This window comes from Pipistrellus hanaki, assembly GCF_964339955.1.
Source record: "Pipistrellus hanaki genome assembly, chromosome: 1".
NCBI classification, from domain to species: Eukaryota; Metazoa; Chordata; class Mammalia; order Chiroptera; family Vespertilionidae; genus Pipistrellus; species Pipistrellus hanaki.
Genome location: NC_140503.1, coordinates 169,980,603 through 170,122,698, shown reverse-complemented (window position 1 = coordinate 170,122,698; position 142,096 = coordinate 169,980,603). Strand labels below are relative to the sequence as shown.

The 142,096-nt window shown below is 40.0% G+C and overlaps 2 protein-coding genes and 1 pseudogene across 3 annotated transcripts; 2 read left to right on the top strand and 1 right to left on the bottom strand.

Moving 5' to 3' along the window:
• The first annotated feature begins 20,493 nt into the window (after window positions 1–20,493).
• On the top strand, window positions 20,494–66,477 carry MOB1B (MOB kinase activator 1B). The gene is made up of 6 exons (XM_084890431.1): window positions 20,494–20,799; window positions 44,698–44,864; window positions 46,836–46,929; window positions 54,982–55,115; window positions 57,411–57,574; window positions 61,128–66,477. Exons 1-6 carry the CDS (start codon window positions 20,786–20,788, stop codon window positions 61,203–61,205), a joined length of 651 nt encoding a protein of 216 aa, XP_084746557.1. The 5' UTR covers window positions 20,494–20,785; the 3' UTR covers window positions 61,206–66,477.
• Window positions 66,478–71,576: 5,099 nt separating this feature from the next.
• On the top strand, window positions 71,577–97,859 carry DCK (deoxycytidine kinase). Its single transcript, XM_084871987.1, has 7 exons — window positions 71,577–71,967; window positions 86,874–86,989; window positions 91,814–92,010; window positions 93,167–93,314; window positions 94,914–95,029; window positions 95,745–95,835; window positions 97,703–97,859. Exons 1-7 carry the CDS (start codon window positions 71,877–71,879, stop codon window positions 97,727–97,729), a joined length of 786 nt encoding a protein of 261 aa, XP_084728113.1. The 5' UTR covers window positions 71,577–71,876; the 3' UTR covers window positions 97,730–97,859.
• A 32,831-nt stretch (window positions 97,860–130,690) lies between these two features.
• LOC311633145 (keratin, type I cytoskeletal 18-like) lies at window positions 130,691–131,727 on the bottom strand (annotated as a pseudogene). The gene has a single exon. The product of its transcript is annotated as a keratin, type I cytoskeletal 18-like (transcript).
• Between the last annotated feature and the right edge of the window lie 10,369 nt (window positions 131,728–142,096).

Sequence of the window (142,096 nt, the reverse complement as noted above, 5' to 3'; positions counted from 1 at the left end):
ACTGCTCACCTGCCTGCCTGCCTGATTGCCCCTAACTGCCTCTGCCTGCCTACCTGATTGCCCCAAACCCCTGCTTGTCTGCCTGATTGGCCCTAACCTCTCTGCTTCCCTGCCTGATCACCCCTAATTGCCTCTGCCTGCCTGCCTGATCGCTCCTAACTGCCTTTCTTTGCCTGTCTGATCTCACCCCCAACTGCTCTCCCCTGCTGGCCCAATCTCTCCCCCAACTACCTCTGCCTGCCTGATCATCCTTAACTGCTCTCCCTTGCTGGTCTGATCTTACCCCCAATAGTCCTTCCCTGCAGGCATGATCTCACCCCCAACTACCATCCCCTGCCAACCTGATCACCCCTAATGTCTCTGCCTCAACCCCCACTACCATGGCTTTGTCTAGAAGGAAGTCAAACATCCAGAAGATGGCTGGTTGACCCAGTCTAATAAGCACATTACCTATTTAGTATTATAAATAGATTATATAGGATAGGGTTGCTTAAATGTGGTGGGGGTAAGTCTTTTTCAGCAGAAGGAGATGCTCTTGGCAGACAAAAATACATAATCCCTATATCTGGACTGATAGTCAGCCATATGCACTATACCAGTGTTTCCCAACCTTCTCTCATGATGAGAATCACCTGGTGGAGTTGTTAAAACACAGATTCCTGAATCCCAACTAAGAAGTGCTAAACTAGAATTTTTGGGAACATATAGGTAAAATTGCATACCTAACTTAGTGCTCTGTATATAAAATCTGTCTTAGAGCACTAGTTAAGTATACAATTTTACCTATATGTTCCCAAAAATTCTAGTTTAGCACTTCTTAGTTGGGATTCAGGAATCTGTGTTTTAACAACTCCACCAGGTGATTCTCATCATGAGAGAAGGTTGGGAAACACTGCACTATACTGCCAAACAGGTCATTAAAAAATTGAACCACTTTCTTACACTTTACACCAAACAGCTGTTGCCCTTAAAACTCCTCCTCAGCACCCACCTTAGGTTCTGCCATTGGCTCCTTGCACTTCACCCAGATTTGGTTCTGATTGGTTGGTTACTATGCCAGTCAGCATCTCCAGGCCTATCAACGGGTCTGATCAGAGAGGTGGGGCTGATTAGCAGCCCCAGCAGAGGCCCAAGAGAAAGAGAGGCAAGGCTGCTGGCCAGGCCTGGAGAGAAAGAGAGAGGCAAGGGCTGATCCACAGCTTCCATGGAGGCTGTGGGTCAGACCCTGCCTCTCTCTCCCTGGCTTCTCTTCAGGTCTGATCTGCAGCCCCTTCCGCAGTCAGTGCCGGGTCACTATGCATGCAGCAGGGAGCAGTCAGTGCTGGTCGTCATGGCAACTCACCACTGACTTCCAGTTGGTTGAGCCTTCGGTCGTTTTGGATGTTACAGACCCTGGGTTTTATATATTAGGATAGGAAACTGACATAATAACTTTTGAAATTTAAGGCACAGCAGAAAAGCAAATAAATGCCTAGTTTAAAATTTATTTCAGCACTAAAATCCAATGATTACACTTGTCCTTATAGGTTTTTTGTTTGTTTGTTTGTTTTTTGTGGGAGTATATTTGGGAAGTCTCACATTGCTATAAAAATTTATAGGCAGTATTTTATGATAATCTTGGATTATATTATATAATATGAGGCTGCACGCCAAGAGAAATGACCTCAATGAGGATAGGAATTGTATTGATTTAGTCCAGTGTTGAATATCTACTAGAGGCCTGGTGCACAAAATTCATGCATGGGGGGGAGGTATCTATCTCTCAGCCTGGCCTCTGCCCTCTTGCAGTCTGGGACCCCTCACTCCTCACCACCCGCCTGCTCTCTACTCCTTACTGCTCCGCTTACTGCTCCGCTCACTGCTCCTTAGCGCTGATGCTGAGGTGGTAGAGGCTCCCACCACTGCTGCTGTGCTCGCCAGCCCTGAGCCTGGCTTCGGGCTGAGCAGCGCCCCCCGGTGGGAGCACACTGCCCACCAGGGGCCAGCTCCTGCATTAAGCGGCTGCCTCCCGGTGGTCAGTGCACATCACAGTGACCGGTCATTCTGGTCGATCCGCTATAATGGTCGCTTAGGATTTTATTAAATAGATTACTTATAGAGAACTTGGCACATCGTAAGTGCTCAGTAAAATATGCTTGGAATACTTAGTAAGTGAAATCATATTCTTAAACATTCTTCTGAAAGAAAATACATGAATACCCCTGCACAGGTAATTACTGTGCTCTTCTGATTACATGTGATAAAAGTGGGCTTTTCTCTACTGCCAAAGATGTAGGCAGATTCTAGCTCCCTGACCATTTTTTTTTTTTTTTTTTGTGATACACACGTACACAATAATAAATGATTAAAAAAAAGAATTTGAAGTAAAGAAAAGAATATACATTAATGAAAGAATAAAGCCTTCAATAAGGCAACTATGGACAAGTATTCATAAGCTCAGCAGCTGTGCAAAGCTCTAAGCCTCATTCCTTTGGCAAGGTATACCTTTTGTCACTTTAGCCATTTCACGCTTTTGAAGCCGTTTATTGTGCAGACATGCTGTGGTAGGGTCATCGCCCGGCCCAGCAACTCTCTCCTTCAGGTGGATGAGCTCCAGTGCTGACAGAACAGATCATGGCTTCCAGATAATTGCCACTCCAATGCCTCATTGACTACTTAGAGAACCCCATTGTCAGGTCAATTGTATAAGCTAACTCAAATAAAGCTATTTGAGAAGAGGCACTTTTCTGGATTCCTATTAAATATTGTAGAATATGGACAATCAAGAGGTAAAGGAAAAAAGAAATTTTTCCTGTAAAAGATATTATAGAATCCATAGATATTCATCCATTTCCTCCTAATTTTAAACACACTACTACAAATGTTAATTTACTTAATATCTAGCATAAATAAGAAGTAGTGAATTGGCCGCAGTAAGATGGTACTGCGTGCTAACAAGAAGACAGCACAAAAAAAGCTATCAGAAGCCATAAAGCATGGCCATTAGGAGCCAGTGGGAGCTGATAATAAAATTAACCGTGTAGCATAATAATTGCCCTTTTGAAGGATGTATTCTTTCTTTGGGACAGATCCCATTTCAATAAATCTGGTTCAGATATCAGCTTCACCACTTACTAACTGACACAAGGGAGATAATAATAGTACTTACCAATAGTGGAAAGGATCAAATTAGATATGGCAAGTAATATTAAAAAACAAACAGTGCTTGGACATGGTAAATGTTAGGTTTTCTTTTTTCAATTTTATTATAATTATTACCATTTATAAGTCATGTAATCTTAGGAAAGTTACTTTCTCTGAAACTCAGTACCCTAGATTACCACTCACGGTTGTAAAAGAATCAACTAAGAAAGTACATTATGTAAAACCTATCTTTAAGTTGCCAAATATTAATTATATTTTTACAGGAACAAATTATCCTATTCCCTTTGGTAATTTCAAAGAGCTGTAGTGAAATGGTAAAAAAAAAAAAAAAATGTGATGGTGGTTATAATAATTTTGAATCATTAAAAATACATTTAACTAATTTTATTAATCCAGTCAACTAATATTTATAAAGGAGATCTGATCCTCCCTAGGACTTCTTAGTCTAATATAGAATAGTTCAAATACTTCAAATATAAATAGTATAATAGACCGTGGAAGTAGGGAAAAAATACTTTGCGGGGATAAATCAGAGAAATTATAGTGAATTAAGTGGATATTAAAAGCTCAGAGGCATTGCCTCTCTATATGGGGAAGAAAGCATTCTAGACACAAATGGAGGGACTAATAGGTATATCATGTCTGTGAAACTATGAAAACTACAAGTATGTACTGGGGATTAAATGAATCAGAGAGAAGCCTACAAGTAAGGAGAAGAAGGAGGAAGAGGAGGAGGAGGAGAAGGAGGAGGAGGAGGAGGAGGAGGAGGAGGAGGAGGAGGAGGAGGAAGAGGAGGAGGAGGAGGAGGAGGAGGAAAAGTGTGGCTCAGTTGGTTGAGCATCTTCCCATGCACAGGAGGTTACTGTTTGATTTCCAGTCAGGGCACATGCCCAGGTTGCAGGCTTGAATTCCAGTAGGGGAGTGTAGGAGGCAGCTGACCCATGTTTCTCATCAACATTTCTATCTCTCTCTACCTCTCCTTTCCACTCTCTGAAATCAATAAAAACATATTAAAAAAAAAAAAAAAAAGTGGGACCCTGTGTGACTTACTAAGTGGTTTGACCAATATTTGGAGTCAGAGATTTTTGTTTTAAAGAATTTTTGTTGCAAAAAATAAGAAAAAACACACATTTTTATATAGTTTGTGGGATTCACAAAATCAGAAGGAGGCTGATTTGGAAAACAGAAAAATACCAAGGAGCTCCTGCAGGTCTAAAAACACAAGCAGAATAGCTGTTTTTTCACTAGAACAGAGAGGTTGGGAGGCCCTCTCCACCCCTACGGGATGCTTCTGGAGGTTCCCCAGAAAAGATCAAAATGTCTATGGCGTTAGTGTAACCATCTCGAGTCAGTGCCCTGGTCAGGGGGATCACTTTAATTCCCCCTTTAGTTTAAATAGTAAAAGATGGGGCACTGAGTCCTACTAAAACTGAACACAATAGCAGATCTTCCCAATATAGGAAAAGGGAGTTGGATAACAGAGGGGGAAGTGGGGGGTGGGGTGGGGGGCGGCAAGAACATGCCCTGGCCGGTTTGGCTCAGTGGATAGAGCATCGACCCGCTGACTGAAGGGTTCTGGGTTCTATTCTATTAATAGTCAAGGGCACATGCCTGGGCTGCGGGTTCGATCCCCACTAGGGGGCGTGCAGGAGGCGACTGATCCATGCATGGTTCTCTCTCATCAATGATGTTTCTATCTCCCTGTCCCTTCCTCTCTGAAATCAATAAAAAGGTATTTAAAAACAACAACAACACAACCAAAATAAATAGGCAGTGACAGACCAGATTCACATGTTCAACAGAAGATGACTATAAAGTGATGTGAAAGGGGACACATCGAAAAGTAATTCTCACTTCTGATTCCCAGATTGCTATTTTCCTTCCCCTGGGACATTTTTGCTATTTTCTTGCAAATATATATTTCTATGTATTTTATCATTTTGGTTACTAGGTAGATGGCATATTACTTTTTATATATAAGCTACTATTACAAATTCTTTTTTAAAATTTAATAAATCTTTATTGTTCAGATTATTACAGTTGTTCCTCCTCCCCCCCCCCCCACCATAGCTCTCCTCCACTTGGTTCCCAACCCACCCTCTTCCTCTACGTCCCCCCCACTGTCCTCATCCATAGGTGTACGATTTTTGTTCAGTCTCTTCTCACAACTGCACACCCCTTTCCCCCTGAGAGTTGTCAGTCCACTCCCTTTCTATGCCCCTGATTCTATTATATTCACCAGTTTATTCTGTTCATCAGATTTTTAATTCACTTGATTTTTTAGATTCACTTGTTGATAGATATGTATTTGTTGTTCGGAATTTTTATCTTTACCTATTTCTTCTTCTTCTTCCTCTTCTTAAAGAATACCTTTCAGCATTCATATAATATTGGTTTGGTTGATGAACTCCTTTAGTTTTTTCTTATCTGTGAAGCTCTTTATCTGACACAAATTCTTTTTAAAAGAAATATATTTTATTGATTTTTTACAGAGAGGAAAGGAGAGAGAGAGAGAGAGAGAGAGAGAGAGAGAGAGAGAGAGAGAGAGAGTTAGAAACATCGATGAGAAAGAAACATCGATCAGCTGTCTCCTGCACACCCCCCACTGGGGATGTGCCAGCAACCAAAGGTACATGCCCTTGACCGGAATAGAACCAGGGACCCTTCAGTCCACAGGCTGATGCTCTATCCACTGAGCCAAACCAGTTTTGGCTACAAATTCTTTTATTGCTTATAATATTTTCCCTCTGATTCTCTTTGGCTGATCAATTTGTGTGGTAGGCAGAATAATGGCTCTCCACATCATGGAGCCGGTGACTATGGACAAAGACTCCCCTTGACCAGACTTTAGGCTCCTCTGAGCCAGCTTCTCAACTAGGCCTTGACCTAAGGGCTTCCATGTTTGTCTTTGCATTGCCCAGTTTCAGCAAGAATCCTGCTAAGTCAGTGCAGCCAGAAACCCCACCCTTGATATCTAATTACTCTTAATATCTGATTAAATTCCTCAACCCCCGCTACTCCCCAGGTGATATCTGATCACCCTGGCCTGCCTTTGGCAAGAATCCTGTCAAGTCAGTTTAGCAAAAAATCCCCTTTTACACTTGACATTTCTTTTCTTTTAGTAATTTTTCATCCACAGGCCCCCAGCGTGCTCCTTGGCTAAATCCCCACTGTTTATGTTGTATTCAGAACTGAGCCCATTTCTGTACGAGCTCTCTTTTTCCTCTATTGTAATAGTATTGAGTAAAATCTGATTTTACCTCTTAAACACAGCTCTGGTTTTTCTTTGACACTATGTTATTACCTTATCTGGGAAAAAGGATTTTGTGGATGTTAACAAATTAAGGATCTTGAGATGGAGGGGCTATCCTGGATTGTCTGTGTGGGCCAATGTATACACAAGGGTCCTTAGAAGATGGAAGAGTGAGGTAGGAGAGTCAGAGAATGAGAGGTGATGACAGAAGCAAGGTTGGAGGGATACAGGGCATGAGTGAAGGATTGTGACCAACCTCTAGAAGCTAGAAATGGCCAGAAATGAATTCCCTCCTACAGCCCCCAAAAGAAATGCAGCCCTGGGATACCTTGATTTTACCCCCACGAGACCCATTTTGGACTTCTGACCTCCAGAACTCTAAGATAATAAATTTGTGTTTTAATTTACTAAATTTGTAGTAATTTGTTATAGCAACAATAGAAAATTAGTAACCTAGCCTTTCCCTCTTCTCTTATGTTTTTAAACAAATAATATACTGTATTATTTTTCTGTATCTTTGCCTTTTTCTCTAATATATCTGAAAGACCATTCAAAATCATTTCACACAGATCTGCTTTATTTAACAGCTATAGAAAATTCTGTTGATGTGCATTTTTTCCCTATTAAAAAAATTGTGTTACGAACTTATTGAATTACACGAGCTGTTTATAAAACAAAGAAATAAGCACTACATTGTAATATGTTCTAAATATTTTCTGGAATTTGTCAATTTTTACATTTTGTTATTAATATTTTTGGCAATGTTTTAAATTTATTAATCTTACCAATATCTGTTGTAAATATCTGTGTGGATTTGGATTCTGGAGTTATGTTAAGTTTGGAAGACTTTCTCCCAAATGAGATTATAAAAAAATTCCTTAATATTTTTTCCAGATTAATTTTCATGTTTAAATCTTTGATCTATTTAGCATTTAATTTGCAATAAAAATTAAGGTAGGGGCACAAGATTTTTCATATGGCTATCCGGTTATCCCATCATCATTTTCTGAACAATTTCTTTTTCTTGCATTAATTTTATATATACTTTTGTCTATATCTGTTTTTTCTGTTCTCATCCATTGATTTAGCTTTCTTTTCAAGCTTTTAAACATTATAACTTTATAATGTTTTACTATCTAGTAATCTATTCTTCCCTCACTTCATTTCAACTTTTCTGAAAAGCCTCTTTTTTTGAAATGTCCATCCTCTGAGTATTTTTGTTGGATAGAGAATTACATTAAATTTATAGTTTGCCCTAACTGGTTTGGCTGAGTGGATAGAGTGTCTGCCTGCAGATTGGAGGGTCCCATGTTCCATTCCAGTCACGGGCAAGTATCTTGGTTGTGGGCACATCCTTATCGGGAGGTGTGCAGGAGGCGGCTGATCAATGTTTCTCTCTCATGGATGTTTCTAGCTCTCTGTCCCTCTCCCTTCCTCTCTGTAAAAAAATCAATGATGAGTTATTGGCTCAGACTACTGATGTCCCCATCCAGGCAATCTGAATTATAAATGCGGAAATTATTTGCCAGTGGGGGCAAGACAGAAGAAAGTAAAAACATTTATTATAGTCAGGCCATATCTATGCAGAGTAGAACAAAGTTCACAGATTTGGCTGCTGAGTACTTCAGGGCTGTCTTGCATCTAGAATCATTCTGGGAGACTTATTTGGCTCTATTAAGGCACCTGTTTTGGGGGTTCTTTGACACTCACTCCCCATTGTTAGTCTATGAATGTTTGCCCAACAGCTCCACTATAAACAATATACTTGAATAGATTTATTACTCTTTAAAAAGAAAGCCTCCCAAGGAAAGATATCTTACAATTACCTATCAGTTTACAAAGTGCTATCACAAATATTCCCATTTAATCTATCAACAACCCAGTAAACAAATGAACATCAGGGATGAGTTCTTCAGGCATCTAATAATTAAAACCACAAGGTTGAACAATCGACGCTAAACTTTCATTAAAGCCATTGGATAACTTACAGAGAGAAATTTCTTTCAATGTCCTGTCAACATGTTTGGGTGTGAATATACGTCCTAAACTTCTGTAGCCAATTCACCAGCAAGTGGAGGGTGAGGCTGGCACACACAGAAAGGCAGAGTCAAGGGAACTGTAGAGAAATGGAGCTGGAGCCAACGAATTAACACCGACCTGACACCTTCCCCATCTCTGAATTTCATTTCTGTGAGCCATTACATTTCCTCATTGTTTCAATCTGTTTAGACTATTTTTTTTGCTGACACATTGATAGAGTGTCTATTACATTTTTAGGTGCATTCAAAAAGCAGGGAAGTGTACCCCTGACTGGGGAATGAGGGGTCTGAGAAATCTGGCCAAAGGATTTCTGGCCTAGTCAGTTCATGAGTATGAGTGCAGAGGAGGGTATTAAATAGCTAATTGATTGGAAGAGAAGGCAGGAGGAGAAAATTATAGGTCAAAGAAAAATAAAGATAAGTTACATGTATTTATAAGCTCAGCCTCTTCTGAGTTTGAATAGTTTTAGCTTTGATAGGAAACTTAGAACATATTCATAAACATGCAAATAAAAATAGTAATTTCTGCCCTAGCACGTTTGGATCAATGGATAGAGCATCGCTTGTGGACTGAAGGGTCCCAGGTTTGATTCCAGTCAAGGGCCTATGCCCAGGTTGTGGGCTCAATCCCCAATAGGGAATGTGCAGGAGGCAGCCAATCAATGATTCTCTCTCATTATTGATGTTTCCATCTCTCTCCCTTCCTCTCTGAAGTCAATAAAATTTTTTTTTAAAAAGTCATTTCTGACTTTTAGAATTACATTTCAAATAGCGCTGTCTTAGAGCAGTGTTTCCCAAGCTTTAGCTTTTCCCCATAACACAGTTAGATGTTTGTCATATCTAAGCATGGTTTTTACCTAATGTTTTCCTTTAAATCAATGATTCTCAACTAGGAGTGATTTTCCCCCCCAGGAGGACATTTGTCAATGTCTGGAAACATTTTCATTTGTCATAACTGGGTACTACTGGCATCTAGTGGAAAAAGGGAAGGATACTGGCAAGCATCCTACAATACACAGCACAGCTTACCATGAAAAAGTGCCAAATGTCAGCAGTGCCAAAGATGAGAAACCCTGATTTAAATCAGCTCATTCCCTTTTAAACTTCATAACAACTAACATTTACTGAGCAGCAGTATATTTTAAATATTGTTCTAAGTACTTGGCATGCAATATTCCACTGAACCCACTCATCAACATTAACATTAAACCTGTTTTACAATCGAGGAAATTGAGGGTTAACACACCCACGGTCATACAGCTAGTAAGTAGCTGCATCTGGATAGTATGATCTTCAGTTTACCAAATAGGCTTTACTTTATATCACTATTATAAATGAAAACCAGTATCACACACCTTATGTAGTAGAACATATAAAGTCAGTAAGAGAAAAATGATATTGAACTTTAGCTAAATATTGTTGCCTGCTGAAATCTCTGAGTCTGAAATAATCAGAAGAAATGAAAGTGAATTTAAAAGGAAATAATTTTTCTAATATGTGATTCAATATAATATAACTAAGGCCAGGTGCATGGATTCATGCATGGGAATGCGGGGGGGGGGGGGGGGGGGCGGTTCCTTCAGTCTGGTCTGCGAGGATCAGGCCTAAACCTGCAGTTAGACATTCTCAGAGGGGTGTAGCAGTGTGCCAAACGGCAGGCGGCCAGGGAGGAGCTCGAGCCAGGGCCAGGTGCCCCTGGCATTGCTCATCCTGGCTGCAGCTGCTCCCAATAGCCCTGCTGTGGAGTCCGGAGAGGATCCCACCGCTGCAGCTGCACTCGCCAGCTGTGAGCCTGTCTTCTGCCTGAGCAGTGCTCCCCCTGTACGAGTGCACTGATCACCAGGAGGCAGCTCCTGTTTTGAGCGTCTGCCCCCTGGTGGTCAGTGTCCATCATAGCAACTGGTCAACCAATCGTTCCAGTCATTCTGGTCATTCAGTCGTAATGGTCACTTAGGCTTTTATATACATAGATGCTGTGCTTGTGTACCACTTAAAATCCTAACTTGTTCCATAACACACAGTCCTAGGATGTGTCTGATTTTACATAAATTAAATAGACCTGGGTTCAAATTCAGGATTTACTGGTGCTACACTAAGTGTGATTTAACGTCCCTATCCTTAGTACTGGGACAACCAGCATCTGCCTCATAGGGTTGTGGTGAGAATTGTATAAAGAGTTTTTGCGAAATTACTTGCAGAAAATTACACAGCAGAAAGTAAATATTAGTTCCCCTGATTTCCTGAAGATTCTGTGGTCTCTTTCCAGCTTTCATGATACAAGTGCTCTAAGAGCCATGGCAGGACAGCCAGCCACAGTTGGCTCCAGAGCATCATAGAGAACAAAGAGCTGCTTTCAGACCTGTCCAACGAAACCACTGGGCCTCCTGGGAAGAACTGGCTTTTTGAGCCATGCTGTGTAGCCACATCCCTCACTCCCCCTCACTCCCAGTGAGGTGTTTTTTTTTTTTTTTTTTTTTTTTTTTTTTTTTTATGATCCAGGGAAGGTTTATGGAAATTGCAAGCTAACAACCCTGTGATAATGACACTGATAGATGATGCAGATCCTTGGAAGTTGCTAGGGGAGGAGAAAGCTTTCTTCCTAGGAACAGAGTTGTGGGTCCATCTTAACAACTTCTCCTTCTTCTTCTTCTTCTTCTTCTTCTTCTTCTTCTTCTTCTTCTTCTTCTTCAAATATATTTTATTGATTTTTTTACAGAGAGGAAGGGAGAGAGATAGAGAGCAAAAAACATCGATGAGAGGAACATCAATCAGTCGCCTCCTGCACACCCCTCACAGGGGATGTGCCCGCAACTAAGGTACATGCCCTTGACCGGAATCGAACCCGGGACCCTTCAGTCCAAAGGCCGACACTCTATCCACTGAGCCAAAATGGTTTCGGCACATCTTAACTTCTTTACACATACACATATACCTGCTCCAATTTTAGACCTGCCATTTGGTCATGCAGTTATTGAGTACATGGCTAAAGGCTGTACTTGAAATATTCACAGAACCTCCTATAGGACTGAATTTGCGATTCTGTAGTTATTAGCTGTAGCAGAGTTCAAATGAGCATTGGAACTATTGTCTGTCGGGTGGTCAGAAGACCTTTTATCTTTATATTGTAATTCCAGAATTTCTTCCCTACTTGATTCCTGATGCTTCTATTCTTTTAAAATATTTAGTAGGCATGAGATGTCATGCCAAAATTAGGGATAATTAAATTGTAAATACAACTAGAGAATTAACATTCTGAGTTAAACTCTGAATATCTTTTCCCTACTAGAAAGTAAACACTTGGGGTCAGTGACTTTATCTGTTTTGAACTTTATCGTATATCCCCCAGTGCTTACATAAATAACTAGCATATAGTTAGGGCTTAATAAATACTTACTAGAGACCCAGTGCACGAATTCATGCACCAATGGAATCCTTTGGCCTGGCCTGTTGGATCGGGCCAAAACCGGCTCTCCAACATCCCTAAAGGGGTCCTGGAATGTGAGCTGGTGCAGGCCAGGCCGAGGGACCCAACTAGTGCACGATTGGGGCTGGGGAGGGACACAGGAGATTGGCCAGCTGGGGAGGGCCTGTGGGAAGGCTCCAGGGCGTGTCCCGCCTGTCTGGCTTAGTCCTGATCAGCCGAACCCCAGCAGTAAGCTAACCTACTGGTTGGAGTGTCTACCCCCTGGTGTTCAGTGCACATCATAGTGAGTGGTTGAGCTAGCTTAGGATATCATTAGCATATTACACTTTGATTGGTTGAACAGACAACCAGATGACTGGGCACTTAAGCATATTAGGCTTTCATTATATAGAATATGTCAGTCTCTGCCACTATAAACAGGCTCCTTGAGGGTTGTGATGTATATCTCCTTTGTATCCTCACTCTTAGCACGATAACTGGTTTATGATCGACCTTTAATAAATGTTACTGACTGACTGAGTCTGAGCCCTTTATCCTGTAGGGCTCGAGGAAGGTTTCAGATAGGTCCCTAAAAAGCAATGCATTACAAGATCATTCTCTTTAGGGCACATGTGTCAAACACAAGGCCCGCAGGCCAAATCCAGCCCGCCAGGCCTTGCAATGTGGCCCGCACCGCGCTGTCATCACTGCACTCCGCTGTCAGTTTATGACATTGTCAGTTTATGACTGTTCAGTAAACCATTTGGCCCGCGATTTAGGCTGGATTTTAGATTTTGGCCCCTTCTCTGATTGAGTTCGACACCCCTACTTTAGGGGATAAATGATGATGGATGGAGATGACTTGAGGTTGTGAACACACAATATAGTGTACAGATTATGTAGATATGTGCACTTGAAACCTGTGTAACTTTGTTAACCAGTGTCACCCAACAAAAAGGGGGGGGGGGAAGCAAAACAAGATCACTCCCTTTATTTATTTATTTATTTATTTTTATTTTTTATTTTTTAAAAATATATTTTATTGATTTTTCACAGAGAGGAAGAGAGAGATAGAGAGTTCGAAACATCGATGAGAGAGAATCATCGATCCGCTGCCTCTTGCACACCCCCTACTGGGGATGTGCCTGCAACCAAGGTACATGCCCTTGCCCAGAATCGAACCTGGGACCTTTCAGTCCGCAGGCCGACACTCTATCCAATGAACCAAACCGGTTCCAGCAAGATCACTCCCTTTAAAAGCTCCATTTTGGATAGGAAATCTTTTTGCCCACATCGTTTTATTTTACTACGTCCCTTTATCTTGTACTCAAATGGAATGACTGATATGGAAACACAGAGTGCAACCTATAAATGAGGACTTGGAACTACTGGGTCAAAAATTTTTTTATAAATATAATTTGTTGATTTTTTACATAGAGGAAGAGAGGGATAGTTAGAAACATCAATCAGCTGCCTCCTGCACACCTCCTACTGAGGATGTGCCATAACCGTACATGCCCTTGACCAGAATCAAACCTGGGAACTTTCAGTCCACAGGCCGTTGCTCTATCCACTGACCAAAACCGGTTAGGGCTCAAATTTCAAGGTAAGATTGATTACCTTGGTCTTCTCTGTAATGCTCCCTGGTTGCCCTGATGCCACTCAGACCTGAAGGAGAAATACCAGTTAGCCTCAGGGTGTGAATTCAGCATTTTTCTCTCTGGCATTGATAGCATTTGCTTTTAGTTTTATAGAAACAGAGTGATATTTTGGGAGGATTTGGAATAATTCTCCTGAGGAAAAACAAATGGTTTGACTATCTGGAACTAGATTCCAGTTGGTGCAAGTCAGGGGAATTATACTGTGCAAAGCTGTATCTCATGTCTCCAGCTGTAAGAGGATTGTGGCCTGCTCAGGTTGCTATGGTTGTGACTATGACAACTATGGAAAACATGAGAGAGATGCCAAGAAGAGGGTGTGGGAGAATAAATAGCCAAGACCAGGGACTGCCTAGAGTCTCTGGAGTCCAGTGGTCATATAGGCAGGGATTCAAGACCATGTTGGAAGATCTGCCTTCCACATTTCATTACTTACATTGATGCGACCTCTGAACTGCTCAAACCCAATCCCTTTCATTTATCTATTCTGCTTTAGGTTACTCTGAAGAAGGGAATGGAGAAGGGGATGGGGGGAGCAGCATAAGTACTTAGGGCACAACCCTGGGGCTGCAGTTCTCGAGAGCGGGCTCTGCTTAATTATGCCAACTGTGAATTTGTGTGGGTGAAAGTAACAGCTGCAGGTTCTTAGGATATTTTTAAGGTGCAGCCAGTTGGGATACTCTTTATGTCTATATATGGTCCTTCATGCTAAAGGACCTCCTGGAGAGGGTTGGGCTAAAAACAGAGTCCTTGAAACTACATCCTCATCTCTTGGTTCTTGACAGCATATCAGTAGCCTGTGGGAAACTGCAGCAAGGTTAAAAGTTAAGCTGCTCATCTGGCATACTCAGTGGTGACTCTCCTTCCCCCGCCCCCCCCCCCCCCCCCCCCACACACACACATTGTTGCTAGGCTTTTTTGAGATTAATGGAGAGACTTACTCATTTAGTCCCCATATCTTCTCAAGCTGCTTTGTTACCATGTCTTTATGCACAACATGCACTCCAGGCAAACACACGTTTAAGCGCACAGCAGACTGAAGCAGCAAGCCAGCCTAGCAGATTAAGCCCCCTGAGCACATGCGCTATATGTAGCAAAACAAAACACAGCTGGTGGAGTTAATTTTAGGCTTGCTGACCTTGCCAGTGTCCTATCAATTTGAGAAAAGCAGCTTTGAATAGGTTCAAAAAGGACCCTGACTCCTCCTTCTCCCCATGCTGCTGACTGAAAAAATGGCTTTATGGTTTAAGTTTATTGGGGGGGAAAACTAATTATGAACAATGGTAAACTTGATAGGTCAAGAAATTAATTTATTGAGCAAGTACAAAGCCCATGCTAGAAATATTTTATAATTTTTGTCCTATGGACTAAGAGCCTCAAAATTATACTGCAAGTAGCACTTTCTGACAAGTTCTAAAATACTAGCTTCTCACAAACTACGTTCTGGAAGTTTTTAGAAATATAGCAGGAATTTAAATGCATACTATTCACTTCTAAATGCACAGGATCCAATTCTCTGACCACCAAAATCGGTGAGGTTCCTACAATATACACTCACAGACCCTGGCACTGATACAGTTTCTAATTTTACTTTTATTTGTTTGATTGCCTATATTTCCCAATGACCTATAGGACTTTTAATGGCAGGGACTATATCCGTGTTTTCTGCTCACAGAGGCTCAGAGTAGATAATAGTTGTTGAATGAATAAATGAACAACTTGCACCTCATTGTTCTCTTAAATCTAGTATTCTATTACAGTGTTTTTCAACCTTTTTTGGGCAAAGGCACACTTGTTTCATGAAAAAAATCACGAGGCACACCACCATTAGAAAATGTTAAAAAATTTAACTCTGTGCCTATATTGACTATATATAAAGTAATTCTCTTGAATAGGAATCAAATAAACACAAAGAAAGTATTTTATAATTACTTTATTATGAAATATTAAGTAAAAAAAATAGTGAAAAATTATAAAATTCTTGTCTTGTCTGCACCTAGGGCACACCAGGCAACATCTCGCGGCACACTAGTGTGCCGCGGAACAGCGGTTGAAAAACGCTGTTCTATTACACTATCCTTGCCTTCAAAAGAATGAACAGCTTGAAGGGGAAGGTATTGAGTTAGGTTTGGGGCCAAGGGAAGAGTCCTTCTTTCATTATAACATGTTAAATAAGACGCTTTGTGTTTTGATGCTATGGCTTTTAGTGACAAATGAATGCATTGAGAGACAAGCTTCATGAACCAATCTTTTGTATTTCCATTCTCTTCTATTGTGTCAAAACAATACGTCCTTCATTCATAGGCTTGTCTTTAATGAAGTAAGATACAGAATTAAAATCTAAAGAGCATTGATAAAGATCAAATTGAATTGCTAGCTATTAAGTATGATTGTGTAGAACGCCGAAATTAATTCAGAATCTCCTCTTTCTAACTTAGTATATTTTTAAGGTAGTTAATAGGATATTTTTAAGGCAGCCAGTTGGGATGTATGGTCATCCTGGGAAAAAGGAAAAGGAATTAGATATTACTGAATTCAGATTGGATTCACTAGTAATGAGATCTAGAACAAATTACATATATAACCTTTTGGCACCAATTTCCTTATCTATAAAAGGGGAAAAGTAACACAATATAAACCTCATGATGTAGTGTAAGAAGTAAATGAAATAGAGTATATGAAAAGCTTAACAGAGTGACTAGTCCATCATCAGAAATATTCAATTTATGGTAGCTATAAAAATAATCTTATGTAATAAACTAAGTGAATGCAATAAATACATCAATCTAGACATTATATAACCCAAACACTCCTGCACAACAGAATGTATTTTATCAGGTTACTAAGGATTTGTTGTCCTGATATACTTTTTTCTAGTATCTGTCGTTCAGGTATCTATTCCTTCAGAGTTAGATCATATTTCTGAATCAGAATTGAATAGCCACTTAAGAAATACCAGAGTTAGCCACAGGGTGTGAATTCAGTATTTATTTCTCTGGCATTGATAGTATTTGCTTTTGGTTTTATAGGTACAAGAGCATTTTTGTATTCTTAGAAAAAGCTGGCTAATGTGAAGAACTCTTTAGTCCAAAAAATCATCAGCAAATTTTCCATTCCTACCATTAATAACACTTCTGTTAGGTCTCTTCAAAAGGAAACCTGGTATTTGTTTGCTTTTCTTTTTATTATGGAAAATTTCAAAACTAAGCAAAAGTAGACAGCGCAGTATAATGACCCTCATGTATTTATCAACTCATAGCCAGTCTCCTTTCATTTGTATTCCTACTCTCCCTTCTACATTATTCTGCAGCAAATTCCAGGCATGTTATTTCATCTGTAAATAATTAAATTAATATTTCTAAAAAATAAAGGCTCTTTAACCACATCATCAGCACAATTAATAATCGGTACATAGAATTGTCAGATATCTGGTGTTCAAAATTTTCAGTTGCCTATAAATGAAATAAACATTTGTTATTGTTCTTTTTTCAGATTGCTCTTTTGAACCAGAATGCAAATAAGTGCACACTTTATAATTGGCTGATATGCCTCTTACGTTTCTTTCAACCTCTAGATTTCTCCTTCAGCTCTATTTTTGCCTTGCAATTCATTTGTTTAAGAAATTGGGTCCTGCATAGTTTCCCCACAGTTTGAATTTTGCTGATTGCATTCATGTGGTGTCATTTCACATGTTCTTTACCATATTCTTCTGTTCACTGAATTTCCTGTAATTTGGTAAATTCCATCTAGACGCTTGACCAAACTTAGGTTCTACTTTGTTGACAAGATATCTTCACAGGTAATATACTAATATTCTTCCATTAGGATACACAGAAAGTATGCTTGTCTCTCTTGTTATACTAGCAGCCAATGATGTTCAATACCCAGATTCACTAATCTATTAGGAGTTGCAAAAATCTTGATATTATAATAATAATCCAACCATTTCTATTCCAATTTTTAAAATATATTTTATTGATTTTTTTTTATAGAAAGGAAGGGAGAGGGATAGAGAACTAGAAACATCAATGAGAGAGAAACATCGACCAGCTGCCTCTTGCATACCCCCTACCAGGGATGTTCCCGCAACCAAGATACATGCCCTTGACCAGATTGAACCTGGGACCTTTCAGTCCGCAGACCGACACTCTATCCGTTGAGCCAAACCGGTTTCAGCTCTATTCCAATTTTTTAAATAAAATAATCTTAAGAAGAAATTTTCCCTCATCTACAATTTGGAAACCTGGCTTTTATTGGTGTTACTTTATCTAGGAGGGAAACATTAATTAACACATTAGAAGGGGTTAATTTATCTGATAAAACTGTATGAATTATTTTCCTTAAGGTTCTAGAAACCCTCACAATGAGGGAAAAGGAGACTACAAGTACACTGAGGGAGAGGTGGTAAATGGTGATTAGAAACTTGAGATATCTGGGGAGAGAAGTAAAGCAAGAAGAAACACAGGTGCATAAAGGTAACATTTTGCTAAGTCTATTTTTATTTGGCATAAAAATTTTGATTTGGAAGCCCAAATTATGGCTTCAAATTCTTTTACTTACTGAGGACTTCTGTGTTCATACTCTAGTTCACACCTCTTCTCAGGCTTTGTGTAGTATCAAAACTCTACCTGACATCACTATTTTGATGTCTAAAAAAAGTCTTGCCTTAGCTGGTTTGGCTCAGTGGATAGAGCGTCGGCATGTGGCCTGAAAAGTCCCAGGTTTGATTCTGGTCAAGGGCATATAAACAAAATAAGATTTTGATTTGGAGAATAATTTCTTGAAATTTTAGGGAGTGGTATGAAATACATAATGGGGCAAAAGCAGGTTTACAGTTGTATGTGAAAAGAGTCTATTCTTATAAATCTACATTTGCCACACCCTCTATGAGTTGGTGAAGAAACTGGAATTAAAAATGTGTATTTAAAAATATACTCTCGTTTTGATTATAGTTTTTTCAATGTTTTTTCAGTGCTAAATAATTTTAAGTGAACAGCTACTATTTGATTTAAATAACTAATCTCTGGAATTATATTCCGTATTATTAACATGACAGCTCTCTCATTTTTAGGTCCAATATATTTAAGTTATATCAGCTATTAATTTTAGGCAACTCTCCTAATTGAAGAACTCATCAGCTATCTTTGCAGCTTCCTCTACCAGTCATTGCCCTGATAGTGTCATATAATTCATCCAAATTGTGTTAAACCAAGAGCAAGGCTACATAAGCCACCTTACCAAATCAGAGAGCAGATAGGAACTGTCTGCCAACAATCTGAAGGATGCCCCTAGCATGACAGACTTTTAGAACTGGACAATATCTTAAAGATCATGTAATAATTCAAGGCCCTCATTTTAAAAGGGGTGACACTGCTGTTCTAACAGGTTAACTGGCTTATCCTTCCCAAACATAATTTCCTAGTATGGTATGTCAAGCTTTATTTTCAGTAGTCTTAAGTAAGTTAGTAGCATATCAAGATCTGGAAATATATTTATATTATATTACAATGAATCCTCCTCTTGCCATCTTTCCTGCATCTTTTGAGCCTTTAGGTCTTCTCAAATTATTCTAGGGACCTCTGCTGTTCCTGTGCTAGTGTCAAGATTTCAATTATTATTCTATTTTAAAACGTAGTTTGATTTAGTAAAATACCAAGCTAATAGTGAATACACTCAATTGTACATATTTCATATTGGCACCTCTTTCAAGCCTATTAGCCTATGGGTTAATAGCTGCGCATAAGTTTTGTTCAGATTCTTTGAAAATTTACTTGTGGATTTGATGGGTGTTGCATAGAGAAGATGACCATCTCTTATGTAAGGTAAACGGGTACCCATTGATAATGGTGTCGCAGGTTGGTCATCAGTGGCAACGATGATTAAGCATTTATGGGGCCCAAGTCTATTATAACCACTGGGCATCCTGATGCACAAACTATTGTAGAATCTAGAAAGGATTCAGTTCCTCTTCTAGAGGGACCTGCATTTTACATAGTTAAAGGGGTCTAAGGCAAGTCTTTATAAACTATCAAGAATGCTCCCCATAGTTGGAATATGTCACCACAGCAGTTTTCCCGCTTTCCCAGCTGCTGATGAGAGCCTAGCTTGCCCATTCAGACAGTGATGGATCCTGACCAGCGTTTTAAAATATGCCCATAAAACACCAGGGACCTTGAAAACCCAGTCAGATCCTTCTTTCTCTCTCTCTCTCTCTCTCTCTCTCTCTCTTAAATTAAATTATCTGTGTACATATCTTACCATTGCCCCCCCTCCCATACATGCCCTCCCTCCCCAGAGTTTTGTGTCCATTGGTTGTACTTATATGCATGTATACAAGTCCTTCGGTTGATCTCTTATCTCCCCCAGATCTCCCTACTCTCCCCGCTGTAATTTGACAGTCTGCTTGTTGCTTTATTGTCTCTATATCTATCTTTTGGTTCATCAGTTTATAATGTTCTTTATTATCCATAAATGAATGAGGTCATGTGGTATTTCTCTTTCATTGACTGGCTTATTTCACTCAGCATGATGACCTCCAATTCCATCCAGGTTGCTGCAAATGCTTCCCTCTCTTCTGGCAGAACCCACTCTCAAATCATTCTCCCCAGATGAAATTCCCTCCAGTTTTTGTGTAGTGGTAGGTAAACTCCATAACCTTTCATCATCGTTGGTTGCTGGCATTGCCAGTGGGCAAAACTCTGATGGCATGTCCATCCCTCAGAGCAGGGCCCTGACACCCCGGGGTTGAAGCCCACTTCCTCCCGGAAGAGGAAAGCCTCCGAAACACCTGGAAACCCCTCCGCCACCACCCACCACGCCGGCGGCCAGGCCTCCGTCCGCAGGGGCCTCTTAGGCATCTTCGCGGGGTCGCACAGGCGTCCGGCACCGCAGCACCCGGAGCCGCAGTCCGGGGGCCCGAGTGGGCGCGCGCCGCTCTCGCGAGAGTTCACGGGGTGGGGGCCGCTGGGGGCCGGCGAGGAGGCGGCGGCGACGGCGGCGGCGAGGGGCGGCACTGCGGCGGCCCCGGTGGCAGTCGGGGCCAGGCGAGCGCCCTTTCCCCGCCTCCCTTTCCTTCCCCTCCCACGGAGCGACTCCGGCCGAGCGCTTCCCACTTCCGGCCGCTCCGCGAGCCATTGGAACGCGAGGAGCCGAGCAAGTGGCGCCGCGGAACCGCCGGCGCTTCCCCGCACCGACTCTCCACGCCTTTGCTCCTCCTCCCGGGCCGCCGCCGCCAACGCCGCGCCCGAGGCCTTGCGACCAGCGACCCGCAGCCCGCGCCGCGGCCGACATGAGCTTCTTGTTGTGAGTAGCCAAGCCCCCCCCGCGCGCCGGCTTTGTTCAGGCGACCTGGGCCGCCGCCCCCGCCCGCCGGGGCCCGCCGGGTCCCGCCGCCCGGCCCCGCGCTCCCGGCCCCCGGGAACCCGCCGCCGCCGCCTCCCCGGCCCGCCCCGAGCACGCGGTGGTGGGGGGGGACCCCAAGTCCCGACACCCCGGGGCCTGTGTTCGCATTTCTCCATCGCCCAGCCTCGCCCTCGCGGGGGTTTGTTTATCTGCTCGCTCTGAAGAAACACCTCCCACTCCGTATGACCCATTTCCGACGCGTGCCGCCGCCTGCTTCAGCCTCCCGCCTATCGCCTTTCTTCTGTGTCCCAAGCACAGAAGACGGAGCGCCGTTCTTCTCCCCAGCTCCCCCCAGCCCCGGAAACCCCAGGACCCTTTACCAGTCAACTTCCCTCTTAGGTTTTTAGGAAGTTGGGGTGACCAGGCCCGTGGATGTTAACACCCTTACACGAAGGCCGTGTACAGGTCCGGACGCCCTGGTGACAGCCTGATGGGAGCCTTGGGGTCTGGAGCAGCTTCTTGCTTCAAAGTCACATGCTTTCCTGAAGAATACGGGCTTTATCTTTTCCGACAACCACCCACCGGGGCTTGGGCCGTGTGCCCTAGGTTGATTAGGTCCCCTGGGGACTTGTTTTTGCAAATCATCTGTTAAATGACAGCTTAGTTTAAGTACTGGCTGTCTTTTCCCTTTCTTTCTTACTACAAGGCATGTTGGGGGCGGGGTGTGGGGAGAAAGATGGGATGGCCAGATAGGGGTATTGGAGGCAGCAGACAAGCCTCACGTCCTGGGAAAACAGGACCTTGCACCCCGCAGAAGGCTTCCATGTGATTCATCCACGTTTAATCTGTGGTGAGAAAGCTAATAAAAAGCCCGGAGGTGGAAACCCGTACTCTGCTGTTGTAGGGAAAATATCATTGATAATTTTCTGTTCCGATGCTCTTTCCCCACCTTACATGAGTTTTAGTCATCACCTTGGCACTTGAATCCTGAGAACTTAAACCTTATTTCCATATGCTCATATCTAGAGTATTAATTCTTTGTAGGGTGTTTAAGCAAAATTGAGAGATCACAGAAGACAGACATTCTAACGTGCATAAGGGGCCTGGGCTTTTGTCATCCCGCCTAACACATTTGAGATTGTGAAGCCTTTTTTTTTTTTTTTTTTTGGTCTCATCTAGAAGTTGAGTTTTTCAGATAAATGGTGATAGATAAGAGGACTGGGCGACTTCGGTCTTTGTTTTCTATTTTAGTTTGAGTCAACATATCCAGGCATCTCAGCTTGAAACTTCTCATCTTGAGTCTGTTTGCATTGCTGATGTTTTATTTCTTCAAGAACTTAAGAGCTATCTTCAAAATAGTAATATAGGTGATGTCCATGACTGCTGCTGATGGGCTTGTGTCTCTTGGAACTCACAGCTCAATTGGTTGAAGCAGGGAAGAACTATATTTGGCAGAAATTTGGGGATGGACAAGGTTTTGGTGGTATTTTCTGAATACAAATGTAATATTTTTTTTACATGGCTCAGTATTTATTAGCAACAGAAACTCAGTGAATAAATTCATTTCTCCTGAAACATATTAGCTGTTTACAAAAATCTTGCCATTGTATATATACTCTCTTTCTCTCTCTCTCTTTCTCTCTCTCTCTTTCTCTCTCTCTCTTTCTCCCTCCCTCTCCCTCCCTCTCTCTCTCTCTCTTTCTCTCTCTCTCTCTCTCTCTCTCTCTCTCTCTCTCACACACACACACACACACACACACACACACACACACAACATTAGAGGGTTTGTACTGTTTGAGGCACACTTTTTCAGTCAGGTCGCATATTATAGTTAATAGTAGTAGATTCTCAACATCTTTAGCCTGTTGAAATCCAAAAGAGTAATCCAACATTTTTTATTTTGTTTTTTGTCCACCATGACGTTTAAAATCTGAAGTGAAGACCTCGTAGATAAAAATTATTAGAATGTAAAGAACAAAGTTTTGGTTATTTTATCTGTTTGTTTTTTTGGTATGGTTTTCTGAAAATTATTTCTATACCATCAGGTGAGCAAAGAAAGTAAGAGTTGCAATTTAGGAGTTAAATAGCAAATATTTTCTTCCAGTTCTTGAAAGCTTCCTTGTAAGGGGACTATAAATGGATGGAGCTCAGGAAAGAAGGACAATTAGAGATAGTGTTAGAAAGGCAATGACTCATAACTCACGAGGACTTTTAGATAGAAGGATAGACAGTTGAAAAAACAGAAACAAAACATAATTTAGCCTGGCTGTTTTGGCTCAGTGGTTGAGTGTCAACCTATGAACTAGGAGGTCATGGTTCCCAGGTTGTAGGCTCCATCCCCAGTAAGGATTCTCTCTCATCACTGATGTCTTTATCTCTCCCTCTCTCTTCCTCTCTGAAATTAATAAAAGATATATTTAAAGAAACATTAATTGTGTCAGGCTCTGATACAGGCATTGGGTATCATTTGTGGACAAATTGGATAAAAATTCCTGCATTGGTGGAGCTTACTTTAAGCAACCATATAGTATGGTAAGAGGTCTTAAAATGCATGGAACAAAGTAGAACAGGGTGAAGAGGTTTTTTTTTGATAGGAAGGTGAGGTAATCCTCAGAGGGTGTCCAGATAATCTGTATCAGGGACGCCTTTGTGTAGCTTTTGTACAAATTTGCAAATAAATTTGCACTGCATATGTAGATCTGACTGGGACAAAGCTGTGGCTGTGCTGCAAATTGGCCTCCATGCAGCTTCAGGTTGAGCTAAACTCCCAGATGGTGCCTAGGGAACCTTCACAGGAACCTAATTTAACTTTGTAGACTCAATTTTTTAAACACAGGACCTGCTGTGTGCTCTAGGCATTGTGCAAGAAGTGAGACTTCAGAGCTGGTAGACAGTTTATAAATAGTCCTCTATAATAGATGTAATACAGTCAATGGGGGTCCAAAGAATATGGAGCAATTTGATTTGGGCTCAGGGAATGTTTCATGAAAAAAGGGATGGATATTTAATGGATGATAAAACAAGAGTTCTCTAAAAGGGAAGAAGACATGGGAAAAAGGAGATTTCAGTCAGAGGAAACATGGAGGCCTGAAATTGCCTGTGAATTTTCAAATTTCAAGTTTGTCCAAGAGGCTGTTGAATTTTGAAGCTAGATGGGCTCTTTCAGTAACATAATTTACCTCCCCCCCCCCCCCCCCGAAATGGTAAAATCACCAACTTCAGGTTACTGACCTAATTATTGTCCATGATAGAATTGGAACACAGTCTCTTGACTTACGAGTTTTTCCTCCTCTGACATTTTAAGCATATAAAATTCAGGGAAACTTAGGATCAGAGTGAGTTCTTTAAAAAAAAAAAAATTGATTTTTTACAGAGAGGAAGGGAGAGGGATAGAGTCAGAAACATCTATCAGCTGCCTTCTGCACACCCCCTACTGGGGATGTCCCCGCAACTAAGGTACATGCCCTTGACCGGAATCGAACCTGGGACCCTTCAGTCCGCAGGCTTACGTTAAACCGGTTTCGGCCAGAGTGAGTTCTTAACAGTTACTCAAAAAGTGTGTTGAGTGTTCTCTGTGTTTCTAGCATTTTTAAATTGCACCTATCTTCTGACTGATGGAATTCCACAGAAACATTTGACTTGGAACAGAGTTAAAAAACTAATACAGCTAACTTTTAAAATGCAAGTCTGTAGGAAAGACGGTTTAGGAATGAGAATAAATATAAACCGGGTTTAGTTCTGTATAGGAAGAAACAAAGAGATAGGCTGAGAAAGGAAGTATTTGTTGAACTAATATTATGCTGCAGAGCTTCCATTTGTCTTTCAACAGAATAGCAGTTTAATAAAAGAGATCCAGGATTTCATTGAGTTTGTATGTGTCTGTCTCTTGCTTTTCTGTCTACTTGTCTCTCCTCCTACTCTCCTTCCCCCAGCATCTTTATTTTCTGGCAAATGATTTTAGTGCTTCAGTATCTTCACCTATGAAAAAAAAGTAATAAAATAGCTAGCTAAGTACTATATGTCAGGCATAGCAGATGAAGAAACTGGCAAAAAGAGGTTAAGTAATTTTCACAAAATTATGTAGTCAGTGGTATAACTGGGATTTGAATCCTGGCAAACTAGATCTGGAGATCTTGCAACATACTGCCTTATCTGTAATTGATAAAATTATATAAAAAGGTGGTATTCACATCTTGTTTTTTAAGAGAAATCTTATGTTACTAGGTAGTATTAATATCTCAAATTTCTGGGATCATTTTGTAAGGGCCACCAAGAATATAATGGTGGAAGAGAAAATAGAAACCTTTAAATTTAAATAATACTTTTGAATTATTTTTTTTACTTCCATTTTTAATGTAAAAATGATAAACATGGTGGAGAAATTATGCAATACTGCTAAGAAAATGAGGCAAAGAGTCACTCATAAACACACCTTTAGGGATAATTGTTATTTGTGTTTTATGTCAATAGTAATTCTGCAACATCATTTTGAATGGCTGTCAACTAAGTTATTACCTTAACGGTTTTGTTATCTGACAGCCTGGTTTAATATGTTATGCTCTTTTGGTGGGAGAAGTGCAAGTAAGTATGGACATCTTTTCAGAACTAAAGTTTGGGGAATTGCAGACAGTTGGCTGGTCTTAGTTTACTCCTCCTATCTGATACAGGATTGCTTTTGTTTTACTACATTATTGAGTGCAAAACAATTGCTTATGTGATTAATCTTTATTGCCTTTTTTTTCTTGATGTAGTTGCAGAGTTTTTGTACCTTTGGAGTTTCTGATACATGAAAGAAGATGTAGACCTTCTCTTCAATTATATATTAGAATTGAAGCAGAATAGCTATGAATTATTACATGAAAAGTGGTATCAGTTAAGAATGTTAAATTCTATAGAAAACTTTTTATTTAACCCTCCTTCCCACATTTCTATATTTTTTCTGATATTTCTGTGTTTAGAACCATACCTCAGATGTTGGAGAATTAGAGATACTGAATGTAAAAGACCTCAGTAAATTGTAATTATGTTTGCAGCAATGATACTTAATTCATTACCAATATCTCAATAGTGCGATGATTGCTAGTAGCTGTTACTATATTTCATAAACATTCATCATTTCTGATTATTTAAGTTATAGCCAATTTCTGTGGGTTTATTATCATATGTATCAGTGCTACTTTGATTTTCTGAGGATTTTGAAGAAAAAAAAAAGACAAGCAGGAGTTAGAAGATAAGCAAATGTTATTTGGTAATAGTTTAAGTACCTCATAGCCAAGTAGCCTTATTGTTACGATTATTTGTGATGAAAGATTGAATTTCTCATTGCTATTATTGTTTTATCTTTCTGCCTAACTCCTTTTGTTGTTTTCAAATTGAAATTTGATGAGAATAGTTCAATAGTTATATTGGGTGTTAGAAAGAATATTTTTTGTGTGTTTCTTTGTAGAAAGAGATCATGATATAACTTAAGTACTTTCTTAGTATTTAGTGAAAATACAGAATAATTAAATAGAAGCAGGAGACATGAAAGTCCTTAATAGCAATTTTTTTTTGGTTATCTTGCTGCCCAGATCATGTTTCAGACAGAGCCTCAGGGTGACCTTCCCACTAGAGAATTCTTCCTTTGCTAACACCCTGCAGCAAAGGAAGATTTAACTACTGAAATAGCTCTTTGTTTAAAAACTCCCTGTGGGTATGATTTTTACTCCCAGATGCCTGATTTCAATGTCCCTAACCTTTCCCCACACTGCCAAAATATTCATCTGGCTCTCTTATTACCATTATTATTTTTTAGTCTCACTCAAGGACATGTTTATTGATTTTAGAGAGAGAGGAGAGGGGAGAGAGACAAACATCGATCTGTTGCCTACTGTATGTACCCTGACTGGGGATTGAATTAGAAACCTGGGAATCAAACCCTCAATCTTTTGGTGCATAGGACAATGCTCCAACCAACTGAGCCAATCTGCCAGTCTACCTATCTTATTTTTAACTCTTAGAATGACACTAAAAAAAAAAAATAAAATAAAAAAAAATATATATATATATATATATATATATTTTAATATATTATATTATATATATAATAATATATATATTATTGATTTTTTACAGAGAGGAAGGGAGAGGGATAGAAAGTTAGAAACATCAATGAGAGAGAAACATCAATAAGCTGCCTTCTGCACACCCCCTACTGGGGATGTGTTTGCAAACAAGGTACATGCCCTTAACCAGAATCGAACTTGGGACCCTTCACTCTGCAGGCTGATGCTCTGTCCACTAAGCCAAACTGGTTAGGGCAGAAATGGCATTTTTGAGTCAGTGAATAACAAACCAGTTTGTCAAAACTGATATTTAGAAACAAATAAGTTGTGGTCTCTGCCTTCAAGAATCTTAAAATTAGAGACTAGCACGTGACATGGATATGCTCCTCAATAATTGCTTTTGACTCATGAGTTTTAAGTCCACTGGCTAATGAATGTTTAACATTATTATTTTTTAAATATATTTTTATTGATTTCAGAGAGGGAGAGAAAGATGAGAGAATCATTGATCGGCTGTCTCCTGAACACCTCCTACTGGGGATGAAGCTTGCAACCTGGGCATGTGCCCTTGATTAGAATTGAACCCAGGACCCTTCAGTCTGCAGGCTAGAATAATGCTAGAATATAATTTAAAAATTCTTTGGTGAGATTTCATCCACTGAGCCAAACCATCTAGGGCGTTTCAACATTATTGCTATCACATTTTATACAAATTTCTTAGTGTGGAAGTTTAAAATAGTTGTATTTGGTATTTATAAAAGTTATAAGCTGTACCTAGTATATTCATGTATTCAAAATAGTAAGAGTTTTGCAGATGTTTGTTTCTATATTTTTGGCGTGGGCCGCTTCTATTGGATGGATTTTGGGGACTGCCCTGCTTGGTTTTGGCACTGCTGCCATTATCTCTCCAGTCTAACTCTGCATTTTTTAAATGGTAAGGAAGTGGCTGGAATCCTTTGTCCCACAGATAGAGAGTAAAGTGGGCTGGAGTGGTGGGTATAAGGAGCCTCTATATTATCAAAACTATTTTTAAACTTCTACTACCTGGTATAGTGCCTAGTGTATATTACATACAACTTTAAAAAAATTATTTCAATGACATCTTCAAGCGTTTTCATGATGTAGGTGGAGGTATGAGTGATTCTCTTCATTCTGCTCTAATTTCTCCTTTCCAAAGATTTCTGGGGAAATATGAATAGACTAGAGGCCTATTGAGATTTTTAGATTCTTCCTGATTGAGTTTTGGAAGGTTGTACTTTTCTAGGAATATGTCCATTTCCTCCAGGTTGTCCAGTTTGTTGGAATAGAGTTGTTCATAGTATTTTTTAACAATCCTTTGTATTTCGGTGGGTTCTGTTGTTATTTCTCTTTCATTTCTGATTTTGTTTGTTTGGTTCCTCTCTCTTTGCTTCTTGGTGAGCCTGGCTAGAAGTTCATCTATCTAGTTTATCCTTTCAAAGAACCAGCTCTTAGTTTTGTTTATCTTTTATATTGTTTTTTTTTCTTTTTGGTCTCTATTCATTTATTTCCTCTCTGATCTTTATTATTTCCTTCTGCTTACACTGGGCTTTTCTTATTGCTGTCTTTCTAACTCTTTGAGTTGTAGGGTTAGGTAATTTATTACCATTGTTGCTTGTTTTGTTCAGTAGGCTTGTAGAGCTATGAACTTCCCTCTGAGAACTTTTGCTGTGTCCTATAGGTTTTGGATTGTTGTGTTTTATTGTCATTTGTTGCCATGATGTTTTTTATTTCTTCTTTGATCTCTCTGGTAACCCAGTCATTGTTTAATAGCATCCTATTTAGTCTCCATGTGATTGATTTTTTTTTGGATTGTTTTTGTTGTCGTTGATTTTCAGTTTTATGCCATTGTGATTTAAGAAGATGCTTGATAAGATTTCTATCTTCTTGAATTTGAAGAGACTGCCTGTGACCCAATATGTATGGTCTATCTTTGAAAATGACCCATGTGCACTTGAGACGAATGTATATTCTGTGGCTTTGGAGTGAAATGTTCTGAATATGTCAATTAATTCCATCTGATCTAGTGAGTCATTTAGGATTGATGTTGCTTTGCTGATTTTTTGTTTAAAGGATTTGTCCATTGGTGATAGTGAGGTATTAAAGTCCCCTACTATGATTGTATTGCTGTCAATCTCTCCCTTGATGTCCTCCAGCATTTTTTAAATGTATTTGGGTGCTCCTTTATTGGGTGCATGTATGTTTACCAGAGTTATTTATTCTTGTTGGATTGCTCCCATTAGTATTATGAAGTGACCTTCCTTATCTCTTTTTATGTCCTTCACTTTGACATATAATTTGTCAGTATTGCTACCCCAGCTTTTTTTCATTTCCATTCACCTGAAAAACCTTTTCCCATCTCTTCATCATGAGTCTGTTGTATCTCTTTTTCTGAGGTGGGTTTCCAGTAGACAGAAGATATGTGGGACATGTTTTCTTATCCACTCATTTACCCTATGTCTTTTTTTTCTCCCATCTCTTTATTTTTTTTACCTTATGTCTCTTGATTGGGTAATTTAATCCATTTATATTTAAAGTTATTATTTTTAGGTACATATTTGTCGCCATTTTTATTCTTTATCTCTGTGTTCTTCCTTCACTTCTTATTTCTTCTTTTTCAAAAATATATTTTATTGATTTTTTACAGAGAGGAAGGGAGAGGGATAGAGAGTCAGAAATATTGATGAGAGAGAAACACCGACCAACTGCCTCCTGCACACTCCCTACTGGAGATGTGCCTGAAACCAAGGTACATGCCCTTGACTGGAATTGAACCTGGGACACTTCAATTTGCAGGTCGACGCTCGATCCACTGAGCCAAACCGGTTTCAGCCCTATTTCTTCTTTTTACAGCAACCCTTTTAGTATTTCTTGCATTGCTGGTTTGGTGGTAATAAACTCTTTCAGTCCTTTTTTGTCTGTGAAGTTCTTGATTTCACCCTCAATTTTAATTGTTAGCCCTCCTAGGTACAGTATTATTGAATTCAGACCCTTGCTTTGCATGACTTTGTATATTTCATTCCATTTCCTCCTGGCATGATGTGTTTCTGTTGAGGGATCCTTAGGTAACTTTCTGTCTCTCTCTGGCCGCTTTTAAGATTCTTTGTCATTGGTGTTTGTTAATTTACTTATAATGTGCCTTGGCGTCAGTCTTTTGGGGTTTATTTTGTTTGGGACTCTGTGAGCTTCTTGGATTTGTGTGAGTTTTTTCTTCCCTGTGTCAGGGAAGTTTTCTATCATTATTTCTTCAAACATGTTTTCTATTCCTTGCTCAGTTTCATCTCCTTCTGGTAGCCCTATTCGGATGTTGTTTTGTTTCGTGTTGTCCCAAAGTTCCCTTAGGCTCTCCTGTTTTTTAATTTTTTTTCTAGATGCTGCTCTGCTTGGGTATTTTTTCCTACCTTGTCTTCTAGCTCACTGATGTGGTCCTCTGCTTCTTCCACTCTACTGTTGATGCTTTCTATTGAGTTCTTTATGGCAGTGATGTCAGTGATGTCATTTTTTATTTCTTCTTGGTTCTTCACTTCCTCTTGGTTCTTACACATATTGTTTAATTTGTCTTCCATTTTTTTCAGTCACCTTATGACCATTTCTCTGAACTATTTTTCTTACAGGTTGCTTGCCTCCATTTCGTTTACTTTCTTTTCTGGTGATGCCTCCTTTTCTTTCACATGTGGGCTGTTTCTTTGTCTCTCCATGATCTCTCTTCTATGAGTGTCTGGTTATGTAGTTCTTTCTCTCCTTTACCTAAGTGAAATCTGACCTTTCCATGAGAAGGTGCAGAGCTCCTCCAAATCCGCATATTCATGCTTCTTGGGATCCTGTGTGCCTGGGTTCACAGCTATTCCCTGGGTGTTATTGTTGTAGACTCCTGGGATTTTTAGACTTCTGATAACAGCCACTCTCCCCTTTACGAAGGCCTGGTCTTGGCATCAGAGTCGTTTGCTCCAGGAGGGATTTCAGCAGCAGTTGAGGTTGCCTGGTCAGGGGAACCCCATCTGGTAATCCCCAACAGTCACTTGGAGGATAGCTGTCCCTCAACTCACCAATAAACACTCCCCGTGGGACCAATACTGTCCTTTCGTTCTCTCATTCATGTACTATCTTGCAGTCTACCTTTTTGTTGGCAGCCATCTTCCGGAGCATTGCATTTTTTCTTCTTTCTTTTTTATTCATTTGTGTTATTCTTTCTTAGTTTTAAATTCCAGGTATTGGTGCCATGGCATGTAATTCCTCTTTAAACCGACTATGAAAGTCTGGACGTTCATCTTCACTCCCACTTCCACAGTATCCTACTTTTACTAATTCCTGAACCTTTTGTGAGATGTGTGGTGTAAATTGGCTTGCTTTAGGATTATGTTTCCTTACTTATGTAAATTAAGTTATTTATCTACTTCCTAATTTAAAAAATTTTGTTATTGTCTCCTCTTTCATTCTCTCTGATCTTTTGGGGTTAGGATATTTTTAAAAAATTAACTTTATTGTCACCTTGAGTAGGGAATGAAAGCTAATTATATTTTCAGCTCACCATCTTTAACCATCACTCTTCAAAATAGTCTTCTTATAAGTACTAATTAATTATATCGCCTTTTTGTTAGCATCCACAATTGTATAGTGTCTCTGAGTGAAAAAAAAGTTAAGCTGCTTTATGTTTTTTGAGTTGTCTTTGTTGTTTTTAGGGAGTCTAAAAGTCATTTTCAATGAATAGTTCAATAACTTATTTTTTATAAGAAAACAGGTTAATCCAAATTTGAACTAGAAGAAACTATCTTTTATTTATTCATTATTACAGTTTTAAGTGATATTCCAGGTTATTCAGGTTATGCTTCTGAAGTGTGCTTTAGCAAATCTTATTTAAATCTTTAATGTCTTTGACCTTAATTAGTCATTGGTAAAAATTTATCTGTAAATCAGGAATTATTTTTATTTTATTTTCAGGTAAACAAATTAGCTGCATTTGAAATTAGATTTAAAGGAGAAAATGGTTAATTTTTACATTAATGTCTCTAATATTTTTCTCCAGTTTCAGTAAATAAATGAGAGCTGTTCCCATTTTCCAGGACACTTTATCAGATTTTATCGGTATCAACATGAGCTGCTTTATTTTTTTTTAAGAATATTAATTTAATTCATCCAATTTCTTACAAATTCCATAGTTTTGAACTTTAAGGTAAATTGTTCTATAAATATGATCAAACTTTTCTGTTAGAATTATTATTTAGTAGAAAAAATAAACCGTAGACTATAATCTGTAGTTTTTTTTCATTGCATAAAAGACCTATACTTATTTATCCTGAATGTCTGTGTAGTTTTGTCCAGAAGAGTACATCTATAGGTTTAGAAAATAAATGTGGAGCTCAAAAGATTTTAGAAATGAATGTTGTCATGCTAGCCTGAGAGACAGGAATAGGGCAGGAGTTCTTTATCTGGATTTATGAACAGATCTGAGTACCTTCCCTGAATTTCTTTATGCAAAATATGTTTCTTATTTCTCTAGAGAGAAGGTTTGTACTGTGGTTCAGATTATCAGAGGCTCAAAATAGGTTAAGAACTAGAGGCAAAAAGGTTAGTAAAGAAAAAATTATATAAATGTTTAAGAACAACATGGAAAGTATTTTCATATTATATAGTTCAGAGATAAATCTTAGTAGGCTCAAGTTTATTGCTTTATTTTTATTTTTGTTTTATTATGATTTACAAATAGTAAAATGCTCAGATCTTAAGTATATTTTAATTAGTTTAGACAAATGTATGCACACTTGTCTAACCCACATTCCTTTCAAGACTCAGAACATTTTCCTCACCTCAGGAGGTACTATAGCTTTTTACAGTAAAACCAAAGGCCATTCTTTGTGGATCATTGATATAAGTACACACTTCCACTTCACATAGTTCTAGAAATTTTCATTAGCTATGAGTAGCTCAGCTTTTATGGAAGAGGAATAAATAGTCTATTATTGCCTACTGTTTGCACTTGCTGCCCATTTTTACTCAGACAACACAACTTTTTTTTTAACTGATGAGCCTTAGGTGAGCAAAGCACTGGAATGACACTTAGAACATCAGCTCCAAGACCCTTAAAGAAATGAGCTTATGTCAGTTATTATAATTATTCCTGTTTCTCACTTATCCACAGTGATGAATCAACATCTGATATAAAATGAGTAAAAGAATTTAAACTTTCCTAAACATAGTAGTTCAAGGAATAACAACTTTAAGAAAAATCAACAGTTATCAGTTGCTGTATTACAAAGTAACTTCTGGAAAAATACCTACATGAATAAGATTTGCAATACTCCTAAATTGCGCATGGTAGTGGGATCAGACAAGTTAATACAATTCTCATAGTTTGGTGAATACAGTAATAAAAGACTGTGTAGAGCACAGCAGTACCTGGAAGAAGGCATGGTTGATTCTTTGGTGGATGGTCAAGAACAGTTTCTCTGAGATGGCTCCTAAATAGTCGCTAGGGAGAGGAAGCCCTGCTTTGCTATATGATGCCATTACCCGACACCCAAAGCCTCTTTCTTCGCTGGGGGGTGGGGCCAGCCCTGCGAGGGTTCATCCATCTGCCTACCCGATCGCCCCTAACCACTCTGCCAGCCTGCTTAATCTCTTCTAACCACTTGCTTGGGGGTGAAGTCAGCCCAACAAGGGGCCATCTGCCTACCTGATCTCCCCTAACCACTGGCCTGCCTACCTGATCACCCCTAACCACTCTGCCTGCCTGCCTCATTGTCCCTAACGGCTTGCTTGGGGGTGGGATCAGCTTATGAGGGGCTGTGGTTGTCTGGTCTCTGGTTGTTTTGGTCGTGACGCCTCTGGCCTTTTATTATATAGGATAGCTTAGAAAGATTTCTGATTCTCAACTCATTTTATTGGTAATTTCATGTAATATTTCAAGATGGGTGCCCAATTTGGGGAAATCTTTACTAAGTGTCTTACATATTTGAGGTACAATGTTCTTACATCTGTGCCAATAGCTTGTGGAACTCATATCTGGATGACTCTGGTTCTGCACATTAGTGTAAATGATACCAGATAAGGCAGTGCTTGGGTGGTGGAAACACTCTTGAAAGTCATTCCTTTATTGAGATTAGCAATGATCTAATCATGCATGGAAGTGATTATGAATTATATATACTTTTACCTATAAAATGTAAAGTAAATATATCCCCTCCTCAACTTCCTTTTAGCCAGATACCTAAAATACCACATTAATGAAGAAGGAAGTGTGATGGTAGGGGGAGTCAGAGACAGCAGTCTTAACTAATTGCAGTTAGCTTACTTGTGCAGTTTTTATGAAAACATAGCCATGGGAACATATTAGGACTCCTATAAACATAATGGAAGGGACACTGCCATTGAGGATCCCTGAAGTTTAAAGTATTAGCATTATGGTAAGTCCAATTCTTCAGTCTTGTACTATAATTTTTGGGCTTGGATGATTCCATTTGTTCAGTTGTACTATTGAACTGTTAGTTTAAAAATAAGATGTATACTACTATGCATGTATAGTATGTCCTATGCTCTGCTATAAATGGGCCTATTTTTTTAAAAATATGTTTTATTGATTTTTTACAGAGAGGAAGGGAGAGAGACAGAGTTAGAAATGTCGAGAGAGAAACATTGACCAGCTGCCTCCTGCACACACCCTACTGGGGATGTGCCTGCAACCAACGTACATGCCCTTGACCGGAATCGAACCTGGGACCCCCCAGTTCGCAGACCGACGCTCTACCACTGAGCCAAACCGGTTTCAGCTAAATGGGCCTATTTTTATAAGGTGAGAATATAAACTTAGCAAATGTTGCCAGAATTTTTGCTTTACCTATCAGTTTTGATCTGGAGTCTTTTATCAATTTAGTTCAACAAACATTGAAGATCTGGTCTGACCCAGGCCTTCTGCTAGGAGATGGCAGCGATGACTTAGAAACAGCCCTTATCTTTGAGAGACTTGTGGTACATTGTAAAATAGAGACACATGATAGTGTCATATGTGAACACGGAGAAGGTATCTTTAACCCAACTTAGGATATCAGGGAAGATGTCTGAGGAAAATTAATTCTCTAGGGATGACTAGACATTCAGTGTGTAAAAAGAAAGTTCAGTTCAAAGTGAATGAGATAAAAGGAGTAGTCTGCATCTGATTTTAACTTTGTTTTTTACCTAGTCAGGTTTGTTTTATTAGAAGAATATAATTTCAAAGCATTTAGGACACAAAATTGCTATGTCACTGATTTCATTGGATGCCTATGGTGTCACTGCTTCAAATTTGCAGGCAGATATAGGAATTGTAGGTGAATCTTTGCCCTTGTGTTGGCAAATGATGTAAAAATTGTTCCACTTACTGCCAAAGCTGCAGGCTTGACCTTTCATTGAATACTTTATAATGGGCTACGGTTTTGGATTAAATGCTAGGGGGAAATTCTGCTCTTTTACTTTAAAAAAAATTAAGTAATCTTAACTATAACAAGGAAGTGCATATTAGTTATTAAAAATATAAAAGCCCAACCAATGTGGCTCAGTGGTTAAGCATCAGTCCATCCTAGTCAGGGCATATGCGTGGGTTGATCCCCAGTGGGGGGCATGCAGGAGGCAGCCAATCAATGATTCTCTGTGATCACTGATGTTCTATTTCTCTCCCGCTCCTTTCCTCTCTCTGAAATCAATGAAAACAAAAAACAAAAACAATCCATATTAAAAACACTCCTCTAGAAAAATAAAATAAAAACTTCCTCTTCTGTTTCTCTTCTCTGGGAATATTACTGATAGGATTCACTTTGATTTTTTATTTTTTATTTTATTTTTTATTTTTTTTAGTGAATGTTTAGGTAGGGCAGGATTGTAAAGGATCCAAAATTTTAAATGAAATTTTGGTGTCAGGGTTAGGAAATATTCCCAATTCATCTATTATTTCTCTTGCTGCATTTAAAGTCTTTTAGATTTGTTGCACCAAATAAAGATGATGGATCAATTCCTTCCTTTAATATTGAGAACAACTGCTCCTTGCAATAATAACAAGATTTTTCTCTTTCAATATCATGACTTAATATAGTAAACACTTCTACACTGTCTTCAGTCTTTGCTCCACGCTGACATATGCAAATTAACTGCCATCTTTGTTGGGTTAATTTGCATACTTGCTCCTGATCGGCTAGTGGGCATAGCGGAGGGATGGTCAATTTGCATGTTTCTCTTTTGTTAGTGTAGATAACATAGAGTGGTATGGAGAGGGAGAGATAGAAACATCAGTGATGAGAGATCAATTATTGATTGGCTGCCTCCTGCACACCCACCACTGGGGATCAAGCCTGCAACCCAGGCATGTGCCCTTGATCAGAATGAACCTGATGGTTTATCCACTGAGCCAAATTGGCTAGGGCTCTTTTTTTTTTTTTTTTTTTTAATATATTTTATTGATTTTTTACAGAGAGGAAGAGAGAGGGATAGAGAGAGTTAGAAACATCGATGAGAGAGTCATCGATCAGCTGCCTCTTACACACCCCCTACTGGGGATAAGCCCGCAACCAAGGTACATGCCCTTGACCGGAATCAAACCCGGGACCTTTCAGTCCGCAGACCGACGCTCTACCACTGAGCCAAACCGGTTTCGCCATCTTTTTATTGAACACTAGAGGTCTGGTGCAAGAATTTGTGTATGGGTTTCCTTGGCCTGGCTGGCAATAGGGGCCAATTGGGGCTGTCTCACCCAGTCCCGATCGGGCTGATCAGGGCCAGCTGACCAGGGGGAGGTATTGTGGGAGGTTGGCTGGCCAGTGGGAGGTTGGCTTGGGAGTGCACTGACCACCAGGGGACAGCTTCTGCTTTGAACATCTGCCCCCTGGTGGTGGGTGTATGTCATAGCTACCCACCAATCATCTGGTGGTAACAGTCGCTTAGGCTTTTATATCTATACTAGAAGCCCAATGCATGAAATTTGTGCAAGGGATTCAACCTTTATAGCCCCTTGAAGCCTCAGCTGGCCAACCTTCCATTATCCTTCCCTCCTGTTCTCCCTGGCTGGCAGGCCTTGATTGGCCTGGTTCTGAAGGCCCTGATCGCGGGCCAGGCCTAGGGACTTCACTCTAGGATGTCCACAGTTTGGTTATCCATTCACCTATTGAAAGGCATGATTAAAATTGATATAAACATTCACAGGTGGGTTTTTTGTAGATAGAGGTTTTCAAATCCATTAAGTAAATACCTAGGAGTGGGATTGCTGAATTGTATAGAATGATTGTTTTAGCTTTGTAACAAGCTGCCAAACTGTCTTCCAGAACGGCTATGTGATTTTTCATTTTGTGTTCCTTTTAGCAATGAATGGTTCTGTATCCTCATCAGCATTTGGTATTGTCAGTTTTATGAATTGTAGCCATTTAAATAGTTGTGTGGTGGTATCTCATTGTTTCAATTTTCAGTTCCTTGATGACAGATGATGTTGAGAATCTTTTCATATGTTTATTTGCTGTATGTATTTGATGGCGTTTGCTCATATCTTTTTGCCCATTTTTTTTTCTTTTTTTAAATATATTTTATTGATTTTTCACAGAGAGGAAGAGAGAGGGATAGAGAGTTAGAAACATCGATGAGAGAGAATCATCGATCAGCTGCCTCTTGCATACCCCCTACCGGGGATGTGCCCGCAACCAAGGTACATGCCCTTGCCCGGAATCAAACCCGGGACCTTTCAGTCCGCAGGCTGACGCTCTATCCACTGAGCCAAACCGGTCCCAGCACCCTTTTCTTTATGAGTTGTTTTCTTTCTGTTGAATTTTAAGAACCTTTTGTGTATTTTGGATGCAAATTCTTTCTTTTTAAAAAAAATATATTTTATTGATTTCTTACAGAGAGGAAGGAAGAGAGATAGTTAGAAACGTCGATGAGAGAGAAACATCGACCAGCTGCCTCTTGCACACCTCCTACTGGGGATGTGCCCCCAACCAAGGTACATGCCCTTAACCGGAATCGAACCTGGGACCTTTCAGTCCGCAGACCGACGCTCTACCACTGAGCCAAACCGGCTTTGGCTGGATGCAAATTCTTTATCAGATATATGGTTTGCAAAGATTTTTTTACCATTCTGTGGCTTACAATTCTTTCATAGATCAGAGTATTTAATTTTAATAAATGGCCTCTAGAGGCATTTCTCTACATCCCACACCTGAAATTTCTGAGCCTTATCCTAATGTTAAATATCTGCTGCCACTTGCCTACTTCCCAGAAAGACCATCAGAGGAGGGTATTGGAATTCACTGGCTCAAAGTTTCTGAATCAAGTTCCCATATAATTCCTAAAGTCTCCCAGGGTCGTTCTCCTTGCTGTCATCCAGCTTTGAGTTTGGAGAATGGTGGAAATCACTCTTACCTTTGTTCCATTATCTTTTTAGTTCTTTATATATCTCTTCCACCCCCAATTCCTTCAACCTTAAGATTCTCTAGTCCAACTTAGAAAATACCAACTTCATTGACAGTTATTAAAAAAAAGGGTTAAAAGTAAGAGAAATGATGGATGTGAGTGTTGAGCTGGTAAGAACCAGTTTATGGGTGTTAACCTAGGTGTCACTATGAGGCCTAATCTATTCGTTAGTATCTCAAAAAGGAAATAAATGATGCTGTTGAAATTTATAAAAGTTAGATCAAATTTGCTAATTGTAAGGGATGTGTGCTCAGAGTTTTCCATTAGGGCTCAGTTATTTACTTGTCAAACCACCCTGGCTTGCTGTAGAAATTGATAGGCTTTTAACTATGAATAAAAGAACTGGGGAAAAGAAATTTGAATTCTGGATCTTTATTTGGAAAGGAAATACTTCAGGTTAATGTTATAAATTATCAATACAGCATCCCTTATATGTAATATATCATTCACATTCCAATCAAAATGCTCTAAATTCTCATGAAGTTATGACACTTTTTTGGGGAGCTGTCCAAGAAAAATTAGCATTGAATTGCTGTTCTCGAGGATTGAAAAATATGTATAACAACTCTCATGTATCATTAATGGGATTGTACAAGGATACAATTTATTTGGGGGGGAAATGGGCCTTATAGAAAATTTAAAAATATACATTCTGTGACTGGGAATCAAACCGTGATCTTTAGTTGTGGGCTCAATCCCCAGTGGGGGGCATGATGATTCTCTCATCATTGATGTTTCTATCTCCGTCCCCCTCTCCTTTCATCTCTAAAATCAGTAAAAATATGTTTTAAAAAAATGTACATTCTCTTTTACACAACAGTTTTACCTCTAGGAATTTATCCTTTAAGTTAATGCACAAGGATATTTACTATAGAGTCATTTAAAAAATATATATATTTTATTGATTTTTTTACATAGAGGAAGAGAGAGAGAGATAGAAATATCGATGAGATAATTCCAGTCAAGGGCATGTACCGCAACCAAGGTACATGCCCTTGACTGGAATTGAACCTGGGACCCTTCAGTTTGCAGGACGACGCTCTATCCACTGAGCCAAACCAGTTTCGGCTATAGAATCATTTATAGTAACAAATGACTACAAACAACCTAAATGTTGATCAATAGGTGACTAATTAAAAAATATATATCTATACTATTAAGTCCTTAAAAAGAATTAAGTATATCTACTTCTACCTTAACAAAAACAATCTCCTGGGCATATTACATGAAAAACACGATTTAATATTCTTAGTATACAACAATTGTATAAAAACAGAAACAGGCACAAGCATTCTTATGCTTGTATAGACATAGACTCTGGAAGGATACACAATATTTCTTCTGAGATTCTTCTGATACACAGATTTCTTCTTAGATGGATGAATGGTAGGCCAGCATACTTTCTGTAACAAAAATGATTTTTCATATTTGTATCAATATCTAAAAATGCAATGTGATATATAAGCATTTGGCCATACTGTTGCTGTAGGAGCTTGTATTCTTTGGTGAGGACTTTTGTGTACATGCTTTGGTATTTGTGCTTTTGATTTTTGAGGGGTCTGTCAGTTGGCCTTTTGACTTAGGAATAAGGAGCAGTATTGTACTTTAGGGTAGGGTGGATACTGGTAGAAGTTTCAGGTAACAGTTGAAGAAAAACTGAATATTTTAAAAATGACTATTAAAAGTATATAGAGTATTAAAATGGTTAGTATTAAAATGGTTTATTCTGCCTAAAAAAAGTAGAAGGTCCAGAAAAGGAAAATTATATGGAAACTTGAAAGCATTTTGGAAGTATGAATGTACATGGAAATGAGAAATAGAGAAGGGAGATGAAAGTCCCTAGGGAACTAAAACCACTTTATAAATATGATCTCATCTCTGAACTATATATACCCTTTTGTAAAAAGTTATTTTCCAGACTTTCAAAAACAAAGAAATTGAAGCCCAGATGACAGTTTGTGGATTCCTATGTAATATAAGAAGAAAATAACAAAATGAGGACTAGAACCTTGTTTTCTTGATTTCTAATCTAGCCCTACAATTATTCTGAGGTCACTGAATTCTGGTATATATATAGCAACAAAAATTAAAGCAAACTTAAAAAAAAATTCAGTTTTTAACTTGATGTGTAAAAGCATTTGTTTCCAAAGTAAGGTTTTGTTTTTCTGCATCCAATCTTCGAAGATGAAGATGGGAATGAACATGGAAAGAAAGCTTTGGACATTATACTATAATTTCTTTTTGTTATGAGTCATTCTGGTTCAGGAAAAGGAAAGATAATGAAAATATTAACATTTGCAAAGCCTTTTACAGTTTTAAAAGCTTTTTTCACATATTATTTTCTTATTTTACAGTTCCGTTCCATGATATAGGTTGTGGTGATATTTTGTTATTTTTATTAGTCTTTCACTGTTAAAGAAAAAATAGGCCCAAGGAAAGTTGAGTAATTTGCCTGAGATAATATAGCTGATAAGTGTCAAAGCTGGCCTTCACAAAATTGAACTCAGATTTATTTTTTTCTTTCCACCCAAGCATAAGCTCTTATGAGGTAGATTTACTTAGCTTTGTGGAAACCAATTTTGGGTGGGACAGCAATCAAGAAAACATTTGGAAACCTAAAATTTCAGAGCAGAGTAGTTCAACAAGTAGATGGTATTAGGGACAGATGAAGCTCTGACCCTCCTGAGTGCAGGTCTAGCTATGTTCTTCTGTTCCTATTCATATGGAGAGAGAAAGGGAATATTGAGAAGAGATGATCAGTAGGCTATAATACAATTTAGTAAGAACTTGCCAGCATTAACCAAAGAATCTATCTCTTAAAAATTCTTAAAATAATTTCTAAGACTAATTTTATTTGATCCATTTAAAAATAAATATGAAATTTGAGCAAACCAATGATATTAATGTCTAGCTACTTGTCTACATACCTAGAATTATGGATTAAGATTTCCTGATGCTACCTATATATAATTGGGTAGAAGAACTTGTAGCTTTTCTTTCTTGCTCTAGGATTTTTGTGTTTTATTGATGTAAAATTGTATTTTGCATCAGTGGATAGGGTGTTGGACTGCGGACTGAAGGGTCCTGGGTTTGATTCTGTTCCAGGGCACATGCATGGGTTCGATCTCCAGAGGCATGCAGGAAGCAGCTGATTAGTGATCCTCTCTCATCATTGATGTTTTTGTCTCTCTCCCTCTCCCTTTCTTTCTGGAAAAAAAAAAATTAAAGAAGTAAAAAAGATCCCTGATCTCTGGGTTCAGAGGTAGATGCTCAACTACTGTGCCATGTCATCTGGGCTACATCCTGTAATCTTTTTTTTTAATTATTTTAAAAATATATATTTTATTGATTTTTTACAGAGAGGAAGAAAGATGGATAGAGAGCTAGAAACATCGATGAGAGAGAAACATCGACCAGCTGCCTCCTGTACACCCCCTACCGGGGATGTGCCTGCAATCAATGTACATGCCCTTGACTGGAATCGAACCTGGGACCTTTCAGTCTGCAGACCAACGCTCTATCCACTGAGCCAAACCGGTTTCGGCAACATCCTGTACTCTTGAATCATTAGTGTATTGTGAAGAGTTGGATAGTTACAACTAAAATTTCCCTTTCTTTTAAAAATAAATCTTTATTCAGATTATTAAAATTGTTTCACACCCTCCCCCTAGATCCCCTCCACCTGGTCCTCACCCCACCCTCTGCCCTTAAAAAAACCCCCCGCCCCCCCACGTCTTCATCCATAGGTATATGATTTTTGTCCAGTCTCTTCCCATACCCCCCACACAGACACCCCTTTCCTCTTGAGAATTATCAATCCCCTCTCATTTTATGCCCCTGATTCTATTATATTTACCAGTTTATTCTGTTCCTCAGATTTTTAATTCACTTGACTTTTAGATTCACTTGTTGATAGGTATGTATTTGTTCATAATTTTTATCTTTACTTTTTCCTTCTTTTTCCTCTTTTTAAAGAACACCTTTTAGCTGAAACCGGTTTGGCTCAGTGGTAGTGTCGGTCTGTGGACTGAAAGGTCCCAGGTTCGATTCCGGTCAAGGGCATGTACATTGGTTGCGGGCACATCCCCGTTAGGGGGTGTGCAAGAGGCAGCTGGTTGATGTTTCTCTCTCATCGATGTTTCTAGCTCTCTATCCCTCTCTCCTCCTCTCTGTGAAAAATCAATAAAATATATTTTAAAAAAAAGAAAAAAAAGAACACCTTTTAACATTTCATATAATACTGGTTTGGTGGTGATGTACTCGTTTAGCTTTTTCTGATCTGTGAAGCTCTTTATCTGCCCTTCAATTCTGAATGATAACTTTGCTGGATAGAGTACTCTTGGTTGTAGGTTCTTGCTATCCATCACTTTGAATATTTCTTGTCACTCCCGTCTGGCCTACATAGTTTCTGTTGAGAAATCAGCTGATAATCGTATGGGTACTGTCTTGTAGGTAACTGTTTTTCTCTTGCTGCTTGTAAGATTCTCTCTTTGTCTTTTGCTCTTTGCATTTTAATTGTGATGTGTCTTGGTGTGATCCTCTTTGGATTCCTTTTGTTTGGGGTTCTGTGTGCTCCCTGGACTTGTAAGTCTATTTCTTTCACCAGATGGGGGAAGTTTTCTGTCATTATTTCTTCAAATAGGTTTTCAGTGTCTTGCTCTCTCTTTTCTTCTGGCACCCTCATAATTCTGATGTTGGTTCGCTTGAAATTGTCCCAGAGGCTTCTTACACTATCTTCAATTTTCTGGATTCTCTTCTCTTCTTGCTTCTCCAGAAGAGTGTCCTTTGCCTCTTTGTATTCCAAATCTTTGACTTGATTCTTGCGTTCTTCTAGTCTGCTGTTGGGTTTCTGTATAATATTTTTTATTTTAGTCAGTGTATGTTTAATTTCCAGTTGGTCCTTTTTCATATCCTCGAAGGTCTTGTTAAATTTATCAGCCTTTTCTAGGAAATTCTTGAAAAACCTTATAATCGTGGTTTTGAACTCTATATCTAATATTTTGTTCTCCATTTCTTTCGTTTGAGATATATTTCCTTTTCTCGGCATTTTCGCTGCTTCCCTGAATTGGTAGGGTAGGTTTGTGGGCCTGGGTGTCCTATATGGTTTAATGGGTCAGCCTCCCAGTTGCCTGATGTGGACACTCGTGGTACATCCCTTTGTGGACTGTGTGTACACCCTTGTTGTAGTTAAGTCTTGATTGTTGTTTGTGTCACTGGGAGAAATTGACCTCCAGGCCAATTGGCTGTAAGGACCCACTGAGTCTATAATGGAAGAATTGCTGTGCTGGAGACACGTTTATGGGGGAGGACTTGTTCCCGTAGGGCTTTGGTGCTCACTGAGTCTGTCTCTTGAATGTGTCCCATATGAGAGTAGTTGAAATCTGGTGTCGTCTCACACCGACCACTAGATACACTAGTTTCTGGATCTCCAATGGGATGCAGTTCAGCTACTGTTTGAAGCCACCCAGCAGGAGCTATCGCAAGAACTACAGTTTTCTCCTCTTTGCTCGGGATTTGGCGGTTTTGGAGCTGGAGCTGCAGTTTATTTTGTTAAGCTACCACAATACAGGCCTTTTATATGCAAAAGCAGCTGTGTGGAGCCTGGGCGGGTTTGTAGAATGTGTGGGGCGGGACCTCAGGATGTCACTAGGCTGGGGCATGGCAAACAGTGATGGCTGCTGTCAAATGTTTGCCTTTCTATGTTTCCAAGTCCCTGCGTTTCCAAGTCCCTGCATCCCTGCGTTCCAGCACAGTAAACAATGATTGCTGCGCACACCTCTGCAAAAAAGTCACCCTCACTTTCGGACCTGTTGGCTGGCAGACCAGCTTCTCCCAGTAGGCATCTGGGTCCCCTGTGTGACCCTAGAAACTTGATTTCAAAGTGATCGGGAGCTTGTTTCCCTTCGGGTTGAAAAAAAGCTGTGCCCAGTCGCCCGCCACCAGCCAATTTGTGTGTCTCCGTAACTAGGCTTTTTAGCTTTTTAGCACTTGTGCTCCTTTCTCTTTCAGCCAGCTTTCCTGTGGTTTTGGGTGATAGACGTTTTGTCTTTTAGTTGTAGTTTTTAAATTGTGCAAGGCGGCAGATTAGTTGTTTACCTATGCCGCCATCTTGGTTTTCTCCATACAACTAAAAATTGTTTTTCTCCTTGTTACAATAGAGAATATAGAGAAATTTTGTAGGAGTTTTGGGTCTCAAACACATTGGGTACAGCAACTATATTGCCAGGATTTAATGTGGCCAATACAACTTAGGGCTCTTTATTTGTGGACATTTAGGATTACCTCTGTGTTATTTTATCCAGTAATGTAGTGTAGTTGACTCTGTTGAAAGTCATGCCTTAAGTATTGAAGTGCCTTTTTTGTTCTTGTGTATTTGTAGTGGTAGCCGCTCCTCTAAAACATTTAAACCAAAGAAGAACATACCAGAGGGTTCTCACCAGTATGAGCTCTTAAAGCATGCAGAAGCCACACTTGGCAGTGGCAATCTCCGGATGGCTGTCATGCTTCCTGAGGGAGAAGATCTCAATGAGTGGGTTGCAGTGAACAGTAAGTAGCCTTTCTGTTTCGCAGAAGATTCTAAATTAGGATATTAGCCTCATTATAGGTGAGTTTTGGGGTGCTGTCTATTCTGGAATCTAGTTAGCAACCTAATATCACAGTATAGTGATAGCTCAATGCACGTTAGCCTTTATGTTACCAGTATTTTATTTCTGAATATAGAGTTTTCTGAAATTCTAGTCTCTTGTTATATTGACACACAAAGCATAGATTTACCATCTTTAGTGGATAAGACGATAATCACAGCACTTAATATTTATGAAACACTAATTATGTTTCTGGCACTCTGCTATCATGTCTACATGGATTATTTTATTCATATTTGGAACCTCATGATGTAGGTACTATTATTATTCCAATTTAAGTCAGATAAGGAAGCAAAGACAAAGATTAGGAACCTGCCTAGGTCATGCAGCTATTAAGTGGCAGACTCTGGGTTCTACTATAGAGCTATAGAATTTTAGAGTCTGCACTTTAAGCACTCTACTAAATTGCCTGTTTCAGTAGCACATACTCAGTTATTTAAGTTAATGCTATTTTTTTTTTTAAAAAGACGTCACTAGTGATTCATGAAATTAATAAAATATCTTTATGAGATAGTCTTAGTACCAAGGAAGAAAAACATATAAGTAAAAAGTAAATATATTCTTGGGAATTAAGCCAAAGAAAGTTGGGGAATAAAAGTGGTATTTTAATATTTAGGGTTTTTCAGTATTAGTGAAGAAACTATTAGAATTTAGTAATTGGAGTAATTTATGTGAATCTAGCAAATAAAATGAAATTTAATTGAAAACATACCCTATATGTCAAGCTTTGATTAAGGAAAAAGCAGTATTTTTCTTGTAATATGTGATGTTATTATAATTGAAATATATCATTGGATTTATAAATTGAGCAGATACCCACTAATAACTTTTAGAAACTTAAAGGATTTTATTACTGAGGTGTCTAAAAATGTTACTGTGACAGCAGTTGCATACAAGTAGTATCTTCCTATATAATAAAGAGGTAATATGCAAATTGACCCTCTAGCCCTTATAAGATGGCTGCCTACGTCCAGGTTGGCAGGGGGTTAGTGAGGGATGATCAAATGACTGAACAAGCAGGCTGCATGGGGTGACCGGGCTGGTGGGAGATGGGGGTGGGGGGGAGGGGCAGTTGGGGGCAACAAGGCCGGCAGAGGGGATCGTGATGGATCACCATTAGGATCAATTCCCCATGGCTTCATAACCCCACCCACTTCTTGACGGGTCGTGATTGGGACACCATTAGGACCAATTAGCATATTATCTCTCTCTCTCTCTCTCTCTCTCTCTCTCTCTCTCTCTCTCTCTCTCTCTATTAGGGGTGTCGAACTCAATCAGAGAAGGGGCCAAAATCTAAAATCCAGCCTAAATCGCGGGCCAAATGGTTTACTGAACAGTCATAAACTGACAATGTCATAAACTGACAGCAGAGTGCAGTGATGACAGCGCGGTGCGGGCCACATTGCAAGGCCTGGCGGGCTGGATTTGGCCCGCGGGCCTTGTGTTTGACACATGTGCGCGCGCTTTCTCTCTCTCTCTCTCTCTCTCCCTCTCTCTCTCTCTCTCTCTCTCTCTCTCTCTCTCTCTCTCTCTCTATATATATATATATATATATATATATATATATATAAAATGATGAAGGGAAAAAATCAACAGGGAATTAGAAAAATGTAAGCTATTTTTAATAGACTTGATTACTAGACTTGCCCTGAGGGACATGTGGCCTAAGAACCTCAGATTACACATATGCGTATTTAAAAAAATTGAAATGATTAAAATGATAAAACACACAGTTTTTGACCATAGTAGATTTTAGCTAGAAATCAGTAACAAAAGCTAGGAAATCTTTATATGTTTAGAAAGAACACTGATAAATCTTGGTTCTGCTTAATAAAATTAAATACTTTACTTATAAATGATATTTGCTTTGCAGCTGTGGATTTTTTCAATCAGATCAACATGCTTTATGGAACAATCACAGATTTCTGTACAGAGGAAAGTTGTCCAGTGATGTCAGCTGGCCCAAAGTAAGACATAGTTCATGATCAGTTCTCATTTTTACTTTATTTTATAATTCATAGATAATATAGTTAATTTCTGTGCTTAGCATCCCCTTCACTGGCTTAACGCTGAGTAATATAGTAAGTTCAGTAACTTTATGACCCTTCTTGTATTGCCCTTCATTCTGCCTTTCTTCTGTTAACTTACACATTTCCTTGGTCTATCCAGACAGGATTACAGAAGATGCCTTGCTTGCTATTCCCTCTACTAGTTAGTTATTCTCTGAAAACTTGTTCATTCTGTTCTTCTCTTGGATATTTTGCTTTTCATCTCCCTCTTCTGCTAACATTTCCAAAAATCTTACCCATCTTCAAGGCCCATACAGGTAATTCCTTCTCCATGAAACCTTCTGATTTCAAAGTACTAAATGTGACCTTCCTATTTAACCTTTTTGTCGTTACAATTTTATTTCTTTGTTACATTATGATTATACTAGTTGCCTGGTGCATGGATTCACCCACATTAAAAGAAAACTAATTAGAATAAATATTTTAATATCGCTACTCACCTTTCTCTATAATGGAAGTGTCAGAGATGAAAGAAAATTAGTAAAATCTATGAAAATAATATATAAATTGATTAATAAACAATAGCAATGTGATATAACAACAAAGACCTGATATAAAACATGTTATAAAAACATGATGTGAAAACAACATTAATAAAAACAATAACTGGTAAGTTGACTAAATATATTCTAATATCTCCCTGTATGACATATTAAGAGTAAAAACACTTTCAGAGTGCTTGACTAATTTCCCTTGTGATGAAGTATTTACAACTTTCACTTTAGCGTCACAAGCTCTTCAAACTCGAGAGAAAGCAACATGTAACTGACCATGTCTGAAAACTGGTTCAGGTAGGAATATTCCTACTCTGTCTAGAGTTTGTCCTTGTGACTTATTAATAGTCATTGCAAATGCTGGCATCATAGGAAATGGTTTTCAAATTAATTTAAATGGGAGGCCAGTTTCAGATGGTGACAAATCAATTCTTGGAATCAGAACAACCTTTCCTTCCATTAATACTTCAGCTTCGATTATGTTCGAAATCTTTTGATAATAAATCTAGTACCATAACAAAGACCCTATTTACTATTAAAATTTCTCAGTAGCATGATGATTGCACCTACTTTCAATTTTATTTATTTATTTATTTAAAATATATATTTTATTGATTTTGTACAGAGAGGAAGGGAGAGAGATAGAGAGTTAGAAACATCGATGAGAGAGAGAGTCATCGATCAGCTGCCTCTTGCACACCCCCTACTGGGGATATGCCTGCAACCAATGTACATGCCCTTGACCGGAATCGAATCCGGGACCCTTCAGTCCCCAAGCCGACGCTCTATCCACTGAGCCAAACCGGATTCGGCTCAATTTTAATTTATGACATGGCATTCCTGGAGAAGTAATACTATTAAGAAATTCGATGGGAGCTTTATATGTATCACATATGTGTGAGTCAACGTTTATTTTTATTTATTTTTAATATACTTTATTGATTTTTTATAGAGAGGAAGGGGGAGGGAGAGAGAGTTAGAAACATCTATGAGAAGAAACATCAGCTGCCTGCTGCACACTCCCTACTGGGGATGTGTTTGCAACCAAGTTACATGCCCTTGACTGGAATTGAACCTAGGACCCTTCAGTCTGCAGGCTGATGCTCTATCCACTGAGCCAAACCAGTTGTGCCTGCCATCTAGTTACCACTCAATAAATGTTGCTTTGATAAATAATTTTTTGAAACTTGCTTTTATTATGACTACTAGAGACCTGGTGCATGGATTCTTGCACTGGTGGGATACCTCAGCCTGGCCCCTGGGGATCGGGCCGAAACTGGCTTTCTGAGAATCCCCCCAAGGAGTCCTGGATTTCGATGCAAGAGGGCAGTTCTTGGGTGATGCACCCAGAATTGGGCTTCCTCCTCTCTGATTCCAGGTACATCACCTGAGAACCACAGCTGCCGAGTCACTGCAGCTTAGCAGCTCCTGTATTGAGCCTCTGCCCCTGGTGGTCAGTGCGCATCATAGCTACTGGCCAGTTGGCCAGTCAGCCATTTGTTTAGGCTTTTATATACCTAGATAGCTGACAATAACAATGTCAGCTACCACTTATTCAGTACTAACTAAAAGTAAGGCCTTTATACAGCAAACCTATAAAGTATGAAAACGATCATTATCCTCATTTTACAGGAAAATAAATTGAGTCTGAGAAAAGTTAAGTAAAATGTCCAAAGGTCCTGTTATTCAGAAACAGAACCAGGTCTCTGTCATCCAGGACTCTTTGACTCTAGTGTGCATATACTCTTAATTGCTACATTGTATTATTTTCTAATAATATGAATTGATATTTATAAACTATATATAGAAAGGTTTTATTTTTAGTGCTGATTTTTTATAAAGTATGTTCTCTCCCCCCAATTATAAACAAAGTGTAAATATCAAAACAAAATAAAACAAAACAAGGTGTCCAAACTTACTAGTGTATAGAAATATCATTATCAGTAGTAACCTTAGATTGTTAATCACTTGTTGTGCTAATGTTTTCAATACTCAGAATATTTTTGCTAACTTTTAATTCAGCCCCTAGGTGGCAGTGTTTCTGGTTTGACCTCCCAGTCTTTTTGGTTGCTCTGGCCTTCTTTCTCTATGGCTCTAGCTAGCAGAGTGCCAGCTGGCTCCCAGACTATCTCTTCTGGCTCCGATTCCCCATTTCCAGGAAGGCAATTTCCCCCTGCAATCCCCAGGATATGCCCAACTGGGCAGTCCTTCCCTAGTATTCAGAAGCAAGGGGGTAAAGGGGATCAGGCGCTGAGGTGTCCAGATGTTCCGCCCTTGGTGGGACAGCCCCGATTCTTAACAATCTGTCCCGTGTCCCTTAGCATTTTAAAAAAAGTCCCGCTTCTGGGGAAGATTACGCCAAACCCAGCACTGGGTGTCGCCGGGCAGGACTCTCGCTGCAGCGCAGCCTTCTTTGGGTGCAGCTCGGCGCAGGGGGCGGGGGCTCCGCGGCTACAGTCGCTGCCTGCGCCGCGGGGACCCAGAACCTTCACGCTATCCCCTCAAACTCTGACCTTTCCGTGGGTGATTGAAGAACTCCCTTGAATCCACGGGTTTGCGCCGATTGGGGCGTCACAGCTGCTCGATGGTCTCCTCTGCTGTGGGTTTCCCAGGCCTCAGAGAAGATCCTCCTTTCCTGGTAAGATGGCGCAGCCTTCCCTCCGAGCCCGTAGCTCCGGGAGAGGTCTCCGCCTCCGCAGTGCTGGCCGCTTGGTCAGGAAATCCTGTCCTGCGGACCCTTCCTTACCCTCCTTTAGAGTTCTGCTAACCCTTAGCTGCCAGTCAATATTCCCTGAGCGACTCAGACGTTGCTTTTATCTGTTCTGGGGCCAGGGTCAGAACAAGTCCGTCTGTTCGGTCGCCATCTTGTCTCCTCCTCCTCTACTTTTGCTAACTTTTAAATTATAGTGTCAGTCAGATTACTAGCTACCCAAGAGATTTAATTTTATTACTGCACTAGGGACCTGGTGCACGAAATTAGTGCACTGGGAAGGGGTCCCTCTGCCCAGCCTTCCCCCTCTCACATAGTGGGAGCGCTCAGGGGATGTCCTATGGATAGCTTAAGCCTGATCCTCATTGGGGGTGGACCTAAACTGCATTCTGGCCTCCCTTTGCTTGAGGTGACCAGGCTGATCAGGGGAAGGCACCAGGCCCATCACCCTGCTGCTGCAGCCAGGTATTTTCAGCAACACGGACTCCAGTCCCTTCACCATGAAAAAATGACAACTTTCTTTAAGCATTTTCAAGATGTGTCTTTCATAGGATATGACATTTCTTTCTTTATTTTTCTTTTTATCCTCACTTGAGGATATGTTTCCATTGATATGCTCCCCTTCCCTCTGATCTCAGGCTCAGCCCCTTCCTAAGTCTAAAGCCTCTGCCCCAGGCTTAGGCTTGGGAAGCAATGTGTGTGGGTGTCCTGCCTGGAACCGCCAAGTGCAGGCTCAGCCCCTTCCCAAGCCTAAAGCCTCCACCCCAGGCTTTAGGCTTAGGAAGGGGATCCCTGCCCCTCCAATCGCAGGCTCTGCCTCTTCCCAAGCGTAAAGCCTCTATCTGATGGCTGGCTGGGAACAACCTGGGGCACCCAGGTCCGAGGAGGTTCCCTGGACCCAGGTATGTATGCAAATTAACCGCCATCTTTGTTAGGTTAATTTGCATACTTTGATTGACTGTGGGCATAGTGAAGGTACAGTTAATTTACATGTTTCTCTATTATTAGGTAAGATAGTAATAATTTATTTATTGACCAAATTCATATATTGAACAAAGTATTACCTAGAATGATCTACTTTCTTCCTCAAATTGACTCTAAATGAGTTTAGGTGTTTCTCAGAACCTAGTCCTTTAAAAAAAATTGATAATTTTGTCATGGTAAAACATGTTCAAAATAATATGCTTTGACTATTGTGGTAATTTTTTTGAAAAAAAATTTTCAAGCTATTTCAGACTCTGAAACTTCAAACAATTTCAAATGTATTGGGTCGGCAACTAAGTAATTGCGGATTTTTTAAAGAAAATCAAAGACAATTTTTTCATGGAACTAAATAACTTTATTCTGTAATGTATTGCCCATTTTTATCAATGACCTTTTGCCATCTTTCAGGCAGCATCATAATCCCACGTTCAAAAAACTTCTGGTTTTTATTAGCAAAAAACTGAATCAGGTACGATTTGACATCATCATTATTATTGAAATTTTTACCATTCAAGGAGTTTTGTAAAGATCGAAACAAAAAGTAATCAGATGGTGCAAGGTCAGGATTATATGGTGGATGTGGCAAAACATCCCAACCAAGCTCCATTAATTTTTGCCGAGTGACCAAAGATGTGTGTGGCCTTGCATTGTCATGATGGAATACAACACCTTTTCGATTTGTCAATTCGGGCCACTTTTCTTCAACTGCATTATTTAATTTCGTTAGTTGTTCAATGTAGACATCAGAATTGATCGTTCGGTTGGGTGGTAAGAGTTCAAAGTAGACAATTCCTTTGTAATCCCACCAAACTGATAACAAAACCTTCTTTTGATGAATATCAGCTTTTGATGTTGTTTGAGTTGGTTCACCTGGCCTGCTCCACGATCTTTTCCGCTTGATATTGTTGTAAACAACCCATTTTTCATCGCCAGTTATCAGTCATTTTAAAAATGGATCATTTTCATTACGTTTCTTTAGCCAATCGCAGCTGCTAATGCATTGCGTTAACTGTGATTCTTTCAGTTCGTGAGGAACCCATGTATCGAGTTTTTGAACATAGCCAAGTTGTTGTAAGTGATTTTCAATGCATGTATGTGATACATGAAGCTTCTCTGCAATCTCACGTGTTGTACTGTGACAGTCCGAATTGATTATTGCTTTGATTAGGGCGCCATCAACTTCAACTGGACGACCAGAGCGTTTTTCATCTTTGAGTGAAAAATCACCAGAACAAAATTTGGCAAACCAATTTTGACACTGCCGTTCTTTTAAGGCTTTGTCACCATAAACAGCACATAACTTTTTATGAGCTTGCGATGCGTTTTTCCCTTTGAGGAAATAAAAAAGCAAAATATGACGAAAATGTTCCTTTTGATTTTCCATTTTTCAACGAACGCCAAACGAAAACTACAAAACAGATCAAAAAACTTTTTTTACTGATTAACAGCTGAATAGCCAACTATCAAATAACAAAATGTGTTTTACATTTGTACTACGTCTGCAAACCTAAAAATTCAACTGAAGCCATATATGTGTGAAACCCGCAATTACTTAGCTGCCGACCCAATATATAGTAAAGTTGCCAGAACATCACAAAGAACTCCCATATCTTTTATCCAGATTCTTCAATTATTAAATGGCATGCTTCATCCTCTTGATGTGCGTAGTCATTACACTAATTTTCTTCTGATTACACTCCTTTATGCCTACATGTTTAACTGTGTATTTTCTAAAAGCGGGAATACTCTTCTGTACAACTGGCATATAAGTTCTCTAAATCACTTCTTCCAGTTATAGATATCATTTATATTTCATCAGCTATCTCAATAATATCAATTTTTCATTTCTACTCCAGGATCCTGTCTATGAATATGTATTGCATTTATTTGACATATCTCTTTAGGTGTCTTCAATCTGGAATAGTTCCTCAGTCTTTACTGTGCTAGTCTTTGTGCAGAAAAGAATTAATATAGTAGGCCTGACTGTAATCTCTTAAAAATATTATTCTAATTACCTTACCATGTTAGTGTCTGCAAGGTTTTTTTGCCTCAAATTTGTCATTTTCTTCCCCTTTGCAATTAACGTTTTATTGGGAGGTTTTCTAATATTACACCAATATCTCATTTCTGTGAATTAGGCAGAATTACTGCCACTTAGAAAACAGCTCTGATCATTTTCCCCACAGAAATTTTATCTAACTAGGTGGTATAGGAACAGTGTATCTAATTATTTAAAAATAAGAGGTGCTCTAGCCAATTTTGCTCAGTGGATAGAGCCTTGGCCTGTGGACTAAAGGATCCTGCATTCAATTCTAGTCAAGGTCACATGCCCGATTGCTGCTTGATCCCTAGTAGGGAGTGTGCAGGAGGCAGTTGACCAATGATTCTCATCATTGATGTTTCTCTCTCCCTCTCCCCTCTCCCCTCTCTCCTCTCCCCTCTCCCCTCTCCCCTCTTTCCTCTTTCCTCTTTCCTCCTCTGCCCTCCCCTCTCCCCTCCTCTCCCCTCTCCCTTCTCCCCTCTCCCTCCCTCCCTCCTCCCTCTCTGTCTCTCCCCCCACTTCCTGTCTGAAATCAATATATAAAAAAAGGCAAAGGAGCCGAAACGGTTTGGCTCAATGGATAGAGCGTTGGATTGGGGACTGAAGGATCCCAGGTTCGATTCCAGTCAAGGGAATGCACCTTGGTTGCAGGCATATCCCCAGTAGGGGGTGTGCAAGAGGCAGCTGATCGATGACTCTCTCCCATCGATGTTTCTAACTATCTCTCTCCCTTCCTCTCTGTACAAAATCAATAATAATAATAATAAAAAAGGCAAAGGATCTCTATAAAGATACTACAGAAATGAAAAATGACCTTCCTCCCTCCCTCCCTCCTTTTCTCTGTCCTTAACCTTAAGTCAAAAACCCCAAGTTGTAAAGAATTGTACTGCATAAGGAAAAATATTTTTGAAGAAAATAGCCATAGCCAAAACTGGTTTGGCTCAGTGGATGGAGCATCGGCCTGCGGACTGAAAGGTCCCAGGTTCAATTCTAGTCAAGGGCATGTACCTTGGTTGTGGGCCACATCCCCGATGGGAGGTGTGCAGGAAGCAGTTCATCGATGTTTCTCTCTCAATGATGTTTCCCTCTCCCTTTCTCTCTGTACAAAATCAATAAAATATATATTAAAAAAAAGAAAGAAAATAGTCATAAAAACATTAAGGATGGTCATCATAGAAGTGGGAAGGAAGTTAGCTAGGTTTTGTACTATGACAATGTATAATTCTAAAATTAAATTCTATATATGAAAGAAAGTTGTGTAATAAAAACATGGGAGGAAAGCATTGAAACACACGAAAAAAATGAGCTTACCGAAATCTGCTTGGTTTGGGTCATAATAAGTGCAAAAGAGTACAGTAACCATTTGAAAACATTAAATTAAAATGCCAAATATGGCCCTGGTTAGGTGTTGTCCTGATATATGCCAAGGTTTCAGGTTCAATTCCTGGTCAGGACACATATAAGAATCAACCAATGAGTGCATAAATAAGTGGAACTACAAATCGATATTTCTCTCTCTCCCCCTCCTCTCTTTCTCTAAAATCAGTAATAAGTAAATGAATAAATGAATGCTAAATTCAAAAATCTTTATTTGGAGGAACATATTGTTTAAAATATGTCCTGTATTCATTCATGATGCACATACATGTGTCACATAAAAATATACATATTGTGTATGGGAATATACTAATATTGTTTGCTTTTAAATCTTTCTAATACAGATATGAGTATCATTGGGCAGATGGAACAAACATAAAGAAGCCTATTAAGTGCTCCGCACCAAAATATATTGATTACTTGATGACTTGGGTTCAGGACCAGTTGGATGACGAGACATTATTTCCTTCAAAAATAGGTATAATTGTTTTGTATAATTGGAATTGATCATGATTTATCTAATTTTATGTTTCTAGAATTTATTTTCTCTCTATTCCAGGAACCATATTTATAAAAATATTTCTAATCTTATATATTTAAAAGCATCCTGTCTTTTTCATACCAATTTATCATTATCATTAAGATAAAGCTTATATTTTAATCAGTGAAAAATCAGTGTACCTCAAACAGTAACAAAATCTGGCCTATGTTACGGGAAAAAAAGAGACTGGTTATTGGATTGGCAGCCAATATCATCTGCAACAGTCATATCCATTTTTTGTTTAGGGAAAGAGGTTGTATGCCGTATATCCAGTTTTACATTATATTTTTGGCAAAGAGGGAGTTTTAATTTATGACTAATGGTGTGAATTTCACAGACTGAAATCAAACTAGGGGAGAAGAAAAGATATGAAGGGTTGGTTGGTTAGTAACTGACTTTTGTATTTTCATATTTAAAAAAAGTTGATTCTAAGGGAGAGAAACATTTATTTGGTGTTTCACTTATTTATGCATTCATTGATTGTTTCTTATGTGTGCCCTTGTATGAGTTTGCTGGGATCTGCTTAGTTTGTGGCGTAATCAGTGCAAAAGTCCAGTAACCAGGTTTGGAGTTCAAATTTAAAACCTTTGCTTATGGGACGATGCTCTAACTAACTGAGCTATTCGGCCAGTGCTTTCATATTTGTTCTTAAGGGTCAGCCTTTGAAATTTTTCACAGTTAAGGACAGTTCACAGGATTTTACCTTCTCAAACTTCTTACAACAGTGTTTTCTGAAAAAATTAAGAATTTGTTCTTCTAGAAAATTCTAGCAATAAGTAACTTTTTGGCTATATTTTATGTCTTAATTTTTGGACAGTTGGTATGGTGGAGGACAGACAGTAATATAAATAGTTATTATTATGGATTGTTTTAAACACATTCAATGATTTTACTACTTTGGGGCATTTGTAATTAAAGGTCTATTTTTTGAGGCTGCTTTATATATATATCATAATGGTTTTGGGTAAGGGCCCTCACCTTATCTTTTATCTGCTGTATATATATAGGGTGGGACAAAAGTGTGTGTGTGTGTGTGTGTGTGTGTGTGTGTGTGTGTATATATATATATATATATATATATATATATATATATATGGTTGTATGTGAAATACAGAGATTGCAGTTGTTTTTCAGGATAAATGTAGACCTGGAGTAGTAATGAAATAATTCCCGTAGAAAATATTTTAAGAATATATTGCAAGCATTTTAAACAAACATGATTAATATATTATTTGTGTCCAGCATAACTATACTAATAAAAGCCTAGGTGGCCCTCATGCTTTTGCTTGATGCCCTCACGTCATCACAAGATAGCTGCCCCCATGTCGTCACAAGATGGCCAGCAGAGGAGGGCATTTGGGGGCGATCAGGCAGGCAGGGGAGGACAGTTGGGGCCGACCAGGCTGGCAGGAGAGGGCAGTGGGGGCGATCAGACTGACAGGGGAGGGCAGTTGGGGATGACCAGGCTGGCAGGGGAGGGCAAATGGAGGTGACAAGACATGCAGGGGAGAGCAATTGGGCAGGACCTGTCCTGCAGGGGAGGGCATTTAGGGGCAATCAGGCCAATAGGGGAGGGCATTTAGGGGCAATCATGCCAGTAGGGGCTATCGGGCTGGCAGGGGAGAGCAGTTGGGGGTGATCAGGCCAGCAGGGGAGCAGTTCGGGGGTGATTAGGTTGACAAGTAGAAGTGATTAGGAGCAATCAGGCAGGGAGGCAAGTGGTTAGGAGCCAGCACTCCTGGATTGTGAGAGGGATGTCTGACTGACGGTTTAGTTGGGCCTAAATCAGCAGTTGGACATCCCCTGAGGGATTCCAGATTGGAGAGGGTGCAGGTTGGGCTGAGGGACACCCCCCCCCAGTGCATGAATTTCATGTACCAGGCCTCTAGTATTGGTATAAAGAAATAATGTTACAAAATCTGAGGATCTCAGTGTGAATTTTAGCTCCATTACCATCCTAGGCATCCATTTTGTTTCATTTTAGTAGTGTCGGAGGCCTAAAGGGCTATACTGAAAATTAGTTCTTGTTCCATAGGAACTTTGAAGTTTATTTTCATTCATGATATGATGAAGACTTCTGAAAAGTACTGTAGGTGTATTAAGTAGTAATTCATAAATCCTTCTAAATGGCAACATAAATTGCCTTGTCTTGGCAATTTATGTTGCCATTTGTTAAACTCATATTGTCTTGTTCCTATCCCTTTTTAATAAATTGGATTGTTTATTTATTAGGTGTCCCATTCCCTAAGAACTTCATGTCTGTGGCAAAAACTATACTCAAACGCCTCTTCAGGGTTTATGCTCACATTTATCATCAGCATTTTGACCCTGTGATCCAGCTTCAGGAGGAAGCACATCTGAATACATCTTTTAAGCACTTTATCTTTTTTGTCCAGGTAAGTTGAATTAGGAGGACGTTTTTGTTCAGTAAATTAGTTATCTACAGAGTTCTGAGGTGAATACTGCATTCATGGGATAAAAATTTGCCCTAATTTCTCTTAGATGATAAGGACTGGTCTTTTGTTTCTGAATTTCATTTATCTCTAAGAGGCCACATGCAAGTCATGCAAGTCTAAATAAAATGGCTCTGAGAATTCTTCCTTGGATTTGCTTCAGTTAATGGGCTAATATGGAGAGGCCGAATAAGAAACCTGGCTAGTTTGGCAGATCGATTGATGAACTTGATCTCTTGAACTTTTTAACATTCCTCCTATTCCTCTTAACCCTCAAATCCAGGCTACTTTGGAACTTTTTTTTTTTTTTTTTTTTTTAAAGAGAGGAGGAGAGAGGGAGAGAGAGAGTTAGAAACATCGATGAGAGAGAAACATCGACCAGTTGCTTCCTGCACACCCCCTACCAGCGATGTGCCCGCAACCAATGTACATGCCTTGACCGGAATCGAACCTGGACCTTTTGGTCTGCAGACCAAGGCTCTACCCATTGAGCCAAACCGGTTTTGGCCTTTGGAACGTTTTTAGCATCCTCTGTCCTAGAAATGAGCTTTGAATATCACACCTTTTTTCCCTTTTTTATTTTTAAATATTCTGAATAATTTTTAAGTTAGGCACTGTTCATTATGTCCAAAGGGGGAAATCTGTGTTACTATTCCAAAAGATCCATTAGTCTTTGATCTGATTCCTTAGTTGACATTCTTTTCCTAATCTTTTTAGTTCTCAGATAACTAGACTTACAGATGAGATTAAGAGGAGTGAAGATAGTCCAACCCTTGCTATAACAATTGGAGAACTAACAGCTAGGAGTGAAAAATAGATGGAAAAGAAGCTGACCAGCTTTTCGTTAGTGGAGATTGAGAGGGGTTCATGGTAAGCAGGGGACGTCTAAGGCTTTGATCGGTATTGTTTTTATATATCTTTGGGTATATATACTTATAAATGCCTTCCCTATGATCCATCTCCACTAAAGAAAAATGTGTCTGTTTTCTCTCTATACACACCCTTCACACTGAATGCACACATTTTGTGTCTCAGTTTTACCTAAACACTTCTAAGAGATAGTAACATGCCGAAACAGTAGCTTTGAGCAGTTATCTCACTATGGTATTCCATCTACAGATTTCCAGAGAACCAAAGAACATGTTATCCTAAAGTTTGCATCTGTGCTTTGGTTTAGACAGACATGATTGCCAAAGTTCAGGTTTTAGTAGTTTAGGCAAGAATATTCCTCTACCAGAAGAGTTAATTTTTACCTTACTGTATGATCTGTGTCTCCCAAGTCTTAGCAAATAATAGGGTATAGATTAATGATGTTTACTACATCTGAATCTGTTGTTTACATCTTAGGACCTGCTTAAAGGTGGGTCCATTATACAGTATCAGCCCTTGAAGGAGAGTACTAAGCCCTTGGCCTCAAAATTTAGGAAATCCTGCTCTGCCCCTTCTCCAGTTTTACTCCTCCCCATAGAGTGAGGAATCCACAGGACAAACAACATACCTACCCAGATTCCTTCTGGTGTGTGCTTCTACCTCAGAATTTCCTGTCCAGATAGTCCCAAGAGTATTTCTAAGGTTTGCATAGATCTTTTCCTTGGGTCTGTTCTTTTGAGGGAAGGTCTTATCTCTGATTTGTATACCTCTAGACCTAAGGGGTAGCCAGTTAACGGCTGTTGATGAGTGTGTGTGGCATCCTATATAATAAAAGAAATATGCAAATTGACTGTCACTCCAGCATATAAGATGGCTGCCACAAGATGGCCAGCAGGGGAGGGCAGTTGTGGGCAATCAGGCCGGCAGAGGAGGGCAGTTTGGGGTGACCAGGCCTGCAGGGGAGGGCAGTTGGGAGAGACCAAGCCTGCAGGGGAGGGCAGTTAGGGATGATCAGGTTGGCAGAGGAGGGCAGTTGGGGGAGACCAGGCCAGCAGGGGAATGCAGTTGGGGGGGACCAGGCCTGCAGGGGAGGGCAGTTGGGGGGGACCAGGCCTGCAGGGGAGGGCAGTTGGGGGGAACCAAGGCCTTCAGGGGAGGGCAGTTGGGGGGAACCAAGGCCTTCAGGGGAGGGCAGTTGGAGGCAACCAGGCTGGCAAGGGAGGGCAGTTAGGGGTGAATGGGCCAGTAGGGGAGGGCAGATGAGGTTGACCAGGCCTGCAGGGGAGGACAGTTAAGGGTAACCAGGCTGGCAGGTGTGGGCAGTTAGGGGGAACTAGGCTGACAGGGGAGGGCAGTTAGGGGCAATTGGGCTGTCAGGGGAGCAGTTAGGCGTCAATCAGGCTGGCAGGGGAGTGGTTAGGGGATGATCAGGCTGGCAGCCAGAAGCAGTTAGGGGCATTTAGGCCGGCAGGCAGGCGAGTGATTGGGAGCCAGCAGTCCTGGATTGTGAAAGGGATGCAAGGAGTCCCAGATTGGAGAGAGTGCAGGCTGGGCTGAGGGGCACCCCCCCCCCCCCCCGCCCCCTGCTCCTGTGCACGAATTTTGTGCACCGGGCCTCTGGTTGCTTGTATAAGCAGACAGAGTGTCCACATTATGCATGTGGAGCCCTTTCAAGAGCAGGATGGAGCTGGTGGTGGGAAGATCAGCAAGGTTTGCTGAGGGTCAAGGGCTGGCTCTACTTTCCAGTGCAGAATTCTGAGGAGTCTTGAGAATTTTAAATTTGAATCTGCTCTCCTGGTCAATATGAAGGTATATTTTGTCAAGATAGAAGAACAGAACATGTTTTATTTATCAATATATTAGATTAATGTAAAATTTAATTAGTCATGCAGTATCTGTGTGTGTGTGTGTATTTGTGTTCTTGGTTCAGACCCCACAGATCTTACTAGTAGTGATAGGCTTGCAGTTAAATGCCCCCTAATGACTCTCCCCAGTACATTCTGCAGTGCTTTGCAGGTGATGGATGTTAATAAATCAATGGGAAAAAAAATAAATGAATGAAATTAGGAGTGTAGAATGCATCACCATGGCAGAATATTGGAAGTATGACAGCTTCTATTTATTATAGTTCAGGGATATCTATTCAGAGTTTTACTTCAGAATGACACATCTCATGATAGCTCATAAATAAATTAGTTTATAACAAACTAATTATTTTGGTCTGAAATTTGCCTGAGATGGTAGCTATTTTGGTCTCAACTTGGTTGACTATATCTAAATGGTGCTCAGGTTATTCCTTTTAACAAGGAGCAGCAATTCCCAGTTATTGAGTGTTTACCTTGGGCCAAGAATTACTTGAAGTGGTTAATTTACAGTATCACATTTAGACTCCACAATAATTTTATGAGGTAGGAGGATTTATCTTATTAGTACATATGTAAAGCAATATCAGAAGTGGTTAAGTGATTTGTCTAAGACAGTGAGGGAATAGAAACTTAAACAAGAGATTTGACTTTTATTTACTTTAAAAGCTAATTTCTAATAAGTGTTAATGGAAATCTGTTTTGGAGTGAAATGTAAATAATAAGTCTTTGTTATTTCTTCTGCCTTTCTTTGTCATGCATAGGAATTCAACCTGGTTGATAGAAGAGAACTTGCACCACTCCAAGAACTGATTGAAAAACTCACCTCAAAGGACAGATAAGGGATGCAGAACTGTGCAAATTGTTCCTCTTGAAGTTGTGTGGAGTGTATTTGGATTTCATTTTATTTTATTTTTGTCTCGGTTGTGTCTTGGGTTTGGGGGGCTTATTTGGGTTCTTTTTTCTTTTGAATAAATGAAACCATATTCTATTGCTGTAGGAAGCCAACAACCATACTCTGTACATTTGATAAGCATAAATTTTGTCTTAGTGGCATTTTTTTTTTCAACTTGGTTACTTGTGGAATTTTTTATAATGTTGTAGGTTGAAAAAGAATGCTTATTGATTGGGCTGCTCATGGATGGGATTCTATGTTGTGTAAATTGTGGCTGATTTTTTAAGTCCCCAAAAGACTTACATTTTAAGTGCCTTGGCAGGCTCACTTCTGAGGTGCAAAGCACATAGAACCAAACAGGGCTTGAAACAATATTAGGATTATTACCCAGAGCACTTACTGATGCATGTTTTAAAATATCTATGATAAAAGCCATAGTTTACCTGAATTGATGATCTCTAGCTTTTACTACATCAAAGAAACACAATTTGTAAAGGTGTGCATGTAGAGCATAAAAATTAGTATTTCTTAATTATTTTTCATATTGATGGTAATTCTGTTCAACAGATGCTTAAAAGGTCCACAAGCAGGTCTTTTTCCATCTCTTATATCTGTGATATTGAAACTTGAGGATGTTGAAATGCAATATCTATTGCATTTTGGCTTCTTTCTACATGTTAACTGCATTGTAGGTGTGACTTCAGGTTTATGCACAGGTTTGCCATCTTCATAGGTGATGCTGAACTGTGAGGTTTCTTAGCAATTGCCAAATGAGCCATAAGTCTGCAGAATCTCCTTCTACTTTGAAGAAGTGGTGATAGGAGTGTGTGTTCTGTTGTGGGGGATTAGCTTGTATAAGGAGTTAAAGATGGAATTAACTATGGAGAGTCAAGTTCAAGAAGGTCCTGTCTTAAAATCCTTGAATAGAATGGCATGAAGATTTTAATCAATTTCTTGTAAGCAGAGTCTTAGAGACTTCTTTTTAGGAATCAACTTCCATAGAGAAGTTAAAAGTAAATTATTAATTTTAGGTATAGAAATTAAATAAGGAATAAAGAACTATTTGGAAACATTGACCACTTTCCAGCACTTCCATTCAGTGAATGGAGCTGGTGTTTGCCTGTCATTCTAAATGATAACAGTGCATTCTTTGCTTATTATAGGCTCAATTTGAAGCATTCTGACATCTGATTTTCCACTGTGAAAGGAAATATTTTACTTTGCAGTGATATTAAACAATGAAACTGCTAAGTCAGAGATTACTAACTTCTACATTTTAGTTTCTTTGACTTTTTAATGAATTATTCCCATAAGTTCTGAAAATTGATTTTTAAAATAAATATTAACATTTTCAATTTTCACTTCATTTTTATTCTTGAGATATATTCTTTTTAGACTTTGTTTTAATTTTCTCATTTCCAGTAAATCTGTTCCTTCAGTTTGAAACATATACTTTTTTTTTTTTTTTTTTTAGTTAGAAATATATACCCTTTTCCTTGTAGAATAGAAATCTTGCTCTGAAATTTTATAAACTAAAAATACTTAGAATCTAAAATGAAATCAGTTAGGTTTTGCTCTTAACAAGTAGAGCAGTGATACAGTTTAATTACATTATAATTACGATCACTAGGAACTGCCTTTTTCTCCATTTCAATTACAGCCATCATTTTCAAGTACCAACCATAGAAATATCAGGAGAGCCTGGCAGAGATATATTCGACATCCATTGGTAATGCTTAGTTATAAATTACAGTGAGAACTAGCTGATATTCTTAAATCTTTTAATATCCAGATCTTTTAGCAGTCATTATGAGTAGATTCAGAAGTAAGATTCGGCATCAGCTGATTTTGGGTTCTATCTATTTGGGAAAATGAAGCACATAATTACTCAAGTAGTCTTCCATACTGCATTTGTCTTCATGTCAACCTAGTTACAAAGAGGTTGCAATAGCCAAATGTAGAGAGTATAGTGAAAAATTGTTCTTTCTCTTTTAAGCCTTATACAGTAATATACTGTAAATGGAAAAATGTTTCCATCAATGAATGTTTAGTAATAGGAACTACTTTCCCACTGTATGTATATAAGAGTTTGTCGTCACTGTGCCAGAATCTCAGGTGCCTGCCTCTGAGTATTCCTGTAAACAGAGTTATTGGAAATAAGGAGTTATGTATGTGTATATCTGGTAACAATGTAGAGAGGTTCTCCCAGAGGCCTGGCATTGTGCATGGTGTTACATGGCTATGAGTAGGGAAACATTCACCAGAGCATGTGAAAAATAACTAATTTAATAAAAAATTGTTTGATTCTGTTAGTCCCCATGAACCCTTTATAAAATAAGGATCACATCTTGGCTTTGAAGCAGAACTTGTTTTAAATGTCTATTGAATTCTTTCCAGATCTCTTTATTAAATTTATAAATAACCAAGGTAAAGATTTCCCCCCTGTGCTTTATATGGAAAGGTAGAACAGAAGTTGGTTTTCCGGTCTTCTGATAAAAGTGTAAAATATAAAATAGTAAATTTACATAGTATTATTTTCACAATGCTTTGGTTAAATATTGATATCAAGCAAGTTTTAGGAATTATTTTAAATGATGGAGTGCTGGCGTTGGAGAGAACTTAATTACAAAGTGTGAAAATCTTGTAGTTAGCAGTAGATGGTGCTACTGGCTTTCATTTGCTGACTTGGTTATTCTGTTTCCCATAAAAACCCATTGTATTAAACTGCACTGAAACAGTAAACATTTTGTTAGTTAGCAGGTAGAAGCTTTGGAAGTCAGTTTACCTTAACTTGAAAGATTTTAGATTGCTATTGCTTTTTACCTTTGTCATCTGTAAATTCTAAATGATCAGCATAAAATGTATTTGATAGGAGATGACGTGTATAACATACCACAAACTGAGTCACTGCCTATTTTATCAGCAGAGATAAAGCACTACAATCGTTTTTATTGAGGAAGTACAGATGATGTGGATATTTATATTTTACATGTAATCATCAGACTCCATTTTATGTATTAGCATTTTCCTTACTTACAGGAAAATAGCACAATGACAGATTTCTTTTATACCTTTGTCTACCCCTCTCTGAGAGAGGTTTTGATAACCACTGAAATGGTAAAATATGTGAGATGCAATTGCTAAATTGTAGGACTTGCTTTTAAAAAAATATGTTATTCCTTAAACATCCAAATGAGAGTTGATCTTCAGGGTGGTTCCTTCTGGAGCACTACTTATTCCAGCTATGCTGCAAAGGCATGAAGTTTTTGGAATGCCCTAAAAGAAGCCTTGAGAATCAGTGTATGACTATGCAAGATAATCTGTTTCATTATTTTAGTTGCACCAAAACCTCTTTTTTTGGCAACTTAATATGACTATCTCATTCACCAAACCAACTCTGCTTCGCTATTTTCTTAGAACTAAACCGTGAAGGAAGTTCAAAAGAATGTACCACAGGCTCTGAAATTTGCAGAAGAGAATGTTTTGAGCATAGGTAGCATCATGTAATAAAGGAATCACTTCCTGATGTCACTACTTTGAAGTATATAGTATAATTGGGATATATAGGATTTATTTTTTTAATTTAGTTTAATTGTCTTATAGTTAGGTCTTTATCTTGTTTTCTATTTTTTTCCTTTCCCTGATAACTCTTGAATTCAATCTTGACTACTGTAAAATAGTTTTGATTTAAGGGATAGTGAGAAAAACATGGATCCAATATTTAAGATAGTAGTAGCCTAAGGAAACAATAGCTTTTACCTCCGTCTCTTTTTTTTGAAAATCATTTTCACTCAGATGAACAACATGAATTTAAAGACTAGAGATCATCTTACAAAAAAATTGGAATAAGTTTTATATATTAATTAGGCTGACTTTTAAGCTTACATATTATAGATAAAATACTTAAAATTGCATAACCATTTCATATGTCATTTATAAATTTAAAATTATGAATGTCTTTTTAACAGATATGGGACCAGAAGTCTATTTCTAATTTGAAAATGAGTCTGCATACCAACAGAAAACTTTACTTATTTAGAAACTCATCTGGGATGTTAAAGACTATATCAATTCTTTGAAATCCTATTCTATATCTACATTTTAAGGATCACTTCTAAAATAATTTCAATATTAGAATTTCGTCATAATGTTAAGAACATTCATAGGAATTACTGTTAGCTGCCAGTTTAATGGTATATGAGATAAATGTTTAGAGGTAAAACTATCTCAAGTTTGAATGAAAAATTTTAATTTTAAGATATAACAATTCTGACTGCAGACAATTTGAATTTTTAGGGTTTTTCTAGTGAGCTAATCATATGGAAGAATTCATTTTGAAGATATAAAACTGTGCTCCCTGTCTGCTACTTGTAGCTAAATTGATACAGAATTGTGACAAAAGATAGTACAGGTTAAAAGATTGAGTATTCAATTTTGCTAGTGCAAATTTCTTTTTCTACATGTAATACTACACGTAGATAACTTCGGATTACAGTTCTCCAATACAGATAGTGAAATCACTGGCCTTTTCCAGTGGACATCCCCCTCTCTTTGAAGGTAAATTACTTCTTTCACTGCTATTGACTTACCATATCTCCTATCCCCCAAAAACACACCACTTGGAAAACAAACAAGTCTATTGTGCAAGTCCTCATTAGTGCTTCTGAGGTACTTGCTGTCAGCATGTAGGCTTCAGCTGATGTGTTGAAAAAATGCACTTACATAGACATTCTTGTATTTTTGGCTGCCAGCTTTCTTTAAATATGTCACTGAAGCTGAGATCATTAGTGATAAAATTAAACATTTTTGTTAATATTTAATTTCTCATATATTATTATTTTTATGTGTGGGTGTTTCTTACTGGTTTGCACATGTTTTCCTTTTTACTTTGTTTCTGAAATACTTAATACTGTATAGGTTGTAAAGTAGATTACATTTTCATTTTAAGGATACTTTTCTCCTTAAATTGTTCTGCTGAGATAACTATTTTTAGGGGAAATAGTTTTTTAAAGCAACTAAATTGTATTTGTTATTTTTGTACATGCATGACTAGGGTGCTGAGGGCACTAATGTGGGAAGATACTTAACTTTTGTCCTAGTTGAACTTTTCTTATACATTATTACTTAAAATTATCTAGAAACTGTGTCATAAAATCTAGGTTGAGAGAGAATACAGTGTACATGAGACAGTTAAAGTCTGAATAGAAATTATTTATGGGGACAAAAGCAGGATAATACTGTCAGTGCCATATAATGGAAGCATAGGGGCAGCATTCACATTGCACAAGTATTTCTGAGAATGTATAAAAACAGGGATTCGGCTCTATTGGAGATAGACAGTTTCTCTATTATAGAGGCTGGAAGAGGAAAAATGATCTAAAATATGAAATGTAATATCGACGCTATGTTGTAAACTGTGCCAAGATTACTCAAATTGTAGTTATTGTTGGTCAAAGTTTAACTGCTTTATCATTTTTATTTTAAAAGAGGATACTGAATGTCAGAAAATCCGTAATATGCTTTAGTTGAGAGATGTAAATAATGTATACAGACTTGTATGTGATGGGATTGGAAGAAATATTTAAATTCTAGGTTTTTTTAAAGGAAGATACTGAATGTTTATTACACAAATAAATAAATAGTTATGTTTGGCCATGAATCCTGACTTTGTGTTAATGTTTATTTTTGCTATCGATATTCCCCTGCTGAACACATTCCTACAGAAATATTGAAGGTATTTGGAGTATGTTGATATTTAAAATTTGTTAGGCATTATTTTTTATGTTTACAACAACCCTCGAAATTTCTAGTATCTTAGTCTTACAAATTAGGAAACTAAAGCTCAGAAATTGTATAAGTCACTAACTAGGGTTTTAAAACCCAAATACTCACTGACCTTGAAGCCAACACTTTTGTTTGCTTTCTTTAAATACACAGTAGTCTCCTCTTGGATTTTCCATTTAATATTTTCAGACTGCAGTTAACCATGGGTAACCAGAAAGAATTAGTAAGTTGTAAATTGCAACTATTTTGAGTAGAATGATGAAATCATGTGTCATCCTGCTTCATTCTGCCCCGTCTTGCCCAGGATGTGAATCAATGGTCCAGCGTATCCATTCTGTTTCATTCCAGTCCATTAGTTGCTTATTAGCTTTGTCGGTTATCAAATCAACTGTGGAGGTATGGAGTGCTTGTGTTCAAGTAATCCTTACTTTGCTTAATAATGGCCCCAAAGCACAAGAGTAGTGATTCTTGGCAGTTCAGGAATGTCAAAGAGAAGCCGTAAAGTGTATGTATGAATAGGAAAAGTCATAGTATATGTAAGGTTATATATAATTTGAAGTTTCAGGCATCGACAGAGGATTTTGCAACATATCCCCCCTGTGAATAAGGTAGGACTGCTGAACTATTACCACGAGAACAGTTAGCAAAATATTTTTACCTTTCTGTCAAGCTAAGATAGCATCAAATTTTGTCTTCATTATAGACCATTAAAGAATGAACACTGTGCCCTGGCCTGTGGCTCGGTTGGAGTGTCATCCAGTGTACTGGAAGATTGCAGGTTCTATCCCTGATTGGGTTTCCCCCCCACCCCCTTTCTCTCTCTCCTTCTCTAAAATCTGTTTAAAAAAGAAAAAAGAGTGAACAGTATTAGAGAATCTTCATTTTACCCTGATTTCTAAGTTCCAAAAGGAAATGTGTACTTTAGAGTATTTTCCGAGTATCATTATTTTAGAGGTATTTATTTTTAGAGGCATTGTGTTTGGGCTGTCAGGTTGAAAATATTTTGATGGTAATAGCCACAGATGCCTAATGTCACTAATTGGTATTTGAACAAAAGCCTGGAAGTAGAAATGTTAGTTCACACTGATGTGGACTGTCTCCAGGTTTTTTGTTTTGTTTTGTTTTGTCTCCAGGTTTTAATAAAAACAACTTGTTATTCTGCACATATAATATGTACAAAACTTTTTTGTATAAAGAAATACTTAAAAAAATTTACTACATTTTGATAGGTTCATTTGTCTCTCTTGTAGTAAATTTAAATATTGTTAAATATTTTAAACAATATTGTTAAATAATATTGTCTGGAATAATGCATTTTGATAACACAAAGTTCTAAATAATTATTCCTTTAAGGCTTAACCACATTTAATGCTTTACACTCTTGTTTTAAACTGCATAATGAATACAGTGTCACATTTTTTTGATTACCTAGAAATTAACTTTACAAGCATGCAGCAAAATATAGCTTCCTTTCCTGAGGAGCTGTGTAGGGCTGATGGCTGGCTCCTCCAGGGCCCTGCTGGTGTGTTCTTTTGACATCAAACTGGAAGCACTAACTCCACCCTTACTTTTATGATGGCTTCTACATTCTTCTGCTTCCTAGTCAGTAATGAGGGGAGGTTGCAGGAGAAATTTATAACCAAGCTCATTAAGTTGAGAGACATTATTTTAAAAAATTGGGTTGGTATACACAAATGTGTAACTACTTAATGGCCCATTATTTTTTCTGCCTTTGTTCTCATTTTTTTGAGTTGGTTTAGAGTTTTCTTGATAAACTTGTATATCATCAGTCAGGACCCTATCTCATTGAGCAGCATTTCCACAGGAGAAAAGGAATTCCCAAATTGAAGGACTAGTAAAATTTCTGGCAAGAAATTGTTATGGTAGTAGCATGCTCACAACTGGCCGGATGTTCCAATCCCTTGTTTGTTTGTTTTTTTAATATATATATATATTAATATATATATATATTAATATAAATATATATATTGATTTCTGAGAGGAATGGTGAAGGAGAGAGAGAAACATCAACGATGAGAAAGAATCATTGATTGGCTGCCTCCTGCACGCCCCTATTGGGGATCGAACCCAGAACCTGGTCATGTGCCCTTGACCAGAATCGAACTGGGGACTCTTAAGTCCTCAGGCCAAGGTCTATCCACCCAGGGAAACTGGCTAGGGCCAATCCCGTGTGTTCTATCTGCAATTCCAAAATCTGAAAAGCTCAGAAAACAAAGTATTTTATTGGTTCAGTGCGAACTTAACCTGATCTTAAGTGTCACTGCCAAATATTAGTGTATTTAATACTTATGCCGGTGGTTTAGGTAGAGTGACATAATGTGTATAGTATATGACTATTTCTTTTCTAAAGTCCAAAAATTTTGAATTGTGAAACAGATCTGGCTACATTGCTTTCAGATAAGGGGTTGTGGACAAAAATCAGGAAGGCACTTTTAAAAGTGCGCTTTGCATCGGCCTGTGGACTGAAGGGTCCCAGGTTCGATTCTGGTCAAGGGCATGTACCTTGGTTGCGGGCACATCTCCAGTGGGGGGTGTGCAGGAGGCAGCTGATCAATGTTTCTTTCTCATTGATGTTTCTGACTCTCTATCCCTCTCCCTCTCTGTAAAAAAATAAAATAAAATAAATATATATATATATATATATATTAAAAAAATAAAAATAAGAGTGCGCTCTGGTCTCTTCCTTGAATTATCCACAAATTATGTAGGAAAATGGAAAATTATGCTGAACTTGGTGCCAAGAGAGCTAGGTTCTCTGTTTTCCCCACTTACTTTGTATTTTTGAGGTACACTCTTAAGCTTGGAGCTCAAGTTCTCACAGCCAGAAGCTGGCAGAGTTGGATTTGAAAGCAGTCTTTAATTTTTCTGTGCTTAAACTTACACTTCTTTTGTGTATGTATGTGTGTGTAGAAACCACATTGGGGATTCCTACTCCTCAACCCCAAACATTTTTAATGGATCTATTTGGACTTCAGTTCCACTTTCCTCCTATTTGAAGGTCTCCTTACCCTGCCTTACCCCTTTCTCAGTAGCTGCCAGTACCCTTATCATTTCATGGGTTTCCCCCCAAGCTTAGGTGTGAAATAAAACACCTAGTAGCTTTCCTAGCTTCTTTGCCATCCTTGATGACAAGCATTCAGGCCTTCTTCATTTCAAGGATCCTACTGCTAATCACTATGGGATAAACAAAAGTAATGCACATAAAGTAGTATTAGTAGCATAACAAAATAATATAGGGAAATTACAAAGAATATTTTTTGCTGTTTTTATTCTAGAGTTCCCCGTGAGATCACATTTTAATTTCTGCCCTTTATTTCTGAGAATGATTCACTGTTTTACCCATCTTCTGAACTCCACCTTTAGATGCATTTAAAATGTGATGATAGTTGCAAAGTAAAAAAGAATTACAGGTCCGTTTGTTTTTGTAGATAATTTGAACTCAGTAACTTCTAGACTGAGTAGTGTTTAGTTTACAATTTTTTCTTAACCATAATTAAAAATTGAGTTTCTCTGGGCATTTTTTACTCTATTTGCCTCTAGCTAGCTGAGTGTTCTAGCAGAGTACACGGCACATAAGTTAAAAAATTCAACACGTTTATTAACTACATGCCAGGTATAAGGGCATGCAAAGTTATATACGTTCTAGTCATGCTGAAATATACTCATTGTGTTAACTTCTACATAGCATTGTAGAGGTGAAAATGTTTTCCTTACTCCCTTCTAGGTTCTTTAGCTGGTCTAATAAAGTAAATTGATATAAGACAGATTAATAGGAGAAAACCAAGTTTTATTTCACAAATTTTGTTTATACAGCAGCCCCATAAAAATATGAAACTCAAAGTGAGCAAAGTAAGAAGCTTTTATATCTCTTAGACATATCTTTTATATCTCTTAGAATAAACAATAAATTTGCGAAGACTTGACAAGGCAAATGATTTGGGCTTGTATTAGTACATTGGTGAAGAAGTAACAAGGTTCGTTAATGCAGCCTGCTCTGCTCTCAATTCTCACCCCAGTTCCACTTGCTGACTTTGAACAACAGCCTCTCAGTGCCTGTTTCCTACTGACAAATGGGGTTAATTGTAAAATCTTCAGCACTGGATTGCTCTTAATTCATGAAAAGAGCTGGAAACTGCTTGGCTGGGTTGCCCAGCAGAACTTAGCCTGATGCTGCTCCAGGCTGAGAACATAGGCCAGTGTCTGACTTTTATATCACACATTGCTCCAGCCCGACAAGTTCAAAGGTTCAAGTCCAATCAATTCCGTTCAGACGCTTTATCTCTACTAGCCCCACCGCAGAGGCGAGTTCCCCAAGCCCAGCCCAGGTTGACAGCAGGCAACACCCTCTGCCCTGGGCGCTCTCCCGCGCTCCCGGGTCTGGGGCGTTTGCCGGTGGTTTCCACCGCTCAGGAAACAACCACTCCCCGACCCGCCCCCAGCGGCGTCCCCGGAAGCGGCGCGCCTTCATCATCGCGCGCGCGGCCCCGCCCTCTGCTCTCGCGGGATCCTCCTTGTGGGTTGCACCCGGCGGCCCGGGACGCGGCGGGCGAACGCTGAGGGGCCCGGATCTGACGACGTTCGGAGCTGCGGCGGGGAGGGGGAGGGGCGTGGCCTCCCCTCTGGGCGGGCGGCCCGCCGCTGGTCCGCCTCCGCCGCCGCCGCCTCCGCGCGCCAAAATCAAATCGGAGACCCGCCGGCGGGAGACCCGGGGACGAGTCCTGCCAGCAGCGCGGTGGCGGCGGCGGAGGCGCGAGCACCTGTGTCCCCTTCCCGGCCACCTGCCCGACGCGCCCGGGCCGCCCCCGGCCGAGGCATGGCCACCCCCCCCAAGAGGAGCTGTCCGTCTCCCGCGGCCAGCTCCGAGGGGACCCGCATCAAGAAAATCTCCATCGAAGGGAACATCGGTAAGGAGCCCCGCGCGATGCTGGGCGCACAGAAGGGGGGTCCCGGCGGCGCGGCGCGCGTTTGCTGCGTCTCTTCCGCTCCTCGGCGAGGCCCTCCCTCCCCGGCTGGCTGCGGAGCTGCCTCTGGAATTCCCCTCCCCTCTGCCCTCCCGTCCTCCCCCCTGCCCTCCCGGCCAACCTCCTGCCTGCCCTCCCCCGGCCTCCCCCCTGCCTGCCCCCCACGGCCTCCCCCCTGCCTGCCCTCCCGGCCAACCTCCTGCCTGCCCTCCCCCGGCCTCCCCCCTGCCCTCCCCCGGCCTCCCCCCTGCCCTCCCGGCCTCCCCCCTGCCTGCCCCCCACGGCCTCCCCCCTGCCTGCCCTCCCGGCCTCCCCCCTGCCTGCCCTCCCGGCCTCCCCCCTGCCTGCCCTCCCGGCCTCCCCCGTGCCCTCCCGGCCTCCCCCGTGCCCTCCCGGCCTCCCCCCTGCCCTCCCGGCCTCCCCCCTGCCTGCCCTCCCGGCCTCCCCCGTGCCCTCCCGGCCTCCCCCCTGCCTGCCCTCCCGGCCTCCCCCCTGCCTGCCCTCCCGGCCTCCCCCCTGCCCTCCCGGCCTCCCCCCTGCCCTCCCGGCCCCCCCCCGTGCCCTCCCGGCCTCCCCCCTGCCCTCCCGGCCTCCCCCCTGCCTGCCCTCCCGGCCTCCCCCGTGCCCTCCCGGCCTCCCCCCTGCCTGCCCCCCACGGCCTCCTCCCTGCCTGCCCTCCCGGCCTCCCCCTGCCTGCCCTCCCGTCCTCCCCCCTGCCCTCCCGGCCTCCCCCCTGCCCTCCCGGCCTCCCCCCTGCCCTCCCGGCCTCCCCCCTGCCCTCCCGGCCCCCCCCGTGCCCTCCCGGCCTCCCCCCTGCCTGCCCTCCCGGCCTCCCCCCTGCCTGCCCTCCCGGCCTCCCCCCTGCCCTCCCGGCCTCCCCCCTGCCCTCCCGCCCCCCCCCCGTGCCCTCCCGGCCTCCCCCCTGCCTGCCCTCCCGGCCTCCCCCCTGCCTGCCCTCCCGGCCTCCCCCCTGCCCTCCCGGCCTCCCCCCTGCCCTCCCGGCCCCCCCCCGTGCCCTCCCGGCCTCCCCCCCCCTGCCCTCCCGGCCTCCCCCCTGCCTGCCCTCCCGTCCTCCCCCCTGCCCTCCCGGCCTCCCCCCTGCCCTCCCGGCCTCCCCCCTGCCCTCCCGGCCTCCCCCCTGCCCTCCCGGCCCCCCCCCGTGCCCTCCCGGCCTCCCCCCTGCCTGCCCTCCCGGCCTCCCCCCTGCCTGCCCCCCACGGCCTCCCCCGTGCCCTCCCGGCCTCCCCCCTGCCTGCCCTCCCGGCCTCCCCCCTGCCTGCCCCCCACGGCCTCCCCCGTGCCCTCCCGGCCTCCCCCCTGCCTGCCCTCCCGGCCTCCCCCCTGCCTGCCCTCCCGGCCTCCCCCCTGCCTGCCCTCCCGGCCCCCCCCGTGCCCTCCCGGCCTTCCCCCTGCCCTCCCGGCCTCCCCCCTGCCCTCCCGGGCCCCCCCCACCCCCCCGTGCCCTCCCGGCTTCCCCTGCCCTCCTGGCCTCCCCCGTGCTCCCCCGGCCTCCCCCGTGCCCACCCCCGCCTCCTCCCTTCCCCAACGACGGCGGGGGTGGCCTCCCGGGCATCTGGCAGCGCTTTGGGCCGGTTTCATCCTCTTCTACTTCTCTATTTCCCTCCACAGGAAACCTATGCCTGACATTTCCTGTTTTGAGATAAAACTTTTTTTTGTCTCCAAGTTAGGTACTAGTCATTCATGCATACAGTGAATGTTTTTAAATTCTTACCCCATTCAAAGCACTTTCACTTTGTTTTTTGTTTCTTTAAATTGTTGGGATCCCACAAAGGGAAGGTTTTTTTTTTTTTTTTTTTGTGTGTGTGTGTGTGTGTGTGTGTGTGTCCTTCTGGTGCAATTTACATACGTTAAATTATCCGCTTTAGGAAACATATAATGTCATTCTCCTACCATCAGGATCAGGATTGAGAACATTCCCACCACCTCAGGAAGTTCCCTGTGCTCCTTTGTTGTCAGCCCCTCTCTTCCTAGCCTTTGGCAACCACTGATCTCAGTCCTAGCCTTACAGGTTTTGCCTTTTCCAAAATGTGATATAATGGGAATCATAGTGTGTGTAGCCTTGAGTGTTACACTTCATTTATTAATTTTTTAGTGTTATACTTTATTTATTTTTTGTTGTTGTTGTTAAATCCATTTTATGTTGTAACAGCTCATGAACATTTTCTCACGTGATTAAATATTCTTTTTTTTCTTTTCACATTAAAAAATTTTTTTTAAAATATATTTTATTGATTTTTTTTTTGCCCCCCTCCCTCCCTCCCATACATACCCTCCCTCCCCAGAGTTTTATGTCCATTGGTTGTACTTATATGCATGTATACAAGTCCTTCGGTTGATCTATTATCTCCCCCAGATCTCCCTCCTCTCCCCACTGTAAATTGACAGTCTGTTTGTTGCTTTACTGTCTCTATATCTATCTTTTGGTTCATCAGTTTATAATGTTCTTTATTATCCATAATTGAGTGAGGTCATGTGGTGTTTCTCTTTCATTGATTGGCTTATTTCACTCAGCATGATGCTCTCCAATTCCATCCAGGTTGCTGCAAATGATGAGAATTACTTTTTTATGGCAGCATAGTATTCCATTGTGTAGATGCACCACAGTTTTTTGATCCAATCATCTGCTGACGGGCACCTAGGCTGTTTCCAAATTCTGGCTATTGTAGATTGTGCTGCTATGAACATAGGGGTGCATATATCCTTTCTGATTGGTGTTTCTAGTTTCTTGGGATATATTCCTAGGAGTGGGATTACTGGGTCAAATGGGAGTTCCATTTTCAGTTTTTTGAGGAAACTCCACACTGTTCTCCACAGTGGTTGCACCAGTCTGCATTCCCACCAGCAGTGCACGAGGGTTCCTTTTTCTCTGCAACCTCGCCAACACTTGTCGTTTGTTGATTTGTTGATGTTGGCCATTCTGACAGGTGTGAGATGGTACCGCATTGTTGTTTTGGTTTGCATCTCTCGGACAATTAGTGAATTTGAGCATGCTTTTATGTGCCTTTTGGCCTTCCTTCTGTCTTCTTTTGAAAATATTCTATTTAGGTCCATTGCCCATTTCTTAATTGGATCATTCATCTTCCTTTTATTTAGTTGTATCAGCTGTCTCTAGATGTTAGAGATTAAACCTTTATCAGTGGTATCATTTGCAAATATGTTCTCCCACACAGTGGGCTTTCTTGTTGTTTTGTTGATAGTTTCTTTTGCTGTAAAAAAAGCTTTTTATTTTGATGTAGTCCCATTTGTTTATTTTCTCTTTAGCTTCCATTGCCCTAGGGGCAGTATCAGTGAAGAATTTCTTTTGGCATATGTCTGAGATTTTGCTGCCTGTGGATGCTTCTAGTATTTTTATGGTTTCCCGTCTGATGTTTAAGTCCTGTATCCATTTTGAGTTTATTTTTGTGTATGGTGTAAGTTGGTGATCTAGTTTCATTCTTTTGCATGTGTCTGTCCAATTTTCCCAACACCATTTATTGAAGAAACTGTCTTAACTCCATTGTATATTCGTGCCTCCTTTGTCAAATATTAATTGAGCATAGTGATTTGTGTTGATATCTGGGTTCTCGATTCTATTCCATTGATCTATATGTCTATTCTTGTGCCAGTACCAGGCTGTTTTGAGAACAGTGGCTTTGTAATACAGTTTGAAGTCTGGTATTGAGATCCCTCCTACTTTACTCTTCTTTCTCAGGATTGCTGTGGCTATTCGGGGTCGTTTATTGTTCCAAATGAAGTTTTGGAGAGTTCTTTCTAGGTCAGTGAAATATGCCGTTGGTATTTTAATTGGGAGTGCATTGAACCTATAGATTGCTTTAGGAAGTATGGACATTTTGATGATGTTGATTCTACCAATCTATGAACATGGTATGTTCTTCCATCTCTTTACATCTTCCTCTATCTCTTTTTTCAGTGTTGTGTAGTTTTCCGCGTATAGGTCCTTTACTTCCTTAGTTAATTTTATTCCTAGGTGATGTCATTTTTCATTTCTTCTTGGTTCTTCAATTCCTCTTGATTCTTCTTCAATTCCTCATGGTTCTTCCTCATTTCTTCTTGGTTATTGTCAAATTTCTCTTCCATTCTTTTTAGCCATCCTATGATCATTATTCTCAATTCTTGCTCTGGTAGGCTGCTTGCCTCTGACTCGTTTACTTCCTTTTCTGGTAATGCCTGCTTTTCTTTCATGTACGGGCTATTTTTTGGTCTCCCCATGGCCTCTCTTTTCAGGATGTCTGGTTATGTGGTGTTCCTTCTCCTACGTTGATTTAAAGGTACAAAATATTATACAACCCTACCAGGTACAACACAAGAGGCACTTAACAGGAATGTATTTACAATATTAATAACCTCTAATAAAGGTGACCACTAGAGAAAGGCAAATTAGGGGATAGGAGAGAAGGAAGAAAGATAAAAATAAAATAAAGAAAAATTAAAAAAAATACTTAAATAAAAAAAGAGGGATAAAGAGATAGAAAAAGAAGAAAAAAAAGTAATGAGAAAATGAAGTTGGAAAACAGGGAAAAAAAAGAAAAGAGAGAGGGAGGGAGGGAGGGAGGGAGGGAGAGAGAGAGAGAGAGAGAGAGAGAGAGAGAGAGAGAGAGAGAGAGAGAAAGAGAAAGAAGAAGCAAAGTAAAAGAGAAGTGGGAAACAAACTATATATATGTGGAGAAAATTGCTATAGAACAACCACTGAACCCAGCCAATGCCAGTAACAATACTTGGAGATTAATACAAACTACAATATCCACTATTATTAAGTAAGGCTATGATATACAGAAGTAAAAGAAACAAACCAAAAACAGGATTTTTAAAAAAATACAAAGAAACAATAACAACACAGGAATAAGCATAACAATTTCACTAAAAAGCATAAAAATTCACAATAATCAACCTTCACATAAACAATGAGAAAAAGATAGAGGGGAGAACAGTTTTTTTTTTTTTTTAAACTAGTTAATTTAGTGCAGAGAGTGGTATTTATACACTTGGATCAGGGGCTGGAACTTAGGTCTATAAGTATAGTGAGAGCTTTAGCAGGGCGTATACAGAAAGAATAGAGGAAAAACTAAAGCCGGAAAGGGATAGGATAAACCGGAGACTAAACAGGTTAAAGTTTAGTAAGAGAGTGATGGTGTAAAGGTCGAGTTGAGATAGGCTTGAATGATGCTATAGTAGAGATTAAAATAGAATGAAGGTTACTCCCCATGTAAAATAAAGAAAAAATAAAATGGTACTGGAGAGGAAAAAAAAGAAAAAAAAAAGAAACAAAAATTGCAAAATAGCAGTAGTAATAGTGATGATAGAGATTGAAAAATGTAATAATTGAAAAGGTAAAATCAAGTAAGGAAAAAAGAAAAAAATTCATTTCTTAAGTAAAAGATGTAAAAAATGAAAATAAAATAAAGAATAGTAAAATTAGCATAAAAATGTTCAGTAGTGGTCATTCACTTCCTCTGTTATTGTATTTGGCACACCTGATTCTCGGACCAGAGAGTCTTGCAGTTCCCAGCATTCCACTGCACCTCAGTTTTGTAAGGTAGTCCTTAATTTTAGGTAGGCTATATCTTAGTTATTTGTGTCCATTTATTTTTGATTAAAAGAAAAGAGAAAAAAAAAAAGAAAAAGAAAAAAAAAGGCAGTTTGTAATTCAGCTCTTAGGTGTCAGTGTTACCGGTTTGACCTCCCAGTCTTTTTGGTTGCTCTGGCCTTCTTTCTCTATGGCTCTAGCTAGCAGAGTGCCAGCTGGCTCCCAGACTATCTCTTCTGGCTCCGATCCCTTGTTTCCAGGAAGGCAATTTCCCCGGATATACCCAACTGGGCAGTCCTTCCCTAGTATTCAGGAGCAAGGGGGTGAAGGGGATCAGGCGCCAAGGTGTCCAGATGTTCCGCCCTTGGCGGGACAGCCGCGATTCTTAACAATCTGTCTCCCGTGTCCCCTGGCGTTTTAAAAAAGTCCCGCTTCTGGGGAAGATTTCGCCAAACCCAGCACTGGGTGTCACCGGGCAGGACTCTCGCTGCAGCTTGGCGCGGGAAGCCGCTTGGGCGCTCCCGGCTCCGGTGGGGGCGGGGCCTCGCGGGAGCTCCGAGGCTACCGTAGCTGCCTGCCCCGCGGGGCACAGACCCCTCGCGCTATCCCCACAAACTCTGACCTTTCCGTGGGTGATTGAAGAACTCCCTTGAATCCACGTGTTTGCGCCGATTGGGGCGTCACAGCTGCTCGATGGACTCCTCCGCTGTGGGTTTCCCAGGCTTCAGAGAGGCTCCTCCTTTCCTGGTAAGATGGCGCAGCCTTCCCTCCGAGCCCGTAGCTCGGGGAGAGCAGCCGCGGCAGTGCTGGCCGCTTGGTCATGAAATCCTGTCCAGCGGACCCTTCCTTACCTTCCTTGAGAGTTCCGCTGCCCCTTAGCTGCCGATCAACCTTCCCTGAGCAACTCAGACGCTGCTTTTATCTGTTCTGGGACCGGAGTCAGAACAAGTCCATCTGTTCGGTTGCCTTCTTGTCTCCCTAGTGTTATACTTTAAATTAGCATCATGATAATATGTCATTCATGTTGCTTGTCTCCGTAGTTCTCTTCTATTGCCTAGTTCTATTCCATTACATGGTTATACCACAGTTTATCTCTTCCCTAATTTTGGACATGTTTCCAGTTTTTAGCGATTATGACTAAAACTGCTATAACTATTGGTGTACAAGAACAAAGATTTTTAATTATCTAACAGCAGGGATTTCCTCACAGCCTACCCTACATCCAAGTAAACTTAGGGCTGTGATTCAAAGACCATTATGTTTCTGTTCTTTACCCAGATTAGGACAGAACACACCATGAATGCATTTTGCAAGATGCACCTGAACTTCTACTTCTTCTCTATTTCCCACCACAGGAAACCTATGCCTGACATTTCCTGTTTTGAGATAACTTTTTTTGTCTCCAAGTTATGTAATAGTCATTCATGCATACAGTGAATGTTTTTAAATTCTTACCCCATTCAAAGCACTTGCACTTTGTTTTTTGTTTCCATAATTTTTATAAAATTTTTGGACTTTTTTTTTTTTTTTTTTTAATCAATCTTTATTGTTCATATTGTTACAAAGCTTCCTCATTTCTTCCCCCCTCCACCAGGTTCCCACCCCACCCTCCGCCCCCTCCCCATCCCCCATTGTCCTCATCCATAGGTGCAGTTTATGTTCAGTCTCTTCCTCCCTCCCTTTCCCTGATACTAAATCTCTTTTCAGATAGTAAATCAGTTACTTAGCATTTTCTCATATCAATAATACCATCACATGCCCAATGATACATTTCACACAAAAGACATTTCCAAATAGGTCAACCAGCCTCATCCAGGCCCCACCCAAGGCACTCACAGATCAACACCCCAGCCCTATACTAACTCAACACATCCAGATCTAAGCCTTCATCACTTGATTCAGCAGACCCTCAAGTTCCCACAAAAGTTTCCAGCCATGTCTGAGAGGCAGCCGAGGGGCAGGGGCAGGCGAGGAGCGAGCTGTTCCAGGCCTGGCTGCTCCGGGTCTGGCCTCTGTTGCTCTGGTTTGTTCCACAACCAGCTGCTCCGGGTCTGGTCACCGCTGCTCCCGACCTAGTTGCTCTGGACCTGGCTGCTGCTGCTCCGGACCTGGCCGCACCCGACCTGGCTGCTCTGGGCCCGGCTGCTCCGGGCCCGGCTGCTCCGGGCCTGGCCGCTCCCAGCCTGGCAGCCGCTGCTCCGGGCCTGGCCGCACCAGACCCGGCTGCTCCGGGCCTGGCCGCTCCCAGCCTGGCAGCCGCTGCTCCGGGCCTGGCCGCACCAGACCCGGCTGCTCCGGGCCTGGCCGCTCCCAGCCTGGCAGCCGCTGCTCCGGGCCTGGCCGCACCAGACCCGGCTGCTCTGGGCCTGGCCGCTCCCAGCCTGGCAGCTGCTGCTCCGGGCCTGGCCGCTCCCAGCCTGGCAGCCGCTACTTTGGGCCTGGCCGCACCAGACCCGGCTGCTCCGGGCCTGGCCGCTCCCAGCCTGGCAGCCGCTGCTTTGGGCCTGGCCGCTCCCAGCCTGGCAGCCGATGCTTTGGGCCTGGCCGCACATGACCCGGCTGCTCCGGGCCTGGCCGCTCCCAGCCTGGCAGCCGCTGCTCCGGGCCTGGCCGCTCCCAGCCTGGCAGCCGCTGCTTTGGGCCTGGCCTCACCAGACCCGGCTGCTCCGGGCCTGGCCGCTCCCAGCCTGGCAGCCGCTGCTTTGGGCCTGGCCGCACCAGACCCGGCTGCTCCGGGCCTGGCCGCTCCCAGCCTGGCAGCCGCTGCTTTGGGCCTGGCCTCACCAGACCCGGCTGCTCCGGGCCTGCCCGCTCCCAGCCTGGCAGTTGCTGCTCCGGGCCTGGCCGCACCCAACCCGGCTGCTCTGGGCCCGGCTGCCCCGGGCCCGGCCGCTCCGAGTCTGGCCGCTCCCAGCCTGGATGCTCCGTGCTTGGCTACTGCTGTTCTGGGCCTGGCTGCTCCCAAACCGGCTGGTCTGGGCCCGGCTTCTCTGGGCCCGGCCACTCCGGGTCTGGGTGTTCCTGGACTGGCCACCCTGGGCTTGGCTGCCTCCGCCTCAGCCCTGGCTGCCACTGCCCCAGGTCTGGCTGCTCCAGTGCTGGCTGTTGTTGCTCTGGTTCTGGCTGCTGCTGCTCTGGGGCCTGGCCGTTGCTGCTCCAGGCCCGGTTGCCACTGCCTTGTGCCTGGGCACTCTAGGCCTGGCCACCGCTGTTCCAACATTCTGTCTTTTTTTTTTTTAAAACGCATTTATGTTGCAATGTTGGCTGGTGAGTTGAGTTCTGACTTAGTGTTTGATTCTTCAAGATCTTCGTTGTATTCTTTCTTAAGTAATTTTACTATCTTTTGCTCTCACTTGATTTCTTCACATTGAGAACTTTGGTTTCTTCCTCCTTGTCCTGGGAGCTCAGCAGGTTGGCCTGTGGCACCCCTTTGTTCTCCACAGGCTCCCGCACTGCTCCAGCCTGTTGCCTGGGTCGGCGCCGCCCAGGAAGCAGCCCCCGGCCTTGGCTCCGTTGCCCGCACTCAGAGGTCGAAGGCTCAGGGGCACCCCCCACCCTGGGGGGCCCGTCGCCTGGCTCCCTGCCTGTGCCCGGCTGGCTGGTGTCCGACAGGGGCTCCTGCTCCCTGTCGCATTCCTCCAGTCTGGAGCTTTTTTTTCTCCTTCCCGCTAGGGGAGTCTAGGATCAGAGTCAACAGACTGTCCTCTGTGCGCAGTGCGCGCGACTCTGGGGGCTCCGCTTTTTGCCACTCCCCTGGGATTGCGCCTCACAGCCCCGTCTCCCCCTGCCCGAGCCTGGGTCCCCAGGGTCTGGTCCAGGACTGGGGTTCAGAGCAGTCCGGACTGAGGCTCAGCGCTGCCGGAGGCTTTGTTTCTTCCCGCTAGGGTAATCCAGCATCAGAGTCAACATTCAGTCCTCTGCGCGCAATGTGTGCGCGACTCCGGGGGCCCTGCTTTTCGCTGCTTGCTTGGGATTCCGCCTCACAGCCCCGTCTCCCCCACCGGAGCCTGGGTCCCCAGGGTCTGGCTCATAACTGGGGCTCAGCGCTGCCAGTTCGGGGGTTCAGCCCAGGCTGGGGGTTCTATTTCCTTCCTGCTAGGGAACGCCAGGCTGCACCCAGCCCTCTCCTCCTCTCTGGCTGCGACCTCTCCGCGCGCGTGCGTGTGAGCGTGCAGCATGTCTCAGTACCTTAGGCTTTTTTTCAGCTCCTCTGATTTTCCTTCTGGTTTTCTCTTTCCTTCTTGTTGTAGAATTTTCAGTCAGTCGATTACCTGTAGCTCTGGGCGATGTCCACTCTACATTTCAGTTGTATTCCATTGAAATTGTTGTGTGCTGCTGCAGTTAGGTGTCTACCCGAGCAGCCATCTTGGATCTTCCTTCTAAAACCAAACATTTGGACTTTTAAAAAGCAAGGCAAGCAGATGCTTTAGCAGCATTCCAAGGGTTAGAGTAAAAGCTGAACATACCCTCAAAGAGGATATTTTGTTTCATTGCTCTCATATTAAGGCACCAGTGGAAAAGGTCCATATATAGTTCGACCCTTGAATAACATGTATTTGAACTGTGCAGGTCAACTTATACGTGGATTTCCCCTCCAATAAATACCTGTACGGTTTCTGTAGTTGGAAGTCCGTGGATGCTGAGGGAAGACTGTATGCATTGATTTACCCCATTTTATATAGAGGACTTGAGGTCCTGGAAATTAAGTCTGAATATTTGCTAACACCGAACCTTGCATTTTTGTAAGATGACATTTTGCTATTTAGATGGACTTTATTCCTCACCACTGAGTCTTTCCTGACACTGAAGCTTTGCCAGTTGCTGTTATTGCTTTTGCACTGTTGCTCATGTCTCCTCCAATTTGTCAGACTCAAATAAGCTATAAATGTACAAATTGCTTATCTGTGTTGTAGAAAACAATTTACGATTCTTCTCTGATCCCTAGAATTGGAGACTTAACTGTTCATTTTATTTAATATTTATACTAGAGGCCTGGAGCACAAGATTCGTATACTGGGGCAGGGGGGCCCTCAGCCTGGCCTGTGCCCTCTTGCAGTCTGGGACCCCTCGGCTGACAACCCTCTAGCAGCCTGGGACCCCTCACGCCTTACCGCCTGAACCCACCTGCAGCAGTGGTGGGAGAGGCTTCCACCATCGCTGCTGGGCTTGCCAACCAGCCCTGAGCCCGGCTTCTGGCTGAGTGGCGCTCCCCCTGTGGGAGTGCACTGACCACCAGGGGGCAGCTCCTGTGTTGAGCATCATCCCCATGGTGGTTAGTGTGCATCATAGTGACTGGTCATTCTGCCATCTGATCATTTTGTTTATCATGTTTTTATTATTCTACTAGAGGCTCGATGCACAAAATTTGTGCAAGGGGCTCAGCCCTTGCAACCATGGCAGCTGCCTCAGCCTTTGCAGCCCTAGCTTCTTCTGGAAAGTTGTTTGGCTGTCTGCTCTAATTGGCATTATTATGCATTTATTATTATAGATATAATAAAAGCCTAATATGCTAATTGTCCAGTTGTCCTGCCATCTGTTCAACCAAGCAAAGCATAATATGCTAATGATATGCTAAGGCTGCTCAACCACTTGCTATGACGTGCACTGGGGTCAGATGCTCCGACTGGTAGGTTAGCTTGCTGCTGGGGTCCGACTGATTGGGACTGAGCGAGATGGGCTGGGGACGCTATGGAGCCCTTCTGTAGCTCCCCTGTGTCCCTCCCCATCCCCGATCGTGCACTGGTGGGGTCCCTTGGCCTCGCCTGTGCCACCTTGCAATCTGGGACCCCACTGGTGCACAAATTTGTGCACCAGGCCTCTAGTATAAGATAACTATCTTCTCATTTTCTCTGTTTCTAAAATAACCCCTTATGTTAGATCTATGGATGCCTTAACCTGTTTCTTCTCATAATAGTCTGTGTAGAATGACTTCTAGCATGATGCCTGCTTGGCATTCATAATTGTTAGGTGCCATGGCTTTTTAAAGTATTAACATCATTGTCCTTGGTTCTTATTCATCTTTGCCTTTATAGAATATTAATTTATTAATTAGCTTATTTTCTAGCCTCCCTCCCAAAGGCTAACAAACTAGATGTTAGTACAATTGGGAACTGCAGGTAATTATTGTTTGAATTATATGTACTTTTATTACTTTTAAAATTTCAAAATATGACCAGTTAAACATATTGCATGTGTAGGCAGTGTCAGAAGAAAGCTGAATTCTAGCCTAAGTGCTCTCAGGCTAGATTGATTGATTTTGCCTAATTTTTAAAATGTGTTCCTCGGGTGTTTTTTCTGAGCATCATGTTTTCCTTTCCATCTTTATTTACCTCTGAATATCTGGTGATCATTTTTATGTTTCCACTTATTCTTCTAGATGCTATTCTTATACTCCCTATGCTTACCTTCTCCACACAAAATCCGTGGTTAACAGTGTTTTTCTCATTATTAAATCTAATAGTCATCCAATTTATCCTTAAAAGTTTATTTCTCCTCAACTGTTTTCTGTCTGTTATCTTATCAACCCTCCTCTTTTCCCCCTCTATATGTGATCTATTTTTTTATTTTTAAAATTGATTTCAGAGAGGAAGGGAGAGGGAGAGAGATTGGAATATCAGTGATAAGAGAGAATCATTGATTGGCTGCCTCCTGCATGTCCCCTACTGGGGATTGAGCCTGCAACCCAGGCATGTGCCCTAGCCTGGAATTGAACCCAGTACCCTTCAAGTCCGCAGGCCCGATACTCTCCACTGCGCCAAACCAGCTAGGGCTCTACGTGTGATCTTTCAAAGTTGTTCCAGTTTGTTCTTTTTTTCTGTTGTCCTAGATTTGAATTTAGTTTTGTAAGTCAAAGGTAAGTTCTTTTTGCCCTCTTTGGATCCATTTTATAAGGAAGAGGAGGCTTTACTTATAAGCATACTGAAGTTGCTTTTTATGTTTGTGTGTGTGTGGGGGGGGGGGAGAGAGAGAGAGAGGGCGGGAAAGAGAGAGAGAGAGAGAGAGAGAGAGAGAGAGAGAGAGAGAGAGAGAGAGAGAGAGAAACCTGCTGACTGGAGATGTCTAATATAACCACATTTGGTGACTTCAGATAGAAAGGGTGTGGTGGTCATTAGGAGTACTGCTGCACGCTATTAAATTTTAGGTCAACACTTTTCCTATTATTAAATTGAATGTATTTCTGGGTAATTTATAAATATAATGTGTTTTGCTTTTACCTGAATATCTATCTCCTCTACTGCAATTTCTAAGAAACTAGTGAATGATCAGATAAATTTTTTTAAGGATTGGATAGAGTACACATTGCACAGAATCATGAAAATAAAGCAGAGAAAACATGGCTATTTCTTATAGGAATTACTTTGCAAAAAAGGTTTTATAATTTATTAGTGGCCCAGTGCACGAATTCGTGCACCTTGAAAGGAAATTAATGAGAAGAAATATTTTAATATTGCTATTTGCCCTTTCTCTATAATAGATGTGTCATCCAAATTCATGATTGACAGTGACAAATGGAAACGTGTGCGGTTGGCACCAGCGAGAGCTTTATGTGTTATCACTAGGTGTCGAGTCGTGCAGGGGCTGCTCCTTGGGTGGCAGTGGCTCCTGGAGCTGTGGTTGCTCCTCAGGCAGTAGTGGCAGCGGCTCCTCTGGTGGGTGCTGTTTGCAGCAGTGGTGTCTCCTCTTGCTGATGGGGGAAGGCTGCTCGCACAGCTGCTGCTCCTTGGAGGGAGGTGGGCTAGTCATGAGGCTGCGGCTCCTCTGATGGGAGTGAGCTGCTAGCGCGCACGGGGGCGGACTGCTCATGTGGCTACTGCTCCTTGGATGGGGGCTGGATGCACGTGACTGCTGCTCCTCAGGTGGGGCAAGCTGCTCGTGAGGCTGCTGCTTGTCAGATGGGTCCAGACTGCTTGCGTGGCTGCCGCTCCTTGGACGTAGGTGGTCTGCTTGTGTGGCTGCTGCTGCTTGGACCCGGGTGGGCTGCTCAGGTGGCTGCTGCTCCTTGAATGGGGGCAGGCTGCTCTATGGCTGCTGCTTGGATGGAGGCAGGTTGCTCATGCAGCTGCTGCTCCTCAGATGGGGGCGGGCTGCACGGGGCTGTTGCTCCTCAGTCATTGGGGGTGGAGGGGGCTGCTCCTCAGACAGGAGCATGCTGCTTGTGTGGTTGCTGTTCCTCAGACTAGGGAGCTCACACAGATGTTGCTTCTTGGACAGGGGCAGGCCATGTGAGGCTGCTGCTCTTCAGCCTTGGGCGGGCTGCTCGCAGGGCTGCTGCTCCTTGGACAGGAGCAGGCTGCTCATGTGTCTGCTGCTCGTGTGGTCTCGGTGCTCTGGGCAGCTGAGTCTCCTTCCCCAATTCAGAGTGGATGTTATTCATTTCAGCTGCTCATTCTGTCTGCTCCAGAACAAGGCTCAGGACATGTCCATCTATTCTGCTGCCATTTTTTCATCTCCACATTTTGCACTTGAACCAAATGTCTGTGAAGCGTTTTCCCGTGCCTCATCTCATTTGATAATCACAGAAGTCCTGGAGCAGGTAGATAGGAGACTTGGTGAAATCCTATTTTCTTTTCATTAGCTGGAAAACGGAGATTTTGAAATCTTAGAAACTTGACCTGACGGAAAAGAAGTAAGAAATGGTGCACCTTGAGAATGACTTCAGGTTTTCTCACTGGGCAAAATATAGTCAAACACTGCTGCAGTTAAATATTTTACCCTTTGTTCTCCCTGTGTGATCTACAATAATAATCTGCTTGTGTTGATATTTACTGCTGTGTTGCTGACAATTACCTGAAAGAGAAGTTGGGGTGCTTCACTGGGCTGGAAAACTTAACTAAATCAGGAAGCAAGTCTAATTAATCAAGTTTATTCTGCATATATAAAAGGCTAAACTGCCTCGCACTTGTGCAATACACATAAAGCTCTTGCTGGCGCCAATCGGACACATGTGTTTCCATCTGTCATTGTTGATTGTGAATTTGGTTGACATTTCTATTATAGAAAAAGGACAATAGTGACATTAAATATTTCTTCTAATTAATTTCCTTTCATTGTGCACAAATTCGTGCACTGGGCCACTCATCTGTGAATAATGCCTTGTGCTAAGACATTAGGATATCTATGTGTTACTAGGTGATAGGAATTTTTCAGCTTTAGTCTTGAGGGAACACCATAATACATGTAGTTCAACATTGAGTGAAATGTTATGCTGTTCATGATTATAACTTTTGAAAAGTTGAAGACTAGTTTGGCTTTTTTCCCCCCTATAAGTTTTTCCCCTCAGTTTTACTTTTCCTCTTCACAATAGCTGCGGGGAAGTCAACATTTGTGAATATCCTTAAACAAGTCTGTGAGGATTGGGAAGTGGTTCCTGAACCAGTTGCCAGATGGTGCAATGTTCAAAGTACTCAAGATGAATTTCAGGTATGAAAATAAAATTTAAAATAAAAACGTTTTGGCTTAGAGAAGCAGTAGTATTTAGTCTCTTGGGTGTTTGCTTGTTTTTCCTTTTTCCAGTAAAACTTTGAAACCTAGCTTTAATTCTTTATGTTCATCCTGATGAACAATATTAATTGTTGAATATAATAGAATCAGAGGTATGGAAGGGGAGTGGACTGATGATTCTCGGGGAAAAGGGGAGTGGGGGTGCGGGAAGAGACTGAACATAAACTGTGCACCTATGGATGAGGACAATGGGGGGTGCGAAAAGGGCAGAGGGTGGGGTGGGAACCTGGTGGAGGGGGGGGAAAATGAACTTTTGTAATAATATAAACAATAAAGATTTATTTTTAAAAAAAAGTAAAATAAAAAGAAATTCTTCATGTTCATCTGGATAGTAGTACAAGGATGCTTATCTATGTAAACACTGGAGTATATGCATATAACATAAGTACTTGATTATATCTAAGTAAAATTTTTAAAGTTTTTAAAAATTAATTTAAAAGTTTTAAAAAATCCAATTGCAAGTTAAATTCCTTGAGTTGCTTTTTACTTTTTGTTTTAAAAAAGATAAGCAAACAAGAAAAACAAAACTACCTAGTAAATGAATTTTATTAGTTTATTTTTTAAGCCTTTTGTCTTAGAAAGAATCATGTAAGCTCCCATTTCTTTGTACTGTCATTTTTTTGCCAGACTTTCATCCTGGACACAAGTTTCAATTTCTCAGCATTATTCATTCTATGTTGTGAATGAGAAGAAGGGGAAGTAAGAGTTACATTTCTTTCTTTTCTTTTTTTTTAATATATTTTTATTGACTACGGAGAGAGAAGGAGAGGGAGAGAGAAATAGAAACATCAATGATGAGAGAGAATCATTAATGGGCTGCCTCCTGAACACCTCCCATTGGGATTGAGCCCACAAACCAGGCATGTGCCCTGACCAGGAATCAAACCCTGGGTTGATGCTCAATCTCTGAGCCATGATGGCTGGGCAAATGTCATTTTTTAAAGCACAATTTTAAAAAAAATATATTTTTTACAGATAGGAAGGGAGAGGGATAGAGAGTTTGAAACATCGATGAGAGAGAAACATCGATCAGTTGCCTCCTGCATGCCTCCTACTGGGGATGTGCCGGCAACCAAAGTAAATGCCCTATACTGGAATCAAACCTGGGACCCTTCAGTCGCTTTATCCATGGAGCCAAACCAACTAGGGCCAAAATGCCAAAATTTTAAATTTCAGAGGGAAATGTAATTATTAGATTCATTGAATTAGGTCAATCCAATCTCAATGTAGGGCCATAAGTCTCAACTATTAGAAGAAACTCTTAAAAATCTCAAGGATTTGGGGTGCTTTTAAAAATAAGCAGTTCTTATTATAAACTGATGAACAAAAAGATAGATATAGAGACAGTAAAGCAACAAACAGACTGTCAAATTACAGCAGGGAGGATAGGGAGATATGGGGGAGATAAGAGATCAACTGAAGGACTTGTATGCATGCATATAAGCATAACCAATAGACGCAAAACTCTGGGGAGGGAGGGCATGTATGGGAGTGGGGGGGGAAATTGGTAAGATATGTACACATATAATACCTTAATAAAAAAATGAAAGAAAAAAAAAAAGCAGTTTCTTATGGATACCTCCTGGTTAAAAATGACTGCCCTGCCCCAGCTGTGTGGCTCATGATGGTTGGAGGGTCATCCAGGTGGTTGTGGGATCTCTATCCAGTCAGGGCACATACCTAGGTTGCTGGTTCAACCCCCAGTCAGGGTTCATTTGGGAGGCAACTGATCAATGTTTCTCACATAGATGTTTCTTTCACTCTCAAAAACCCCCGACAATAATGAAAAATGATTGCTCTGTTAGTGTTGGGAGTATATTGAACTCTGGTTGACATTGGCGAGGAAAGGTTGCAAACATTGCATTCATATGCATGGGAAGACAGGTTATACTAAGAAGGTTGTCTGTTTAGAATCAGAGTCAGGGAATTAGTTATATTATCTTAATGACTGAGGTCATCATACTGTGACACATTGATGCATCTGTCTTTCTTTTGAGTATCTTTGGCTTCATGGACCTGAAACTTGTGTTTATGGACTGGGGTGTTTCTTCACATGTTCTAGAGTCAAAAATTTCCAAACTGACCTTTCTTTAAAATTACTGTGGAGATGCTGCTATTATTATTATTATTATTAACATATACTTTTATCAGTCCGTTTATTGCAATCCAGTCAGGATGTTACAATTTGATAACCTTCAATGGATTTGGTGCTCATTCCCTGAGGATAGCTTTTTTGGGTGTGTATTGAGAGCTACTATGTTGTTAGTCCTTTGTACTTCTAGGTGGAGTTTCAGACAGTGTGAGGGATCTCAAGGGAGACCTTAACCAGATCCAGGTTTTTGTTAGGGAACAAGAAAGGATTCAAGAGTGTGACAGGAGTTAAAAAGCACAATAAATTTATTAAAGTGATAGTCTGAACTAGAGAAGTGAGAGCAGTTGACCTCAGAGAATGAAGTGCCTCAGTGGTCTGGGTGGAAGGTTTTTATTAAACGTGGTGGTGGAATAGGGAGTGGTGGAGTAGGATGGTCCTCTGCTTGTGACGCTGGTGCGGTGACTGATGTTGCCATTCATCCTTGTCTTTTCTCAGGGCACCGGTGTCAGTGAAGGTTGTGTCTGTGATGTTCCAGCCAAGTTGAAGGAGTGTTAGAGCTTGAGGCCTTTGTTCCCTATTCTAACTTTCCTGCCTCAGGAGGATAGTATTTTGGGGTACTAGGCTGTGGAGTGTGAGGATGGTGTTGGATGAGTCAGAGCCACCCATCTGGGCTGGGTACTTTATTTTTTCTTTTTAAAAACTCAAGAAATGGGATTTTCTTTTTTTCATACTGAATATCTTTTTTATACCCATCCCTAATCTAATCCTTAAGGTTTGAGTGTGAGTTACCTATTGTCCAAGTCTCAGCTTTCTTTAGAATACGTATCATCAATAGTGAAAAGTAGACTGTCTTCAGATTCAACCCTTTCAAGGCCAGTCCTGATTTGGATGTTCTCTACTTAATCACACTCTGAGCAGTTGGTGTAGAATTAGAAGAATTGGACTGTTGATAACTTTTGATCTGATTCCCTAGTCAGTAATTAAATTTGCACCTGTTAGCTTAGCTTGGGTTTTTTTCTTTAAGCTTTTTTTTTTTTTTTTAAACCTGCCATCTAGTGGTTGTAATGTTGCTATGTATTGACAAGCTGCCACAGATATTAGTAAAATAATAAGACTAGGTGTCATATAAGATGTATCTCCCTTACCTTCTCTTCCCATGTTAAGATTATCTTTAAAATATGTCATCAATGCCCTAATTGGTTTGGTTAAATAGATAGAGCATCAGCCCATGGACTGAACAGTCCTGGGTTTGATTCCAGTCAAGGGCATGTACCTTGGTTGTGGGCTCAGTCCCTAGTAGGAATTGTGCAGGAGGCAGCTAATCAATGTTTCTCTCTGATTGATGTTCCTAACTCTATTCCTCTCCCTTCCTCTTGTAAAAATCAATAAAATATATTTTAAAAATATACTCCATCTCCTTTTGAAGAAATGTGCCTTATAAAATCTGATGTCAGTATTGAAATAAATTTGATGTGACCTAGTTTTTCTGTTTCATTGGATTCTTTTTCACTACAGGTAAATGCAAATGTTCTTTGGTCTACTCATAGACCCTCTTTGAAGGAGTAGTTGACATCCAGGAAAGGTGAAGGAAGTTTTATTAAAGAGAAAATGCATGTTAATTACTTAAAAGTTTATGAAACTATTTTAGAACTGCCAAACTTTACTATGTGACAGTACATGATGAAAATATTTTTTTAAAACACAAATTTAACTGCTTTTTCTTTTGAAGGGGAATGTTTGCAATAGTTAAAAGTACAGGATAAAGGGACATGCAAATCGCTGAGAAAAGGAAGGAAGCACATTATTTTTGTGGCCAAAATGGAGGTCACAAAAATTATGCATTAAGGTTCTTAGGGTATTTACTTATACTTTTGACACAATCTAATAAAAACTTATTTTCTGATTAGAAGGGCCTGTCAAGGAAGGGACTTTAAAGAGACAACCGTGTTGATTGACCACCTGACGTCAAAGGAGGAAATAGAAAAACTGAAAACAGACAAGCACTAAAAAGGAATACCAGTTTTGACTCATTTATTATAAGATGAAATAGCAACTTGAAGAATTTGTGCCTGATATTTGTGCTCGATTGCTAACTTTTCTTGTGTATCCAGCAGTCAGTATTCATATAAAAAGTTGTGAGTCTCAACAGGGAATGGTGGGGCTTATAAACAATGAGCTTGTGTCCTACCTAGTGAAGCACATGGCCTACCCTACCTACTGTAGCTGATTTTTACCAAGAGGAAATGCAGGCACAGAATTACTTCATTTTCCTATTTTTAAAAAGAAGATAAACATCCAGCTATATTATATGAAATTATGTAGCTCTTAGATATTGACAACTAATTTAAATTTGGGCCAAATAATTTCTGACATAGGCTGTTTGTGACCTCTTGTGAAAAAGATCTAAGGAATTGGTAGTTAAGCTAGCTTTTCAAATTCTTCCCAGCTTCAGGTAACCTAAAAATACAGTGGAAAAGAGAAGAAAGAAGAAGAATTACTCATTTTGGTTTTGCTAATCATGATGCATTTATTTATCCAACTTCTCTTTATGAGCTTTTAAAAAAATTAAGAGTCCTATTGATCATTAACTTTGCTTTTTGTTTCCTTTCTTTCTTTCTTTCTTTTTTTTTTCTTTTCTTCCAAATTTGAAGCAAGAACTGACCACATCTCAGAAAAGTGGTGGGAATGTTCTTCAGATGATGTATGAGAAACCTGAGCGATGGTCCTTTACCTTCCAGTCATATGCCTGCCTCAGTCGCATACGAGCTCAGCTTGCCTCTCTCAATGGCAAGCTCAAAGATGCGGAGAAGCCTGTATTATTTTTTGAACGATCTGTGTATAGTGACAGGTATATATAAATTATTTGTACTTATTATGTTGGGTCCTTGGCTTAGTTTGTTTTTTCTTTTCTGTTTTCTTGGAATCAAAGTAATAAGAGAGGTTGAGTTGGGGATTTGATATGGAGAATGACATTTAATACTTTTAACAGTTTGAAACTAATGGCATTAGGGAAGTTATAGTATTGCCTGATGCATGAAATTCATAATAGAGAAGGCCTTCCTTCCCCCCGCTGCCAGCACCAGCTTTCCTCCGGGACCCGGGACCTGGGCTTCCCTTGCAGCTCCGGCTTCTTCTGGAAGGTCATCCTGAAGGATGTCCAGTCTAATTAGTATATTACACTTTTATTATTATAGATAATTTCTACATTCCATGGGAGCTATTGGGGATATGTGGCCATATCATTCAAATTTGTAGAGAAATTTTAAAAATTCTCATCTGCTCTGGTTAAATCTGAATCTATATTCTAGACTCACCTGGAGCAAGAATATGAAAAATCTTTAAGGGGGCCTTGGAATTACCCTGTGTATGCAAGGATTCTTTAAATCTCTAGAGTTAGCTCAGAACAGGGGTTCTCAAACTTTTGTTCTTAGGACCCCTTTTCATTCTTAATAATTATTGAGTAGTTCTTTGTGTCTTATTCATATTTCTGTTATTAGAAATTAAGATTGAGAAATGGAAAAATTTATTTAAAGTTAGCTATAATAAACCCATTATATATAAACATAAATAACATATAGTGAAAATTACATTTTTTCAAAGCAAAAAGAAATAGTGAGAAGAGCAGCATTTTACATTTCTGTGAATCTCTTTAATGCCTGATTTAAATGAGCTGGGTTCTCATTTATGGTTCCGTATTCACTCTGTTAAACATATTGTTTTGGTTGAAGTATAAAAGTTCTCTGGCCTCTCACACAAAACTTCTGGAAAGGTCTTGGTGTGTATCAGGGGTCCTCACACCACATTTCTGAGAACCACTGGGCAATACATAATTTTATGTAGTTGGAGATACTCTTGTTTTTTGTTTGTTTGTTTGTTTTTGTTATCCAAAGCATTATCTGCCACAGGTTTTAGGAGAAGGTTCCATGTCCATTTGATAGATCCATTTTCTCTTTTCTATTTCTCTGTGCTTTTTGGAAAGGATTTATGTATAGACTCTCTTTCAGGTATATTTTTGCATCTAACTTGTATGAATCTGAATGTATGAATGAAACAGAGTGGACAATTTATCAGGACTGGCATGACTGGATGAATAACCAATTTGGCCAAAGCCTTGAACTGGATGGAATCATTTATCTTCGAGCTAGTCCAGAGGTGAGACTTAAACATTTGCTTGTTCCTTTGAAAATTTAAAGTAATATTTGGAAAATTTTCAGTGTTATGCAGTGAAGACAAAATAATAAACTTCATTCCCCACCCTCTAGATTCCTACCTCCAAATGAGAAACAGAACTGTGTAGATAGAAGATTCTATTTTCCAGCAAACTAGGAACCCAGATTTGGCAGGTTGCTCTTTTAGATCCTTATTTGTTCTACCTCAATTCTATTCTTCATAATTTCTTAACTTTTGCAGAGTCACTTATCACAGTTAGATTAAGAAACTTGCTTAAGCAACTTCTAGAATATGGACTTCATGAGGTGGGACTTTGGATATTTTAATTACTGTTGAATTTTCAGTGCCTAGAATAAGGCTTGGATACATAGTAGGAGCTCAGTAAATATTTGCTGAATGAATGGCAAACTTGATGGAGGAAATATTTCCTGGTTTTGCTTTGGAATGGGTGGGTAGTAGCAGCTATAGTTGAGAAGAGACTTAATGGACCTTTGCCATTTTTAGTTAAGGGAGTTTACTTGAAATTGTGCCTTTCATCATAGATTGCAGCATAGGTATTGTTTACATATGAAATTATGTAATGAATACAGGAAGACCAAGAGGATGCCTTTCATAAAACTAACCTAAATGAGAACTTAAATTTATTAAATTTCTGGTTTTGGTGCTTGCATTCCCATTTTTCTTTGATTTTTATTTCTACTTCTTACTTGAGTCACAAAGTAAGTTCTGATAATGTAAATGTTACAACTCCTAGCTTGAAAGAATACTGTGTTATATTGAGGCTCAATTTTCAAAGGAACTATGTTTCTGATTCCAAGTGATGATTTTGTTCTTCTAATATCAAGTAAACCAGAATTTAACAATCGTAACTTTAAAATTCACTTTTATTTCTGAAAATAATTTTTAATTATGAAAATAATAAATGCAAATAAGAAGAAATAATAATTTAATTGTTAGAAACATATCTTAAAGTTTAATATAAATGTATTATTTCATTAATATTGTTTATGATATCCTTTGATTAAATTCTCATTTAATTATTTGAAAAGAGAATTTATAATAGAATTAGAAGCACAGTTTTATTCTGCTTTTTTTTCTTTTTACTAAGCTTACTTTAGACAATACATTTCAAATGTAGATGCCAAAGGTTTATAGACTTATTTTGTAAGTACTACTAATATTTGGTTTAGAGCCACCAAATTGTTGAAAACTATAGGGAGGGAAAAAGGAACTATTGTTTGTTCTTAGAAAGAATAGAGATTTTGGTTAGCATGACTAGAAGGACACTAAGGAAGAAAAATTTAATGGTATCAGACAAGAATAATTGTTCCCCCTGCTCTCTTCTTTTTAAAATTATTTTTGATTTCAGAGAGGATGGGAGAGGGAAAGAGATTGAAACATCAATGATGAGAATCATTGATCGGCTGCCTCCTGCATGCTCCCAACTGGGGATTGAGCCTGCAACCCAGGCATGTGCCCTTAACTGGAATCAAACTCGGGACCCATCAGTCCCCAGGCCAACGTTCTGCCCACTGAGCCAAACCAGCCAGGGCTACCCTCTCTTCTTATTCTTGCTTTTAGAAATGCTTGAATAGAATACATTTACGGGGAAGAAATGAAGAACAAGGCATTCCTCTTGAATATTTAGAGAAGCTTCACTATAAGCATGAAAGCTGGCTCCTGCACAGAACACTGAAGTAAGACTTCCTTCTTATTTACTACTCATTTTTAATACTTCTGTCAAATTGTAATTAAAAACGTACAATATGTCCAATTTTATTTTTAAATTAGGTGTGGATTTTTATTCTTTTTATTTCAATGAGATTCATTTTCTTAAAGTTTTTATAGCTAATTGCCCCCTGTGGTACTGACAGCATAATATAAGGAATTTCGCATTAAGTGATAAAATAGAAAATATATCTGTATATTATTTAGGTACTCTCTTTCAGAAACTATTTTAAGATAAGATATTTCAAATTTGTTTCTTAGATCAAGACTTGGGAGGTAGTATAACATAATTTTTGAGTATGCACTTTGCCACTAGTCAGTTTTTGGTTCAAACCAGCTCCACTAACTAGTGTATGAACTTGGATAATCTCTGAGTTTCAGAGTGGTCTCCTTGAACGTTAGTTTTATCATCTTTAAAATGCAGATATTCCTCCTACTATACAATATGTTTTTTGTTTTTGAGGACTATTACATGTCACAATGCCTAGCTTTATGTATTATACCTGAGATTTTTAGATACATATTTGTAAATCTAGGTGAGAAAGAAGGGGCTGTCAGATGAAGTACTTACAGAATAACTTTAATAGAAAAATGACTGCCATTTTGATTTGTCTGAGTTATAATAATGAGTTTTTAGTTTTTCTCTTATTTATTGCTTTGTTTTGTTTATCACTCTTTAAATAGAACCAACTTTGATTATCTAGAAGAAGTGCCTATCTTAACATTGGATGTTAATGAAGACTTTAAAGACAAACATGACAGTCTGATTGAAAAGGTAGATTTATACAAAGAATATAAACTAATATTTGCTTGGTCTTGTCTAAAAAGGTATCCTTATTTGTGAGAAAATTTTCTAACAGAACTGATTACATAAAGTTACATTAAGGGGCAATTAAAAGCTTTAGAGGGATTTAGACTATTTATATTGTAATCCTAACTTGAAATTCTAGCTTTGTGGCCTTACCTAAAATAAGGAGCTTTTTAATCTTTTAGTTCCTTTACCTGAGATACAGGAATAATCACAAAAGTTCTTGCTTGCTTCTCTCCTTTTTCTCCTTTCCCTATACCACTTAATCTTTAGACATTTTAATAATTAACTATTTATTTTTTTCAACTAAATTCAATATGGAGAATATTTGAAATTGTAAGATATAGACCTTAGCCATTTTTATATTAGTCTTGAGATTAAAGGAGTTTTAGTTTTGAAATTTATTTGGATTGAGGATCTAGCCCACAACACAGGCATAAGCCCTGACCTGGAATTGAACTATGACCTCTCCTGGTTCATAGTTCGCTGCTCAACCACTGAGTCATGCCAGCCAGGCTATTTGGGACCTTGTCAGTGATGAATTGTCATTGTCTAATCATTGAGTCATTGTCTTAATCAGAGTTAATTTATCCCCCAGATGTTTGGTATATTCTATTAAGTGAGTGGTACCTTTGTTGATAAAGGTACTGGGAGAGAACTTTTTGATGAATGCTTGAGAGAGAATAGTTTGAGAATTACATAACGAATATCTTTGTACTTGTGTTAATTAAATTAGTGATCTAAGGTCTAAAGAAGCCACACTTTTTTGTTTGTTTTGTTTTGAGATAAATTTGATATTTTTTTTCTCCTGTCACAAAGTGTTTGCTATTTCCTAATAGGTACTTGACATTCATTAAGGAATATATCTCAAGAATTTTTAAAACCTTAACATTTATAGATAACTACTATTTCAGATAGTTGTTTTTTCCATCATATAAATTAAAGCATATCTGGACAATTCAAGTGACTTCTTTCTTATTATAAATGATATTTTAAAATATAGGGTGGAATTCACTTAAATGATAACTATTACAATAAATTAAGTTAGCCATTGAAACACTAACAACCAACCATCATTTTAACTGAATGAATTTGTAAATCCACTTAAAAAAAATTTATTGTAACATTTCTGTGAAGAATGACTAGAAATCATCATTTTGTATTATTTGTTTTTGTTTTATTAATAATATTAGCAGTTGAAATATTTTGACATGGCAATAATTGTTGTTCAGGAGAATTACTGTATAGTCTAGAATATGAAGAGAACAAAATCTTGTTACTGTGATGTTAGTTAATTGGCTAGATTCAGTCACTGCTTATATTGCCTTTCCTCAGGCATTAACATTACAGAGTATATACTAGATTCAAATTTGAGCTTCAGAGAAATTACAGAAAATTAACTGGGGGGTGGGGAGGGAAACATTGCAAAAAAAGAAAAATTACAGATCTTTACATGTCTGAACCTTCAGAATTGTTTAAACCATTACAGTTATTAATGTTATCAATACTAAAGCTGTACATGTCAGGGTCTGAGGTATTATAAAGAGATAAAATTATGATTATAAAATGAAACATTATAAAACTAGAGACTAAGGCTGTTATAGAACTATATCAATCTTAGGCTAAATTTAATAACTCCTTTAATTACATTTTATATCATTCAGCTTTTACTAAAGTATTTATTAATATAGCTTTTAAAGTAAATGCTATGGCTTTGTGATAGAATTATTTATATAGATGGGTCCTCAATTGTTATATACTTTTAAATGAAGATGAATATTAGATATCTCAAATTAGTCAAATAACTATATTAATATGTTTTTCCTCTTCTCAGGTCAAAGAATTTTTGAGCACTTTGTGATCTTGCTGAAGACTTCAGGGAACAAAATGATTCCAGACACTTAAGCATTGTGTATCTTCGTAGCTTTGTATTTATACAAGTCTCTTTAGAAAACCAAGTTTTTAACCATTTTTGTTGCCAAGAAAAAATACAGTGGTGCCTCGCATAACGAACGCCTCGCACAGCGAACTTTGGACAGGTTTTTCATGAAACCATCGGCCAAAAAGCAGAAAATGGATGAAGATGTGCAAGATTCGGTAGACTCTACTTAGTCTGTCTTAAAATTAAAAAAATGTGTGTTTTTTTTTTTTAAAAATTATGTTTTTAGATGTATCTAAATAAAAATATGTCATCTTAGCATATTTTTTTTGTCATCTTAGCATATTTTATGCTACAGAACGAATTATTTTTTTTAACATGTATTGTTATGGGAAAACGCGTTTCACATAACGAACTTTTTGCATAACAAGCTTGCTCCTGGAACGAATTAAGTTCGTTGTGTGAGGCACCACTGTAATATTTTATGAGTCCTGTATGAAAGTTTATGACCAGCTTCTCCCTTTCCTCCCTCACTCTCTTCTTCCCTCTCTCCCTCTCTCTCTCCCCCTTCCTTCCTTTGTATAAAAACCAGACATTTAATGGTCTCTCATAGCAAGAAGTCTAGAGGTAGATGGTTCCAGAATCACTATAGTGCAGGGGTCTTCAAACTACGGCCCGCGGGCCACATGCGGCCCGCAGAGGAGTCTGATCCGGCCCTCCAGGTTTTTTGGGCAGTGAGCGCAGCCGAGGTGTTACAGTAGGAATTAGTAGTTCATATAGTCTGGCCCTCCAGCTCTCTGAGGGACCGTGATCTGGCCCCCACTTTAAAAAGTTTGAGGACCCCTGCTATAGTGGCTAAAGGTCCTCTATCACAAAGGACCCACCCTCCTCTGTCTTTCCCGTTATCCTCCTCAGCAGGTTGGCTTTTTTCCTGGTGCTTCTCATCTCATTGTTGACTAGTTTCTTAACTGGATTTCTTAATTGGAAACTTCATAGAAAATGGTAATCTGTCCTGTGTAAATTAGCACAAAAAGTTGGAAGTGGAATTTAAGGAATCCCTAGAAAAAGAATTATTTTATTTTAAGTACTTTGATCCATTGCCTTCCCTTCTACCTCAATTTATGTGGAAGATAGATCAGACATAATATTTAATCAATTCATTGATATTTATTAGTGTGTCTATAATACATTCGTAGAGGAGCAAGTTAGACTATGTTCCTAGTTTGTAATGGCATATATCTATACTGTGGATGAGGCTTCATCTTTTTGCATGGAATTTTGGATAATTAAAGAAGAAATATTTCTTAAAATAGAGCTTTAAGTGCCCTGCCTGGTTTGGCTCAGTGGATAGAGTAGCCTGCAGACTGGAAGGATCCCAGGTTCGATTCCGATCAAGGGCACATGCCCAGGTTGGAGGCTCGATCCCCAGTAGGGGGCATGCAGGAGGCAGCTGATCAATGATTTTCTGTCATCATTGATGTTTCTCTCTCTCTTTCTCTCTCTCTCTCTCTCTCTCTCTCTCTCTCTCTCTCTCTCTCTCTCTCTCTCTTCCTCTCTGAAATCAATAAAAATATATTTAAAAAATCATAATAACATAAATGAAGGCCCGGTGAGGTGGCTAAGTTGATTGAATGATATCCTGTGCTAGTTCAATTCCTGGTTAGGGCACATGCCTAGATTGTGGGTTCAGTCCCCAGTTGGGATACGTGCAGAGGGAAACCAATTTATGTTTCTCTCCTCTCTCGAAGCATGTCCTCGGGTAAGATTAAAAAAATAATAATAATAACTTACTGAAGGTTATTACATGAGTAAATGATTTTCAGACCATTCTTTTACAATGGAATATTACTATTATGGTTAAAAGATAGTAATTATTGTCTTTAAATCATTTGAGGTGGAAGTATACATTTCTTCTCTTTTAAAAAAAATTTTTTTTTTTTTTACTGATTTTAGGAAGAGAGGAAGGGAGAGGGAGAAAGAGAAACATGGATGTGTGTGAGAGAAACATCAACCGCTGCCTTCTGCACGATCCCTACAGGGGATCAAGCTAGCAACCTGGGCATGTGCCCTGACCAGGAATTGAACTAGAGACCTTTCCATGCATGGGATGATGTTCAACTAACTGAGTCACACCAGCCAGAGCTCTTCTCATTCTATATGTAAGACATTAGTGGAACATGGTGAGAAATACATTTTTCCGTTTTATTCCTTATTGACTCTGCACTGGGAACGAGCAGTCTTTTATTACCTTTATATAGTTTTTAAGAAGTCAAAAGAAAAACTGAAGACAGGTAGAGAATCTTGGGGGTGTAGTCTATTTAGCCCCACCTGTTATTTCCCGCCTCATCCTGGTTTTGCTCCTGTCAGAATTAATTAGGCAGCCTGCTATTGTAAATACACATTCTTTTTTTTTTTTTTTTTTTAAATATTTTATTGATTTTTCACAGAGAGGAAGAGAGAGGGATAGAGAGTCAGAAACATCGATGAGAGAGAAACATCGATCAGCTGCCTCTTGCACACCCCCATTGGGGATGTACCCGCAACCAAGGTACATGCCCTTGACCGGAATCGAACCTGGGACCTTTCAGTCCACAGACCGACGCTCTACCACTGAGCCAAACCGGCTTCGGCTGTAAATACACATTCTGCTTTGAGAACATTATGATTATCCTTTGCTTCATGGTTGGCTTTGCTTCTCTGTCCCCCCTCTCCCTTTTTAAGGGAAATTGCTGACAATAAATGATTTTGCTTTGCTTTATTTGTTACATATCTTGAAAGCATTATTATTTCTTTTGAATATATATTGGAAAATATATTAATAAAGAAGAAAAAGGGTAAAATAGGTGTAATTTAAAAATCTCATCGGATTCATTTTTATTTTGTATATAATTAAAGATTTTTTTTAAGTTTGTTTAGTTAAATGTGAGGTGTTTTTTCTATGTATATACCCTTTCTACTTGCCATTTTAGAAAAATTTTGTTTTTGAAGTTGTGGGGGGAAGAGACTTTATTTATTTATTTATTTATTTATTTTCTCAATCTTTATTGTTCATATTATTACAAAGGTTCCTCATTTCTTCCCCCCTCCACCAGGTTCCCACCCCACCCTCCGCCCCCTTCCCCTCCCCCATTGTCCTCATCCATAGGTGCAGTTTATGTTCAGTCTCTTCCTCCCTCCCTTTCCCTGATACTAAATCCCTTTTCAGATAGTAAATCAGTTACTTAGCATTTTCTCATATCAATAATACCTCCACATGCCCAATGATACATTTCACACAAAAGACATTTCCAAATAGGTCAACCAGCCTCTTCCAGGACCCACCCAAGGCACTCACAGATCAACACCCCAGCCCTATACTAACTCAACACATCCAGATCTAAGCCTTCATCACTTGATTCAGCAGACCCTCAAGTTCCCACAAAAGTTTCCAGCCTTGTCTGAGAGGCAGCCGAGGGGCAGAGGCAGGCGAGGAGCGAGCTGTTACGGGCCTGGCTGCTCCGGGCCTGGCCTCTGTTGCTCTGGTTCGTCCCACAACCAGCTGCTCCGGGTCTGGTCACTGCTGCTCCCGACCTAGTTGCTCTGGACTTGGCTGCTGCTGCTCCGGGCCTGGCCGCACCAGACCTGGCTGCTCCGGGCCTGGCCGCTCCCAGCCTGGCAGCCGCTGCTCCGGGCCTGGCTGCTCCCAGCCTGGCAGCTGCTGCTCTGGGCCTGGCCCCACCCGACCCGGCTGCTCTGGGCCCGGCTGCCCTGGGCCCGGCCGCTCCGAGTCTGGCCGCTCCCAGCCTGGATGCTCCGGGCTTGGCTACTGCTGTTCTGGGCCTGGCTGCTCCCAACCCGGCTGCTCTGGGCCCAGCTACTCTGGGTCTGGGTGTTCCTGGACTGGCCACCCTGGGCTTGGCTGCCTCCGCCTCAGCCCTGGCTGCCACTGCCCCAGGTCTGGCTGCTCCAGTGCTGGCTGTTGCTCTGGTTCTGGATGCTGCTGCTCTGGGGCCTGGCCGTTGCTGCTCCGGGCCCGGTTGCCACTGCCTTGTGCCTGGGCACTCTAGGCCTGGCCGCCACTGTTCCAACATTCTGTCCTTTTTTTTTTTTTTTTTTTTTTTTAAACGCATATATGTTGCAATGTTGGCTGGTGAGTTGAGTTCTGACTTAGTCTTTGATTTTTCAAGATCTTCGTTGTATTCTTTCTTAAGTAATTTTACTATCTTTTGCTCTCACTTGATTTCTTCACATTGAGAACTTCTTTGGTTTCTTCCTCCTTGTCCTGGGAGCTCAGCAGGTTGGCCTGTGGCACCCCTTTGTTCTCCGTGGGCTCCCGCGCTGCTCCAGCCTGTTGCCGGGGTCGGCGCCCCCCAGGAAGCAGCCCCCGGCCTTGGCTCCGTTGCCCGCGCTCAGAGGTCGAAGGCTCAGGGGCACCCCCCTCCCGGGGGCCCCGTCGCCCGGCTCCCTGCCGGCGCCCGGCTGGCCGGTGTCCGACAGGGGCTCCTGCTCCCTGTCGCATTCCTCCAGTCTGGAGCTTTTTTTCTCCTTCCCGCTAGGGGAGTCTAGGATCAGAGTCAACAGACTGTCCTCTGTGCGCAGTGCGCGCGACTCTGGGGGCTCCGCTTTTCGCCACTCCCCTGGGATTCCGCCTCACAGCCCTGACTCCCCCTGCCCGAGCCTGGGTCCCCAGGGTCTGGTCCAGGACTGGGGTTCAGAGCAGTCGAAACTGGGGCCCAACACAGCCGGGGCTCCTGTTTCCTTCCCTCCAGGGCAATCCCGCATCAGAGTCAACATTCCTTCCCTTACAAGCAATGTGCGAGACTCCGGGGGCTCGGCCTTTCGCCGCTCTCCCAGGACTCCACCTCACAGCCCTGTCTCCCTCTGCTTGAGCCTGGGTCCCCAGGGATTGGCCCAGAACTGGGGTTCAGAGCAGTCCGGACTGAGGCTCAGTGCCGCCAGAGGCTTTGTTTCTTCCCGCTAGGGTAATCCGGCATCAGAGTCAACATTCAGTCCTCTGCGCGCAATGTGCGTGCGACTCCGGGGGCCCTGCTTTTCGCTGCTCGCCTGGGATTCCGCCTCACAGTCCCGTCTCCCCCTGCCGGAGCCTGGGTCCCCAGGGTCTGGCCCATAACTGGGGCTCAGCGCTGCTGGTTCGGGGGTTCAGCCCAGGCTGGGGGTTTTATTTCCTTCTTGCTAGGGAACGCCAGGCAGCACCCAGCCCTCTCCTCCTCTCCGGCTGCGACCTCTCTGCGCGCGCATGCATGCGAGCGCTCAGCATGTCTCAGTACCTTAGGCTTTTTTTCAGCTCCTCTGATTTTCCTTCTGGTTTTCTCTTTCCTTCTTGTAGAATTTTCAGTCAGTCGACTACCTGTAGCTCTGGGCGATGTCCACTCTACATTTTAGTTGTATTCCATTGAAATTGTTGTGTGCTGCTGCCGTTAGGTGTCTACCCGAGCAGCCATCTTGGATCCTCTCGAGACTTTTTATTTTGAAATTATTTTCCTTTTCAAAATGTCTTGTTTTGTTTCTTGAGATAATTTAGTGGGTTAAACATTCTAGATGGCCTGATCTTTGAAAGGGAAACTGCATTTTAATTTATAATCAAACCTGGCCGGTGTGACTCCTCAGCCTATGAACAAGGAGTTCACGGTTTGATTCTCAGTCAGGCACATCCCCGGGTTGTGAGCTCGATCTCCAGTAGGGGGTGTGCAGGAGGCAGCCGATAGATGATTCTTTCTCATTGATGTTTCTATCTGTCTCTTCCTCTCCCTTCTTCTCTGAAACCAATTTAAAAAATTTAAAAATATATATATAATCACCATGAGTATTTAAACTATTTCATGATGTATGTGTGTGTTTTTTATTTGATATACATCAGTTTGTTTACTAAATTAAACATTTGCTTAATAAGTATAAATCTCATGACTTTTAACGGAGCTACACTCATTGAATTAAAGTTTTATTTTACTTTGGGAATATAACCTAAGAAACCCCAAAACACCAATCAGAAAAAATGTATGCACCTCTATGTTCATAGCAGTACAATTTACAATAGCTAAGGTCTAGAAACAGCCCAAGTGCACATCAGTAGATGAATGAGTAAAAAAGCTGTGGTACGTTTATGCTATGGAATACTATGCAGCAATAAAAAAAGAAGAATGTCTTGCCCTTTGAGATAGCATGGAGAAACCTGGAGAATATCATACCAAGTGAAATAAGTCAGAGAAAGACAAGTATCCCATAATCTCACTCATATTTGGAATCTAACAAACTGATGAATGGAGTAGATCCAGAGACATGAAAGCATGGAACAGAGTGCAGAATCTAGGGGGAAGATGGGAGGATGGGTGGGTGGGATGTAATCAAAGACCTTGTATGCATATATACATAACCACAGACAATAGGGTGCTGAAGGCCTGGGGCGGGGGTGGGTGTTGCAGAGGTGGGCTGGAGGGGGTCAGTGGTGGAAAAATGGGGACATGTAATACTTTCAACAATAAAGATTAAAATTTATTCTACTTTGAAGAAAAACATGACTTTAAAAAGGTAACAATGATTTATATAAATTATATTGATTCTATTTTAATCAAAGAGTTCAGAGATTTTCAGTAACCTTTAAAAGTGATGGCTTTAAATCTGTAGAATTGAAAAGCTAAATTTATTATTTGTCATGACTCAAAATAAAAGCTGTATTGTTGGATAGGCACAAGAGTATTGAGCTTGAGCTTAGTGGACTGCATTCTCTTGGTTTGTTTTTCCCATATCAGATCACTATCAAAATATATGTAATACTTATAGTTTGCTCTTCTAGAAAATTGTACTGTTCCCTCATTCAGAATTTCTCATCTTTTATGCCTAAAACTGTATACCGAGCTTATAGAAATTAGGTCTGTCATATTTTTTAGAACAAGGAGTACCAAAGTGTTTTTTTACATAGAGATGAAAATCTTACTACCACACACACACACACACACACACAAAAAGCTAGATTAGTTGCTTAAGGTACTTATAAATTGATAAATAGTAGCCTTCCACATTTTGACACATCTTATCTTTCCTCAAGACATTAAAAAACATTTTTTTGAAGTAGTTTTTGATTCCCAAAATGTTATATCATTGGTTTTCCCCAAATGATAACATTTTACATAACCATAGTAAAATTAGTCTTAGTATCAAGACTAGGAAATTTACTTTGGTATACTTTTACATAAAAATGCAGGCCTTATTTGGATTTCACCAGTCTTATCTCTTTAAAAATTGAATAGACTTTATTTAGACTTATTGACAATATATTTTAAGTTCCATCTATATTATTTATTGCAGTTCTAAGTTGATAGCAAAATTAAGTGGAAATTTCAATTTCTATACAGTTTCTACCCCTGAACTTGTACAACATCCCCTACTATCAACATCCCCACCAGGTGGTACACTTGTTACATTCAATGAACCTACATTGATACATTATTATCACTCAAAGTCCATAATGGACATTATATTCAGTGTTGTTACATTCTGTGGGTTTTGACAAATGATGACATGTATTCATCACACAAAAATAGTTTCATTGCCCTAAAAATCCTCAGTGTTTTGTTCATTCCCCTTACCCCAATCTCAGGCAACCACTGGCTTTTAATTGTCTCCATAGTTGCCTTTTCCAGAGGGTTATATATTTAGATCGTTTAGTATGTAAACTCTTCAGATTGGCTCCCCCCCCACCCCCATAGGTATTTGCATTTAGTTTCCTCCCTGTCTTTTCATAGGTTGACAGCTTATTTCGTTTAAGTGTGAATAAAGTCCATTGTCTGAACACACCCAGTTTATCTAACTCAGTTACCGATGGGCAAGTTAGTTGCTTCCCAGTTTTGGCAATTATGAATAAAGCTGCTTTAAACACATACGTATGCAAGTTTTTCTATGAACATAAGTTTTCAATTCATTTGGGTAAATACCAAGTAGTGCAATTGCTGGATTATATGTTGAGCATGTTTAAGTTTCTTAGACACGTGTCTTCCAAAATAGTTGTAACATGTTGCCTTCCTACCAGCAATAAGTGAGTTCCTGCTCCTCCACTCTTGGTGGTGTCAGTGGTTTGGATTTGCTCCATTCTTAATAGGTACCAGTATGTGGTTGTACCTCATTTTAATTTGCAATTCCCTAATGACATATAATAATAATAATTTAAATGCTTACTTGCCATCTGTATATCTTTGGTGAGTTGCCTGAAGGTCCATTGTCATTTTAAAATTGACTTCATTTTCTTATTATTGAGTTTTAAAAGTTCTTTGGATATTTTAGACAATAGCTCTTTTTCAAATGGGTCTTCTGCAAATATTTTCTTCCAGTCTGTGGGTTGTCTTGCTCATCTGACATTGCATTTTGCAGAGTAAAAGTTTTTAATTTTAATAGAGTCCAGTTTATCAATTTCTTTTATAGATTGTACCTTGTGTTGTATCTAAGAAGTCATACCCAAGGTCATCTAGTTTTCTCTTAAGTTATCTTCTAGGAGTTCTGTAATTATGTGTTTTGTCTTCAGGACTGTGATCCGTTTTGAGTTAATTTTTATAAAGGGTGTAATGTCTTTCTAGATTCATTGTTTTGCATGTGTATGTCCAGTTGTTCCAGCACCGCTTACTGAAAAGACGATCTTTGCTTCATTGTATTGCCTTTGCTCCTTTATTGATTACCAGTTGACTGTGTGGTTCTATTTCTAGGCTCTATTCTGTTCCACTGATCTATTTTTCCATTCTTTTGTCAATACCATACTGTCTGGATTACTGTATAGGGTCATTTTGTTTTTCCAAGAGGCATGAGCTACCTGGTTTCATAATACAATTGGGGCTTTTAAAGGCTATCCTAATAAGGCTTTTGTTTGTTTTGTTTTAAAGAATTTATGTGTAAAATGAAATGGTTTTTTTCTCATCTTAAGTTAGATAAATATTGAAAAATAGAGGCAACTTTGATATAATTTATTTTTTCTTTTATTCTGCTTAGTGCTTTGGAATGTTGTCATTAAGTATAAAATGTATTAGTACTGAGGTCAGTAATTCCATATATATGTACATACATTGACATATATAATGTGTATACACACACATATATACATATATATATAGTATATGTTTTAAATATTTAAATACAGATTTGCTCCATAAAAACTGTTTAGTTAATAATTTTTTGTCATAACATTTAAAAAATATACTTTTATTGATTTCAGAGAGGAAGGGAGAGGGAGACAGAAACATCAGTGATGAGAGAGAGACATAGATTGGATGCTTCCTACATGCACACCAAGCAGGGGCCAGCCTGCAACTGAGATACATGTGCCTGACCAGAATTGAACCCGGGACCCTTCAGTCCGCAGGCCAAGGCTCTATACACTGAACCAAACAGCCTAGGGCTTTGCCATAAAATTTTTGAAAAGTTATATCACTTTTCAGATAATCATCATTTTTTTCTCCTTGAGTCTAAAGACTTTTCTTACTCCAAAGTACACTAAACAAGTATGCAATAAAAATTTTGTTTCTTAGACAAAAACGTATTTGTTTACTTGACACTTTCTATGCAGTGTCATATACACTTGAATTGTGCATCAGATTATTTTGCTTTCAAAATTTTGTCAAATGAGAGGAATGAAGAGGTTGCATCTTCTGGGATTTCAGTGTTATGTACAGATGCCATTTCAATGTGTTTTGAAGTACCCTAAAGGTGTTATAACTTAATTTTAAGTGCAGTTTGAATGCAAGATAGCCATTACTACCCCTAAAGTCTGGAAAATTGATGGGGGAAAATGGTGTAGAAAGCAGAATTTATCTTTCCTAAGAAAGATTCCTTTATGCCTCTTCTCCATCAAACCACCACCCCCTATCAAGCTTTCCTTCTTGGCAAGTTCAGTAAACCTTTACAATATATTTTATGGACAATCTATATTGTTAATTGCCTGTAAAATTGTTCTTAAGTCAATTGATCCTGTTTTGGAGATCTTGGGATATAACATATTATAATGTACCCTATTAAAATTAATGGAAAAGATTTCCATTTAAAGCCTTTTACTTAGTGGCAGTGCTTTCAGGGATAAATTACAAACATTAAATGAGGAACAGGTATGTACTTCTTTTCCCCCACCTTTAAAAAAAATATGGTGGCTGTCACTCTATAATAGTGTGTTTAATGAGTTATAATTAATAGGATATTGATGTTCTCAGAATGTTATTTTTTTATCAATGAGGATTTGGATTTGGTTAAAGGATTTCAGATAAAAATTAACACCAGTTTTGTTTTATATGACTTCAAATTGATACATATTGAAGTATTTTAAGAGTTAAGACTATTCTCTACCTGAAAATAATACAAAATAATATTGGATATAAACTGTAATTGAAGAAAAAAAACTATCCTCAAAGAAGTTTATTAGCAATATGGCTATACTTTGAATTAATTTAATCTTAGTTCTATGCCTAGAATAAAATAGGTGCTATACCAATCAATGTCCATTGCACTGGAATAAAAGGTGATAATTGGAAGTCCAACGAGGTAACTGCTTTAGATTTAGGTTTTGTTTTTATGATGAGCTTAAAAATGTCTTAGTTATAGAATTATAAATATCATAACTGGGATGAAAGTTTCAGATACAAGATATAAAATCCACACAGCCATATTTTAGCCTTCAAAGAGTCTATAATAGAAAACTTACCAGCATTTTTGTACATGTGAGAGCGCAAGGGATTTTTTCAAGTTCCCACAAAAATTAATAAAACTGAAACAAAAACCCAAGTATGTTGACTCTAGCATTTATTTTCGTGAATGAATGACTATTTTGACCTCTGCTTTTTCTTCACATCTGAGGTCATTTCTCTCTTCTTCTTTTCTTCTAGGCAGTATTGAATGCCCGTTTAAAAAAAAGCAATTTGAAAATAAAAATTTTGTAACAAAAGTTATTTAAGCCCATAATTATTTCATAGTTAAATCAGTAGTTACAGCCCTTTGCCACATGAGGTCATTATATACCTGATTCTTTCCTCTGCTCTGGCTATCATTCAAGCATCATTATTTTGATGTGAAATGTTTGGAAAAGGATCTGATGAGAGGTTTTTCACATTGCTAGAGCAAAAGCATTAATCGATTAATAAATTATTGGCATTTCATGTGTGCAGATGCGGCGGGGGCAGGGGGTAGATAAAATGAGCTGGTGGGTTAAATGTAGGCAATCAAATGGACAGTGTTTGTACAAGCCAGGCGGGGGTTGGCGGTCCTTGGAGCAGGAGAAAAAAAAGACTCTGACCATTTATCCCTTGGGAACCTCACCATAGGCTCATGGCCTCTCTTCAAATGGAATGAAACTCAACTCAAGAAAAGAGTCCTAAATCCCCAGCTCCTCCTCCTCCCACCTCCAAGGAGATCTTGCAGATTGTGCCAAAAAGCAGCTCCAACCCCAGTGCCTGGGGAAGAGCCAGAAGCTGTCCTTCCTTTCCATCCTGCCCCTCCCAACTCCTGCCAATACCGTGAAGCCCCTTCCTGCCCAGCCTGGTTTCCTGGTGAGGGTCCTGCAGTCAAGGGCCCAGGGAAAGGTCCTCAGGAGGGAAGAAACCATGGGCATCCTTGGGCCAAACTGTCTGCCTCTCCTGTCCACTGTTCTCTTCTGCTCACTCCTGTCTTTAAAGGCTCCTTCCCAGGATGGATTGGGTGCTAGGCTGACTGTGGTCCAACCCACCTGCTCTCCCTGCCCCTGAGTCTCATTTCAGACACGAGAATAACTGTGCAGTGAAAACTTATAAACGGTTTTTAATGGTTGTGGATTGGAAATAAAGTATGTCATACGAACAGTTAAAAAAAAAAAGGTAGTGTTTTTAGAATTATTTTACTATGAAAAGTCTACTACATAATTCCCAGCTGCTGCTTTAGCTATTAGATTGAATAATTCCAATGTTGTTTTGTTTTATGGGGTAGTACTTGGTTAGATAATTATGCTTAACACGTTGCCAGGAAATTTGATTAAAAAAAAAAGTGGAATGTTTCATGAATTTGCCTATCGTCCTTGCTCAGGGGCCATGCTAATCTCTGTGTCATTCCGATTTCTAGTGTATATGCTGCCGAAGGGAGCACGGAATTTGATTTTCTGATGTTCCCTCAGTAGACTTTAAGGGCTGTCTTGTAAGACTTTGGCATTTACTTAGCAATTATATATACAAAGGAGCTTCCAGTTATTTTTACTATTCCGTGGAACTTCGTGGAGCTCTGACAGATGATTATTTGTCCAAGAAGAAAGGTTTACTTAACAAAAACATGGCCTCGAGAGTGACTTAGGAGCAGCGGTAGGTGGAACTTGACCTTCGATCTAACCACCTTCCGAAACACTCCCCCTTTAACTGTTAGTTGGCATCACTTTAACATGGTGCCGACGCTGGTGCTTTGGCGATGTTGAATATACTTAAGTGTGTATGTACTGTTTTTACTGTTACCCCTTGTTTAATAGGATTCAGTCTAAGGTAAAGCATCCCTTCAAGCTGCCATTCTTGCCCCTGCTGTTACTGTCAGCTAGAGCAGAATCATTTTGTATTAAAGAGTAAATCAGAAAAATTGGCTCATGTTATAAAAACAATTTATGTTACCGTTTGCTCAGCAACACTATGGTGATACGTTATACAGTGCTTAGGATGCTAGCTATCAAATCCCTGGCGTGGGAACAGAAGAGTCAATATAGACATCAGTTATTATTTTGGGATGGCTGACATGAACTGGCTGCTGGATTAGTAACTGAAATAAACCTGTTAAATATGGTAATTGACTTTTAGCAGACTAACTTTAAACAGACAATTAAGTTTTATCCTTTTCAGAATAGTTACCTTAGACTCTAGAGGCTACACATTTATTCCAAAGAACCTGCAAGTATTTTTTTTTTAAAAAACTCTTGCATCTGAGTTTAGAGTCTGAGTCATATATTTTTAAAATGTGATTCAGGTTCTTTTTGTGTGTGTGACTGGTATAGTGCTTTTTGAATGACCATAAATCAGTTGGTGACAAGTCTAGACAGTAAAATGGATAGTAAAACTTGAAGAAGAAAAAAACAAAACACTGCTTTTGGCCACAAAAGAAGGTAACAGTACAGAACTTAGATCGCTTTTCCTGTTCAGCTTATGAAATATATATGAAGGAAATTCATGTGTGTGTGTTTTTACTAATTCAAATACTTTTGCCTAATGGCAGACTCTAAATTGAACGTAAAATCTCTTGATACAGTTTCTTTGAAAGCATTACTAAGTATACAAGGTTCTGCTATAATTAAAAATACCAAAACATTGTGTTCTATTATACATCTGGTATATACCAATAGTCATTGTTAAGGAAGAATTTATCTTTAATATTTTTAACATCACAGAGGCAGTAGAGAATGAGAACACAGGCTTGGAAGACAGACTGCTGGCTTCAAATCCTAGCCTTGCCACTTACTGTTTAACTTTGGGCAAGTCATTATAACCTCAGGCAAGTAATACGTTTCAATTTCTTTATCTGTAAGAAGGGCCATAAGTTACAGTACCTACCTATAAAGCTATGCAATTTTAATATTTAGTAAATATATGAAGCATTTGAAACAATGCTCAATAAATATTAGCCATTATTATTAGTGCTATTATTGTCTCTCAGTCAATGTATCGATTGCTGATAGCATCTGGAAAATTAAGCTAGTGCAGTTATTAAAAAGAATGAATTTTGTAGAACTATAGTAGGGTGCCCACTGTATTGTTTAAGTAGTTATGGTATGATATCTCTTTTCTCTCTCTTTTCTCTATCTCTGTTGTATACAGAGAGATTCACCAAACTTCATGTGGTTACTTCTGGTGAGTGGGATTGAAGTGGTGATTAAGATTCTTGGGAAAATATCTTCGGTATAAAAATAAAAAATTAGGAAATTTATTTAATGCTAAATTTATTCACTCAGCAGATATTTATTGATCTACTACATGCCAAGACTGGTGAAGGAACATCTAAGTTGTTAGAAATTATTCTTCTTTTTGAGAAAATTTGAAGCTACACATAAAGGAAATTAGATTCCTATCCAAGTTCTTAGCATTTTCCTTTATTTTTATTTTCTGTACTTTTATTTTTTGAGTGGCGCTGAGTTTGTGGTATTTCCATTAATGTTTCAGAAAATTATAATTTTTAATTTGTAAATGTTCTAATTTTAAAAATATAAAAGTAGCTCTAACCAGTTTGGCTCAGGGAATGGAGCGTTGGCCTGCAGGCTGAAAGTTCCCAGGTTCGATTTCAGTCAAGGGCATGTACCTTGGTTGCGGGCACATCCCCAGTAGGAGGTGTGCAGGAGACAGTTGATCAATGTTTCTCTCTCATCGATGTTTCTAATTCTCTCTCCCTCCCTGTTCCTCTCTGTAAAAAATCAATAAAATATATTAAAAAAAATAAAAGTAGCTTTATTGTTTTCTGATTATAAAATAATAAATATTTGTTATGGAAAAGCCACAAGAGAATTTGATGCTTGATATTCCTAATACCAAGAGACTTCCTTCTTGTGGGAAGTAGACATAAACTCATTTTAACAGGCTATGGTTGTTATCTTTTGTTTTTAAGCAATACATAGAATCTTTGTACCTCTTCCTAGAAGATAGGTTACAACAAAGAATTCTCCGTGTCTGTAAATAGTCTTGTTAGGAATATAGGTAGATGTGAGTGTGTGTTTGTGTGTGTGTGTGTGTGTGTGTGTGTGTGTGTGAGAGAGAGAGAGAGAGAGAGAGAGAGAGAGAGAGAGAGAGAGGGAGACAAATGTGGACTCTCAAGACAGATTGGTCTCTTTTTTCATCTGGATGGCCTTGGGCAAGCTTCAACTTCTATGAACTTCAGTTTTTTCACTTTTCATATTATAATGCTAGTATAGGCTTGTTATAAGGAACCAATAACACATAATCTGTGAAAGGACTTCTTAAATTATAAACATACAAATGTTAATAGTTATTATTCAAGGATTACCAGGAAAGAAAAATAAAAGGTAAAGGTAGTTTTTCTTGTATACCCTCCCCTGAGAATATATATTTTTATTGGTTTTTAGAGAGAGGAAGGAAAAGAGGAGCAACATTTATGTGAGAGAGAAAGATCAATTGGTTGCTTCTGTGCCCTGACTGGGAATTGAACCTATAACCTTTTGGTGTATGGGACAACACTCCCACCTATTGAGCCACACTAGCCAGGGCCAACAGCAGTTTTTGATTCCAGCAAATTATGGTCAGATTTTTTTTTTTGAATATGGAAATTGGGTATTTTGTATGGCTTTTTAGAATAAATCCCTATTCTTACATTGTAAGCTTGGTCTTACACCTAGTAGTAATGTAAAATAATTTTGTCTTCTAGGAAGAGTTGTGGGCATATTGCTCTATTTAAATTTGTGATTATGAAGTAAGTAATGTTGAGTGCTCAATAAATATTTTCTATGTTTATAATTGTATTGGTATTTTTAATATGTGTATAACTTTTAGTAAAATTATATTAGAAAATTCATGTAAAGGCAGTCCTATTGTAAGTCATTAATTATTTTACATAACTGCATATTTAAGATGAAATTCATTGTCTCATATCTGTTCCAGATTTGGTATTTTCCTCCATGTTCAAAAGAGTTTGAGAAAAATTTACATTGTAAGCTTGGTCTTACATTTAGTAGTAATGTAAAATAATTTTGTCTCCTAGGAAGAGCTGTGGACATATTGCTCTATTTAAATTTGTGATTATGAAGTAAGTAATATATAAAAGAAAAAATCCATTAGAATTTAGAAATAAAAATATTTTAGAGTTCTAATTAGTTCTTTACTAATTTGTAAAGAAAGTTCAGGGAGCACTTGTGAAGTGTTTTATTGTTTGCACAGGACCTTTGCATACTTAATCATTTGATCCTCATGATAACCCTGAGGTAAGTAGTAGTATTTCTTTTTACAGATGAGAAAACTAAGGCCCACAGAGGTCACAATTTACATGTGATAGAGCCAGACTTTCAACAAGAAACCTGATTACTGGATAGGATTCTAGAGAAAAGATGCCTACACAGGAAGGAGTCATGTAAAGACCCTACAAGGTTCTTTTGAATCCCCATTTCTGTGATTTCTATAGTTTGAGTAGAAGCAGCATGGTGTAGTGGGAAACACACGAGAAGACCTGGATTTACTACATCCTTGCCTTGAGCAAATAATTCAGCCTTTCTGAACCTCAATTCTTCCTCTGTGAAACAGGATAACATTTTAATAACTTGCAGTGTTATTGAAACAAAATGAGCCAATTTAGAAAAGAGCTAGGCTCTTAACTGCTCAACGGTAGAGGTAATATTAGTGTGTATAAAATCCAAATACAGTAATTCTACCAACATAACACAGTTGCCACATAGCTCATAAGGACCCTATCTTTAAAGACTAGTGTAGTGCTACTAATCAGTAACTTTTTGTGAATGAGGGAAATGAATGAATTTGTTGAAGATGTTAAAGCAGAAAAGTGAATTGCATAGAATGAAATCCATAGATAACATTTTGAAGTGGAAACCAAAATCACAATTAAAGGTAAAACAGGTGGATGGGAGAATAATGCCAGTGTGTGTTTCTCAGTATCTTGAAGGGTTAGGAATCTGGAGAAGGCGTGGTTTGTAAATTATTAAAGAGTCCAGAGATGATATAATTTTGGAAGGCATTTTGGGGAACCAGAGAAAACTTAGCTAAAGAAACCAAGTTCTGTCTCTCTGGACCCCTTGATTTTTATTAACATAAATTGTCATCAGGCAAAGTAGATATTACATCAAAGGCCAAGGTTAGTATACAGAGGCATTGTTGGATTGGAGGAACTGCCTTTGGCTGTTCAGGTGTTTGGCCAGTAGGAGGCAATAACATGTAGATTAAGATGCCCTCAGCTCTCTGGCAGCAAGCAATCATTTATGCATCCTTTTCAGGTTTAGGGAAATGCCCTTAGCCATTTCCAACAGGCAAAAACATATGTGATTCAACCAAGTTCCTTTTGATGAACTTCTTGCACTTATGACATGCTGGTATTGGCTTCAGGCAGAAGAATACAGCAGGAGTAAGGAATAACCCATGCCATACCTCAGTAGGAGAGATTGCAAGAATCACTTGGCTAAATGGTGGGCAACTGTTTCAGGACCAACAGCATATCAGAGAAGCTGGGTTCCGGGGAATAGAAAGTTTCAGTAGTGGAATAGAATGGCTCACATGGGTCACAGGCCTTATAACCTGATAGACCTAGGTTAAGCTTTTGGCTGTGCTAATTGCCAGCTGTTTGACTTTGGACAAGTTATTTGACATCTATGTCTATTTTGTAAAAGGAGGATGATATATCTTAACTCATAGAGTTATTTAAAAAATTAAATAAGATATATAGGTTAAGTGTTTACTTGTCTTGCCTCCTCCCCATTCTCATATGCCTCACTAAATGATGTGAGGAAAATATTCCCCAGCTGCAGTGGCATTTATAAGATTTTTATCATGGTCAATCCTTGTGTTAATTTCTATTACATTTATTGTTCAGCTACTCAAGTAATATTTAATCACATCCTGCTTTTAAATATTTTTAAATTTTAATTTATTGTTGACAGTATTATAGATGTTTCCCCTTCTCGCTTCCCTCCCTTCTGCCAAGCCCCTACTCTATCCCCCTACCCCAGGTCTTCACTCTATTGTCCATGCCAATGGCTATGCATATTAGTATATAAGTTCTTTGTTTTATTTCTCCTTGTCCCCCCATCCCCACATGGAGGTATGTCTGTCTGTTCTATGCCTCCATGCTTCCGGTCTTACCGGTATTTTGTTTGTCAATTTGTTTTGTTCATTAGATTCCACAGATAAATGAGATTATGTGATATTTGCCTTTCTCAGATTGGCTTATTTCACTTAGCATAATAGTCTCCAGGTCCCATCCATGCTGCCTCAAAGGGTAAGAGATCCCTATTTTTTTACAGCTCTGTAGTATTCCATTGTGTATATGTCCTGAAGCTTGTTTTACCAATTCATCCACTAATGGGTACTTGGCTTGTTTCCAAATCTTAGAATTGTAAATTATGCTGCTATGTACATAGGGGTACATATATATTTTCTGATTTTTTTAAAAGAAGATATAGTCCCAGAAGTGGAATCACAGGGAAAAACAGAAGTTCCATATTTAATATTTTGAGGAAACTCCATACTGTTTTCCATAGTGGCTGAACCAATCTACATTCCCACTGGCAGCATACTAGGAGCCACATCCTGTTTTATGTTATAATCTGTGTTTTATTTTCCTAAGTGGATGGTTAAGCTCATGGAGAGAAGAGAGTGGTTTTTATCCATCATCATCCAGTCCATATGCTTACAGTATCACTAGACTGAATTAAGAAAATTCACTGTGAATTATTGGGAGTTTATACTTGACTGGAGACCTGATGCACGAAATTCATGCAAGAGTAGGCCTTCCTTCCCCCAGCTGCTGACACCTGGGCCCTAGGCTTCCCTCACAGTCCTGGCTTTGTCTTGGAGGTCATCCAAAAAGATGTCTGGTCTAATTAGCATATTATGCTTTTATTATTTATAGTTAACTGTGATTGGAAATGGTTAGGGTTTTGGCTGAAGATGAAAATGTTTTCTTCAATGGTCTTCAATGGATGAAAGTTTCAAATACATAATGTCAAGGGCCAAGAAAAGGACAGAAAGATCTATATGAGGGTGTTTATGTTCTAATCTCAGAACAGAGAATGTGTGTGGTGGATATTTTGAGGTATTCTTTGACAAACATTATCTCTCTTGCTCCTGGGCCTTTGCATGTGTCTTTACTTGGAATTTTTTCCTTATTCCCTTTTCTTCACTTGTTAATACAATTCATCTTTCAGTTTTCAGGTCAATGACACTTTCTCTAAGAGGCATCTGTGATACTAACCTAGATTGGATAAAGTATTTCTCATCTGGGTTCCCACAGTACCATATACTTTCCCTATTACAATACATATAAAATTATATTGTAATATTCTGTTTATTTGTTTGTGTCCCCTACTACATGATAAGTCCATGATGGTAGTTGCATATGTCTTACCATCATACCCTAGCATTGTGCCTATTACTCAATAAGAATTTTTTTTGAACCGAAACCGGTTTGGCTCAGTGGTAGAGCGTCAGTCTGTGGACTGAAGGGTCCCAGGTTTGATTCCTGTCAAGGGCATGCACATTGGTTTCGGGCACATCCCCGGTGGGGGGTGTGCAGGAGGCAGCTGGTCTATGTTTCTCTTTCATTGACATTTCTAGCTCTCTATCTCTCTCCCTTCCTTTCTGTAAAAAATCAATAAAATATATTTTAAAAAAAAGAATTTTTTTGAATAAATGAATGAAAAATGACTAAAGGAAAGGGAAAAAATCTTTAATATAATAGTTGTTTTATTAAATGTCTGTTATTAACTTTACATAAGTTAATATTTAATCCTTGCAATAATCCTGATGGGGCAATTGAGTTCAGAGAACTTGACTTGGTCAAAGTAATACTGTTGAGATTTGAATCAGGATTTCTCTGTTCTTTCCACTTGATAATGTTGCCTCTATCATAACATGCATGTGTATAAATTGTTACAAGATATGAAACTTTTTTTAGTCCTTATGACAGCCATGTGAAACTAGGCATTATCTCTAAAATTATATCTAGTAAGTGACAAGGTCTTGATTTTTAAATTAGATAATCTGGATCCAAGTTCATTCCTTTTCCACGATAACATGGCGATCCCATTCTGGAGGATGAAAAGGTGTGAGGCCAAAACAAAAATTGCGAGATAATAAAAGTTTAAAAAATGATAAGAAGTTTTTTGTTTTTAAAAAACAATATATTTTATTGATTTCTTACAGAGAGGAGGAGAGAGGGATAGAGAGCTAGAAACGTCCATGAGAGAGAAACTTCGACCAGCTGCCTCTTGCACAACCCCTACCGGGGATGTGCCCGCAACCAATGTACATGCCCTTGACCGGAATCGAACCTGGGACCTTTCAATCCGCAGACCGACGCTCTTACCACTGAGCCAAACCGGTTTCGGCGATAAGAAGTTTTTGATCCATAAATAATATAAATAATTCCAGCTAGATGTACTTTAGCAGGCCTGGAATAAATTCTGTATTTTCTTTGCCATTTTTTCCCCTAGAAAAGAACAATTAATAAAGTTGGGAATAATTGCTGTTAATACCGTCGAGTTCTTCCTTCTCTTTGCTATCTGATCCTTTTCTGGCCTTATATTGCTGTGAGCTCAGAATTCATAGGATCCCTACAGCAGAGGCCATTGCTGAAGGGCGAAGGTGATGCAGCTCCTTCCTCCCACTAGCCTTCCTTCTCGGAGCTGTTTGTTTTGCACTTACTCCTCACACCGTGGCTTCTGGTAGGAAGAAGCTTAATGGGTTTGTCCAAGGTCAACATTGACTTTGGCCACCCTTGGCCTATGACACTCCTGTGCTCTTTACCTTCCCACCAGGAATTACTTCTGTTGAGAAGTAAGGAGAGTGAGAATGGAGAATTGGGGAGAGTCATGTTTTTGACTGAAACATGCAGAGGCTCAGAACCAAGGGAAGCAGATCTCCACGACCACCCTCCCAAACTTGAGAAGTTTCCCATACACGCAGAGAAAAAGAAAATTTAGTGTGAAAAGGAATTCAGATTTATTGTTTTAGTCCTGCTTGAGTGTTTGGCAGCTGCTCTGATACATTCAAGTCAATGGACTGTAGGGCAGTGCAAATGCAAAATCTCAGAAGGGAAAGAATTTTATTATAATCTCTTCACAGAACGTTAGGTTTAAATGAAAGACTTTGAAACAAATTGCAAGTTTGAAAATAAATTGCTCTAAAACAATTATAATCCTAACATATATCTTGGTTACCGGCTACTTTGTTCTGCCTGTGCTGTTCGGTAAATGTTTGATGAAGCCACAGTTTGCTATTTACTTTTCTTTGATCTCTCCACCAGCTAACTATATTTGTGTTTCTGTTTTTCTTGTGACTTTGCTTTTGTACTATCTGGCATTGGAATTCTGCTGAATAGGTGAGTTTGACTCTTAAGGGGGAGAAAGAAAGGAATGTGGGTAGCCCAGTCTCAAGTAGGTTGTGGTTGAATAGAAGGAAATCCCAGGCTAGTTTTTTTTTTTCTTTTCTATTAGAGTACAGTTTGTATAATGTCTGTAAATTGTACACAAACATTAAAAAATATGTGTGCTTGCATTTAACCACCACTCATGAAAATACATTTTCAGTACCAAAGAGGCTCTCAGATGGGCACTCTCTGACATTACCTACTCCCAAGAATAACCCTATTCTCATTTTCATCACCGTAAGTTGATTTTGTCTGGACAGCTGTTTTTAACAGTGCTTTTCACAGAAGACATCATGAATGGTGATGATTGATTGGGAATAAATTCAAACTTCCTGGAATGACATATAAAACAGTTGTAGTGTGTCCATGGCTACCTAAAGACAAAGAAATTCCCAACTAGTCCTCTTCAGTTCTACATGGTCAAGGGGCAGGGTTGTCCTTAAAGTTTCCATCTCCACTTTGGAGGTCTAAGTATCCCACATTAATCCCACTCTCTGCAAGGGACATTTCAAGACTGTCCAGGTGGTTTAGATGGTTACTGCTCTCAGGCAAAGTACCTGGGGGGTCCAGACATACAACTCATCACTGAGTCCTTTTCTCTGTGTTCCTAGACCTAAAATGTTCCCACTTGCACTTTGCAAGAGCCTGCAGACCTGGGCCACATCTAGATCTGTTCCCAGCTCTGCTTGTCCCAATGTTGGGGCCAGGCACATTTACTCTTTGGGAACAAAAAAGGGGAAGGTACCTCTGTACTGTTCCTGTCTCACACTTTGTCTCAAGTCCGTTGGGTTTTTGTGTATCTATTTCTGCTCCCGGACCAGGGGAAGATAATAGTGATCTTAGAGAAAATTTCATATTAGTACACATCGGTTTGGCTTACTCTTGGACATTTCCATATGATTCCAATTATATAAATGTATCCCAATTTTTCCCATATTTTGATATTTTAAATAATGCTGCATAGGTATCTTTGTACATTTTTTATATGTATTAATAAATACATGGGATAAATTCCTAGGAGGAATTTCTGAGTAAAAAATATATATGCTTAAAATTTAATTTAAATGGTGCCAAATTGCTTTCAATAGAGCTAGTACCAATTTATACTCCCACCAACAATGTATAGATATTTATTTTTAAACTTGTTGAAAATGTGTTATTAAAAATTTGGCTTATAGTATTTTTGCCATGCTGAAATTTTAATATTATTAATTTGACTTTATCAGTCTTTAATGATTTCCAGATTTTGCAATATATTAGTAAGGCCTACCTTACTCTAAGTCTATAAAAAATAAATTCTTTCTTGAATTCAGTAAAATAATTCTTTCTTGCTTCTAGTGCTCATGTTTTGTTTTGTCTTTGTTATTTAAAATTTAATGTAGAAATTATTTATTTTGGTATAAAGGATACTACATAACTTTTTAAAAATGGATGGCTAGCCGAAACCGGTTTGGCTCAGTGGATAGAGCATCAGCCTGAGGACTGAAGGGTCCTGGGTTCGATTCTGGTCAAGGGCATGTGTCTTGGTTGCGGGCATATCCCCAGTAGTGGGTGTGCAAGAGGCAGCTGATCGATGATTCCCTCTCATCGATGTTTCTAACTCTCTATCCCTCTCTCTTCCTCTTTGTAAAAAAATCAATAAAGTATATTTAAAAATGGATGGCTAACCTAGTTGTTCCAAAATCATTTATTTTCTTCCACTGATGTGTGAGGCCACCTTTATACTACATTATCTAATATAGTTATGTCTATTTCTAGGCCTCCTATTCTGTTTCATTCATTTGCCTGTGACTCATTCAATAGCACCACATTATTTTAATTGGTAAAGCTTCAAATAAAAATATTATAGTAGTCATGTTTCCTTCTTATTATTAATTTTACATTTTCCCCAGTGATTTATTTGGCTTATTTTCTTTTTCCATATGCACTTTAGATACACCTTGCTATTTTTCCAACAAAAATTGTGATAGTATTTTTATTGGTATTGTACTAACTTTAAAGATTTAAATTAGGGAGAATTGTTATCTTCATGATATTGAGTTTTTCTAATCATGAACTTAATATTTGTTTTCAAATATTCAAGGTCATTTCTGTATTCCTTATTAGTATTTCAAAATTTTCTTCATATTTCTTGTCAATTTGATTGCCGAGAATTATGTCATGCTTTGTTGTTATTGTAAATGGGTCTTCTCTTCATTTGTGTTTTTAAACTGGTTGTTGTTTGTATTAATACATATTAAGGCAATTAATGTTTCTATATTACTTTTGTTCAGTTTAATTCACATTGCTGAAATATTTTAGTTATAATTGTTTTTTTCCTTTTAAGGTGAAGCAATTTATAGATGATCCATCAGTTATAATGCTTACCTCCTCCTTTGCTATTTTCATACCTAATTTCTTCTATTAACCAATTTTATTGGCTACTATCTCCTCCATAACAATGTTAGATAACAATGGTGGGTTATCATCTTTGAGCTAACATATTTAAATGTGTGTAAAATGATCAAAAAGTCTATAAAATATGCTCCTTTAATACTATCACAGAGAATATATTTTTAGGAATGAAATGACATGAAGTAAAAATGCTATCCTATATGTTTGAATCTTTCAGGTATTTGTTCAAATGAATCTATTCAGTGATATCTTTCCTGACCAACTGTTTAAAATTGTACCTCTCGAGAGATCCAAGATGGCTGCTCCCAGGTGAACACCTAGCCGCAGCCACACACAACAATTTCAGTAAAATACAACTAAAATATAAAACGGACATTGCCCAGAACTACAGGAAGGTTGACTGACTGGAAATTCTACAGCGAGAAGCAAGGAGAAAACCAGAAGGAGGCGCGGAGGAGCTGGAAAAGCCCAAGGTACGGAGACGCGGCGCACACGGAGAGGACGGAGCCGGAGAGGAGGGGGGCCGAGTGCCTGGCGGGCGTTCCCTAGCGGAAAGGAGATAAAACTCCGACTGTGCTGGGCCCCCGACTGCTCTGAACCCCCATTCTAGGCCAGACCCTGGGGACCCAGGCTCATCCAGAGGGAGCTGGGCTGTAAGGCGGAACCGGGGAAGCGGAGAAAGGAGGTCCCGGAGGCGCGCACACTGACCCCAGAGAAGGGACGGTCGGCTGTGCCGCGGGATTGCCCTGACGGGAAGGAGACTGGGGCTCCAGACTGCTGTGAACGCCACCTCCAACTCCACTTCCAACTGAACTGAACCCCAATACCGGGCTCATTGTGGGAGAGCATAGACTGTTTGGCAGCAGGCGAAAATCAAGGGCACCTTTCTCTCAGAGGCGCCGGCAGCGAGCACTGAAGGACCCGCATAGGGCGGGGCTGACGGAAGCCAAAGTTGCAGGCTCCACCCTGAAACCCCGTCCCATCTGTAACTGCGAAATGCGACAACAAAATAGATCACAAACGAAAGAAATGGAGGACAAAAAGCGTCTGGATATAGAGTTCAAATCTACGCTTATAAGGTTTTTCAAGAATTTCCTAGAAAAGATGGATAAGGCCCATGAGGATATGAAAAGAGATCAACTAGAATTAATAAGGAGTCAACAAGAAATGATAAGGGATCAACAAGAAATAAAGAATATATTGTCTGAAATAAAAAATATTTTACAGAGTCCTAAAAACAGAAGGGAAGATCGCAAGAATCAAGTCAAAGATTTGGAACATAAAGAGCCAGAAGACACTCCTCCACAGAAGCTAGAAGGCAAGAGAATCCAGAAAATTGAAGATAATGTAAGAAACCTCTGGGACAACTTCAAGCGAACCAACATCAGAATTATGGGGGTCCCAGAAGATGAGAGAGAGCAAGATATCGAAAACATACTGAAAGAAATAGTGACAGAAAACTTCCCCCACCTGGTGAAAGAATTAGACTTACAAGTCCAGGAAGCGCACAGAACTCCAAACAAAAGGAATCCAAAGAGGACCACACTGAGACACATCATTATTAAAATTCCAAGAGCAAAAAACAAAGAGAGAATATTAAAAGAAGCAAGAGCAAAGAAGGTAGTAACTTATAAAGGAGCACCTATACGACTGTCAGCTGACTTCTCAACAGAAACCATGCAGGCCAGAAGGGAATGGCAAGAAATATTCAAGGTGATGAATAGCAAAAACCTACAGCCAAAAATAAGCTACCCAGCAAAGCTATCACTCAGAATCGAAGGCCAGATAAAGAGCTTCACTAATAAAAAAAAGCTAAAGGAGTTCATCACCACCAAACCAGAATTATATGAATTGCTGAAGGGGGTTCTTTCAGAAGAGAAAGTAAACAAAGATAACAATTATGAACAACAAATACGTAATTATCAACAAGTGAATCTAAAAACCAAGGAAATTAAAAAAATCTGATGAACAATATTAACTGTTGAATATAATAGAATCAGAGGTATGGAAGGGGAGTGAACTGACGATTCTTGGGGAAAAGGGGAGAGGGGGGCGTGGGAAGAGACTGAACATAAACTGTGCACCTATGGATGAGGACAATGGGGAGAGGGGAAAGGGCAGAGGGTGGGGTGGGAACCTGGTGGAGGAGAGCAATGGTGGGGGGGAAAAAAGGAACATTTGTAATAATATGATAAATAAAAACTTATTTAAAAAAAAATAAAATAAAATAAAATTGTACCTCTCCTCCTACCTAGTCTTTCCTAGCCTCCTTCCCTGGCTTATTTTTCTCCATAGCATTAATCACAATTTTCCAAGCTATATATTTTACTTACTTAATTTCATAATGTATGTTTCCCTCCACTGGAAACAATAATAGGAGTATTTAAACTTTTTATTGGTTTACTGCTATATCTCTGACACCTAGAATAATGTCTGGCACATAATAAATCGGTCAGTAAATATTTGGATGGATGAAACTTCTTGCTGTTAATGACAAAAATCATGAGGACAGCTGTAGAATTCTGGGACCATATTATTTACTTTTCCACAACTTACCCTAATTTCAAAAACTTTTAGACTCCACACTTGCAGGTTTTGGTTCAGAAAGCATGTCAGGGGGTCAAAGAAGATTCTCTGAAGAAGTGGCACTAAAGCTAAAATATAAGAATTGAACAGACATTAGCCAAGGGACATTGTCTTTTTCTCTATAGCGATGAATAATAAATAAGTCTTCAAATCCCATGGGACTGGGAAGATAAGGAGTGGTGGTAACTGTAAAGAGAATAGGCCGTGATTTGAGGCAGCAGGAATTTATATATATAAAAGCCAAGCAATTGGAACGACCGGAACAACTGGAATGACCGGTTGCTATGACACACACTGTGGCCAGCCAACCTCCCATGGCCTCTCCCCCTTGGCTGGCTGGCCGTACCCCAACCCTGCACGAAATTGTGCACCAGGCCTCTAGTTCCCATATAATTCCCTGACTGGCATCTGTTTTGAAGAACAAAATATTTTTTATCTGTTTTGTAGCAAACTACAAAGTATTTCACTAGAAAGAGACTTCACCAGGAGAACCTGAGCTCCACAATACAATCTTAATATTGCTCCAAACAGATGTTCTTTCCTTTGTATCTAATTTACCATAAGAATTAAACACAGTAAAGGTCTTTCACTAAAATTGTGAGAGACTTCATCTCTAAAGGAGATGGTTTAGGCTCAGGATGACACTAGTAAGAAAAAAAAAGAGCAAGAGAAAGGAGGAAGAGAGGGAGGGAGGGAAAGAGAAAGGTTATGGGATTCAAACAAATTAACTGGAGAAATTTTGTGCAATTTCTGTTGGAAAATTGTTCTGCTGGCCTTAGTGTGGGTAAGAAAATGAGTTGCTCAGCAGAGATCTCTAAACAGTGTTTTTCAACCTTTTTTGGGCAAAGGCACACTTGTTTCATGAAAAAAATCACGAGGCACACCACCATTAGAAAATGTTAAAAAATTTAACTCTGTGCCTATATTGACTATATATAAAGTAATTCTCTTGAATAGGAATCAAATAAACACAAAGAAAGTATTTTATAATTACTTTATTATGAAATATTAAGTAAACAAAATAGTGAAAATTATAAAATTCTTGTCTTGTCTGCACCTAGGGCACACCAGGCAACATCTCGTGGCACACTAGTGTGCCGCGGAACAGCGGTTGAAAAATGCTGCTCTAAAGTACAGCAGCTAGAAGACAGTTCCTGTGTGCTGGCACACTTGCCTGGGTGGTGCTTGTTGGCTGTTTCTTCTGAGTTCCAGTTGTATGTGGTACAGTGTTGATACCTCTCTTTAATGTTTGCTCACCACAGGATGGGGATTAACCTGAACCTGAGGACGTGTAACAAGGCTTAATTCAGAAGTGAAAATTGGGCATCTCTAGCTCAGAAGCTCTCATCACAATTGTGCTATTATTAGCTCCCTGATTAGGCTGAATTTAGACTAGCATTCCTATTTCACCTGACAAGGAAATAGGAGGTTACTGCATTTAGATAGAAGGAAATCACGAATGTCAGCCTGCTATTTACAACGCTTTCAGATAAAAATGGCAAGAGTCACATGTTATCATCTTGAAGTGAATTTCAAGGTAGCCTGTTGCCTTCTTGGTATAGTGATTCCTGCTAATGCATTTCTTTCCTTTCATTAGATCCCAGATAGAAATAAGATGGACCTCTTCCTTTACAGTAAAGAAACTGTAATCCCATCTTGTGTCTCTCATTTCAATCAGAGACAAGATGACCTTACCATGTGCCTTAAGGTATTTCATGATTTCCAACCTCACGTCTTACTACTTTGCTCTTTATTCGCTTCATAGACTCTCCTCTGCAGTTCATTGACTAGGCCAGGCACACTCTTTCTCTTTTTTTAAAAAAATATGTTTTTATTTATTTGAGAGAGAGAGAAAGGGAGAGGGAGAGACAGAAACATTGATGAGAGACAAACTTCAACATCTATTGGCTGCCTCCTGCACACCCCCTGCTGGAGATTGAGCCCGCAACCCTGGCATATGCCCTGATGGAACCGAACCAGTGACCTCTTAATGCAGCTGTGGAAGCTTGTGCCAGGGACTTTGCTCTTACTAGTCAGTCCACCAACGAGGCTTTTCCCTCAGATCTCTTGGCTCACACCAGCATCTTTCAGGTCTCTGCTCAAATGCCATCTTATTAAGCAGTTTTCATCTGACTACCCTGTCTAAGTAGCATCCCTTTCCTCCTACTTCTGTTTCTCACTATTCCCCTTATTTTGCTTTATGTTTGTTTATTGTTGTTTTTATCACTGCCTGACAAATTATACATTTGTTTATAGTCTGTGTTCCTTCAATAGAATGTAATTTCCACCAGGGCAATGCCTATATATATATATATATATATATATATATATATATTTGATTTTTTACAGAGAGGAAGGGAGAGAGATAGAGAGCTAGAAACGTTGATGAGAGAGAAACATCGACCAGCTGCCCCCTGCACACAACCAAGGTACATGCCCTTGACCGGAATCGAACCTGGGACCCTTCAGTCTGTAGACCGACGCTCTACCACTGAGCCAAACTGGCTTTGGCAGCAGTGCCTTTTTTTAAAAAAAATTGCTGCTATGCTCTCAGTGTCTAGAATGGTATCTGGAAAATGAAGCAGATGCTTGATGGATATTGGTTGAATGAATGAATGAAACTGCTTTAATTTTTGCACCATAATATACAGGTTTGTTTGTTTTTATTTTCTGTAATATACTTAATTCTTCTGTGGCACATGGAGATTTATTTGTCATTTAACATTAGTAGTCATTTATTTTTGCAAAATATTATGTAGATACGAAACTTTTAAAAAAGATAAATATCAAACAAAGGACTTATGTGCATACATATGAGCCTAACCAGTGGTAAAGGACAATAGGGAGGTGGGGGCATGAGTGGGGAGGAGTGGGGGATTGGAATGGGGGGTTGAGGACAAATATGTGATACCTTAATCAATAAAGAAATTAAAAAAAATAAACTGAAAAACTGTTATTCTCTGGAATATCTGAGATCTGTCATCAGTTTTGCTCAAATAATTCCTATAAATATTTTTTAAAAAGATAAATATAATAAGATATGTGTGAAGGCTGCATATAAAGTTGGTTAATGAAAAATGGTCCAGGATTTCTCAGACTTTATACTTTTAATTTCAATTTCTATCTTTTTCTACCTAACTACACTCTATGTTAGGTAGACAAAGATAAAGACCAATAAAAGATATATGTACCCAACTTTTTATTATCTGTGCTAATGAACAGGCTACTTGCTGTAACTATTTTGCTGTGTTTGTTATTATACTTTTCCTAAGTTAAAGAAGATCAATGTTTTGGTTGAGAGTTTGGTTATAGGATATGTAGGAGAAAAAAGTAAACAAGAAAAAAGTGAGCATTGTAGCAGATGGTTTTATTATCTATTCTACTTAATGATGCCTAAGAATTTGAGAGCAAAATGTGCCATGGATGATGCTCCTCTTATTTTCCCCTACTGCACTTCCTTAGTTGCTTTCAACAAAAATAGACAATTAGGATTTTTATGTACATTAACAGACAAAAGAATTACTTTCCTGCAAATATACATAATGACTAAACATATATTATTTCAAAAAGTCATCACAAATGTATTTATGTTAATCATGTGTGAGTTTCAGGACAATGCATGTTCAGATAAAATGTCTTATTTTTATCTCATTATCTAGAAAACCTTTATAAAAAATGAGATTCTAGAATGTATAAGGAAAAAGATGTATTTTATGTAGAAAAGACGACATGAGAAAAGATTTGGATACAGGAGTGCTATGGTCCCATGAAAGGGTTCTGGAAGTTATTCAACACATTGTAGGCCCACAAAGTGTATCAAACCGTCTATGTATGTACAATTAGTATACACTTATTCACTTATTGTTTATTTAATTACCAGACATTACCTGAATCCCCATGAGGGGCCAGGAATTTTTGTTTGTTTTGCATTTTAAAATACAAAGGTGAGTAAATAAAAGGACTCTACCATCATGTTGCTCACCACCCACTTAGCAAGTGTAATTGGTTGCTTAGAAATCTATACAAGATATGGAGGAAGTGGTAGAGTTGGCCCCAGGAGGAAATTATCAATTCAAGTTGGGCAGAGTTTGTGTGATGGGAGAATGGAGTAGTGGAATCTAGGGAAGACTTAAGAATATATTTTGCATGGCAAGTAAGAGTTGGAGTGATGCTTAAAATGTTAATTGGTGCAACAAAATAAAGTTAGCTATATTGGACATCATCAAAATTAAAAACGTGTGCTTCCAAGAACTCCGTCTAGAAAGTAAAAAGACAAGCCACAGAATGGGAGAAAATTTTTGGCAAATCATATATATATAAAAAGGGACCTATATCTAGAATACATAAAAAAATCCTACAATACATTCTCTGAAATAAAAAATATTATACAGAGTCCTAAAAACAGAATGGAAGATTGCAAGAATCAAGTCAAAGATTTGGAACACAAAGAGCCAGAGGACACTCTTCTGCAGAAGCAAGAAGACAAGAGAATCCAGAAAGTTGAAGATAGTGTAAGAAACCTATGGGACAACTTCAAGTGAACCAACATCAGAATTATGGGCATCCAAGAAGATGAGAGAGAGCAAGATACGGAAAACATATTGAAAGAAAGAGTGACAGAAAACTTCCCCCACCTGGTAAAAGAAATAGACTTACAAGTCCAGGAAGCACACAGAACCCCAAACAAAAAGAATCCAAAGAGGACCACACCAAGACACATCATAATTAAAATTCCAAGAGCAAAAGACAAAGAGAGAATATTAAAAGCAGCAAGAGAAAAGCAGGTAGTTACCTATAAAGGAGCACCCATACGATTGTCAACTGATTTCTCAACAGAAACCATGCAGGCCAGACAGGAATGGCAAGAAATATTCAAGGTGATGAATAGCAAGAACCTACAGCCAAAAATACTCTACCCAGCAAAGTTATCACTCAGAATTGAAGGCCAGATAAAGAGCTTCACTAATAAAAAAAAGCTAAAGGAGTTCATCACCACCAAACCAGAATTATATGAATTGCTGAAGGGGGTTCTTTAGGAAGAGGAAGAAAATAAAGATAAAAATTATGAACAACAAATATGTAACTATCAACAAGTGAATCTAAAAACCAAGGAATCAAAAACCTGATGAACAATATTAACTGGTGAATATAATAGAATCAGAGGTATGGAAGGGGAGTGAACTGACGATTCTCGGGGAAAAGAGGAGCGGGGGGGGGGTGCCGGAAGAGACTGAACGTAAACTTTGCACCTATGGATGAGGACAATGGAGGGTGGGGAAAGGGCAGAGGGTGGGGTGGGAACCTGGTGGAGGGGGGGAAAATGAGGAACTTTTGTAATAATATGAACAATAAAAATTTATTTTAAAAAAATCCTACAATTCAACAACAATAATAATAATAATAAAAATAACCCAACTTAGAAAATGGGTAAAACATCTGAATAGACATTTCTTCAAAGGAAATAAATAAATGGCTTATAAGCTAAAAATGAGGACAATAAAAACCAAAACTACATTGAGTTAATACTTTATACCTACTAAAATGCCTACATTCAGAAAGACAGAGAATAATAAGTGTTGGTAAGGAGTGGAGAAATTGGCATCATAGTCACAAGTTCTACTCAAACTAAAGCAGAAAAATTGGCATTATATCCAAAAGTTCTATTCACACTATGTTTCTGCAGCATCTTTCTAACATTGTAACAAAATGATGCTTTCTGGACCTGCAGTACAGGGCCTGTACACTGGGGTGGGAATTTTGAGAACCACACAGTTTTACTCTGCTCAATTTTCTTTTTATCTATTTGTTCTACTTCCTGGGCGGTTTCATCAGCTTTACATCCCAAATCATGGGTTAAGTGTTTTAAAAATTTTGGCAATCAAATTTAACTTCCATGAGTACTTTCATGTTTTATGAATGTTTAAACACTTTTATTATCTAAGACAGCTTGTATGCAATAACCTCTCATCTCTCTGAGTTTAACTGGTTGTTACATTTTTTTTTAATTCTGTACCCTGCATTGACTATTTTCTGGAATTTGTTTTGTTTTGTTTTTTTCCTCCTGTTTATGTTTTAGCCTCTGACTATCATGTTGGAGCTGGTCCTTAAATGTGATGATTCTTGACTGTCTACTAATAATTAAAAGTGAGTTACAAAGAAGATGATTGGAAGCTCTGCAGGCTTGTATTTTGGTTGTTTTACTGTGCAGTGATTGGACAGGGACTGAGATGATTACCTCTAATAGTTTGTCCAGAAAAGAATTCTCCAACCTCTTGCAGGGACTGTCAGTATTCTGGGAGCTGAATGGAGGGTGGGGTTCTGAGTTTCATAATTCAATGTGCATATTTTTATTTAATCCTCTTGCTTTCAGTATGGACCCTCATCACTGCCTATAGCTGAGGTACAGCTGTTTTAATGTCTTAGGTGAGTAAAGCTTTCTTTAGCTAAGGAGTTCCTGGTTACATAGGCCAAGGACGGGTATTTTGAGATTTAACTTTCTCATGAAGACTTTCAACTAATGTTTCTTCTTCAGCTACACTGAGTGACAATATAAGATTAGTGGGGCATAAAGCTTAAAATTTTGGCCTTCCCCTAAAAGAAAAATAATACAAAAGTAATTACTGGACTTTGGCAGAGCCTGTGTAAGGGATTAAATTCGATTGCTGTCACTTCTTCATTTTACTTTCCTATGTACTAGTGCCTTCAATTTTGCAGTGCTCTGGGTAGACAATGGAATGCTTTCTGTGCAGCTGCTTTAATGTCTGTTCAGCTAAACCAGTTGCACTTGTCCATCCACTTTCTACCTTTATTTTGTTAACATTTCTTTATCTCCTATTATTATTTTTTTTAGTGATCTCTGAACTTTTTATTGGCCTCTTGCCTCTCAAGGGGTGCTCCACTTCTGCTGCCTTAATGTCTCAGAACTTTGGTGTCGTTGACCTCAGTTACCACTTTGCCACCCACAATCCTGCGAGGGTGGTCTTTTGCAGAGATTGCGTGGAGCTGCTGTTGTCCAGGGCATCATCAAGAGAAACATCAAGAGAAAAGTCCTCCCTTTTTCCAGCAGGCAGAGGAAAACTGCCTCCAGCTGGACCTTGATGTTCAGCAGACCCTTTTACTGGGTCTGGGCCAGCGAACTCCAGGTACAGCAGGATCCCATTGAATTGTTCCATCTGCATAGCATAGCATGTCTCCACTTCCCTCAGCTGTTCTCTAAACTTGCCTTCAGATTTTTCAGAGTCTAGGTCAGTCTCCAGGGACTGGATCATAGGTCTCAACTCTGTATCATGGTAGCGGTCTGTGAGGTGACCACTGTGGTGCTCTCCTTGGTCTGCTGGGACCAATACTTGACTAGCTTTTCTCGGTTCTTCCAAGCCAGCTGGTCATACTAGGCCTGGCTGTGCAACATGATCTTGCTGAGGTTCTGAGATTTGGGGAATTCAACTCCATGGTCACCCAGAGTTGGCAGTCTGGTTTTGTAGACCATTTACTTCCTCCTCATGGTTCTTCTTCATGAAGAGTAGCTCCCCCACGATTGCCTCAATCTCTGTCTCCAGCTGCATTGGTGTCATCAGTGACCTTTCAGAGCCCGTTGATGTCACTCTCCACAGACTGGCACTTGGCCAGCTACATCTTATACTTGACTCTGAAGTCATCTGCAGCAATTTGGACATTGTCAAACTGCAGAATAATGCAAGCACTGTGCACAGAACTTGCAAAGACCTTAGCCCTTAGTTCCTCACCTCGATGGTTTTGAAATAATGCCCCAGTCTCCAACCAGAGTCCCTTCTTTTTCAGGTGTTGCAGGATTTTGCTCTCCAGTCTCTGATTATCAGTCTCCAGGCTTCTCACTCTCTCCTGGAGGAGGCCAGGCCGTCATCCAGGCATTGCATAATCTCCTTCTCACTCTGGATGCTCCCAATGCCCCCCAGACTCCTCCCTGCCATTCTCACAGCCAGGCCTAGGACCCCCAGCTGCCCTGTACTCTGGTGGACAGACGTGGAAATCTGAAAGCCCAATCCCCTGCATAGACACTGGCTGCGCTGCTGGCTGGCTGGGCCTGGTCACCAGGCATGGAGCCCAGGTTCTGGTAGTTTGTGGAGAAGTTGGAGCAGGTGCTGAAGCAGGGAGGAAGGCGAGAGGCCAGGACTCAGGTTTGAGCAGTAATGAGTGCCGGGTCCATGACTCAAGTTATACGCTCCTATTATTTTTGTCTTTTTTCTTATGAGTTTTTAGGAGGAAGCAAAGAAAAATCTATTAAATTTAACCAGAGCTTCCATAAACTCAGTTTAGAGTTGGAAGAAATCATCCAGTTCAGGGGTCCTAGCCTGGATTTTAGAAGGTGTAGAACCTTCTTCTCCCCAAATTATACTCAAAAGTTGGTATGGCAGTCTTCTGTCTATTTTCCTGGGAAGAACGTCTATATAGTTTATCAGATTCTCAAAGGTTAGCAATCCCTTGATATTCACAATTGAGGACATTGTGATTAATAGAGACAAGGTCAGACATCTCCTTGATTTTATGTGCCTGACAATACAAAAGCCTTGGTTCTTAGTATAGAGATCATCTAAGGGCAGCATTTTCTAAGCGAAGAGCTTTCTGACTCTGGCTGTCCTCAGCACACTCTAGGCCCTAGGGTATATAAATATGGACATGGGCAGACTCTTTGCTCTTCCCCACTTGAAGGTCTTCTCCCTCATTTAATGATAGTTTTGTCTTCCATTGTGGGAAAGAGTCATTTTCTCTGAAAGAATGATGTCCATGGTTGTACACGAAGTAGGAGGATCTCAACTTGCATCTTACCTGTGTTTATCCCACATGTAGCCATTCTGGGAGATTCGGGTCTCAGGCTTCCCTAAATTTGCAAGGTCACCAGGAGTCTATCCACATAGCAGCCTGAGAAACCCGCTGAGCAATAACTCATTCTAAAGGAATAGAGGCAGCCTGGGGTTGGGTCGAGGCATTCTTCATTCAGCTCTTAAGGATTACTAAGTCTGAAGGCATTAAAAGTTATTTCCTACTTTGGTGGAATGGTGCCATACGGTTTATTCTTTGACAGCTTCAGGATGCTTCTATAGCCAAGGAGAGAGTCTCAGAGGACTTGGCAGTCACCTGAGGGAGCCAGGAAAGCAGGAAAATGGTGTTTATTATTCGGTAGCTGGGAGAAATGTAATCATTGCTTATGAGATACCTCCTAAAAAGGGGAGGAGATGTTTGGGGTCTTCTAATTGTGAGGCACTCCTATTGCAAGCCTCTTATTTGGTTGAGGCAGGGGAAACATGGAGCACATTTGCAATGTGTAAGGGCACCTATTGCTACAGAATGGGCATGTCCTTTTGTGCTTTGAACTTCAGGTATGTTATCTCATTAAAAATTCAATAGTCAGAATGATCTCCAAGCATCATCCCACCCTCAGGTCCTTTGATGATGAGATTTGAATTTCACCAACAGGAAATACAATGATTTGTTTATGGATCATTTTCCACAGAGTAAGGCTGCCAACAAGCCATCTTATGTTACTATCTGGAGACAGACTTCCCCGTGGGAAAAGCCTTCATTTTAATCAGTAAGGAGGTATGAAGTGTGAGGACTATGGGGCTCTGTTCCCCACAACCTAGAAATGCTGATGAGCAGTTCTTTTGCCTATATTAATTATATGCTGCCAGCCACAGCCCTCTCTGGGGGATTAATATATTGATCAGCCTGCCAGAAGGGGTAGTGACCTCCCCAGTGGGAGAAGACTGGCTAATGCCTTAGTTTCTCTGACAGCAGGTCCAGAAGGAGTCTGTTGCCAGGAATCGAAGGTAGTTGTTGCCGTGACAGCGGAGTGCAGCATGCGTGTGTCTCGCCCAGTCCCCATGTGATCCTTTGCTGTGACGCTTGTGTGTTTAAACCTGTGTTCTCAGGGAGGAGAAACAGCCCAGGTGTGTCCCATGTGCCCTCCTCAGGAGTCTGAGCTGGGCCCTCTGGGGTCAGTGAGCTCCTTCCCTTTGCTGCACTCTCAGAAGTCAACTGGTGGGACCTCTTTTGCCAGAGGGGAACTCAGGGAAGACGGCATGATTCCTGAGATGGGCAAAGTGCTGGGTAAGTAAGGGCACCTGCACTTTCTTTTCTTTTCTTTGTCTTTTTTTTAATATATTTTAATGAATTTGTACAGAGAGGAAGGGAGAGAGATAGAGAGTTAGAAACATTGATGAGAGAGAAACATCGATCAGCTGCCTCCTGCCCCCCTGCTCCCCCGCTGGGGATGTGCCCACAACAAAGGTACATGCCCTTGACCAGAATCAAACCAGGGACTCCTCAGTCCCCAGGCTAACGCTCTATCCACTGAGTCAAACCGGTTAGGGCGGCACCTGCACTTTCAACAAACCAGTCGTCTAAAATGCTTCTCAATATTGGGCACGTGTACAAGGACGACTGTCTTCCCTTTCCAAGTGGCCATATATGTTGCTGACAAATCTCAACATCTCATTTGAATGATCTCAGATGTTTCTATTCCTCCTGCTTTTCTCATTCACATTAATTGCTCTTTCTTTATATAATCAAATGCTTAGTAAGATGAGGATTGTTCGTGTGACGGACTTCTAAGTGTTCAGGAATGAATGAGGGGCATTCTTAGATTTGAGGCTGACCCTGTGGTCTGGTTGCTCAGCTCTTTTCACCTGGATTTATACACTTGGCCATCCTGCGGGAGGCGCTCTGTCACCTCACCTCTTACACCATCAGGCTTCAGACTAAAATTTTACTTATTACACAAAGTCCCATTGAAAACAGGCTCCAGGATTAGGTTCCTCTTTGTTTATAATTGAAGAGATTGTCATTATGACATATTCATAAGTGGATATATTTGATCCTTTGCAGATTCTTCCTCCCTCTAGTCCTTCTTCCCTGTTCTTTCATTTCTTAATCAAAAATCCATATCTCAGAGGGATGCAAAAACCCTGGGAAGAACCCTCTAATTCAACTGTGTTTTATTGCATTATGTTTCCTCGGAAGCACAACTCTTTCATAATCATGCTGTCTTTCACTGCAGCAAGTGATGGTGCCTTGGACATAGCCTTCTCCCTCCCCTCACGGGAGCCCCAAAACATCTTAGTTGCTCTGCACCCCACCTATACCCAGGACGGTTCTTGTAGAGTTCCCTTTCTCCATGCAGTTGTGGAAATTCCCTCACAAGATGCTTTTAATTTACTCACGAAGAGCCCAGGCTAGAGTTCACCATGGGGGCTTCCAAGACTGGCTGCCTAGGCTGCCAGGGCCGGAGCTGTGCTGTTGCTACCGCAGTCTGGCTGCAGATCCAAGCCACGGGCCTGGAGCTGCTGCAGCATCCGAGCCAGAAAGCCACAGCGCTGCCCCCGCCGCCGTGGTGCGGTTCTCAGGCACCTCAACCGCTGGCACTTTTGCAAAATGAGGAAAAGAGTGCTTTTCTGCAAGTAGGGTTCTAAGAACAGGCTTGGTTAGCCTGCAAGCACAGTAAGTTAGACACACCGTGCTTCCTTCCGAGTCGAGCCGCATTGCTTCTGCCGCAGCCAGGACTTCCACCTGGAACTTTAGTTGGAGCTCTGATCTTGCAGCTGCCTTGAGCCTGGTAAGCCGGGACTTTGCTGCCACCAATGTCTTGTCATTTGAGATCCCTGCTAATACTTTGGCCAGTGTTTTTGAGGATAAAAAACCCTCAGGATGTTTCTTTCTTTAGTTTTGGAAATGGTGGGAAGGTCTGCGCCCCAGAATTTCCAAGTTGTGTGATAGCTGTTAATGCCTACGCACAGGGCTCAGCCACGCTGCTGGGATGCCTAGGTGCCCTTGGGTTCTGCTCTCAGCGGCTAACATTCACTGTCCTGCAACCCTCAGGTCCTCTGTCTGAATTACTGCACCAGGTATCTTGTTTCCTTTGGTAAATGTTCTGTTGTCTTTCCTATAGCTCATTTCATTTGAGGTTCCCCCAATTAATCAGACAGAGTTGTATATGTAGGAAACCTAGTTGGGGGTCAGGATTCAGTTATTTTCCCAGGAGGACCTGCAGTCTCAAGGAATGCAGTTTATGCTAAGAGATTCTGTGTCTGTGGGAGGGATGAAGGCTGGCGGGGCTCCTCATTGTCCCTAACGTGGATGTCTCTGGGGCTCAGTTCCAGCCCAGATAAGGTGTTGCATTTCAGCCAGTGATAGCTCAAGTCCTTTTATTTGTAGCTCCCCCACCTTCAGTACATGATCTTCTCCTCTCCCATGCTCCTCCCAGGCCTATCTCACCATCACTCTGATAGCTCCTCCTCCTCAACAGGCCTGCTCAGAACAGCCACCAGGCTGCTCCACGTTCCTTGGGTTTCTCAGTCATTGGTCCATCTCTTTCCCACGGCCTTCTTTCATTTTCCTCAGAAAGAGTGTAAATTATGTATAAATACATTTCATACTTCACAATACATATTACCTAATTCTCGCAACTTTCCCCACCTCAGTTGTGCAGCTGAAATGCTCATCTATTTCAAGCATTGAGGAATCTATAGAAACTAATATAACCGGTGCCTCCAATGAACAAATGTGTAAACATTTGGCCAACTTACCTCAGATATTTTAAAATAAACCCAACATCACATGGTGTAGTCGAAGTCCTCTACTTCTCCCCAGCTCATTACTCCTAAAGTCCCCCAGAAGTAACTATTCCTGAAGTAACTATTTCGTTCCTTCCCACCAATGCTTTATGCATTTGTTTACATGTGTGTATCCATGTCTATACATAATATTATTTTATGGATTTAAAAAGAAAATGAGTGATATTAAGTACACAGCATATTCCAACTTGATTTCTTCATTCAAACTTATTTTTCATGTTGATCTATTAGATATAATTTATTTTAGCTGCTGCTATAGAGATCACATTTGAGACTATACCACAATTGATATATCCATTTTCAGTTGACACGTCAAATAGCTACTTTGAGCCCAGCTGGCATAGCTCAGTGGTTGAGTGTTGACCTTTGAACCAGGAAGTCACAGTTCAATTCCTGGTCAGGGTATATGCCTGGGATGTGGGTTCAAGCCCCAGTGTGGGATATGCAGGAGGCAACTGATCAATGCTTTCTTCTCATCATTGATGTTTCTATCTCTCTCTCTCTCACTTGCCTTTTTCTGAAATCAATAAAATCTGTATTTTAAAAAATAGCTACTTTGAAAAAGAAACTTCCTTCTTCCCCACTCTTCCAACTTTTGTCTTATTACTTCTGAAAAATGCAATTATTACTTCCTGACTCTGATTATTGGTTCAATTCTAGAAGTCTTCTAATCTTATTGGGCTTCCTTCAACGTTGAAGGAAGCAAATTGATACATGAACTAAAAGATAAGCAGATTAAGGATAGGAAAGAGGTAGAAAATTGTAACTGAAATGATGACATAAAGATGCAGTGGCTGATTCAGCAAGAGCACAGGGCTCTGGGGTATGACAGCACAAGCTGAATTCCAGAGCCAGTCTTTTCTAGCCTGTGGATTTAGCAATTCTCTCTAACCCTCTAAAAACTTTCTTAGTCTCAAATCATGGAGAGTTTATAGAATTGGTTTTAAAAAAATATATTTTTACTGATTTCAGAGAGGAAGGGAGAGAAGGAGAGATAGAAACAGCAATGATGGAGGGAATCATTGAGCGGCTACCTCCTGCATGCCCCACACTGGGCATTGAGCCCAAAACCTGGTTATGTGCTCTTGACCAAACTGAACCCAGGACTTTTCAGTCTGCAGGCCGAAGCTCTATCCATTGAGCTGAACCAGCTGGGGCTACGGAATTGTTTTGAGGATTAAATGAAGTAATTTATATAAGGCTTGTAGTGCAGTGTCTGGCACAGGTAACTTTGCTGCCGATATTGGTTATGAGTAATAGTTATTACTTACTTGAAATCAGATATCTCTATTTTGGTAGTGGGATCCAAATGAGGATCTACCTCTGCTTTTTAGCTGGGGTGCTCCCTCTCTTTCTTTATTATGTGGTTTAAGGAGGGATAGAGAGGGAATTATTGTAAGCTCTTATAAATTCAAGTTTATTTAGAAGATCTGCTCCCCACTTCTGTTTCAAAGGCAAGATGGATTTTTTTTTTTTATGTTTTGAGAATACTGGATTAATTCAAGGGAATTATTCAACAACCTAACATCTTCTAAGGACATTATCAATATTAGGATATAAAGATTATGTTGAAATATATTCTATAAAAGCAACTTCAATAATTCTACTACATTAACTATCATTTAAGATGGTATTTTCAGATGTATGTTTTAACTACCCAAGGCATGCATGAACCTATTCAACTATTTGTTTAAACCCATCTCTGAATGAAAATCTTTATTAGAAATTAAATTAAAATTAAAAACATGTATATATACAGATAAAGGTAAGAATAGACTATCAGGTTCAGGGGAAACTTTATGACTTGAGAGATTTCAGTGACTCCATTTTCATCCTCATAAAACCTGTCTTGTACCACTGCTCCTTGAAGGCATTATTCAGCCAAATACACACACAAGAGACAAAGTTTGTCCTTCACTTAGATCAATGCTCAGGCTATTGGGAACCTCTTCAGAGTGGCTTTGTCTTTCTAATTCTCAAATAATTTGTAGGTCTTACTCAGAGATTGGTTATTTCAAATGACTCTAGCAAGACGAAAACAGTGGCTGTGATGCTTATAGCCAGAGAGACGGAGGAAGTAGTGCCAAACTGGGGTGTTGAACACAAGGCAAACTCACACAGATGGCTGTTCATTGTGGAAATATTTTGATCAGCAATGCACTAATCCTGAGGATGAACCGAAGGTGTGTGTTGGTTAAGCCCTAAACTCTCAAGTAGCCAGCAGTGGGTCTGTCTGAGTTCTCATTCTCTTTTTTCTCTGGGCATTCTGAAATTTTCATTTATTTCACAGGGATAGGAAATGAAGAGGTAATTAGCTTTGGGAAATACTTAATATCTCTGTTAGGACGAGACTCCTAATACTAGTTTTGTACCCTTTTCCCCAAACTGCTTTACACAAAGACTTGGCCCCATATAATAATGTCTATAATAACAACTAAGATACGTGGGTTTTATTCACTGCATTTGTTCAAAAGCTATTAAATCCTCAAGGACTACCTGTGGGCTACATATAAAACCACTCAGTAAGGAAATATACAGGTGATCTTCATTAAGGGATACAAGCTAACGTAAATGGGAACTGGCAGTGTGTAAATAAGTACAACACGGCCATGATTTCTACACTGAGACCAATTCTGAGTATGAGTTTTCCTTAGACAATTCAGAGAGTTATGGCTGATGGATTTAAAATAAATTTATATTTCAATGGGAATCTTGTTTTCCTACATTTTCTTCTAGAGACGTCTTCATTTTGACAAAATAAACATTTGTATTAATATACTTCAAATTGCAGTTAGAGGTTAGGAGTAGATAGCCTTGTAAGAGTTCTTACAGAGATTTGCTGAGACAGATTTCCTACACGTTTTCTGAGGAGAAATCTTTGACTTTTATTTTTTTGCCAGATAATGGAATAATAGTGTAGAAATCTAAAAATAATATGCCAAGAATAAATCCTGAAAAGGGGGCAAGAAGAGAAGAAAAGAAGAGATTCTTATATGAATTTAGGTATCGTACTCTCAATAAAAATGTTTATATTGTTTGAGACTCCCCAAGTAATTGCTATTTTTTTTTCTTGCAGATACCAATCCCTGTTTCATGACCTCCCGTGGCTGTAATCCTGAGCACCGATGCTTGACGTACTGTAAGTCAAAAAGCCATGTATGGGGAAGAAAATCAGCTTTGCATTTGAACCTCTTTCCTGTCTTTAATTAAAAAAAAAAAAAGATTTAAATCGTAAACAGTTAGAAACAGAAAGACCTTTGTTTCTGTAAGCAAATGTCTGACCTGGTTCTAAAGTGATAAAATGCGTAGGTCTAGCTTTATTAATTTAAACTCCAAGAGTTCCTCTTGGGATACTGGTTGGTACTCAATAAGTCATTGCCATTGTTGTTGATGAGTATAGGTAAGAAAAGAGTGGAGTTGCATTTTTCCCCTTTCATGGCTTAATAGCAAAAATTTCCTTTCCAAACCATTGTAGAGAGACTCTGTATGTATGTATGTATCTATATCTATCTATCTATCTATCTATCTATCTATCTATCTATCTATATTTTAGAGATGAAGGGAGAGGGAGAGAGAGATAGAAACATCAGTGATGAGAGAGAATCATTGATCAGATGCCTCCTTCATGCCCCCTATTGGGTATGGTGCCCATAACCTGTGACCTCCTGGTACATAGGTCAGTACTCAACCACTGAGCCACACAGGCTGGGCTATTTATAATTTTTATAACGGTGGGCCAATTATGCATCCATTATAATGGAGTATGGACACATAGTTTTTTTTTTTTTAATCTAAACACGGAAACGAATTGAAGAGAATGGGACGCCATTCAGAATTGTTGGCAATTTTAAATGTTAAAAAAAAAAGAAGTCACAAAAACAGGAGAACAAAGGCCTCATCCTGGCTGATTAGATGATTTAACCAGCAGTTGGCACAAAAAACCAGCCAAACTGTTATAAAAAAATCTCAGGGGCTGGAACTCTGTCCTCTGTGGGGAAAAATCTAAAATGTGTCCCTCGTTATAATTTTTGGTACACAGATTTCCATCCCGAATTTCTAATTGGAAGAAAAACATAAAGATATGGCACTGCAAGAAAAGCCAAGGGTGGGACTCTCAGAAATAAAAGGGAGTGGCCTTTTTGCAAGAGAGGCTTATCCTTTGAGTTTGGGAGGCAGAGTATCAAGTCTTATATTATCGGGATGTCTCCTGCTGCCTGCATCCAAGCAACTTGGCTCACATATTGATGTTCCGAGGGAAAGATCCCAGGGAAAATGGATTGGAAAAGTACTTACACTTATTGTAAGGAGCCTCTGCAGTGTGGAGTGACATGTACACGATCCTTCTCCAAGAACCAAGCACTGTGTATCTATTTTTGGCATCACATTTATAAAGGGGGCTCGTGCTTATCGAGATACAGAAAAAAATAAAACTGTCAAGATCTACATTCAGCTCTACCATTTTATAATATTTTAGGCTGCAGTATTTTTATAGATTATGCTAATTGGTTAGTGAGGTTTATTGGCTATATGAGTCTCAGCTCTTACTACAGGAAAGGACAAATGGTCAGGGAAGCTCTAAGTGTTTTCTGGCAAATTCCCCTGTGCTAATAGAGAGTATTAACCACACACAGGAGGTTAATGAAGTTCTCTGTTTTTTAGTTTTTTAAATTAACATTTTTCTCTTTTTTGGATGATAAGAAGCTGCACATGTCCAGCTCATGTGACAGTCTTCATTCTTCCAGGAAAATAAAGACCTCTTCCTTCTTCTGCAGTCTTCAGTGAAGACCCTAAAGCCAAGTTCTCCATTTTCCAGTTTGAATTTTTGACTTTTGTTTTATTTATACCCCATACGTTTTAAGCTAAAGTTAGTTAGGCCATTAATGGTTTTTAACCTGTGGAATCAGTGATGTTTCACATTGTTGTCCAGTAAGACCATGAGTATTGGTTTTAAACACTTGCAATAAAATGAGCATTCAGTTTGATCAGCAAAATCTCCTCTGAAGAATATTAGGAACCTAACCATGTTAAACAGGGGTTCCCAACATCGTGGTGAGCTTTTGGGAACTGGAAAATTTGAATCTCTTCCCTGCTGCTATGTGAAGCCAAACTCTGATGAGATGCAACAGCCAGCAAACAAGTAAAAAGCCTACATTCTGGAAAAGATAAATAGGCAGAGCATTTGATCACAGCAGAGCAGAAATGAGTTTCAGGAGGGATGCTAAAGGCCAGATGGCCCTGCAGAGGTCTGCCAAGATTTCTGAGGCCCCAGGTCACCCAAGCCAATAAATGGGCTGTGCTCTGCCTGTTACAGAGATAGCATGAGGGCAAGGAGTCCTGGTTATTTAGCAAAAAGATAGGTTCCAGGCTAGAAAAATGCGGGCTTTCTCTTGAGCTGCTTCCTAACAGTGGCTGGACTTTGTGATTTTTGCATTTGCTGTATTTTGCTCATTTGCTCAGTTGCTCATTGATTGCCCAGGTTCTGTTTGGATGGTGTTTGATTCTCACTGACTGCCCTTGTTTCCTTACATAATTACTTATCGAGTAGCTGATGTATCCTGGGTTCTGTGTTAGAGCTGGATTTATAATTGTCAACAAGGTGGACATGGCTTCTGCCTTCATGGAGCTTGTGGTCTCCTGGGGAAGATAGACAATGGAACGAGTAGTTGCAATAACGCATGATGAGGGATATGAAAGAGAAAGTACAGAGTCC

Bases quoted from the DNA above. Each gene is read 5' to 3' on its own strand.
- DCK (XM_084871987.1), top strand. From the start codon at position 71,877: ATGGCCACCCCCCCCAAGAGGAGCTGTCCGTCTCCCGCGGCCAGCTCC. The intron at 86,990-91,813 runs GTATGAAAATAA...CCAAATTTGAAG, and splicing joins GTACTCAAGATGAATTTCAG to CAAGAACTGACCACATCTCA. The intron at 95,836-97,702 runs GTAGATTTATAC...TCCTCTTCTCAG, and splicing joins ATGACAGTCTGATTGAAAAG to GTCAAAGAATTTTTGAGCAC.
- MOB1B (XM_084890431.1), top strand. The intron at 44,865-46,835 runs GTAAGTAGCCTT...TTTGCTTTGCAG, and splicing joins TGAGTGGGTTGCAGTGAACA to CTGTGGATTTTTTCAATCAG. The intron at 55,116-57,410 runs GTATAATTGTTT...TTTATTTATTAG, and splicing joins ATTATTTCCTTCAAAAATAG to GTGTCCCATTCCCTAAGAAC.